At 38.5% G+C, this 144,179-nt stretch overlaps 2 protein-coding genes across 2 annotated transcripts; both read left to right on the top strand.

Moving 5' to 3' along the window:
- The first annotated feature begins 29,980 nt into the window (after positions 1-29,980).
- Positions 29,981-132,630, top strand: LOC149183976 (trans-Golgi network-localized SYP41-interacting protein 1-like). The gene is given in 13 exon segments (XM_089415170.1): positions 29,981-30,490; positions 31,520-32,281; positions 32,457-33,530; positions 33,533-34,261; positions 34,341-37,547; positions 72,275-72,439; positions 72,548-72,643; positions 73,092-73,131; positions 73,239-73,876; positions 131,832-131,976; positions 132,094-132,175; positions 132,271-132,437; positions 132,528-132,630. Coding segments are annotated over 12 exon segments (7,089 nt in total). The 5' UTR covers positions 29,981-30,442; the 3' UTR covers positions 132,374-132,437; positions 132,528-132,630.
- On the top strand, positions 97,660-99,542 carry LOC149183977 (uncharacterized). The gene is made up of 3 exons (XM_089417985.1): positions 97,660-98,467; positions 98,582-98,723; positions 98,848-99,542. Exons 1-3 carry the CDS (start codon positions 97,660-97,662, stop codon positions 99,350-99,352), a joined length of 1,455 nt encoding a protein of 484 aa, XP_089274111.1. The 3' UTR covers positions 99,353-99,542.
- Positions 132,631-144,179: the final 11,549 nt, after the last annotated feature.

The raw sequence follows: 144,179 nt of genomic DNA, 5'->3' as shown, positions 1-144,179 counted from the left end.
TAGTTAGTCTTGGATACATGAAAATACCAAAAAAATTGTAAAACTCAAAAATAAAAAAACAATCAAAATGATCTTGTTTTACCTATGCCACTCCATTGCTTGCCTTCAGGTAGCATGAGCTTTGGATCTCCACGGTAGTCCATCTCAGCATATGGATAGTCTTCAACCATAATGAGTTGCATACACAACCATCGAAAGAATATAGGTGTGAAACTCATGGAAGATAGACCAACATGTCTAGACATGAGGTCTACCAATTATCTCTTTCGTGGAGCTATAGGATCTGGAAGCTCGAGTGAGATATGTTGTGGATGGAGTAATGGAATCCTCTCCAAAGTGAATGAGATCAAAATTGAACCATACCTAAAGTTTTTCAATTTCTCATCTTTTTTCTTTGTGAGTTGTTCCTTCATGTTTGTTAATACCCTCTCTTCAGTTGAACATTGTCGGTTCTATGCACTCTAATGCGTATTGCCTTTGGGACATGTTAGCCAAATGCAAGGTAATGTTGTTGGCCAATATAAAAATGATGAAAAGGATTGTCCTGAGAGGCAAACAAACCACATCCTTTATCTCGATTTTCCCATATTTTGTTGGTTGGGATCGAGGTCTACAACGAGCAACAATATAATCCTTAACAATTTCTCCACCATTCTCGAACCAGATAGTGAGATAGGAGCACCTCTCCTCAATAAACCTGTCAAGAAATAAATGTCTTCCACCTATATTCTGAGCATATGTGCTCCAAGCCTGAAGGATTGTGCTTACACATCCCATGCCATAGCAAGATACTCCAATAGTTACATTTGTTGTCTCATCCTAGGAAGCCAAAAGAACTTGAGAAGCCCATACTTTCTCAATGCCTGGATGGTTGTTGGATCATTGGTGAAATCCATGTATTAGATTTTGTGTTCTCTTTCTCTCCAAATCAAAGCCATTTTGTTTTGATGGATAGTTGAAACATGACAAGAAAAATCTTTAGAATAAATCCCATGCAAAAATTTGAGAGAAATTTGAGTGAAGGGAGCAAAACCAATTTTTCAAATGCACTCAGCGCACTCTACTAAAGGGAGACAGTGCACTGCAACACTCTCCACAGTTAATTTTTTATTGGCCCATGGAACTTTTCAACATTGTTGAGGTGCGTTGGAGCTAGGGCGTAAAATTAAAGCCCCAAATTACTGAAAACTTGAAAAAAAATTGCATGAATTGAAAAACAGGAACCATAAAAACAAAGAGGAAGGTAAGATCTCTTACCTGGAAGTCATGACATTGAAAATAGTCTACCGGATTGGCCGCAATTAGTTGTTGAAGATCGAGGGGAAAATGCACTCAGAGCTCACTCACCAAGAGGTAAAATGTGAAGTGGTAAAAATAAAATTACTTTTCACCTATTTATTGTCATTTTTATGAATATTTTATTATTTTGATCTAAATTTGGCCTAATTTTACCATGTATCAAATATTTTTAATATTTTGATGATTTCTTGAGCAGGTTAACAGTTGTTTAAAGGAACTAATGACATTTTTGAGTTAAAACAAATCATTTTGACTATGGAGCATACTTTTATCACTTTTTTGGGCTCTATAAACTCACAAAAAAGGAAACCCCCGAAGTCCTCATTTAGCTCTTTTCAGACTCCCTAAACATGAAAAGATTGTCAAGCACTTGTCTTTTCAAACTCATTAAAGTAAATGAAAATACATAGCCCAATATAAGTTTAAACATTTTCCAGACTGGGAAAAATGAATACCTTAGTCAAACATGGCTAAAAGGTTCTCATGAGTATCGATTTCTACCTTTTTAGACTCAAGAGACTATTTACGAAAAGAAAACTTTGGATTTGCCTCTTTTTCAAACTCTCTAAACATGAAAAAGGAGTCGAGTTACGCCTTCACTGGACTCGTAAAAGCATCAAACAACGATGGACATGTCAAACATGATGGGACTGAACCACTCCTTCTCAGAGTTCATTAAAAATACTCAGAGGGATTCATCCAAAGGATGAAATTACAAATCAAGCATATGTTATCCTCCTCAATCTTGTCAAAAAATAAAGAGGTACTGACGAAAAATGGTTGGGTAAATTGGGAAAACAGGGTACTTAACCTATTAATGGTAGTGAGTCATTCTTGAACATGATGTGGAGCGATAAAAAGGTGCCTTTTGAACTCCTAATTACCTTCACATTAATTATCAACCCAGCGACGACTTTTTATTTCAAGAGTGTACTCTGTCTGAGGCGGCTTTTTACTTAAGAGTAATGTTTTGCAGTATAGTGCTTAAAACCCAAAAGTAAATGAATGCTTGAAACAAAATCTAATTGGAACAGCAAGAAACTAAATCATTCATTCAAACAACCATCAATCGAGGATATAGTAGCAATAACTCATTCCTCTAGAAATTGATGGAATAGAGTATGGACCATGGATCTGGGAGCATGGTAGCGTCTGCTGAGGCTCACGACAGCCTTGGACCTTCTCTCACACCAAAGCAATAAATGCAAGTAAAAGGAATGGCAAAAAGCAGCATGAAACGAAATGGACAGCAGTAAATGAAACAGCAATTAAAAGAACTAAATCTCGCGAGTTAGAACTGAACTCTCATTCCGCAATCAAATAACAATCGGCAAAAGCAATTCCAATGATCTTTATACAAGAAGATATTTACAAATGAATTATGGAACAACAATTCATTATAAAACAGGAACGTCAATCATATATACATTCAACACACTAAGATAGTAATCTGAGATGATAACTATGTTTCCAAATACAACATTACTTCCGGATTCCAATAATCATAACTTCAAATAAATCTCATGATGGTAATGTTCAATACAAAAGCTCTGTAACAGAAATACCCGATTCAGACTGATACCATGCAATCAATTCTGGAAAAGATTTAATAATATAATGCAGAATCGCCACAAGGATTTCGGAAGGAAACATTAATGAATTAATGATAACATAGCATTCGTGCATCAGATTACTGAACAATAAAGATAAGCAAACCACGCATAAAACAAAAGAATATACTATACAGTAGAGGCAGCAGCGTACTCCACCAGAGGCTGGGCCCTTAGCCGCCAGCGGACGCTGCGGGGTTACTTCAGAATGATAAAAATGAACAGCACTCCCAAATCATTTATTAATCAGCCAATTGTGGAATTATTACAACAACAGAAGCTTAAGAATTACAGCATGAATAATCCACCATCGTTGTCCATCATTTCTCATTCCCCAAATCCATCATCACGTCCCCCCCTCTCTGATCTTTGTTCTCATTTAAATAGAGAAAGATCAGAGAGTATAGATAATTACAATCATGATTTCTTTTACAAATTTAGGTTGATTCTAACCAGATGATCAACAAGAAAATATCTTTCCCTTCATTTCCTCAACAAAAGCAAGACGAATTTGGGTTGGCAGCTGAGATTTGGAGGACGGCCGCAACAATAAATCTCAGAAAATCGTGCTCAAAGAACCCTGCGTTTCTCCCTGTACAAGCCGAATTTGGGCAAACCGTTCTTCACTAAAGTTAATTGGGCCCGTTCTGGACAAAACCCATGTTCCAGATTTTCCAAATTCGTCTTCATTTGCTCAAAATCTCAACCGCAAAACTGTCACTCCTTAAACCAGCGAATTTCTGAGTTGGCAGATTTAAAAATCAAATCTTCAATCTGGAAGTTACCTTGGCGGCTAAAAATGGTAAATAATGTTACAACCAACTTATTAGAACTATCATTGGTAAAATAATGCATAATAATCAATTTATTAGAAATAAAGGAGAATAAATAATGTAAGAGCATAAATCATCATAAAATGGGTTTATATAATAAATTATAATAAATGACATGATGAAGAATGGTAGAAATGGGTGGAATAAACGTTCACAAGTGACAATAACAATGGCATATTAACGACCCAACACATGACACTCTCTTACTTCATCTTCGTGACTGTTGGGCTGGGAAATCTACTTATCTTTTGGTTCATCACACCATATCAAAGCCTCTACATTCGGTTTTGGGTCAATGCTGCCAACTTTATTCAGTTTATGATGAAATGTGGCAATAAGAATATTCCAATTTAATTTTTCCTTGAATTAAATTGTGAATTAAAATTGAATTTAGTCTTAATAGGTACTTGGAAATAATTAATTAACTTATTTTGACTTAATTAGTTGTAGAAATTCAAGTTAGAAGTCTTTCTGAAGTCATGCAAGAGTTATCCCTAAAATTTAGGAGATAAGATTGAGTTATATTTGAGTTGTAATTAGTTAACTAAGTTTACTGAGTTAAATCCAGTTAAATTAGTTCCAAACTGTTTGAGGAACTAATAGAGAGTTAACAATCAGTTGATGCATGTATGCACTCAACCAGTGTACTCTAATTAACTGAAGATTCCCTCATCATAAACTCATGCATGTCTATTCTGAGAAAGACCCAGTTGAGATTAAAGACAAGGACAGTGTACTATCAGTTGCATGTGTTTTCCTATAAAGAAAACTCATGCATGCAAAGGAATAATTCCTTGAGGATTGCGCAGTTCTGATAGTGTGTGAGAGCAGTGTTCCACTTGGTGAGGTGAGAATCATCCCAGAGGAACAACGCAAGGAAATAGGAGCTTGGAGGGTAGAGAGGAAGGCTTGAGAGAAGCTTTAATTGCCTGTGAGCATCTATGAGGATTGTACTGAGAGCTAGCTAGTTGTGAGAGCTAAGGCTTTGTATAATTCCTATGTATTTCCACCTTGTATGATAATACATATAGTGGGGTTTTTAGCTGAGGCTTTCCCCAAAGTATTTTCATGTGTATTGTACATTGATTCTTCTTCTTCTCGTTATATTGTTCAACTTGATCTTTAAGCTTCTGTAAATTGATAGTATAAGTAGGTTATAGTATTTTGCTTTGGTTATATTGCATTATTGGGTTAACCTACAGTCAAATTTTCTACATGGTCTCAGTAGAGCGAGATTTGTAAAGAATTTCTACATGGTATCAGAGCCAAGTTTATTGGAGCTGTGAACAGTATACGGAGAAGAGAATTTTAAGTTTGAAGTTCGAGGTTGCAGGTGCAAATCGAATTCTTATCATACTTCAAGGTTGGCCAATCGTGTTCTATGGCTTGAGACTCGAGTATGCCTTGGAAGGTAGCTCAAATTACATAGCATGGAAAGATAGAATGGAGGCTGTATTAGAAGACAATGGCTTGAAGGAATTAATTGATTAAGAAATCCAAAAGCCAGCTTCAACTAATGCACAAGAGTTGACTGAGTGGAAGAAGTTTGTGGCGAAGGTGAGACGGATCATCCTTGAGGGAAATCGAGACCATATTATCTCGAGTCTACATGGGAAGGATACTCCATTTTCAATGTGGAAGACATTGAAGGATCTCTACCAGAACAGTAGCGACCAGAGGAAATTGGCGCTCAAGGATAAGCTTCAAAGAATCAAGATGGAGAAGGGCGATACTATTTCCACATATCTGAACAAGCTCACCACCTGTAGAGATGAGCTTAGCAGTGTGGGAATAACTACTGTCAATGATAATATGGTGAGCCTCGATCTCCTTGGCCTTCCAAAGAGTTGGAATAGCTACCAGGACTCTGTGAATGGAAGGGAGAAACTGTCGGATTGGGAATGACTGTGGTCGGATCTGATGTAGGAGCAGATCAGGAGGAGCACATGAGATGGTTCTTCATTCAAGGATGATGATGAAGAAAATCTGGCCTTAGCAAGTAAGGCAAGGAAAGGGAAGGGGAAGGCATTCCATTCCAAATCGAATTCTTCTCATGGAGCGAAGAAGGGTGACAAGTCTAAAGTGAGATGCTTTAATTGTCACGAGATGGGACATTATGCGACTAATTGCCTATCGAAGAAGTCCAAGAAGAGATCCTCGGAAGGATCGGAAGGTGAGGCATTAGCCTCTCAATTCGAAATGGACTTTACCCTCATCCCATGCATGGTGTCATCGATGATGGGTTGTGTTTGGTATCTTGACAGTGGAGCCTCATTCCACATGATCGGCGATAAAAGTTTATTCAATGCCTTGGAGGAGAAATACCGCAAGATGTGCGTAGATATGGGTGACGACAGAAATTATAGTGTTTCAGGAGTGGGCACGGTTGCTTTTCAGAGGGAGCATGGAGCTCCTATCACCTTGATAGATGTGAAGTATGTGCTTGGACTGAAGAAGAACTTGGTATCAGTCGCGATGTTGGAGGACAAAGGCTACAATGTTGTCTTCAGTAAAGGAAAGGCATTCCTAAGACACATAGCCACGGGTCAGACCAAGAGGATAGGGATTCGGTTGAAGAATCTCTATAAACTAGAGGTAGATGATTGTGCAGCATTGAGTACGAAATAAGAATTGGTGCAAAGCCAAGACATTGGCGAGTTGTGGCACAGGCAGTTGGGCCATTTGCATCATGGGGCTTTGAAGATAATGCAACAGATATCTATAGGACTTCACAAAGGTAAACTTGAGCAAGTTGACACATGCAAAGGTTGTACCTTGGGAAAGTACACCAAGTCTTCCTTTCATGATCGAGGCAGTCAAGCAAAGGCTGTCTTAGAGCAAGTTCATATTGATGTGTGTGGACCATTCTCAACGGTATCCACTGCGAAGCAATGGTATTATGTGATTTTCATTGATGATTATTCTCGTAAATGTTGGATTTATTTCATGCAAAAGAAGGACCAAACCTTCACAAAGTTTTGTAAGTTCAAAGCTTTGGTCGAGAAAGAGTCAGGGAAGAAGATCAAGGGCTTGAGAAGTGACAACAGTGGATAATATGTCTCTCAAGAGTTTAAGGACTTATGTGCAGTGGAAGGAATTAAACGAGAGTTGATGGCACCTCATAACCCACAGTAGAATGGGGTGGCTGAGAGGAAGAACATAACTATTGTAGGGGCAGCTTGAGCGATGTTGCATGACCAAGGCCTACCACTTCACTTGTGGGTTGAGGCATGCAACATAACAGTCTATTTGTAGAATAGAAGCCCACATCGCATACTTAGGATGAAGACACCAGAGGAAGCTTTCTCGGTAAGAGACCAGATGTGGGTCACTTCAGGATCTTTGGCTCATCGGTATATTTCCATGTGACAAAGGATGCATGAAAGAAGATTGAGCCAATAGCAGAGTTGGGGATACTTGTGGCGTACACTGATACACCTCACAACTATTGGGTGTAATTGGCTACCAGTCGGAGGATAGTGGTTCATAGAGATCTCAAGTTTGATGAGCAGAAGGCCATGCGAGTTTCCCTTGAGAGGGAGCTCCAACTACAGGCTGTGGAGGAACTGTTGGTTCCTAAGGAGGAGGAGCCTCAGACTGATGCGGAGCAGCCACATGCAGAGGTTCCAGGAGTGCAGACATCCACTCAAGTAGAGTCTTCTAGAGTTGGACGGAAGCGCACAACATAAGCTGACAGATTGTTGGAGGATGTGGGAGCACCATCTTCTCAGCGTAGACAGAGGAGGTCACCTAAGAGGTACACTGGATACATGGCCCTTGCTGGGGAATGTGTTGAGACTGAGCCATATTCCTTTGAGAAAGCAGTGCAATAGCCGATTTGGGTTGAGGCTATGGTGGAGGAGTATGACTCCATAGTTTGTAACAGTGTTTGGGACGTGGTTCCAAGACTGGAGAACAAGTCAGTTATGAGTTTCCATTGGCTTTACAAGGTAAAGCAAGTTGCTGATGGTAGTGTGGACAAGCATAAGGCAAGATTTGTTGTCTGTGGCTTTTCACAGGTCGAGGGATCGACTACGATGAGACTTTTGCTCATGTCGCAAGGTACTCATCTATCAGATCTATGTTGGCACTATCAGCACAGATGGGTTGGAAGATCCATCAAATGGATGTGAAGACTGCATTCCTCAATGGCAATATTGAGGAAGAGGTGTACATAGAGTAGCCGAAAGGTTTTGAGACCTTCAATCGTGAGTCACATGTGTGTAGGCTCAAGAGAGTGTTGTACGGGCTGAAGCAAGCACCTCGAGCTTGGTACACCAGGATAGACAACTACTTCACCGCGTTGGGCTTCACAAAGAGTGAAGCAGATGTGAACCTGTACCACATCATGGTGGAAGGTAAGTTGTTGATCATCGTTCTTTATGTTGATGATCTCATATTGACCGGTGATGATCAGTTGATCGTGTCTTGCAAGGAGGACCTTGCAAGAGAATTCGAGATGAAAGACATGGGTCTCATGCATTACTTCCTTGGCATGGAAGTGTGGCAGAAGGATAGGGAGTTGTTTGTGTCTTAGGGCAAGTATTCCAAAAAGATACTCAGGAGATTCCACATGGAGAAGTGTAAGCCCATGCAGACTCCTCTAGCTGGTAACTAGAGGAAGGAGGATGCTACTTCAAGGGAAGTAGTGGAAGCTACTGTGTACAGGCATCTTGTGGGTTCACTGATGTACTTAGTGAACACACGACCAAATTTGTGCTATGTGGTGAACTAGCTGAGTCAAGCGATGGTTCAGCCTACCAAGATGTTTTGGAAGGCGGCAAAGCATGTATTGAGATACCTCAAAGGCACATCTCAGTATGGATTATGGTACAGACAGACAGAGGGAGTGAAGCTACAGGGCTTCACTGATGCAGATTGGGTAGGGAGTCCATTAGATCGGAAGAGCACATCAGGAGGGATTTTCAACCTTGGGTCAGTAGCAGTTTCTTGGTATAGCAGGAAACAGAGGTCGGTGTTTTGGAGAATTTGGTATCTACGGATAAATACTAATTCCCTAGATAAGTAGTTGTATCTAGAACAACATTTTAAAGTGTTTTAGACTTTTCCTATAATCAATAGATAAGATGAGAAGATAAGAAGACCTACTTGTAGTTCCACTTTCCTCTTGTCTCCCTTGTATAGATCTTGTCGCTCCTTCCCATTCTTAGTACGCTTGAGAAGTACCCTATAAATACAACATAAAACAAAGAACCGATCAAAGCACACGATCTATTGAATATAAGTGAAAGGAATCAGATACAATTCACACATATAAGCATTATGAAATAATACAAACATATGGGAAAAAAGGTTCAAACACTTTATTAGATAGAAGAAGGAATTCCAACCATTGGTGTCTGATTCAAAGCCAAATCTCATAGCAACATTATCTCCTTATAATTCAACATAATCCAGCCCCTGATCACTTAGATGAGTGGTCAATTTATAGGAAGATGAAGGAAGTTTTGTCATAAATGGTGGCATTGAATGGCCTTCCATACTTAGAATTAGTTCCATGGAGGAATGGATGAGAAGATAGGATGCACCTTAACTCATTCCTCATCCATTTTCGAGCTCATAGGAGTTAATAAGTGAGGGAACCTTCTAGATGACTCCAAAAGATAAGAATATTCCCCAAACCCTATGTGAATTTCACTCATTCTCGCCCAATGCAGGGGAAAGGAATCCTAAGTGCTCTGCAGAGCACCCTAGAAGTGGACTCAATTGCTTTATAGTGCACCTTTACAAGGGCTTACCTGCGCTAGTCCCTCTAGAGGCTGTTTCTGGATGTCTTCAAGTCATGAAACTGTCTGGGAAGGAGGCATTCAAAGGGTGATTTGTTAGGGCATGAAGCAACTGAAATTAGGGTTTGATGAGCCCTAAAACATTGATATAGATGTTGGGATTTGATGTACCCAAATGGATCTGTAACAGTCGGTTTCACTCAACTCGGTAGAGGCTGAATACATGGCTGCAAGTCAGGCAACATGTGAGGCCATCTGGATGTGGAAAATCCTAGTTGATTTGTTTGATCAGAGGATGGATCCAACTATTATCTATTGTGATAATAAGAGTTGTATCAAACTCTCCGAGAATCCAGTATTTCATGATAGGTCCAAGCACATTGACATCTTGTATCATCATCTCAGAGATTGTGTAGCGAGGAGGATCATGTTGCTGCAGTATATTTCGACAGAGGAGCAAGATGCTAACATTTTGACAAAGACATTATCGAAGTGTAAATTCGAGTTCCATAGAGACAGGATCGGGGTGGAAGATAATCCCTTTCTTGTTGAGAGGGAGTGTTGAAATGTGGCAACAATAATATTCCAATTTAATTTGTCCTTGAATTAAATTGTGAATTAAAATTGAATTTAGTCTTAACAATTACTTGAAAAAGGCATTGTCAAATTGTAAATTCGAGTTCCATAGAGACAAGATCGGGGTGGAAGATAATCCCTTTCTTGTTGAGAGGGAGTGTTGAAATGTGGCAACAAGAATACTCCAATTTAATTTGTCCTAGAATTAAATTGTGAATTAAAATAGAATTTAGTCTTAACAGCTACTTGGAAATAATTAATTAACTTATTTTGACTTAATTAGTTGGAGAAATTCAAGTTAGAAGTCTTTCCGAAGTCATGCAAGAGTTATCCCTAAAATTTGGGAGATAATATTGAGTTATATTTGAGTTGTAATTAGTTAACTCAGTTTTCTGAGTTAAGTCCAGTTAAATTAGTTCCAAACTGTTTGAGGAACTAATAGAGAGTTAACAATTAGTTGATGCATGCATGCACTCAACTAGTGTACTCCAGTTAACTAAAGATTCCCTCATTAGAAACTCATGCATGTCTATTCTGAGAAAGACCCAGTTGAGACTAAAGACAATGACAGTGTACTATCAGTTGCATGTGTTTTCCTATAAAGAAAAATCATGCATGCAGAAGGAATAATTCCTTGAGGATTCTGCAGTTCTGACAGTGTGTGAGAACAATGTTCCACTTGGTGAGGTGAGAATCATCCCAGAGTAACAATGCAAGGAAATAGGAGCTTGGAGGGCAGAGAGGAAGACTTGAGAGAGGCTTCGATTGCCGGTGAGCATCTGTGAGGATTGTACTGAGAGCTGGCTAGCTATGAGAGCTAAGGCTTTGTATAATTCCTATGTATTTCCACCTTGTATGATAATACAGAAAGTGGGGTTTTTAGCTGAGGCTTCGCCCAAAGTATTTTGATGTGTATTGTGCATTGATTCTTCATCTTCTGGTTATATTGTTCAGCTCGATCTTTAAGCTTCCACAAATTGATAGTAGAAGTAGGTTATAGTATCTTGCTTTGGTTATATTGCATTATCGGGTTAACCTACAGTCAGAGTTTCTACATGGTCTCAGTACAGCGATATTTGTAGAGAATTTCTACAAATTCTCTGATATGTTAAAGAGAAGTCCTTCAGTTGATATCTGCTACGATACTCCTAAGACTTCATTCATGATTGTCATTCCTAAACCAGTTCCACATCAATATCATTGTCTTAAATCTTGATACTTGTTTCGTGTCGTTGATGGGGGATACAGCAAGGGCCTCCTACGATAGGTTGCTTCCTGTCGACATCAACTCATTATTTGGGAAGTTGGCTTAGAAACTCCCTTTGGTACCTTGGGGCTTGCATACATTAATGGCAAGATTCCTCGCTCTCGATGATAGATTTTCATCATTGGCCTTCGACCAAAAGATTCAGTGTCGTGTTCGACTTCAATTCATTCATTCACACCATACAAATTGTACTATGGTACCTTGAGAGCCATTAACTTCATCAATGGTTTCTCTCGCGTCTGTTAATGACTTACATCATTGGCTAGTAATTAGATGGTGTTTTCCATGTTCTACTCCAACTCCTTTATTCACATGGTTAGAATCATATGTTGAAAGATTCAGTGAACGAGATAGAAGACCCCAGATCTAGTTCCATCCATCTGGGTTGTGATTTCAGGATTAATGCAAGATTAAAAAGCATGATGGACATGATCATACAAACAATCATCCAAGCATGGGTCCACCCTTTGTCATAAGTGGACAAACTTCTTGATCATTGTACATGTAACATTAGCTTATGTGTTGAGCATGGGTATGCATCCCTCGGCAAAGATATCATGATGAAAATGTAGTGTAACAGATAATGATATCGACCTGTTGTTCTTGATCCAGACTTGTCACAGGGTAAAACACTTCAGTCATCAGATGTTGTTTCAGACTTTGTTCTTTAGGGGGCAATACGTTATAGGCCATTTTGTCACATATGGTTAATATGCCTACAAATTGGACCAATCGACATCCATAAACATGTTGTCATCATCCCTTCATAAAGCCCTCAGCATGACCTTTCTAAAAAGTCTAAGTTTCTGGGATTAATTGCTCAAAATCAATGTTTTTTAGCCCCAACACACCCTATCCCTTTATCCACCTGCGTTCAGCGTTGCTTGCTCCCTTCTGCGCCAACACTGATCAACACTTGTTGCTCCCTTCTGCAAGTGCATTGATTCTATAAATTCGGGAAAATTAAAAAATATTCTGAAGCTTCCTCTTCCAGAAGCTTCCAAGGGTTGTTTTAACTATTTACCATGGATAAGAGCTCGAATCGTATCTGATCCTACCTTGGAGACTTCTCCTCTTGTCCCTTGAGCTCATCCTCCCATCATATGTGGATCTCAAGCCCATAATGGTAAATTTTAAACTACCATCCTTCTCTTATAAATTTACAACCATCCATAACATTAGGGTTGGTTTTTTGAGATTGATTGTGCCCTTATGTTGTTTCCTTGAACCTAAATGAGTCACCATCTTCATGCGTTAGGGTTAATATTGAGGCGTACTTTGCGGCAAGGAAGGACAAGTCAACTTGGGGAGACTTCTACAAGATCAACTAGTATTTATGGTTGTAAACTCTCTCCTATTTCTATTAATACAAAGAGTATCTTGTTTTCCTATATGTGATGTGTTATGTCTGCACTCATGTATTTCGATGCCTTGATGATTCATTGAATAGAGATGTTAGATTATGCTACTTGGTTGTTGTAGATCCTTTGCTTGTTTTAGTTGTGTGCGCGTGTTCTAATTATAGCACTTGGAGCTACAATTGAAGCTTACAAGAGAGGAGGAATGAGAAGCTTGCTACAGATTCGAGGTAGGCTTCTTTCCCATTCTCTAACTTCTCTAAGGGAAATTCTATATTCTTTGCCTTTTGTTGTTCTATACCAATCCACTAGGTCTAGGGGATTCACCTTTGTCTGCAATTGTAAATTTTGCATAACATGTGCAACTAAAAAAGGCTTTGCTTTTTATACTTAAAAGACACTAGATATGAAGCTCAATACTATGTTTACAACGGAATCATTTTATCAATAGTGTGATTTTTTTTCTTCTAAACAATAGTTAGAAAATGACTTTTGATTGTATGGTGAATTTAGTGATCTTATAAATCTAATGATTATTCATAATGTATGAATAATTCACATTTAGTATTCCAAATAGAGTCTTGATGAGCATCATAGGAGAACATTTCAAAAGAATCGTATCCCAAATCACATTGGACATTGGTCTCGACCTTTTGGACTAACCTTGTACTACCCTTACCTATTCTAAACTAACATCCTATCAGTGCCATGATATTATTATTCTCTCCTTCGATCCACATTAAGCTCAATCTTGAATTTCATTTATATCTTCAGGTAATAGTTTTGGGTTCTAGAATCCTTGGTTATCATAATTGACTATACCAATAATAGATTTTGAAAATAATATTTCTTAGACATGCTCTAATCACATTTTCATTAGGTGCAAGGGAAAGAAACCACACCTTGTATAGGTCTATTGTATACCCTTCCTTGTTATACATGCTTATTGTTTCCTATACATATGTTTATTATGGTGAAGTAGACAAATTCTTTTTGAAGACGAGTGTAGGAAGGCAAGTGCATAAATGCCAACCTATTACCATGATCAACATCTTTTCATTCTTTTATTCATTTTCTATAGTTCTTCCTTTTACCGTTGACATTACACATATATGAACTATAATTAGCTATCAATTTAATGGAAAACTAGCTTTTGGGGTTGGGGATGTCCATTGAATGTGAAATATATATGTTTGCATATTTCAAAGCAATGAAGGTTGCAAACTTTCTTAGATATCTTCATTTAATCCAACTTCTATCCTTAATTTTATCATAGATATCAATGATAATTTTAAGTGACACTTGTTGTTGGGTCCCTATAATACTAGTGATTACCCCATTACTATTGTAGTTATACCCCTTATTTATATTGTTGTGCCCCTATTACCCCCATATTGTTATTTTTGTGCCCCATAGAATCCCTCTATTGTTATTTTTGTGGCTTTATATTATTATTGTTAGGTCGGCTGGATTATATTGTGACTCCTTAGACTCCTATATATAGAAATGAGGTTTTGTCATTTGTATCATCCAAGAATTTTTCATTTATGTAATGTAAAGGAGGTTTCCCCCTCGAAGAGGCTGAATTCTCAGGCGTTGATCTTTCTTTTCTATCTTTTCTTGAGCTGGTTTCATAACATTTGGTATCAAAGCTTTGGATTCTAGGGTTTCGCTGCTCCAAACAGGTCATCGTGGCATTTTCGCTATAACTTTTTTTCTGTGACGTTTCAGAAGTCGCAAAAAAAACCCATTTTATAAGAAATCGCACTGAACCTTGGGTCCGAATTTCAGATCTTTTAGCGCGATATTTGCGGAGATATGCTCTGAGGAAGTTGGTCTTTTTGCAGACTCCTGAATTACATTCAAAACAGCTGACCTAGGGAAAATCGTCATAACTTTCTCTCTGGGGATCAGATTGAAATTTCGTAAGAAGGTACAGAAGGAGGACGGACTGTAGTTTCTTGTATATCTTTTTTAGAACCAAAGGTCGAAAATTGTCCACGTGGCACTTCATACAAGTTCACTCTTCTGGAAAGGTCTATAATCAGGTCATCTTGGGAGATTGTGCATAACTCTTTCTTGGAGAATCTAATTTGGATCAGACTGGTGGCATTGGAAAGAGGACACAGAGAGCTACTACAGGTCACAATTTCAGAACTAGATGATTGGAAAGTACAGAGATACATCAGAGGCAATATCAAGCTCCTACAAAGTGAAAAAAGGTGTGTAGATTTTTTTAAATTTTTGCTTAAGCTTGGTTTGAAAATTTATTTTGAAGGAATTCAAAGGGCATAGTGGAGCATTATTATTGGTAACTGATGCCCCGAGGAAAGAAAATGCAAACACCTAGTAAGGAACCTGAAAGCTCTAGCATGACTCATGAAGAAGAGGAAGAAATGCAACATGATATATCAAAATTACAAGACCAAGTGCAACAACTGTCCCTTGCACAAAAAGGAACAGAATCTAAGATGGGTGGTTTAAAGAAAGATGTAGAAGCTAAGATGGATGGTTTAAAGAAAGGTGTAGAAGCTAAGATGGACTGTTTAAAGAAAGGCATAGAAGCTAAGATGGATGGCATGTAAGCTAAGGTGAATGGCATGGACGCTAAAATTGATGGCATGGATGATAAGATGGAAGAATTGAAGATAAATATGAATAAGTTGCTACAAGAAATGGTCACTAAGGGTGAAAGAGTACTAAAGGAAACACATGATGAGAACAAAAGAAATGTTAATCATGATTCCATAGACTCTAATGTTGGATCGAAGACTCACCATGTTCCAAAAATTGATATGAGGAAGTTTGATGGCAAGGATCCCGCCACATGGATATTACAGATGGAGCAATTCTTCGATCTCAATAATGTGCAAAACACGCAAAAGGTACGTATGGCAACTTTATATTTGAACCAAATCAGTTTGTATGGTATCAATGGCTTTGTTCTCGTAAACAATTTATCACTTGGGGCAATTTTTACGGAAGAATTGATAGCACATTATGAGGATACAAAAAGCAACACTTTTTTTAGCCAATTGATAAGTCTCAAACAAAAGGGTTCAATAATGGAGCACATTGAGGAGTTCCAAAAATTGAACATAAGGGTAAAAGATATTCGAGAGGAGCATAGGATTGATGTGTTCATAGGGTCTTTAAAGGATAATATCCAACATGATGTGCGCCTTTGGGAACCTGATTCATTAGAGAAGGCATTCAGGTTAGCAAGAAAAATGGAAAACAAAATTATGGCAACTAGGAAGCATACCATTCACAACTATAAAGACGGAAGTGTTGTTGCCCATAGTCTTCCACAACCTACAAGGTTGACACCACAACAATTGGAAGAAAAAAGAGCAAAAGGGCTTTGTTACAATTGTGATAGCGAATACACAAAAGGTCATAAGTGTGCTGAGAAGAAATTATTCTACATAGATTGTGAAGAGGAAGAAGAAAAGGAGCAAGAAAGGTCAAAAGAAGAGGATATATTCCAAGAACAAAGCCTAGATGAAGAACAAATAAGTCCGACCATATCTTGTAATGCATTGGCGGGAATTACCACTCCTCAAACCATCAAGATAGAAGGACAAATCAAGAAGAAAAAGGTAATAGTGTTGATTGATTCAGGAAGCACCCACAATTTTATTCATTGTAGGGTAGCAAAAGAATTGAATTGCTTCCTATATCCAGCACCAGAGTGTCAAGTGATGATTGCAAATGGAGGAACAATAAATTGTTCTGGAAAGTGCCATAATATCAAGCTATCCATGGGAGAATATGTATTGACTAGCCCAATGCTTTCCATTCCAATGGGAGGTGCTGATGTTGTACTAGGAGTCCAATGGCTACAATCCTTGGGTACAATAGCTTTTAATTTTCAAGAACTTTTCATGAAATTTTCTGTGGAAGGAAAGGAAGTTGAATTAAGGGGTATTGCAGGGAAACCAGGAAAGATAATCAGCTCTAATGGCATGACAAAGCTTCTAAAAAAGGAGCAAAGAGGTGTAATTGCACAATTATGTTCGCTAGATGTTTCCACATTGGAATCATCTATTTCTCCAGATCTCCAAAAAGTCTTGGACAATCATTCCAAGGTATTTGAGACTCCCAAAGGTCTCCCACCTATGCGTGATCATGATCATGCTATTCATCTGATTCCAGGAAGTGTTCCTCCAAACATCAGGCCGTACAGATATCCATATGTCCAAAAAAGTGAAATTGAACGTATGGTTGCAAAAATGCTAGAGGCTGGTATAATTCAACCGAGTCAAAGTTCTTTCTTAGCTCCAGTAGTATTGGTGCACAAGAAGGATGGATCATGGCGCATGTGTCCAGATTATAGGGAGCTCAACAAGCTCACTATTAAAGATAAGTTCCCCATTCCTGTCATTGATGAATTATTGGATGAATTGCATGGATCAATTTACTTCACCAAGTTGGATCTTCGTTCGGGATATCATCAAATCAGAATGAAGATTGAAGACATTCTGAAAATGGCATTTAGAACTCATGAGGGTCATTATGAATTTTTGGTCATGCCTTTTGGCCTTACCAATGCACCTTCAACATTTCAAGGTTTGATGAATTCAATTTTCAAACCATTCCTTAGAAAATTTGTGTTGGTATTTTTTGATGATATACTAATCTACAGCAAGTCTTGGAAGGATCATGTTGAACATGTTGACAAGGTGCTACAACTATTGGAGGAGAAACAATTATATGCAAAAAGATCCAAATGTTTCTTTGGAGTCCAGGAGGTGGAATATTTGGGTCATATTGTATCTCATGAAGGAGTTAAGGTAGACCCTAGCAAAATTAAAGCCATTAAGGAATGGAAAATCCCCACATCCATAAAGCATCTGCGAGGATTTCTTGGGTTGACAGGGTATTATCGCAAGTTTGTTAAGAATTATGGGAGAATAGCAGCACCTCTAACAACATTATTGAAGAAAGATTCATTTTCATGGACTCCGGAAGCAACAAAGGCCTTTAAACATCTTAAAGAGGCAATGTGCCAAGCACAGGTCTTAGCTACACCGGACTTCACAAAAACCTTTATTGTGGAATGTGATGCTTCAGGAAATGGAATTGGTGCTGTTCTAATGCAAGATGAAAGACCCATTGCTTTTGAAAGTCGTCCAATCAAGGGAAAGTTTTTAAGCAAAGCTATTTATGAGAAGGAAATGTTGGCAATACTCCATGCACTTAAGAAATGGCGACCCTACCTAATGGGAAGACACTTCAACGTAAAAACGGATCATGATAGCCTTAAATACTTTTTAGAACAAAGATTATCCTCTGAAGAGCAACAAAAGTGGGTCACAAAGATGTTGGGTTATGACTTTGAAATCATCTACAAAAAAGGGAAGCAAAATGTGGTGGCAGATGCACTCTCAAGAAAGGATGAGGATATGGAAGCATTGTTGTGTGCCATTTCTATTATCCAACCAGATTGGATAAACGAAGCAAAGGAGGAATGGAAGAATGACGAAGAAGTGTGGGCACTTATTCGAAAGCTACAACAAGATTCCAGTACTTCTGATACATTTAGCTGGAAAAATGATTCGTTATGGTACAAAGATCGCTTATACCTCTGTAAGAATTCCCAGCTAAAACAAAAGATTCTTATGGAATTGCACACTTCTCCCTTAGGAGGGCACTCAGGATTTTTAAAAACTTACCACAGGGTTAAGAAGGAATTTTTTTGGGATGGCCTTAAATCAGATATTCAAAAGTTTGTGGCGGAATGTTTGGTTTGCCAACAAAATAAAGTTGAAACAATTAAGACACCGGGTCTATTACAACCTTTATCCATTCCAAGCCAACGTTGGGAGGAGGTTTCAATGGATTTTATCACAGGTTTACTCAAGTCTGAGGGAAAGAGTGTCATCATGGTGGTAGTTGACAGACTTACCAAGTATGCACACTTTTGTGCATTATCACATCCATTTAAAGCCAGTACAGTTTCTACTGCATTTATGGAAACAGTTCAAAAGCTACATGGAAACCCAAAGATTATTGTAAGTGAGAGAGATCCCATTTTCACTGGAAATTTTTGGACATAATTATTTTCTTGTCTTGGTACTCAGTTAGCTCATAGCTCATCTTATCATCCTCAATCTGTGTTATGCTCTTAACCTGCAAAGTAATACCGAACATAGAATATGCGAAGAAAAGATACCCAGAACACAGAATATGCGAAGAAAATATACCCAGAACACAGAATAGCAATGATTTTATTACTCAGAGAGAAATGTTCACAGGCCTCTTCAAGGGGGCAACCTCCAATAGAGTAGAGCTCGATTACAAAACAAGACACGATACTCCTCGCAGGGAGTCTCTATCCTTTATATATGACTCATACATGCAATACCACGGGCCAATACCGTGGGTTTTATTAATACCATCTATCTAATACTACCGCCCATTTACCATCTATCTAATATTACCGCCCATTTGCACTAACTGTGGTCCCGTCATTAATTGCGGGTTAACCACTGACAAATATTAATATGGGCTTTATTGACTCTTGACTATGACGTGATCCCATGACATAAATAAGGGGGTTAGGGTGGGACCCTAACATGCCCTCCCCCTTAAGACTAGCCTTGTCCTCAAGGCTGAAGCTGCGGAAATTGCTGAAGAATAGTGGCTGGTTCCCAAGTTGCATCTTCCGGAGAGGTGTCTTTCCATTTGACGAGGACCTCCTTAATCATGCGGCCGTGCAGGTGCTTGTCTCGTGTGTCTAGAACCTGTTCAGGTTGAAGCCAGATTGACCCTTCTTCGTCCAATTCAGGTAGACTGGTTTGAACTCGGCAATTGTTCCCGATCACTTTCTTGAGGCACGATACATGGAAAACTGGGTGGATTTTTGTTGTAGGTGGCAAAGCCAACTTGTAAGCCACTTCTCCAATGCGCTGAAGTACTTGGTATGGTCCATAGAATTTTGGAGAGAGATTTTGACAACCCTTGTCTTTGAGTGATGTTTGCTTATATGGTTGCAGCCTCAAAAAGACCTGATCCCCTTCTTGAAATTGGCGCTCTGAGCGATGTTGGTCAGCCTGTTGCTTCATATGGTTCTGAGCTTGATGAAGATTCTCGCGCAGATGGGCGAGCATGGTTGCGCGGTGTTGTAGGAGTTGATCCACAGCTTGTACTTTGGAGCACCCCGTGAGATAAGAAGTAGGGGAAGGTGGAAGTTGACCATAGACTGCTTCATAGGGAGTCATTTTGGTGGTGGCATGATAGTTGGTGTTATACCACCATTCCGCCAGAGGTAACCACTGTACCCAAAGGTGTTGCTTTTCTGAAGTGAAACACCTAAGGTAGGTTTCTAGACATTTGTTGACGGCTTCGGTTTGACCATCTGTTTGCGGATGATATGAAGTACTGAGTTTGAGTTGAGTGCCTTGTATTCTGAAGAGCTCCTGCCAAAAATTACTGGTGAAGATTGGGTCGCGGTCGGACACAATAGAAGTGGGCATGCCATGCAATTTGAAGATCTGATCCATGAAAGTTTGAGCAACCAAAGTTGGTGTAAATGGTTGGGGTAGGGCGCAGAAATGAGCATACTTCGACAGTCGGTCCACAACCACCATGATGACTGACTTGTTCCCAGACTTTGGAAGACCTGTAATGAAATCCATGGAGACCTCCGTCCAAATTGACGCCGGAATGGGCAATGGTTGTAATGTGCCTGGTGTGTTGACGGTTTCCCCTTTGTGGCGTTGACAGACGTCACATTCTGCTACGAAAGTAAGGATGTCATGTTTCATGCCGGTCCAAAAAAATGATCTTCTGGTGCGAGCATACGTCTTCTGAAAGCCCGAATGTCCTGCAATGGGAGATGAGTGCAATTCTGCCAAAATGCGACTTTTGAGGGTGGATGTTGGTGATATTACGACTCTGTCCTTGTAGCGAAGAATATCATTCTGCCACGAGTAGCCCTTGCTGGAATTAGGATCTACCTGCAATTGAGAAATGAGTTGAGAGAGCCCGGGATGTGAAAACCATTCCCTGCGAGCCTCTTCAATCCAGTCTGGAATGGGGAGGGAAATTGCGAGCAGAGTACTTTCCTCCTCAAATTGGCGTGACAATGCATCTGCTACACTGTTGTCTTTCCCTTTCTTGTAAATGATCTCATAATCATATCCTAGCATTTTGGCTAACCATTTATTTTGTTGTGGGGAAGATAGGCGTTGCTCCAAAAAATATTTAAGACTGTGATGATCTGTGCGGATTTGGAAACGTCGCCCCAACAAGTAAGGTCGGCAGGTCTCGACTGCATGTAAGATGGCCATCATTTCCTTCTCGTAGGTAGATTGGCCCAGATTCCTCCCACTTAGTTGTTGGCTGGTGAAGGCCAATGGTCGCCCTTCCTGCATTAAGACCGCTCCAATACCTGTTCCCGAAGCATCACATTCAATGACAAATGATTTGGTGAAGTCCGGTAGTGCTAAGACGGGAGTGGAACACATGGCGGTTTTGAGAGCGGTAAATGCCTGTTGTGCTTCCTCGTTCCAGAAGAAGGAATTTTTCTTTAGGAGTTGCGTTAGGGGCTTCGCTATGCGGCCATAGTTGTGGACAAATTTACGATAATAGCCTGTGAGACCCAAAAATCCTCTCAAGCTTTTCAAGGTCTTAGGTTGAGGCCATTCTTGCATTGCCTGGATCTTTTTGGGGTCCACCTTAACACCTTCACGCCCCACAATGTGGCCCAAATACTCAACTTCTTCCATGCCAAACGAACACTTAGACATCTTGACAAATAATTTATGCGTGTGGAGCAGTTGCAAGAGTAGATCTACATGCTGAAGATGTGCCGCCCAAGTGCCACTATAGATGAGGATGTCATCGAAGAAGACAAGGACAAATTTTCTAAGATATGGTTTGAGGAGGTGATTCATAAGGCTCTGAAAAGTAGAGGGGGCATTACAGAGACCAAATGGCATGACCAGGAACTCATAATGGCCTTCATGAGTTCTGAAAGCCGTCTTGGGAATGTTGACTTCCTTCATGCAAATTTGGTGGTAGCCTGAGCGAAGATCCAACTTAGTGAAGAATTGAGCCCCATTGAGTTCGTCCAGCAAATCGTCAACCACCGGGATGGGAAATTTATCTTTGACTGTTAACTTATTGAGGGCCCTAAAGTCGGGACACATCCGCCACTCCCCATCTTTCTTGAGGACCATGACCACTGGGGATGAATAAGGACTAATGCTGGGACGAATGACACGTGCTTCCAACAATTCCTTGATGATTTTTTCTATTTCATTCTTTTGGGTGAACGGATATCTGTATGGCCGCACATTTGGGGGTCTAGCCCCTGGAACCAATGTGATGCTATGATCATGTTCCCCGCTCGAGGGTGGAAGCTCATGAGGCTTGTCAAAGACCGTCCGATGTTTATTTAAAATCTGTTGCATCTCAGGATGAATTGGCAGAGACATGGTGTCGACTACCTGGATGGCATTAAATTGAGCTACCACTCCATGATGGCCCTTTTTTAACAATTTTTCCATCCTATGCGAGCTGATGATAGAGGGGGCTCCCGCCTGTAGTCCACGAAGGGTATGTGTGGAGTTGTTCTGCTTAAAACTCATATATAACTCCTGGAAATCCATTGTGATTGGCCCAAGAGTGCGGAGCCATTCCGCGCCTAGGACAATGTCGCAACCCCCCATGTGTATTGCAAACATGTGGGTTTTCAATTGATAATCCCCCATTTGAAGTTTGACATTTTCACAGCGACCTTCACATTTCATTGTGCCCCCATCTGCAATCTCGACTTGGAAGTTAGAAACTGCCCTGACGAAACAATGTGCTGCTTCAGCGATCTTTTGATGGATGAAATTATGGGTACTTCCACTATCAATCAAGACTACTACTGGGCGATGTTTAAGAAAACCCCTGATTTTGAGAGTTTGAGGGGAAGAAATTCCTGCCAATGCATTTAGCGAAATAATTGGTTCATCAGATACAATCTCCTTTTGGTTATCTTCTTCGATCGCCTCCGGTTCCTCAAGTGGTGGATCTTCCTCGGTGGAGTTGTAGTCAGTGGCATCTATTTGAAAAAACTTGGGCTCTTTGCATTTATGACCCAGGGAATATTTTTCATCACAGTAGTAACATAGTCCTTGCTTCCTTCTTTCGGCCATTTCCGCAGGTGACACCTTTTGAATCTTAAGTGTCTGAGTCGTATTGGGAGCCTGTGAGGGACGACCTTTAGCGGGGAAGTTGGGGCGGTTGGATTGGGCTGTTAATGCACGTTCCACCTTACGAGCTACCTGGCAAGCCTCTGTCCATGTGGGAGGGTGGTGGAGTAGAACCTGAGCTTTGATGGCTTCTTTAAGACCGCTGATAAAGCATTCCATGTAGAACTCATCTGTGAGACCCCTAGTGCGGAAGGCTAAGGCTTCAAAAGCAGTAATATATTCCTCCACTGTACCCGTCTGTCGGAGCTTAGTGAGACGCCCCAAAAAAGAGTCTTCCTGTTCAAAGCGACTTCGAAGAGCTTTGGCAAATTGGGCCCAATTCTGAAAATGTCCATTGCAACGCTGATGCCATTCCTTCCATTGCCATCGTTCATTGTCCAAGTACATGGTGCCTACCATAAGCTTAGTCCCCTCATCTATGATATGATTCAATTGGAAATACTGCTCCATTTGTGCTAGCCATGCGGACGTGTGAGAACCGTCAAATTTATGCATATCCAACTTGGGAGGTCGCTGACTGGGTGGTGGATGGGTGTGCCAGACGTGATGAGAGTGGCTAGACTCACCCTCATGGTATTCATGGCCATTATACGCCTCCTCGTGGGCTGGCTCCTTGCCCTTTGGGAGTGCATCATGTATCTGGAGACTTATTCCTTTAAGCTCAAGTTCGATATTCTTCACCGCAGTTTGGAGGGAGTTCACATGGTCTTCAATTTTGTCTATCCTTTCATTGGCCATCGCTTGAGCGCGAGTTTCTACCATACACCAACCTGATGAAAAATTGGGACCGCCTAAAAAAATTTTACTAAGAAATTGAATGGTACCACCTTGCTCAGCTTGTCGTCCTGATTCTGATGGGCTAGGTCACCAATAAGCGCCCCGGAAGATCTCAGACTTTTTTTTTTGGAAATCTCCTAATGGAGTTTTACTCCTTTCTGATCAATACTGCAGTCGCCAAATCCTCAGAATGTCAATGCCGCCAAAAGTCCTGCGAAAATTATATCCAGGGACAGGAACCCTTCACAACTACTCCGATCTGGTGGATCTGAGAGATCTGAATGGTGGAACAACTGCTGCTGCTGATCTGATGGAGCTGCGGGACTGATGTCGGCTGCTGCTGCACTTGCTGATCTGGAATAGGTGATGCGTGATCCCTCGATAGAAAGGGAACTATGGTCTTGAGGAGTGTCAGGTGCTACAGATCGCAATATACATAAGGGTCTGACAGTAGTACTCGGCTCAATGTTTCAGGGCTCTAACTAAGGAGGATCGACCGTACCCTTAGCCGTACAACCCGACTACCCTATCGTACGGGCGAGTAATCTCTCCGAGTGCTGTTCTCGGTGCAATGTAGCCACAAGACGGCCGAAGGTTTATCTATGGCGAGGCTTCAAGGGAGCTAGGGGGCTTCCTATATACCCAGAGGGTACGTGGAAGACAGTCTGTGCGCGGTTTTGTCTAATGCGCTACTACTCGAAGGGGTACCCACAGGGGTTACAAGGGAGTCCAACAGACGTGACCACCTCTTGTATTTCCTGCGTGCATGCCTCCCCAAATCTGCAGGTTTATGCGCTTAATGACAGATCCCGTGGTTTAAAGATGCCGGAACACGTCTCTAGCCAAAAAAAAAAAAATTGCTAAAATTTGGAGATCCCACCGAGCCCTGGAAAGTGCTCTGATACCACTTGTTATGCTCTTAACCTGCAAAGTAATACCGAACATAGAATATGCGAAGAAAAGATACCCAGAACACAGAATATGCGAAGAAAATATACCCAGAACACAGAATAGCAATGATTTTATTACTCAAAGAGAAATGTTCACAGGCCTCTTCGAGGGGGCAACCTCCAATAGAGCAGAGCTCGATTACAAAACAAGACACGATACTCCTCGCAGGGAGTCTCTATCCTTTATATATGACTCATACATGCAATACCACAGGCCAATACCGTGGGTTTTATTAATACCATCTATCTAATACTACCGCCCATTTACCATCTATCTAATATTACCGCCCATTTGCAGTAACTGTGGTCCCGTCATTAATTGCGGGTTAACCACTTACAAATATTAATATGGGCTTTATTGACTCTTGACTATGACGTGATCCCATGACATAAATAAGGGGGTTAGGGTGGGACCCTAACAATCTGATGGGCAAACTGAGATAGTAAGCAAATGTTTGGAAGGATATCTTCATTGCTTTGTATCTGATAAACAGACACAATGGGTCAAATGGTTGCCTCTGGCTGAATGGTGGTATAACACTTCCTTCCATACAGCAACAAAAATGACCCCATTTATGGCACTTTATGGGTACCAACCACCATCAATCACATCATATTTAAGAGAAAATTCTAAGGTTCAGGCAGTGGAACATCACATCGAACATCAACAGCAAGTCCTCCAACTCTTAAAGGATAACCTCGTGTTGGCACAAAATAGAATGAAACAATAGGCAGATCAACATCGCAGTGAAAGAAGTTTTGATGTAGGTGATTGGGTATTCCTACGGCTACAACCATATAAGCAAATGTCCCTAAAGCAAGCTAAGAAGGATAATAAATTATCACCAAAGTATTATGGTCCGTACAAGGTGTTGGAAAAGATTGGTACTATGGCATACAAATTGGAGCTTCTTGCAGCTTCTCGATTGCACCCAGTTTATTGGAGCTTCTTGCAGCTTCTCGATTGCACCCAGTTTTCCATGTTTCATGTTTAAAGAAGGTTATAGGCGACAAGCTCCCAGTTCAAACAATATTGCCAGAACTTGACGAGGAAGGAAAAATTATATTGGAACCGGAAGCAGTCACAAAAACAAGAACTCAACAGCTACGAAATCGATCAATTTCAGAGTATCTTATCAAGTGGAAGAACTTATCCGCTGAAAATTCCACATGGGAGGATGAGAATTTTATGCAGAAGTATCCAGAACTGCTCAAGCGTTGACGACAACACTTTTTTGAAGGAAAGGGTCATGTTGGGTCCCTATAATACTAGTGATTACCCCATTACTATTGTAGTTATACCCCTTATTTATATTGTTGTGCCCCTATTACCCCCATATTGTTATTTCTGTGCCCCATAGGATCCCTCTGTTGTTATTTTTGTGGCTTTATATTATTATTGTTAGGTCGGCTGGATTATATTGTGACTCCTTAGACTCCAATATATAGAAAGGAGGTTTTGTCATTTGTATCATCCAAGAATTGTTCATTTATGTAATGTAAAGGAGGTTGCCCCCTCGAAGAGGCTGAATTCTAAGGCGTTGATCTTTCTTTTCTATCTTTTCTTAAGCTGGTTTCATAACACTTGTATTGTAGTTTCAATTACATATTTAAATGCCATTCCTACAATTTGTTGATTCAACAGTGCCTTGGATTGCGTTTTGACTCTCGGATAAGGTGGATTTTGATATGCAATATCCAAAGCCATAAAGGAGAGATTTTTTTTTTGTAATGGATTATCAAAAAGTGGTTTAACGACCTGAGTATTAGGTGAAGAAAATCTTTTAGAATAAATTATGGGCAATTTCATTGTTTCTCTACCTTTTGTTGGTCATGAAACTATAACCAAGATAATGTCATTTACTCTATATTTTCTTATAGGTTATCTTAAAGCTTTGAAGCAATTGAGAGTGATTATAAAAGTTTACTTATATTTGAAACATAATGGCAATTCCATTTCCAATATCAAGAAAATCACAAGATAAATCACATGCAAATATTATTTTGACTTTCGTGGTGATGAATTCATATGGGTTGAGTATGATTCATTTAGAAGAAAACAAACAATGAAATACTAACTTGGGATGATCATTGCTGAACTTATCTTGATTTGTTTGCAAGGTGGTTGTCATTCAACCACTACAGGGAAACACTTTCTAGGATAGTTGTTTCTACAGTGAGGCCTGGCCCTAATCCTAAAAAGCATCCCCACAAATGAGATTATCATAAGTTGCACCATGAAAGAGATTATCAACCATTGGTGAGGCAAGGAACACAAAGTATAAGGGAGCTAAGAACATGGGAGGGGATCAGAATGTCGACTTGAATTTCATTTCATGGAGAGTGAGAGGGGGAGGGAATGTGAGGGTGGGTGGTGGCGCGCATTAATTTCACATCCACCTACCCACCTCTTTCCCATTTAGAAAAGGATTTTGGGCACGAAAATGAATGGGTCATAAACATAGACTACAATGGAGAAAAAGGGGGCCCAATTAGTCACATCGACAAGGCGATGAAATTTACAATTGAGATAAGTTTGGAAAGTATTTATTTAGGATCCCCATCCTCTACATAAGAAGATGTCAACTCTTCTTACCAATGTACGACCTATTTAAGCAATCCAAAACTAGTTCTCTATTTTGTAATTATGACCTTTCCATCCATTATAGGGTTAACTATACATGCATTGCCATCACTTAATCTTTAACAATAGGGTTTGTTTGACCTCGAAAAATGGTTTAAAAATAAATAAATTTACTATACGACTATAAATGGTAAAGGATGCAAGACACAACATATGTGATCTCCTTTTGGACCTCTTTCTACAAATAAATATATGTTCTTCTTATGACAAGAGATCACTTACTTTATTTACTATTCCTTTAAATATTTTGATTTTAAATCCATGAAATCACATTTCGTATTCAATCCTCTAACATTTACTATTTTTTATAAATAACATAAATAATTTTTTTAAAATAATACTACTTTTTTTTTTGTAGGTTGAACTGTATTACCTTTGGAAACTAAAATTTACATTGTGAGATGTAGACAATCAAGTCACACTCTCAATGCAGAGACCTGACCATATCCAAAAATAAACTCTCATTAAAGAGGAGAGGGAAATTGAGTGTTGAGAGAAGCAAAATCAAACTAACCAAGACAGATAAATTGGTCTAAGTGGCCTTGTGCATAACCATCTATAAATAAAAACAAAAAGTCCAATATCATACCACATCTAAGTTGAAGGATTGGAATCCGATATTGCAACCTGAATGGATGCTTTTGGGTCCTCTGAAGTACCTCCCACTGTTGGAGGAATGTTGATGTGTTATTCAATCCTCTCCATTCTCCGATCCAAATCCCTTATGTGCATGTGTAGGTGTTCAAGACAGTGCAGGATATCCATGCGGTTCTCATGCCGGTCTAAGATAGTCTGTCCCAAAAAAAAAAAAAAAATACAAAAAAAAACAAAAAAACTTCATCTACCAATAAAGATCCACATTTTGCATGTATTGGTTGAAATGTCCCCTTGTGCGCCTTGTATCTGGGATCTAATTAGCTCATTGAGAACCTCCGTGTTTGAAAGAGTAATCCTATGAGAGGATGCTTCCACCTCAAATCGGGTGAGTTCTTCCTGAATATTAGCTGGTGTAAGCTCCCTATATTGCGTGTCAAATTCTTCTAGCCTATGGTGCATGCAGGTGTGACCTCCATGGGCCCGCTCTTTGTAGTAAGCAACCCTTCTTCTAATACGATCTTGTTGGTGCAACATGGGGAGAAGATCCACAGGAAGAAAGAATTCAAAAGGTGACCAAGCCCGACTCAGGTTACTAGAGGAGTAGAGGTGATGCCTTGAGAGACCATTTCCCTACAAAGAGACTCCAAATAGCCCTAGAATAACCGATAAACACTTCAGGGCTACATAAAATATAGGAGATGTAAAAGCAACAGAAAAACCCATCAATCATGAATCCCTGCTTGACACAAGCCAACAACTTTGTCAATAAGCCACCAAGATTACAATCCCTTTATATATAAAAGCTCGACAGGCAAGAAAGGAAGCAACATTGCACAAATGGGGAGAAAAGCAAGAGCGTAAAACTCAGAGAGAAACCAAGGCGGAGGGCTAAAGCCACCGCTCAAAGATTTGCCAGAAGAATGAAAAGGAAAGCCATGCTAGGAATAACACTAAGATGAGTTCATAAAAAGGAAAATCAAAGACCGTCAACCTCGCTCATACACCACAATGATCACCTTGTAGAGATTCGAAAATAACTGATACACTATAATTCAAAGAAAAAACACATTAATACCAAATAGTAGCCGAAGCCACAACTGCTTGATGGAATTCCAATTAGGGAATTAACAACTCTGCATTAGAAGGCCCCTCATGACTACGACATGCTCCTGACCCATTCACCTTTGTCACTAGCGAGACCGGCTTTTCCTCCACCACTTGCTTCTCTCTGCTTGCAGCTGAGAAACCTGCACTCCATAGTTGCGAGTTTAACAACCTGGGTAGGGTAATAACCACCTCTACCATCACATAGATGAATTGCTCGATCCCTCCACCCACTGTTTGCTGCCATTTCTTAATCCTCACAGTTAATTATCTATAAAAACTTGTCTGATGCTGCATCTAACATCACCAAGGGTGGTTGCCGCGTCGCCCAACTCATTTTCCAATTGAGATAGCGACATCTCATCACCCCATCCAGAAAAAAAACCTCAAACTTCAATTTAAAAAAATTACAAATTTTAAACTTATTAAAATCTTATTAATATAGTCCACAAGATCTTGGATAGATGGTGATCAAATACTCTATTAAAACACTCCTTGATGTGAAATCACTGATTTAATTCCCTGCCCTAATTAATCTCATATATTAAACATGATAAAAATATAATCCCATCAATCTTATAATTTTTTTATTATTACTAATATAGAAATATATAATTTTTTAAACTAATTACTGATTTAACCGATCTAAAAGCTATGCAAAACATCAACATCATTCGAACAACACTAATAAATAATATACCAACTTTCGACGCTACCATTATGATGCTCGTGTATTAAGTTAATCTTGACCGCTAAAAACACCCTATTTTCAATTACAAATTTAATATTCAAAATTAAAAAGGAAAATTCCATACACATTTCTTTACCGTTTTATAAATAATAATAATAAAATATTCTCATCAACCCTCCCATCATTTTATAAATAAATAAATAAATAAAATATTCTCAACGCACCCCAGAAATTCAATTTATCTTACCTAATAAATGAATGACAAAGAGAGTCGCTCTGAATGAATTTTCTTACCCTTATAACATGCTCTTATAATTAAGCACAAGTTTCTTTCATGTGATTTGAATTGTAAAAGGAAATGTACCAAACATTTATCGATATCAGGCTTCGTCTATGTATCATCCATCCCTTTACTGTACCCCATACGAAAATTCTCAATTCGAATTCCTTGCTGAACCATACCACGAACCTCATCCCAAGGTATCATTCTATGTTTACAGATTAATTTTCAGGGCTCAATTACCCAGAATGTGGGCATAACCACATCAAGCTGCTCACGGAACACTGTAAAACCAAACTTGTTGACAGGGCAAGTATCGTTAAATTACGCAAGCCCAAGTCGGTTCATCGCTGGACTAAGCCGGAATCAGTGATGTCCATGACTAGACATGACTGTGTTTTAGATTTCTGCTATTGAAGACCGTTCTGAACTCTACTCTCATTCATTTTTTTTGGGGATCACGGGACGATGACTGCGTTTTAGCTTCTGATCAAAGCAATGGACGGCCCCAACAATCACGCTGGTTGGAAGAAGAAGAAGAAGGCGGTATGTATTCATTTTCCTATCTGAAATTACAAAATTAGAAACCATACCCGTAGACAGTAATTAGTTAATTTGTAGCAGATCAAGTTCTTTGGACTGGTTGCATGAATCGATCTGACGAGGACTTTTCGTATAGATTGTTATGTTCTAGCTGAAATTTCAGTATGTAGGCTATTTGATCAGTTATGTCTTTTACATTTTGGGGGGATGAAATGCTTCCCATGAACAGCTGCAAGCAGCTTCCATTCGATGTGAGATATTACAATGTGGCGAAAGCGTCTTGCAAGCTACAGAGCATCCATTTGGCCAAGCTGTTGGGATGGGGTATATATTCTGTTAAATTTAATTCCCCAGGCATGCAGTTTACCCATCTGCAATCACAAGTGCTAGCACCAACACAGCTAGCGCAAGTGGTTCCATAAGGAGTGAACATTTCACTGGGAAGACTTAAACCCTGGTGAAGGCATTAACAGCACCCCCACTTTCACCGACCTAGCAAGCCCCCCCTTCCCCTTGAGTACCTTGATTTAGCTTCAAAATTGCCTATTAGGTTCCATGAGACTGCGTATTGATGCATTAGTATATGCAGTTCCTTACCTGCCCTTTCAAGAGCGCTGTATGTATTTTAACTACAACAACATTAAAAAAGTTGTTTGGTCTGTGGTCTAGTGGTAGGCTGGTGGTCGTTTATCACATCTATTCCAGGTTCAATTTTAAGTGCATTCCTGTATGGGTTCTACCCAAATCACTTAAGTTACGTGTCCGAGGAGTTTCTATCTAGTTTGGTCCAAATTGGGTGGTTTCTGAGAAAAAAAGAGGTAAAAATTGTGTAAATGCATATAAATTGTCGACCACGGTGTTAGCCAAAAGTAACCTGTCTGTTAAGAAGATCTTGAATCTAAAATGCTTGGGAAGGGTTTAACTACCCAAAATCCCCAAAAAATAATGTTGCTGTAATGGTTTTGCAATTTTTATTTTAGTGTCCTGGATTGCTTTTGATCCTTTGTCATCTAAGCTTATGTCTTTGCGCAGCAACGCCAGGAAAGGCAGAAGAAACATCAGGGAGGAGACGGTGCGGAGGCTTTGGCTGTGTCTGAGAAGTGTGGGGACGATGTGTTATCTGGGCAAAATGCTTCAGATCCAGGGAAGACACCCAATTCTGAGCCAGGTGATATAGTATTACCAATGTTATCAGACACCAGTGATAATTTGAAGTCCTGTAGTGCTGTGGAGACAGAAATTGCCATGGGAGAGCAGTCTGGGGGTGCAGAGAATAATAATTTGGTAGTTGATCAGTCTGGGGGTGCAGAGAATATTAATTTGGTAGTTGATCAGCGTGGGAGTGCAGAGAATATTAATTTGGTGGTTGATCAGTCTGGGGGAGCAGAGAATATTAATTTGGTAGTTGATGGTCTTTCCAGGGATGACAGTTGTCCCTCTAGGCCTGATGGTTCAATTGTGTCTGCTTCATGGGAAGAGGAGGAAGGTTCCAAAGGTAGAGAAGTGTTGGTAGAGCAGGGATTGGAAGCTTATGTAGCCGTACATAGTTCTCCTTCAAGCTTCACCAATGATATGGACTCTCCTTCCTTACAAGGGGAATCAATTAGTGTTTATGCTGTTAGAGATCTTGCACCTGAACACAGTGGTATAGGGAATTCACTTTCTGAATTGGGAAAAGATGAAGATAGCATGCCATACAGAGATCCTAAATTGCAAGAGCAAGTACATGCTCTGGAGAGCACCGATGTTGAGCTTGCAATTCTTGAGTTTGATAATGCAAATGAATTAGAACAGGTAAATCTAAATTTTTCTGAAGGCTCTTAAGAGAGCCAAAAAGCTCATTTGGAGGACAAAGTTGCTGCAGGGGATGAAATAAACTCGTTTGCTATTTTGATTTTCTTATATATTGGGCACTGAGGATGTCTTTATTCATTTATAAGCTCACCTTGTTTTGGTTAGGGTTTTGCAGGAAGTCAGGTCTCCAGTTCTGGACTTGAAAAATGATGAACATGGAGAGCTACGGGGAGCTGGACAGTGTAGTGAGGATATACCTGTTGCATTTTTAAAAAATTGCAGTTCACAGCCTTCTCATGTTGATACCCTACATCACTTCAAAGGTGACAAGAACAGGAATATGAGCATGGACGAGTCCTTTGTGGATGCGCTTGACCATCTGACGGAAAGTAGAAGTGCAAGTCTGGAAGAGTCTAGTTTTCTTCTGAAGGGTGATTTTCTTGAGAAGGAAGGTCAGTTATCAAAACTTTATGCATGCGGTGAAGAAGCTGAAAAACCCGCTTCACTACTTGTAGAACAAGAGCAATTGAGACAGATGGCTCATGACTTGGAACAGGAGAAATTAGAAATGGCAAATACCTCGGATGACTTGAGATCCCAGCTGCAAAGCAAAACCCTGGAAATTACACAGCAGAATCTTCATGATTCCATTGAACAGAAAGGTACACTTGCAGTTGCCAGTGATTCTGAGACAAAAGTGACTTACATTGAAGACTTGGAAAAAGCAACTGGTTTGTTGGAAGAGAAACCCCAGATATCTCAAACAGATGGGGAACATTTGACAAAGAATGGGAATCAATGTCCACTTGATTTTAAGACTCTGCGACACAAATTAGAGGATCTTGAAGCAGAGAAAGCAGCCGCTTTTTCTAAAATCAAGGAAGCTGAACAAAATGTACGAGTGGAATCAGTGGGTGAAATCAAAGAAGGTAAGGCTTGTCTTGAAGTTGAAGTTGAAAGATTTATCAAGAGAGCCAAGGACAGAGAAGAAAATTATATTGAAATGTTAGAAAAACTCAGAACTCAAGAACAAAGTCTCAACGATGAAAATCACAATCTTTTAACGAAGCTTGATGAGCATGCAAAGAATATGGCAAAGGCAGAACAAGAAAATCAGCTTGTAAGAAATGAATTGGCTGAAATGAGACCTGTTCTAGATGAAGCTATTAAAGCTAAAGAACAGATTACAAGAGATTTGAATGTTATAAGCTGGAGACATGTTCTACAATGGTTGAAAAAGAACAACTTGAGACAGAAGCTATGAGAACAAGGCAGCTGACTGATGAACTTAATGGTCAAATATCTCAACTTAGTGATGAAATGCATGAAATAAAGGCTGAAAAGGTTAAAGCGATGAATGATCTTGATGAATTCAAGGTCTTGGTCAAAAAATTAGAAAATGAGAGAGCAGAGCTATCTGAAGATCTTCATGTAGTGAGAGCTGAGCTGGAGCAAATGAAAAAAGAAGCTGATTTCCACCAAAAACATGAAGAAGAAAGGAATCGATTCTCTGAGGAGAATGCCAAACTTTCTGCAGAGCTATATGATTGCAAGGAATATTTATCAAGGAGGCAAGATGAAAAATCAGAACGTGATAAGCAATTGAGAGATATGGTACTTGAGCTTCATAAAGCTACATCAGAAAATATGAATTTTGCAAGCAATGTGTGCAAGCATAGACATATGTTAACAGAGGTAGAGGGTGAATGCTTTCTACCTATCCCTGAGGCAAGATGCGACTCAGCTTTGTTGCAGAGTCAAACAGAACCATTGCATGGAGAGTATACTGACCAAGAAACATCATTGGGTGTTCAGAAAACTGATTGTCAAAATTCAACAGTTCATAAGGCAGAAAACATTGAGGAAACCATTCAACCATCTAAATCTATTAATGAATCAGAAATTTCAAATATTGATTTGCAGCTTGCTACTGCTGTGAGTTTTACAGTAAAACAGCTTGCAAAATGTACAATCTTGCAGGTAATATTTGAATTCCATAGTTTAGAGATTTCAGAAATGCAGAATTCATTTGAAAAACTAAGGAGTTTCTGTGATGCAGGGGGAGAGAGATTCAGCTATACAACAACTTGCTATTATCCATGATCAGCTTAGAAAGTTGGTCCAGCAGCAAGAGAGGATGACTGAGCATAGTGAAGAGCTAGTTGATCGTCTGCGGCATGCAGAGTCCAGTGAAGTTGGAGAAGAAAACATGCAATCTTTTGTGGCATTGGACATCCTGGTCGCTGACTGTAGCAAGTTCATGAAACAATTGCAGAAAGCATTGGATGAAAGATCACAGTTTGAACCCACTATAAGAGAACTTGAGTCTGTTTTGTTTTCAAAGGACCAAGATATTCAAGATATGAATGTTAAGTTAGTTGAGCTATCTCAGAAATGTGCCCAACTTGAAGAGATTAGTGGTAAGTGCACAGTACTGGATGAAAAATGTACTGAAATGGCTTTTCAAGCAGCCCAAAATGCAAATGAAAGAGATTCCTTACATTTGGAGGTAGATGCCCTTAGAAAATCTCTTTCAGAAAAGGAAACATTAATGAAAGCTTCTTCAGAATTTTATTCTGACTTGAAACACCAGTTTGACACTACCATAGAGAAGTTAATAGCTGCCATTGAGGAAGTCATTCAAGATGAGACTTTGGCATCTGTTCCTTGCTCGGAGAGAATGTCTTATCTGGAGACAAGCCTCCTTTTTCTTATTGAGGAGTATAAGGTAGCTTTTTCACAAGTGAACCTGGTTCATAAATGCTTACTTGAGCTTGCTTCTAATTATGGAAACTTGTTGGAAAAAAAACCTACACTTTCGTTGGATGTGTTCCTCAGAGAAGTCTTCAGTTACAAAGAAAAGGAAGTAGACCAGTTAAATGAAGAAGTAAACGTAATGAATTCAATTAAAACTCAGCATGAAGAAGAAATTAAGGAACTGAAGGACCGTTTATGTAAATTTGACGAGAATCTTAAAGAAGTGAGCATGGATAACAGCAAAATGAGAACTGAGCTTGAGCAGACAGAAAGCAAATTGTCATCAGTGAGAGAAAAGCTTAGTCTGGCCATCGCTAAAGGAAAAGGATTGGTTCAGGAACGCAATACACTAAGACAATCATTAGTGGACAAGTCCAATGAGCTAGAAAAATGTTTGCAGGAATTGCAGAAGAAAAATGATACATTGCATGAAACTGAAATGAAAGCTTCTAAGCGTGTTAAAGCACTGGAATTAGAGCTAGAAGATATTCAGAATTCTGCAAGTGCTTTTCGGGAATCAGTTTCTAACAAGGACTCACTTCTTCAGAAAATTGAAAATGTCTTTGGGGAGATGAATTTGCCAGAGGCAATCCACTCCAAAGAAATAATTGATAAAGTTGAGTGGCTTGCAAAATCATCTCTTGGAGTAAATAACACTATGTCTGAAACAAGTGTGGATGATGACAAAACTGGGAAGAGTCATCTTGAAGATCTAAAAGAAGAGTACGAGGAACTACAAAATAAATACCGTAGTGTAGTTGAGCAGTCAGATATACTGGAGAAGACTTTGTTGGAAAGGAACCATCTTATTCAAAGATGGGAACAAATCCTTGAGAATGTTGATATGCCAACATCTATGCGAAATACTGATCCAGAATTTCAGATTGAATGGCTCAGCAGAGCACTAACGCATGCCCAACAAGATGCAGCTTGTTTTAAGCATGAAATTGAGAATGCTCAAAGAATTGCTGACTTATCTGCCTTTGAAGTGGAGGACTCGAAGAGGAGAATAGAAAGCCTAGAGGAAAATCTCTTGAAAGTAAACTATGAAAAACAGGAATATGTGAAAAGCCTCGAGGAACTTAATTCTAAATTTGAACCTCTAAACGAGCAAGCAGTTCAAGATGCATCCCGGAAAGAGAGTTTATGCAATGATCTTGTTGATCAACCTATGAGTGAGTCCCCTGTGGAATCAAGCATTGCTGATAGGAATTTAATTGCAGAAGACTGTATGAAGAGACTATTGGATATGGTTATTGAAACATTGAAAGATCAAGATCTACAGGAGTTATCTTTACTCTGCAATAATGGGGAGCATCTCGAAGGATGTATCAAGAAACTCATAGAAAAGCTAAATGAATTATCTGAAGAAGTTGAAAAGCTCAAGGAAAGTGGTGATGCAAAGATGATGGAGCTTCAGGGTCTTCAGGCTGCAATGACCACAAAAACTACAGAACTTGAGGAAATGACTAAAAAGCAAGAAGAAGTCTATTTAGCAGTGGCATCACATAGAGTAGAGATAGAAAGTCATATACAACAAAATAGAATAATGGCTGAAGAGCTAGAGACAGTGAAAAAACAAAAGGATGCTTTACAGGTACAGCTTGAGGAGGCAGAAGAGAGATCATCAGTAATAAGGGAGAAACTGACTATGGCAGTGAAAAAAGGAAAAGGGTTAGCTCAACAGCGAGAAAATTTGAAACAATCTCTGGATGAAAAAATAGTAGAACATGAGCAGCTAAAAACGGAGTTGCAATTACGTGACTCTGTGATTAATGAACATAAGCAGAGAATCAGCGAGTTGTCAAGTGAGCTGGAGCGCTTTGAAAGTCTAGAAACAGATGTATTTTCCTTAAAAAGTCATTGTGCCGAGCTAGAGAAGAAGTTACTTGATAGCAACAATACAAGACAGAGTATAATGAAGACATTAAACACTATTGACTTTACAGGTGAAGTTTTATACCAGGATCCGGTCAAGAAAATTGATTGGCTTGGTAAATCAGTGAATGAACTACAGCAAAAGATAGGTTTTGCTGAACAAGAAGCTACAAAATTCAAAGGAGAAGCTAACATACTAACCACTAAGTTGGATAAGGTTTTTGAAAGGGTGCACTCCCTTGAGAGTGAGCTAGCAGATGCAGAAAACAAAATCTCAGCACTTTCAAATGCAAAAAAGGCAGTAGAAACAGAAAGTGACCATGAGATACAAAAAATCAAGGATGATCTGGCTGCACGCACTGAAGAGTTAAGAGAAGCTCATTCAAGGGCAGATGACCAGATTTCCAAATTGTTGAAACAACATGCTCAGTTGAAGCACTTAAAGGAAGAATATGGCTGCTTGCTCTCTCTTTTAGCACATGATTCTTCCAGGACGCAAGAGGTCTTGAGAAGTGTGGAGCTCTCTTTTCAAGATATATTAAGTCAACTTGATGCTTCAAAAGGGTTAGAGTTGCCCAGTATCGATCTTATGAGTGGATGGACTTATCCTAAAATTAAACAACCCAAGGAGGTAATGCCAGAGTGCCATTGATTGTTGAAATTGGTGTGATATATCATATAATACCTGTTTTATAAAGTTTATTATTTTGTTTGTTGCGGGTTTTATCATATCACTTTAGAGTAACACTAGATGGGTTATGCTTCATGAACCTGCAGTCTGACCAAAATAAACTCCTTCATCCATAGCATTCACTATTCAGTAGTAGACCATTAAGGAAATGAGAGACATCCATAGATATGCAGAATACAAACGAGATTCAAAATATGCCCATAGTAATATTTAGAGGTCAACTATTACGATTGACAACTCTGCAATCTTTGTAGTTGGCCATACCCTATTGGTTTTCGTCTAATACTTACCCATTAAATGTCCAGGTCAAGAAATTCTTTGATTTGAATATAGTTTTCAAAGGGGTGCCTACACGAGAATTGGTATACTTAACTTCAAATGATGCTTTATTTGGTGGATCTCTTGACCGACCAATATTAATGGACTAATGTTTGGATCTAACTATTAAAATACTTAGCTATGATCTGTCAAACTTGTAGTTAAATTAGAGCTCAAAACTAAAAACTGTTAGAAATTTCAGGGTCAGATATCAAAGGATTCTGACGCCATGTTAGAAATTAGCATATATCTTGCAGCGGAAGAATTTATACTTTTAGAATTTTATCTTCTGTCACCATTTAGAGAAAACTGTTACCATTGATTTACAGGAATTCACATATAGCAGAACAACATGAACTTGCTTTAATTTAATAATGCAGAATACGGAAGAGTACAATAGTGTGATGCTGTGCTATATGGCACTAATGACCCTCAAAATGATTTACAGCTCACAGGCCAACTCAGAACTTACAGCTCTAATATCCCTGTTACAATATGTAAGGCTTATAGAACCCTGTAATCATTTTTGCCTGTAAGGCCACTTATAGACACTTATATGCTACGTCAAATCTCAGAGCATATTATTCTAGGGTTTGGTCGTTTGAGTTTTCAGATCTTGATTTCAGTTTCTGTTCCAAATTCCAGCTTGATTGTGTGCTATGGTGGTTTCCCACGTTCTTCTTTTCTCTTTCCAGGTGGGCAGGTTTCTGGGATATTCAGCACCATTTCCCACCTTCTGGTTTGGCCCCTGACATTATTAGGGCTTCACCATTCATATCCTGCTTGCTGCAGTCTCAACCTTTGGTACTTCTTCTATATGCGCTGATGCCATCTGTTGGCACTTATATTCTTATATTCACCCTTATATTCTTCTTTTGCAGAGGACAATGCAGTTGTCAACTGCCTTTTTTCTATTCGATGATCCCACCTACTGATCCCACCTAAAATGCAAACCAGATGATGATCTTCTGCCATCTGCACATCTGGCCCAGTGAGAATATGTAAATCTGACCAGCTCAATTATCTCATTCCAGGTATACCACAGGCCATATCTCAGTGTTCCTTATACATGACGTAGAATCTTCTTTTCCGCTCTCAAATGGCTTTTTAGAATCAGGCATCAGTGTTCCTTTTATGTGACATAGAATTCTCTCTTCTGCCCTCAAATGGCTTACTTTAGGATCATCCATATATCTTGAAACTACTTTTAACTGCATAATTGATGTTAGGTTGTGTTGTAAACTAAATCAGGCTTTTGACGAGCTGTCAGTGTAGTGTCCTATTGACGGGCTTCCTTTTTTTCATCTGTGTTTAGCTTCCATAAGAATATCCTTAGGCATGCACTTTGTCATCCAAAACTTTTTCAATGGGTTTTATGCATGCCTTGTTTGAGATAAAAAAGGTTCTTTTAGGATTTTGCTAAACCTCCTTGCCCAAGTAATAATGCAGAACTCCCATGTCCATCATGTTAAATATCTTCATCAAATTCTGCTTCATTGCCTTCTCGCAATTGCCTGTTATAATTAGATTATCCATGTACAGAGTTGCTAATAGCAATCAGTGTTCCATGGGGACGTGTTCCTTAGGGTGGGGGCCGCACCTCCCATGTTTTCCACTCTCCAGGGATAGGGGGTTGCTTGGGGAAATGTTTCCCCACATCCCCCTTTGGGGGAAACTCTGGGAAATGCATGGCAAAACATTTCCCTAGTGTGGGGGACACATTTTTTCAAAAGGGATGCCTGCCCCCCCCCCCTCCCCTCCCCTCCAGATTTTTGGTCCATCAACCCATGATGTAATGGTCTAGGGTAATTTTTCCCTAGAATTTCTTAGGGCACTTGGGCTTCAACATATTTCTTCTTCTTGCACAATAGCTGAGTTCAATAGAATTAATACGTATTCAATAAAAGTTCAATAAACCCAACAGTGAATATATCATTCAACAAATCCACCAAACAGTATAATCCAAGTTCCACAATATAGTTTCAATAGATCAGAGTAAATTCAACAATACAGAAGTACCCTAACCAGAAACATCAAATTATCAAAGTACAGTTTCCTAACAGCAAAAACCCTATGTGAGCTCTTGGCTGGACAAAATTCCTAAAATGTCACCAAACCGTACTTATTTCCTGCCTCTATTGTCTTTGGAAAGTTCAGACCTCTTCCACAAATCTCAGACTGTTGCAACCGTAACCCTCTCTGCTGTTTACAGGTACTGATTCCTTTCCAGAACTTCAGATCTACCCAAAACAGGAAATAATTTGTTCTCCAAATGTCTCTGGTCCGCTCAGAATCTTTGCCTCAGGTAAGTTTCGGTGCCTCAGACCTCTGTTTGAAAAGACCTTGGTTGCCTCAGGAACACATCACTTCTATCACAGGAGTCTTGGGTAACACAAACCCCACTGTGGCCCTGATGTTGTTTTAGAATGGAGGTCTTGGTCTACCTGTGCAGGCTTACTCCTGCTTTAGCATCCTCAAAAAATACACAAAATGATTTACTGTTCACCAAACTTGCCACTCAAATTGAATGTTTCAATATAACTTCGACCTGCTACAGACTGCCCTTACAAGATTTTTCAAGCCTCAGGACCTTCTTTCTGTTCAGGCCTCAACTTCCAGGAGTAACGCCTACTGTTTAGGTGCTTTCCACAGAACTTAGATGCTGTTCAAAGGTTAATCACAGAGAGATCCACCCAGATTTAGCTTGCTTTGCCACCATACTATACTGCTTCTCAGATAGAAGATACCCTGTTCTAGAACAAATAGAGAAAATGAAAAAAAGAACTAACTAGGGTGGAATTTTTCAGCACCAAAATTAGTATAGGAGAAGGGGTCTTGACTCTTAAAAGTTAAAATCCTCAGAGCTAAGCTCAAGAACACAAATGAAATGCTCTACAAATTCATGATGATCATTTGATCTCAACTTCTCTCTATTTGTAGATTTCTCCACGGTCTTCAAGATGTGGGGGTTGTGGGTGCAACCCCTAATTTTGGGTTCTTTTGCTCCAGCTAATCCAACTTTTGCCCCAATTTGGGAAAAATTGGGTTTTTTACCCCTTTATCAAGGCTATAGCCTACTGGGTCAGATAGGCTATTTTGTCCCTCATTATCCCTTCAATTTGAAGAGGAAATTATAGTCCCTTCTACCCAAAATTGCTTGCACTCAAGCAATTGCAGATTTGGGTTCTGTAAAATTCATTTTCCTTCCCACGTGGCGTCCTCCTCTAGTAGACACTTCCATCTAATAAGATATTCTAGGATTGTTCACCCTCTTAACTTCTTCTCTCGTACGATCATGATTGTTTCTGGAATCAATTCTAGTCATCCCTCCTTGTCTAATGGTGGCAATTTGGTAGAGGTGGTGACCTTTTTGAGACATGACACATGGAAGACATTATGGATTCTGCTTTTGCTCGGTAATTCTAATCCATGTGCCACTTCTCCAATGCTTCAGAGAACTTTTTAGGGCCCATAAAATCTTGGTTTCAGCTTTTATGCACCGCTTTTCTTGAGTATAGATTGTCTATAGGGCTGCAATCTCAAGAAAACGAGGTCTCCTACCTCAAAACTGCATTCTTTTCAATGCTGATCTGTGTACATCTTTTGCCGGTTTTGAGCAGCCTGCATGTTTTCATTGAGTACCCTGAGAATGTAGAATGTCCTGACTCCCCTGTATTTAGTCTATAACAATGGGTGCTTTGTTGTCTCCAAAAATCTTGTCAATAAAGGATGGTGCATCATACCCATATAGTGCTCTGAAAGGTGTCATCCCAATGGATAAATGGTAAGTGGTATTGTAGCAATGCTCCCCAAGGTACAACCATTTGATCCATGCTTTTTGCTGACCCGTCACATAATTATGTAAGTACCCTTCAATCCACTTATTCACAATTTCTGTCTGACCATCTGTTTGTGGGTGATAACTAGTGCTAGGGGTTAATTATGTTCCCACTAGCCTAAAGAGTTCTTTCCAGAATGCACCCATAAATCTGTTGTCCCAATCACTGACTATATTTTTAGGGAGTCCATGGAGCCTGAAGACTTCTTTGAAGAACAATTCTGCTACTTGTTTGGCTGAATAATTCGTTGAGATCACAAAGAAGTGTGCAAACTTTGTCAACCTGTCCACCACGGTATGGTTACAGTCACAGACTTTGCCTTGCGCTTTGGGTAGTCTTGTGATGAAGTCCATTGAGATGCTCTCCCATTTTTGTTCCGGAATTGGTAGAGGTTGGAGAAGACTTGCAACATGTGTGTGCTTGACCTTATTTCGTTGGCTGTCATGCTTTCCTTGACGTATTTCATCACCTCTTCTTTGAGACCTTTTCATGAAAACCTTTCTCTAATTTGTCGGTAGGTTTTTAAAAACCCTTGATGTCCAGATGATGGGATGTCATGTGTAACCTTCAAAATCTTCTCCTTGAGTGTGGATTCAGGGACCAAGTATATCCTGTCTTTATAGTAAATGATATCATCGATTATTTTGTACCAGGCATCTTGAATGAGTCTATTGATCAATGCACAAGCGAACTAGTTTTTGGCATATTTTATTGAGAGATGAGCCTTCTAGTCTTTTGTAAAATCCATTAGTGAACATGTTGCCGGTTTCATGGAAAGTGCATCGGCCACAATATTCTTCTTTCCCTTCACATACTTATATCAAAGTCATAAGCTTGGACCTTACTTACCCACTTCTACTACTATTCGTTGAGGTCCTTTTGCTCTAGAAATGACGTAGGCTGTTGTAGTCTGTCCTGACTACGAATCTATTTCCTACCAAATATGGTTTGAATTTGGCCAAAGTGTGCATGATAGGTAGTATCTCCTTATTATATATGGAGTAAAGTCTCTCTGATTCCCGGAGCTTCCAACTTTCGAATGCAATGGGGTGGCCCTTTTGCATTAAGACAACCCTTATTCCTTCTCCCGATGCATCACATTCTAATACAAAGGGTTGACTAAAGACAGGGAGGGCCAAGACTAGACATGAGCTCATCAATTCTTTGAGCTTGTTGAACGTCTTGTCTGATTCTTTTGTCCACCTGAATGCTGCTTTCTTTGTCAAGTCTGTTAATGGTGTGCTTAACTGAGAAAATTCTTTGACAAGTCGTCGACAATAGCTACAAATCCCAAAAAATCTTTGTAACTTGGTCAGATTCTTAGGTGTGGCCCAATCCAATATTGCTTGAATCTTCTCTTGATGAACCTACACTTTTTTTGCGCTAATTAAATGTCCCAAATAAAGGATTTCCATCATTCCAAACTTGCATTTTGATGCCTTTGCATAAAGTGACTGTTCCTACAGTATGCTCAAAATTTCATCCAGATGCCCCAAGAGATCATCCCATGTCTTGCTGTATATGAGAAGGTCGTCAAAAAACACTAGTAAGAACTTCCTCAACTACTTGTTGAAAATGCTGTTCATGCAAGATTGGAAAGTGGCGGGAGCATTGGTTGGCCCAAATGGCATGACTAGAAACATGAAGTGCCCATAGTGGCACCGGAATGTTGTTTTTGGCACATCTTGTTCTCGAACTCAGATTTGATGATCCCTGGATCGTAGGTCACTCTTTGAAAGATAAATTGCTGCATGTAATTCATCCAGTAACTCATCGATCTTGGGGATATGATACCTATTCTTGATGGTCTTCTTGTTGAGGGCTTGGTAATCAATACAGGTTCTACACGTGCCATCCTTCTTCTTCACCAATACCACTGATGAGGCGAACAAACTCAAGCTGGGTTTGATGTGGCCCATAGCTAATAATTCCTGAATGATCTTGATTCTTTTCTATCTCGTCCTTGAACTTCTTTGGGTGTAGGTATGGTGTGGTGATCACGGGCCTGGCTCCTTCTTCTAGTTCGATGGTATGTTCAAATCCTCTTTTTGGTGGTAATCTCAAGGGAATATCACCAAATACTTAACCATGCTTGTCTTTGCTGAATATCTGCTCTGTACTATGGTTCACCACTGCTAGGAGTCTTTGGCTTGTAATCCTGCATTTTGTTGCATATGCTACATCTCCATGCCTAAATATGGCCTCCATTCTTCTGGTTGAAACGACCTGTGGGCTACCATTTGTCATGCCTCTCAAAACTACTTTACTGCCATTAGGGGCTTTAAATTCCATCTCCATTTCTTGGTAGTCCATAATGTGCTTTCCCAACAAATACAACCATTGAACCCCTAATACCATATTGATATCTGCAAGATCTATTACATAGAAATCACTAGTGAAAGTATAATTACCGAGTGTAACGCTCAAACTTGGAATTACCTGTGTGCAATCCAAGCTGTACCTGTCTGCAACTATCACATCAAGGCCTTCAAATTCTTCTGTGGGAAGTCCTCGTTTTGCCACTAATGCTGCATCAATGAAGTTGTGTGTAGCTCCCCCATTAATCAATGTTGTGATGCGTTGTCCTTTGATGACTCCCTTGATCCTGAAGGTGTAATATCTAGGGATCCCTGAAAGAGTAGCAATCTTGACCTGTGGTTGGGTCTTCTTCTCCTTGTTGGGCTTTTCCTCTCTTTTAGCTTCCTCCTGTGGTGGTTCGTCCTTTGGACTGCTAAGCTTGTCATGGGGATTGAATTCTTTAGCATTTGAAGTGGGTCACTCTCCTTCCCCGTCGTCGTTAGATACCACTTCAATGTAGTGAATCTTCCCCTTGCCTAAGCAACGATGTCCTGGTTCCCATGGTTCCTTGCAATTGAAGCATAACTTCTTCTGCCTTAGTTTGCTTCAGGTTTCCTCATCCAAGCTTGTCTTTTCATGGCCAATCATGTTGAAAGGGCTTCTTCTCCTTATCTTTTTGGGGAATGAAGGGCTTGGATGGGGCCTTAGATTTGGCTGCTGCATTTCCCATGTCTCGAGTCTTCTTGATGGCATCATGAAGGGTTGCAGGATTGAATGCCTTGACCTAGCCTTATAGGGGTTTGACTAATGCCTCCGTGAAAAGCATGACTAATCGTTCTTTAGATTTGTTTGTCACCATGACTGCGATCCATTCAAATTTTGCAATAAACTCTTCTTGCGATTCAATTTGTTTGAGTTGTGCCAATTCTTTAATTTTATGTCTAGGTTCTTTTGATCAAGTCCTATCTATCAATATTTGCATAAAGTCTTCATAAGAATTGATGTTTTTATGCCCCAACATAACTAGACCACGATACCACAATTCATGTGCATCTTCGTCAAGATGTAATGTGGCGAATTGGATAGCGTTTATCTTTGACATAGGGTTGAGCCTGAAGTAGGTGTCCAACTTTTGCACCCACACTCTTGTTGAATATTTAGATGATCCATCAAATGAGGAGAGGGAAAGTTTACTTACCTTGCATGTGAGCTCAGAATTAGGTTGTCCTCTGGGTCTATTTCTGTATCTGAAGTTAATTCATTCATTGAAAGTCATAGCTGCTCGCATGTTTTCTTCTAGTGTTGCATACCCTTGAAAGTATTCGTCCAACAATCTACCTGGTTCAACAACTTCTTGGCTTACTACAACTTGATTATTTGTGAATTGAGGAAGTAACAGTTGGTTACTCCTTTTGCTGGTTTCCTTGGTGTTAGTGTTTATAGGAGGACCAAGGTTATGATTCTCGCTACCTTCAGTGGTGGTTCTGTTGTTGCCAGCAAAATTTTGGTTTCCTATGACATGAGTCTACAACCAAGTAAGTTGTTGTTGTCCTTGAGCCAATGTTTGCATCAATTGTTGTCCTTGTTGTTGCCCTTGTATTAATGTGCTAGTCATTTGCTCTTGCCTCTGGAGTATTCTTGTTATAGCATGACGCTAGCATCTTGTGGAGCCACTTGTTCTCCTTGACCTATTCTATCCCCCATGGTTGAACGATGGGTATTTCATTTTTTTCATACTGTGACGTTGCTTGTATCTTCAGGGAACATACAAACTCATGTCTTCACAGGCTGGTAGGTGCCTGCTTTGATACCACTGTAATGGTCTATGGTAATTTTGCCCTAGAATTTCTTAGGGCACTCAGGTTTCAACCAATTTCTTTTTCTTGCTTAATAATTGAGTTCAATACAAGTAATACATACTTCAATAAAAGTTCAGTAAACCTAACTAGGAAAATATCATTCAACAAATCCACCAAACAATGTAATCCAAGTTCCATAGTATAGTTTCAATAGATCAAGGTAAATTCAACAATACAAAAGTACCCTAACTAGAAACATCAAACTATCCAAGTACAATTTCTTAATTGTAGAAACCCTATGCGAATCCTATGCGAAATTCCTAAAGTGTCACCAAACTGTACTTATTTCTTGCCTTTGTATTGTCTTTAGAAAGCTCGAACCTATTCCACAAATCTTGGATCGTTGCAACCGTAACTCTCTTTGCTTTGTACACCTATCGACTCCTTTCCAGAGCTTCGGATCTACCCAAAACAGGAAATAATTTGATCTCTAAAAGTCTCTAGTCCACTTAGAATCTTTGCCTCAGGTAAGTGTCAGTGCCTCAAACCTTTGTTAGAAAAGATCTCGGTTGCCTTAGGAACTCGTCACTTCTATCAGAGGAGTCTCGAATAAAACAAACCCTAGTGGGACCCTAATGTTGTTTCAATATGGAGGTCTTAGTCTACCTAAGCGGGCTTACTCTTGCTTTGGCACCCTAAGAAAATACACAAAGTGGTAGGTCGTTCACCAAACTTGCCACCCGAATTGAATGTTTGACTTCAATATAACTTCAACCTACTATAGACCACCCTTACAAGGTTTTTCAAGTCTCAGGACCTTTGTTATTTTTAGGTCCCAACTTCCAGGAGTAACGCCTAGTCTTTAGGTGCTTTCCATAAAACTTCGATGTTGTTCAAAGGTTAATCACAGAGAGATCCACCCAAATTTATCTTGCTTTGCCAACATACTATACTGCTCCTCAAATAGAACATACCTTGTGCCAAAACAAGTAGAGAAAATGAAAAAAGAACCAACTAGGGTGGAATCTTTCACCACCGAAATTAGTATAGGAGAAGGGGTCTTAAAACCCTCAGAGCTAAGCTCAAGAAAACAGACGAATTACTCCACAAATTCATGATGATCATTTGATCTCAACTCCTCTATAGTTATATATTTCTCCACTGGCTTCTAGATGTGAGGGGTTGTGGGTGCAACCCCTAATTTTGGGTTCTTTTGCCCCAGCCAACCCAAATTTTGCCCTAATTTGGGAAAATTTGGGGTTTTTATCCCTTTATCGAGACTTTAGCCTACGAGGTCGGATAGGCAATTTCGTCCCTCATTATCCTTTTAATTTGAAGAAGACATTTTCAAAAATAAAATTATCCTTTTACTTAAACTTCTAAGACTACCATTAATTGTTTCAAGACATTTGAGAGTGGTTTTTGTTGCCTCAAAATTTAGCAGGCCTTGTGAGAGGCCTCACAAGGCAAAAGCCAAACCTTGTTGCAACAATGAGGTGGATTGCCACTGTCACCTCAACAATCCTCCTCTTGCTCTTAGTGGAATTACAACACATGGGAGGCTTCCCAGTTTTCACCTAAAGGATATTCTAAGTTATATGGCTCAAGGTTATATGAATCAATGGCTAAGTAAAAGTACTTCTTTAATGGACAAGGACACTATTCTTTGTGTAGGAGCAACATACCATATACAATTCCCTAAGGACTTGTGGCCTAGGGTTTCAAGATATAGATCAACAAAGGAATGCCTAGGCATGCAAGCACCAAGAAATGGTTTGCAAATGATATGTTATGCAACCAAATCACAAAAGAAAAGAAAAGATAGATCAACAACTTGAGAATTAGCCTCTTCGAGGGGACAACCTCCTTTACCTCACATAATTGAACAATTCTTGGATGATACAAATGACAAGACCTCCTTGGTATATAGACGAGTCTAAGGGGTCACAATATAATCAAAGCCTACATAACAATAGTAATGTAGGGGCACAACAATAACAATAATGGGCTTCGATGGGGCACAACAATAATAATATGGGGGCTACATGGGCACAACAATAACAATAGTGGGCTACACTAACAATAACAATAAGGGGGCTACATTAATAATAACAATTAGGGGGCTACACTAGTATTATAGGGACCTAACATGCCTCTCTCCTTCAAAAAAGTGTTGTCCTCAACACTTGAGTAGTTTTGGATCCTTCTGTATAAAATTCTCATCTTCCCATGTGGAATCGTCAGCGGGTAAGTTCTTCCACTCAATGAGATACTTGGAAATTGATCGATTCCGTAGTTGTCAAGTTCTTATTTCCGTGACTTTTTAAGGCTCCAATATGATTTTTCCTTCTTCGTCAAGTTTTGACAACACTGTTTGAACTGGGAGCTTGTTATTAATAACCTTCTTTAAGCATGAAACATGGAAAATTGGGTGTAATCGAGAACATGCAGACAACTCCAATTTGTATGCCATAGTACCAATCTTTTGCAACACTTTGTAAGGACCATAATATTTGGGTGATAATTTATTATCCTTCATAGCTTGCTTGAGGGACATTTGTTTGTATGGTTGTAGCCTTAAAAATGTTGAAAATTGGCAACAAGAAATTGCTAAAAATAGAATTTCTAAAAATAACACCGCTAAAAATAGCATTTTGGGCATCAATGCTGGATTGGGCAATAGGGAATGAAAAATGGAAGTGCTAAAAATAGAAGTTCTATTTTTAGCAGTTCAAGTTGGATTCCTATTTTTAGACAATCCTTGGTCTAAAATAGGAAGTAAAATTCGAATTTTGTCTTACCAGCAGTTTGAATATTAATTAATTAATTTTCCATGAGTTAATTAGTTAAGGAAAATCAAAATTGAAGTTTTTGTGAGAACATGCAATAATTTTTCCACTGATTGGGGAATGTGTCCTTGATTTGCTCCACTGATTGAGTAATTAAGGATGAGTTCTATATTGAGAGGATCAATTGACTTAATTTAACTTAGTCAAGTTTAGTTAGCTTAATTTAACAAGTTGTTAAATTAATGAGATACAGTTTGTTGATGCTTGCATGCATGTGACAACTGTTATTTTCAGATAACTGTGTATTCACTCATGGATAACTGATGCATGGTAGTTCAGACAGAGACCCAGTGCAGACAACTCCAATTTGTATGCCATAGTACCAATCTTTTGCAACACTTTGTAAGGACCATAATATTTGGGTGATAATTTATTATCCTTCATAGCTTGCTTGAGGGACATTTGTTTGTATGGTTGTAGCCTTAAAAATGTTGAAAATTGGCAACAAGAAATTGCTAAAAATAGAATTTCTAAAAATAACACCGCTAAAAATAGCATTTTGGGCATCAATGCTGGATTGGGCAATAGGGAATGAAAAATGGAAGTGCTAAAAATAGAAGTTCTATTTTTAGCAGTTCAAGTTGGATTCCTATTTTTAGACAGTCCTTGGTCTAAAATAGGAAGTAAAATTCGAATTTTGTCTTACCAGCAGTTTGAATATTAATTAATTAATTTTCCATGAGTTAATTAGTTAAGGAAAATCAAAATTGAAGTTTTTGTGAGAACATGCAATAATTTTTCCACTGATTGGGGAATGTGTCCTTGATTTGCTCCACTGATTGAGTAATTAAGGATGAGTTCTATATTGAGAGGATCAATTGACTTAATTTAACTTAGTCAAGTTCAGTTAGCTTAATTTAACAAGTTGTTAAATTAATGAGATACAGTTTGTTGATGCTTGCATGCATGTGACAACTGTTATTTTCAGATAACTGTGTATTCACTCATGGATAACTGATGCATGGTAGTTCAGACAGAGACCCAGTTGAGATTAGAGAAGGGACAATGTACTATCAGTTGGATGAATATTTTTCCTATAAAGGAAGCTCATCCATGATGAGGATTGATCTCCTTCAGGTTTGTGCAGTTAAATCAGAGGTTAGGGAGTGTGTGAAGAGGCCAATTCACACAGGTGACAACACTGGACCTCAAGGAAACTGCACAAGGAAATAGGAGGCTTGGAGGGTAGAGGAGAAGGTTTGTGAGAAGCCTTTGACTGTCTATGAGCAGCAGAGGGGTTGTACTAAGAGTTGGATAGCTTCCGAGCTAAGGCTTTGTGTAATTCGGACTATATTTCCACTTGTATGATAATATAGAGATGGGGTTTTAGGCAGGTGCTTTCCTCGAGTAAATTCTTCTGTATTATGTGTGATTGATTCCTTTTTATCAGCTATATGTGTTCTTATTGATGATGCTCATGGTTGATTAAGCTTCTGCTAAATTGTTTGTAGAAGTAGATCAAGTGTTTTGCTTTAGTGCATTGCATTACCAGGTGGTCTACAGGTGGGAAATTTCTACATGGTATCAGAGCTAGCTGATTTGTAGAAAAAGTTCTACATGGTATCAAAGCTAGCAGATTTGTAGGAAAAAGTCTACAAAATTTTACAAAAAATACCTAGTCGCCTACATCGAAACTTCTTTCACTGTGATGCTGATCTGGTTCTTGTTTCATTCGATTATGCGTTAGAGTGAGGTTATCCTTTAAGAGTTGGAGAACTTGTTGTTGATACTCGATGTGATCTTCTACTGCTTGAACCTTAGAATTTTCTCTTAAAGATGATGTGACGGATGGTGGGTGATATCCATTAAGTGCCATAAATGGGGTCATTTTTGCTGTAGTATGGAAAGAAGTGTTATACCACCGTTCAGCCAAAGGTAACCACTTGATCCATTGTGTTTGTTACAAAGCAACAAAAATTTCCTTCCAAACATTTGTTCTCTATCTCATTTTGCCCGTCAGATTAAGGATGATAAGATGAGCTATGAGCTAATTGAGTACCAAGACAAAAAATAAATTCTGTCCAAAAAATTCCAGTGAAAATGGGATCTCCGTCACTTACAATAATCTTTGGGTTTCCATGTAGCTTTTGAATTGTTTCCATAAATGTAGTAACAATTGTATTGGCTTTAAAAGGATGAGATAATGCACAAAAGTGTGCATACTTGATAAGTCTATCAACTACCACCATGATGACACTCTTTCATTCAAGTTTGGGTAAACATGTGATAAAATCCATTGAGATCTCCTCCCAACGCTGACGTGGAATGGCTAAAGGTTGTAACAGACCCGGGGTCTTAATTGTTTCAACTTTGTTTTGTTAGCAAACCAAACATTCTACCACAAACTTCTGAACATAAGATTTAAGGCCATCCCAAAAAAATTCCTTGACTTTGTGGTAAGTTCTTAAAACTCCTGAGTGCCCTTCTAAGGAGGAGGTGTGCAATTCCAAAAGAATCTTTTGTTTTGAGTTGGGAATTCTTACAGAGATATAAGTGATCTTTGTACCATATTGAACATTTTTCTAGATAAATGTATCAGATGTACTGGGATCTTGCTGCGACTTTTGAATGAGTGTCCACAACTCTTCGTCATTCTTCTATTCATCCCTTGCTTCAATTATCCAATTAGGTTGGATAATGAAATGGCATAGAGAAATACTTCCACATCTTCATCCTTTCTTGAGAGTGCATTTGCAACAACATTTTGCTTCGCTTTTTTGTAGATGATTTCAAAGTCATAACCCAACATCTTTGTGACCCATTTTTGCTGCTCTTCTGAAGATAATCTTTGTTCCAAAAAGTATTTAAGACTATCATGATCTCTTGTTACCTTGAAGTGTCTTCCCATTAGGTAAGGTCGCCATTGCTTTAGTGCATGCAATATTGCCAACATTTCCTTTTCATAAATAGTTTTGTGTAAATACTTTCCCTTGATTTGACGACTTTCAAAAGCAATGAGTCTTCCTTCTTGCATTAAAACAACACTAATTCCATTTCCCGAGACATCACATTCCACAATAAAGGTTTTTGTGAAGTCTGGTGTAACTAAGATAGGTGCTTGGCACATTGCCTCTATAAGATGTTCTCGTACTATGCCCTTTGAATTACTTTGGATTGATTTTTCAAACAAAACAAGCAAATTTAAAAAAATACACACCTTTTTCTTCTTGGTTTTTGGAGCTTCCTATTGAAATTGTTGTATCTCTGAAATTTCGGCCTCCTAAGGTCTCAAATTCGGTCCTGTGATAACACTCTGAGTCTTCTTTCCAATGCCACAAGTAAGACCAAGACTAGATTCTTCAATATAAAGCTATGCCATTTTTCCGATGATGACCCGATTATGGACTAGTTCAGTAGAGCGAACTTGTACGAGATTCCATGTGTCACTGTTTCAACCTTCGACTCTGAAATTGATACATGAGAAACTACAGTCTGTGCACTTTCAGTCGCTTTTTACAGAATTGAAATCCAGTGCTTGAAAAGAAAGTTATGATGATTTTCCTTAGATCACTTGTTTGAGAATGAATTCTGGAGCATGCAGAAACCCTCACTTCTTTGGACCATATCTTAGAAAATATAGCGAACCGAGATTTGAAATTTCTACAGGAAGTTCACCAAGATTTCGGCTCCACGTCGTCGATATTTCAGCTTCTAAAGCTTCGTAGAAAAAAAAGTTATAGCGAAAATGCCAAGATGGCCTGTTTGAAGCTGCGAAACCTTAGAATCCAAAGCTGTGATGCCAAATGTTATGCAACCAGATCACAAAGCAAAAAAAAAGATAGATCAACGACTTGAGAATGAGGGGGCAACCTCCTTTACATCACATAAATGAACATTCTTGGATGATACAAATGACAAGACCTCCTTGGTATACATGAGAGTATAAGGGGTCACAATATAATCAGAGCCTACATAGCAATAATAACAATAATAAGCTTCTATGGGGCACAACAATAATAATATGGGGGCTACATGGGCACAACAATAACAATAGGGGGCTACACTAACAATAATAATAAGGGGGCTACACTAATAATGACAATTAGGGGGCTACTCTAGTATTATAGGGACCTAACATGATATAATTAACAAAGGGAGAGAGCAAACCTTCAAATTAATCCCTAAGTTGAAGCCCTAATAAAGGCTAGGGTTTTGCTTGGGCACAAATGTAGAAATTTTGCGCTTGTAGATCCCTCTCCAGTTTCAAATTTGGTTTGCACATCAAGTTTAATGCCCTTCCCATCATAAGTAGAATTTAATATAAACTTGAATTTAAATCTCAAAATGAAACACATAAGATTTACTCTCTTTTTGCATTTGATGAGAAATTACACATGCATGCATGAAATTTGGACACAAATTTTGGTCCAATTGACTTTGGAAAAACCATGAAGGGAAAATTAGTGAAGAAGGGAGATTTTATTTAAGATCTTAGAATTTTTGGTACAACAATACAATCAACAATTAATACAACACAGACTTATCTCAAATCTGCCCCATGTTGCCTTGAAAACAATGTTGTAGCTGTCCTTGATTCCTGTGCTACCATTATCTCAAAATATGTGTCTCAACAACCTCGATTTGCGTGCCACTGTACTTAGAAATCAATGGTCTATAACAACATTAAATGCTATACAATATCCTCGAATTTTGTGCCCAAAACTCATCTCGAAAATCTCATCCCGAAAATCTTGCTCAATAGCCTTGAAATTTACGTTGAAGGTACAACACAACTTGTGCAATTAATGCTCGGGTTTCTTCCCTCGAATATCGTGCCAATATTTCCTTTTCTTTAATATGCTGTTTGATTTCCTTGGAAAATCATGCCCCTTTTTCTATTGTTTGTCTCACCTTCGCTGTTCGATCTGCCTGGGAAATCAGCCCTCTTAGCTGTATGATTTATTTGGGAAATGTGCTCTTCAAAGGCTGTAAGATTTGCCCTCTCAACCACTTGATTTGCCTTCAACTCCTTTGAAAGTCGACTTGATCTTCTGTCCTCTCCTTCTCCTTTTCTTCTCCAATCTCACACGTGAAGAATGAATGAGGAATGCATGCAAAGTGTCTTTTCCCCCTTTTTATTCTCTCAATGAATAGAAAGATCTATCCATAAGATCAAGGGTTGAGGTTAGATCTTAGCCTCTTTTGATCAATGGTGAAGATCTAATTTCACATTGACCCCCTCAAGTGCCATTTTTTATGAATTGACCCTCCTAGTTACTTTAATAACTTAAAAGTAACCATGTACTTTATGACACATAAAGTAACTTTAAAACGTAAAGTCACTTTAATCATATATAAATTGCATCGTGTACTTTATAATCTCATAAAATAAGCAACAAAAAGACACATGTCTTTGATAAACTCACAAAGTCACCTTTTAACTTTATAAAATCACTTTATAAAGTAAAGTTCCCAGAGAATGAAATATGCTCGGTTACTTCTACATGCTAAGCACCATTAATGTAGAATTATCTTTGAGCTACCAAAAACTAACAACAAATTGCCCAGGGTAGATGATGTCAACCTTATTAGGGCAAATTCAACCATTAAAAGAGCTAGATTTTGAGTACCAAGGATCAATCAAGGTGAATTCAAGCTACTGAAGTCTCAACGTTTATCCTATAGGAGCCCTAGTTGAATTCAGCCCTATGCCTTAGCCCTTGCAATTTGCCTTAAAGGACTTAGAAAAATAGGATAGGAGAAATTAGAAAATATGAAAATGTTTATGATCTTTGACCACCACAAGGATTCCCAATGCCGTCTCCTACTTGGGTGATGGAATCTCTTGGGCTAAATTTAAGAGAAATCAAATTTATGCTTGGAGCAAGGGGGAAAACCCTAATTTTCACTTGATAACCCTAGCTATCATTTTATGAGGGGAGAAATTATATAAAGGAAAGCTCTCTAGGAAGTCCTTTATGATATTCAAGGAAGATAAATTTATCAGACAATAATCAAGCAAGATTTCCATAAACGATATGCATTTAGACATGGAATAAGAAAAACCCCAACATAATTTTATCACATGAAAAACAATAAGAATATGCAATTACACATGAAATTCTTCCAAGAAATAGCCTTCTTTCAATCCCAAAAAACATCAAGACACAAATGATTCTCCAATAGCATTAGCTCCCAAAAAGATCACATCTCCACAAGTAGCGAGTTACAATTGAGCTCTCTAATGGAGGTCAAAATCCATACGTGACAATGAAAAACAAAATAGAGTGATCCTTTAGGCTTTACTTATATGAGGTCAATCACTTCCACTAATTTGTCTAAAAGCCCTATGAAAATTTAATTTTGAGTGAACAATGAAGTAAATGGGTAACAAGCCAACCCAATATCTCAATACAATAAAATAAGCCACTAATTGCCCACACTTGTGGGTCGGAACTCCTCCTAAGCATGATGTCATGCCCTTTTAGGGCTAATAAAGCTCTAAAAATGCAAGATAAGGGCTAGATGCATCTTCAACCATCATAATCAACCATGAATTGAGGATGACTCCTCAAATCAAACCTTAAAACATCTCCATGTGTCCAAAAGGCATCTATGGGTGTCGTGTCATTTCCATTGGTGGCATCAAGATAACGTGGTGCAATCTCTAGTATTGGGGCTCCATGAGGTGGTACAGCCCTTCCGAATCATCCTGGGGTGATCATCATCATCTGGACTCCGAATCAAGGCATTCCCTTCAAACAATGTTAAGGCCAGCTTGGGGGCATGCTAGGTCTGCTAGGTACATCATCAAGAATCTCCAACACTAGGCAACGTGAGCTCAGTGTTTTAGCATTTGGGGGTGCTCTGAGGTGTCAATCAACTGCCGAAATCATCAAAGTTCCTGACACTTTGCTATGGAGGGGCAACGCTCTACATGCAACGTCATCATTGCTCTCTGGAAGTGTAGTACAACCTAGGCATCAAGCGTAGTAAACATGGAGTAGTTGTGTCCTCAAGACCATTGCTACTCTGTGTAGAACCACCTAGAAACACCATCTTAAACTTCAAGTGAAAGCAACCACTCACTAGAGACAATGATCATAATTGCATCATAATGGACCATACTTAATTGTTAAGGTCATAGTAAGACTTCAAACTGGGATCTCCTTCAAATATCTAACGAGACCAAGTCTCGTAAAAGTGTTCCCTACTTTATTAGAGGTGGTTAGATAATCAACCCTATTAGGTGCTTCCAACCCCTAAGAAAAGGTGACATGTTCAAGGTCAACCCTTCAATTCATAGGTGTTAGTGATAATAATGGCAACAAATGGGAAAGACTTCGTGGCTAGCTGTCATGGTCATGGGAGAAACTAATGGAGATCCACATCCTGAATGTATAGATGTATGGATGGAGCAATTGTAGAGGCATGAGTTACCCCTTTTTTCGACTTGCTTTTTCCACCCCTTTGATGGGCCTTTTACTTCTTTTTGATAATGCTTTGATATGCGGCATAACTCAGGTGCCCAAGCTTGTTTTTTATGATATAGCATTTATTTACCCTTTAAAGATGAGTCAGTTTCTCACTCATCAGGGTTAGGACATACAAGGTTTCCTTATGATGTGATGGAGCATCTAGTGCTAAAGAATTGGGTGATGGCTAATTGGGTGGGGGGAGGGTAGAGTTCATGCTAGGCTTTTCCCCATGTGCTAATTATGCCCTGACGATCTTTTGCATTTCAACTTTCCATTTTCTTTTGGTGTGGCGATCTTAAGCTTTTATCTTTCTTTTAGTTGCATCAATCTCGATTGCAAAGTTTTTCGGCCCTGACTCAAGGATGCAGATGTGAGGGTGCCAAATTCCAATTAACCAATGACAGCAAACCCAAAGGATGGATGTGAGTTCAAGGGAATGCTGAAAGGTGATAAGTATGGAATGGTTATGGACACATTGCTTCAATCTAAGTTCCCCAAGTAGTGCCCCTCCTATAACCCTAAGGCCTTAGAGGAGGTCTCACTGGACTAGGGCTAAAGACTCTCTTGGTAAGGTGAGAGAACGAGTTTACAGTCAAGATCGGTCAATCATCTAGATCATCCCTTTATCCATGTTAGAATGCCCAAACCATTAAGTAAAAACACTTGATTGCAAAATGGTTAAAGTGCTTGCCGAGCAGTAGCCCACCCTTATTCAAGAGGAATGCCGGATGATGAGAGGTGTATGACTCGTGCAAATGGGCAAAGGATTGTTGCATATCATTATAATTGAACAATGTATAGGGTGGCTGGCTGACTTTCCAAGATAGGAGAAAAGTTTTCTCCTATGGGGTTACCCACTTTTGGTGGGTAATAGTACCAACTTCCAACCTCGTCGGAATTCATATGCAGAAAGTAAAATTTGATATCCCATTAAGAATTCAGTAGGCTTAACATTTTTCAGGATTTCAGGATTGGTAGGATTATAGCATTTCCATTGAATTTCAAAATGATGAATTTACATGGGATGAATTGTCGTTGTTGTAATTTTATCATTATTATATTTATATTTTATAATTTTAGAGACGGGGACCCCTACGCTGGGGACTTGACATCCCCCCGCCCCCCTGAATTTTCCTAAATTTTGAGGGTGCTCCCACATATTCCTTACAAGGATGGCATCTCCTCTGGCTCCCCTTGTACTTTTGTTTACAAGTGGCTTTTCTGCAACTAAACATCTGTTATACTGGCATCTTACTTAACCGGTATTTCAGTTTTCAATCAGGATCTCTGGCTCACACACTCCAATCTGATCAACACCTTCCTAGAACTGCAACCTTTGGCATTGCCAAACCTTGCAAGCATTATTTTCCCTTCTAATATATGGGATAATGGGGTCTGCGACCAACAATCATAGAACGTACACTGCATCTTCTTTTCACAACTCATACTTTAGCCATTGGAGGCTGCTTCTGGCTATCCACCAACTTCATAGCTTCTACTTCAACAACAGGTTTCTGATTGTTTGCCTCTAAAATTTAACTATCATATTTCTTGCCATCCAACTTGATTCCCGACGAGGATGGCATCTCCTCTGGCTTTTCTTGTAGTTTCGTTTACAAGCGGCTTTTCTGCAACTAAACATCTGTTATGCTGGCATCTTACTTAAGCGATATTTCATTCTTCAATCAGGATCTCTGGCTCACACACTCCAATCTGATCAACACCTTCCTAGAACTGCAACCTTTGGCTCTGAGCTCATCAACAATCTTCCAAAAATAAAACCATTGGTTCTGAATCCTGATAGCATGCTTGAAATTTTGGGGTCAGATATCAAAGGATTCTGACACCACATTAGAGTATTTCTTGCAGTACAGAAGTTATATTCTTAAACTTAGTGTTCTGTTTCCATTAGAGAACACTGATACCATTCATACATATGAAACCAAATACAGTGGAACAACAAGAACAGCAACTTGCATTAGTCTAACAATGAAGATTACAGCATGGTACAACATCGCGAAGCTTTGATGTATAACACTAAGGTCCCTCAATGGATTTACAGCTTGCGGTCAACTAGGAATCTTCATATCTAAGATCCTTATCACATGTACAGCTTACATGCCCCTCTAAACATTCATGGCTGAAATGCCCCTAATACACACTTGGATACACCGTCAAATCTCAGATCATCTCATTTGACTTAATATATTTTTATTGACTATTTAGTTAGCTTTTCCTTTTCTTTTAGTGGAGTAGCTATAGGAGTTTCTTTCAGATTCCCACTGTGAATTCCCATTTGCTGTAGTTTTGAGTCCCATTGACCAAGTTTGTGGTCAATTGTTGGACATGAATACAATTATTCTATCTTATCTTATCTTGCAGGGCTTACAAATTTGTGGACACATTTCTAGGATTTGATCATTGTCTGCAAAATGTAACTTATGTAGTCGCCTGCCTCTCAGAAGAGAGATGCACTGCTTGGTAGAACTGTTGAAATCAACTTTAACTGTTTCAAATTGTTGTGCTTCTTTGGGAAGTTTCTCTTTGCAAAACCTCTGGGAAAATGACACCAAACATTGCTAGGCCATTCTTAAGCTTTGTTAGCTAAAAAGGCTAAAATTGTTTCAAAGAATGGATTTCTGAAATAACTTGATAGTCTAAATATATATGAGACTGGATAAAGGCCTAGACAATCTAAGAATTGGAAATAATACTTGATCTAATTGAAACTCAAACATATATTTTATGTATTTTCTAAACCTATTTTTGTACATATGTTTTGTACCCATTTTGTAGGAGCTTATGGAAGATACACATCTAAGTTGGGGTAAATTTTGACATTCTAAAGAATCTGTGCAACTATGCTTTACTACAGAATCTAGACTAAATCAATTGGATTGCACATCGATTTCTTTTTTTATGAAATAAATTCTATTAATTCAACTTCAACAGGCTTAAAAAAATATTGAACTAATTTACTTCATTAGCAGAGATCCTGCCATTCTCGGGAATACTGGAATTATTATCATTGCAAATATATGCAAACAGTTTGGGACTGGTTGATAATATAGAAAAGCCTAATTTGCAGGGTAAGCATACAAATAAAGTGCTGATTATAGATCCAGAGTATAGAAATATATTCACATTACTGTTATGGTCAAGCTAGCCAATTCAAAGAACTTGATGATCTGTTCTTAATGCCACACAATTTGAGTTAATAATCTCACTGTTTGGACTCTGTTGATGAATTCAATAAAGACTGAGAGGTCATAGGATGCTGTTGGCTATATCTATTCAGGTGTCCAAAAGTAGAAGCTTAGAGCCTTCATTTGAACTTGGTCTGGCAAAAACTCCAAAGATTTGCCAAACTACTGCGGTATCTTGGGATTGTGCTTTGAAATTTGTGAGCATCTGGTGGAGACCTCCCAGGCCATGGTGAGAATGTGGGTGTGTAATAAGCATGGAATTATGTTTGAGCCCAAACTTCACCAGTTTAAATTAAGTTTTTTTTTTTTTTTGTTTCTATTCTTTCTTTTGGCAGGCTAATAATCTCACTGGAACTTTTCGGATCTTATGGGATGCTTTTGCTGAAGTTAGTTCAAGGACTATTGAACCTTTGATTTGCATTGTTCCTTGCATTCTTAGCAGCAAGAAACTCCATTGCTTTTAGCTGCCAGTTTAGATCAAATTTGTGCTCAATGCTTCTTCAGCTGGTGCAACGAATCCGTTGAACAGTTTTGCAATCATATATGCTTGGTATTTTCATGTCATCTAAATGTACTTATTTGAATATTGGAACACTGTTATGAAATGAAATAAGATTATATTAATGTGCACTGATGACCAAAATAGGTTAATGGCACTGGAGAGTGCAGCATACCAAAGTGGTGGTAGGGGAGATGCAAAAGGCATCTCCCAAGAGTACAATAGAAAAACTTAAAGCCATTAGAACAAGAAGAAAGCCCCACACATTGTAGGGAGTCAGCTATAAAGTACAATATGAAAGTAATGAAATAGGTTGTAATTAAGAAGAATGGTCAGTTCTTATCATCCTTAAAGCCAGGGATGGCAATTTCCACTCAAGACCTTGTCTGATAATGTCTCTTGAAGAATGGAGTAGACTAATGGGTCCCTAGGGAGTGATTTATAGTGGCCTTTCAATGTTCTCAGTAGGGGCAAGAGTGGAAACTAGCGCTAAGGGTTAAGAGTGGTTAAGTTTGGTTTCTTTCCTTCATAGAGTCTGATCTCTTAGAGACTTTGCCGGTGGGAGAGAGAGGTATCCCTATCTTGCACTTTGCTTCTTGGAGGCTCTCGCTTCATATCCTTCTTTAGGATGGACACAAGTTTAGTTCTCAGAGGCAACTTTGCTTCTTCAGTTGATCACTCTCTCGCCAGATCCCCTTCCCGCTTTCATATTCTCCCTTGATGCGTTGCACCATCCCTTATCAACTAGACAAACACTAAACCAGGGTATTAGAGAGGATATCTACAATTATACATTCAAGTCACTTGGATGGGCCTGGGCTCGAGGATGTTCTTCTACCTAGAACACTTTTTGAAGCTATGAGATGGCATCATTGTCTGCCCCTCATATATGTGCAAACATAGGATGCACTCGCTTAGGATCCCTTTGCTATAGCTTCGGGTTGGCTCTCATCAATTCCAAATAGAGATAGATCACCATATATCGCGATCTGATAGGATTTGTCACGTGTGCCATCTTCAAGAGCCAAAGATGGAGATGCAACTTGTTGTCTCCTGAATTGTACAGGTGAATGCGACAACGACTTAGGGCAAGGGCCGTCACTTTGATCCTTGCCCTCTCCGTTCTAGCTGTCTCCCTACAGCAGGCTATGGGGGGTAGTCCCTATGAAACGTGTGGATGAGAGACCTGTCAAGAATTGACCAGTCCGGGAGACACAACTGAATGGCCTAGCAACTTGATTAATGATGATTTGCAAGTTTAATTATTAGCATGATTTAATTAGATTACTGAGAGACCAGTGCCTTATGGAGTCAAATTACTTGCAAAATTAGATTGTTTACCAAGTCACCAAATGAACAGTTGCTGCCTAGGATGCACATTATCCTATATGAGATGGGACACCTAAAAACTGAGTGAAATGCAAACTCTTGGTTGATTTTAAATTAGATGCCTATCTAAATGAATCCTTCCTCAACTATTTAGAAGCTAGTCTCAAGTGTAGGTTGTGGAGAGAAACCCAGGGACACATAGCAAAGTCTATATTAATGATACCTCCCCTGGAGTTCCAACCACCTGATGCCTCCGGCACTGCAGACACTGTGGCTCTGACTACTGCAAGGTCACCGTGTTAATGACAAGAGAGTGTAGAGATTTCACAAGTTGGGTGAGAAAGGTGGTTCTAGAGTCTTTCAACCAAGCTTATGCTTGGAGGTAAAGTTTTTAGTAATGCACCACTAGTCCTAGAATGTAAATGCAAAATATGAGTGACTAACTTTAGGTGAGATTGTTAAGTGTTTTAAGTACTTAGAGACAAATTATAATGATATTCAATTTAGAACAATGAAGGAAAGTACTTAACAATTTGCAAATACAATCTTCACCAAAGCAATGCTCAATGAACAAATCCAATTTTCCAATGTCAAGAAGAGAGCAAAGCAATTCAAGATTAACAATATCACGATGGACAATTGCTCATGAAATGAAAATAAAATGCACAAGTCCAATTCTTGTCAACAAGATATCACAATCAGAATTTTTTTAGATCAATTGGATTTTTTCGAGATTATCCTTATCTCAATGTGGTGATTAGACAAGTGCTTTAAGAGAGTTGATTTTGAAGATTATGAACTTAGATATGACTTAGATATGATGTTCACTTGCAAAACACAATGTTAGTACACTTATTACAAAAGTAAACTCACAAGAAATGCTTATTCCACTTATGACAACAAAATGCAATATAACCACTTATCCAATAGCCAATGATATGTGAAGATGCTTGCAACTACTAGGCACTTGGAGAAAGATGATATGCTTCAAAATATTATTCCTCACTTGATGTTAAGAGAGCAATGAGGGAAGCAAGCTTATCTTATCCAACAATTGCCAATTCAATCAAGAATATCAATTAGCCTTTAGAGCATTTATCTTCTTGAGAGCACTTATATGCTACCAAATTGACGAGTATGCAAACAGTGAGACGCTTATGTATGCAAAGTGCAATAGATGCAAGAGATGGAAGCCAAGCAGATGATCACAACAGTCCTCAAAATCATAAACAATATGCAAATCCAATCATGCAAATGATTCACCAATGGGATGAGATGATTATTGGTTAGCCCTTATGCCACTGTTATGTATTTATACCACTACTGTAGGTGATGTATCAGACCTTGATATTCAACAAACAGACCACAAAATTCACTAATATGACACAAATGCAATCAAAGATGAATGTTTATTGCCTTAGGTGAATGATTAATTAGTGTAGGAGTCCTTTAGGTGTGCTTATGCTATAGATATACCACTGTCAACAATGTGTTATTAGGCTGCAAATGAAACAGTGATGAAGCAAAGAGAGTTAGAGGACAAACCACTAGGCCTTATGGCCTTGAGTGATGATTAGTGAGGCTTCTAAGAGTCCTCCATTGAGCTTGATCACCTGCAACCACAAGAGTTAACTCCAAAATCAATTGAGATGCCTGCCAAACAAATTGTTAGAGACAAATACCAATGCCAACTGAAGATATGACTGAATGAGGGCTAGGGAAGGCTAAATAGGCCAACGATGAGGCTAGAAAGCCAAGATAAGGGCAACAATGGAGGGGATCAAGGCTCAAGAGGCCACGACAAGGGTAGAGAAGGCCTTATGAGGCCACAACAATAGCGAAAATAGGCTTTTAGGTCCGCAGAAAAGGAATTCAAGGCCAAAATGGCTTGCGATAGAGGGGAAGAACTCTTTTGGGCTAACGTCAAAGGAAAAGAGGGTCACGACTCAAGGAAAGGAGCCTTGTAAGGCTCACAACAGGTCTCAAAGGGCTTGTGGCTTCACCAAAGGAAGAAAAGAGGCTGCAACAAGGGTAAAGGAAGCCACAACTAGGGGAAAATGAGCTCGGCTAGGTCTTGGAGGCCTAAAAAAATTTTGAAACCCCTACAAACTCAAAATTATGCCACAAAATCCACGAAAAATCACCTCTTAGGGCTAGTGGCCCTCCTTCTTGCTTGTGCGTTGACCTTGGAGAAGGGCTAGAGGCTAGATCTTGCCTTCATAGGCCTAGATACACCTCAAAACCCCAACGATTATGCTCAAGAAGGCTAGACGTCATGCTTGGAGGAGAGAAACCCTTCAAACCCTAGCCTTAGGGCTAGTTCCTCCACAAAATAATTCGACCTCTTTGAGGGCTTGAAGATTCATTTGCACAAATGAATAGAAAGAATTCCCAAAACCCCCATATATACAAAAAGAATCCCAAAACCCCAAGTGCTACAAAATTAAAACAAGGGTTATAATAATTTACAAATATACAATATTTACAAAATACAAATATTAGCTCTCATTAGCAAATTAAATCTTTGTAGCCCAAGATTAAATATTTTTTTTTGAGAATTTTTGAATAAATGTTATGGATGAATAATTTCGAAAAATTAATTGGCCAAAACTTTCCTGCAAAATAATTTGTCAAAAGGAAATCCGAGAGCTCAAACAGGGTCAATCCTTCCCCGCAGTCTGTGAACTTGGAGCCCAAGGGCTAGAATACTTGTAAATATCTATTCAATCTTAAAAAATCACTGTTAGATCATAGAGTGAGTTACATCAGCTAAGACAACTCCTACCAAAAGAATGTTCTTATCACTGACAAATGAAATAACAACTGCAATCTTTACCACAATATAGAGCATAAACAAATAAACTAACACATACCATGATACCGCAGATCAACAGATAGAAGAATGCCATGTACTGAAACCCCAAAGTCTTTCTATTATGAAGAAAAATAATTCCAACAGAGCAAAAGCTCAGTACATCAGTAGAAAATTACTTCACCCAAAGATTGAAAATAGAAGCTAGATAGCTTCTTTATATAGAGAAAACCTCTCCAAGTGGAAAATAATGGTTAGTTGGCTTGATCCGCATCAAATAAATCTCATCTGTTGATAGTAACTTGATCTTCTTTTAATCTCCACCATTGATTTTTTATTTTTGAGGAAAAATTCGAATTTCTATTGAAAACCATTTTTTATTAACCCAAAAATTGATATTTTGGATTAATATCCCCAAAAATTTGATTTTGACTTAACCACCAAGGTCCAAAGGCAGACATTTTCTTAAAATATCTATTTCCCTTGGTGGAGAGCCTCCAAAAATTGACTTCTTTTTGACCAACGAATTTTTGATTATTTTCCACTTTGAGAGAAATTGATTTCTCTAAAATTATTTTTTGACTCAAAATTAATTTATTTTCTTGATTAGGATTTTTATTTAATTTTGCCAGAAAAATTAATTAATTGACTATAGAGGGGATTAATAATTTTTCCACCTTCAAATATTTTAGTCATGGTGTCTAACTATGAGTAACCATACACTAAAATAATTTTTACATCAAAATAAATTAATTTAATCCCTAGAAGGGGAAATACACATTTAAATGAAACCCTCAAAGCATTACTCAATTCTACGACACAATATGATTTAGTATGAAACCAAGTGTGTTTATAATAAAATAATTTAGCTATGGAGTCTAATTATGAGGGACCATGCACTAAAATTATTCTTAAACACACTTTTACATAGACTCGATAAACACTGGGACTCACCTAAGACCTTATCAATGAATTGCATACTGGCTTTGGGGTTTATGCTAGAAGAAAAACTCTGCCAATTATGTGTGTTACAAACATACATAATTCTGGTAGGTTAAAAAACTTACAAGGATGAAATCCTTTGCCAAAATCATAGGCTTACCTAGGTGTTGTTACATAATTAAATGATCATACTACGTCATTTACAATAAGCTTTGCAGAAATTGGGTTTACAATGATGAATTTCATGATGACAAAATACTTTGATTTTTTGAAAATTTTTCTCCACTTCTTTCTATTCTGCTTTTTCAGACTGTTGACAAAGTGTGGTCAACACGACTCATCTTTTGGTGTCCCCTATACTATGAGATCTGAGGATGCTATCATTGCCTTTATAAGGACTTAGGTGGCTCCCTCTCTACTTTCTTCCAGTACTAGGACTAGAGATGTGTAGGAATTTACAGGGTAAGTTCCTCAAAAAGAATACCAAGAGGACACCGCTCACAACCAGATCTCAAATCAATACACCAGTATTTTTGACGTGGTTAAAACCCTCAGAGTGCAAGGAGGGAAACAGTCCACGACCTGTCCCAACGTGGGTACAGACAATTTATTAATCAAAGAATGAAAATTTACATAAGCTTCTCTCATGCACGGATTACTCGAACAATGACCCTCCATGCGCTTTAAATAGAACTCATGGACCAATCGGGTGTCAAGCCACGGATCAAGTGTCGGTAATACCGAGGTGAGAGTGAACCGTCGGATCACTACATATCGTGACCGTCGGATTGTAAGTTACAAAATGTACAACGGTAAAGAAACACACTTTACCTAACTCTAACCTAACTCTATACTAGACCAAGTTGAACTTAACTATATCCTATGTGTCGGAATATCCTAACATCCCCCCTTAAGAACAACTTGGGATAGGATTGAAGGATTTACAAATATGACACAATAGGAGAAGGAAGGAGGCACTAGAGCCTATCCCCCCTTAGTGACAACTTCCTGAACTCCAAGCATATATCGAAGTTTAGTGAACTTCGCCTCTGTGAGAGCCTTTGTGAAGATGTCTGCAACCTGATCATCTGTTGGACAATATTGCACTTCAAGAACATGGTCATGAATGAGCTTTCTGATGAAGTGCATGTGTAGTTCAATGTGTTTGCTGCGCTGATGCTGGACTGGATCTTTGCATAGCTGAATGGCACTTTGATTATCACACCAAAGTGTGGTTGGATGCTGCTGCTCAAAGCCAAACTCTGATAGGATCTGACGAAGCCACAAGGCTTCCTTACTAGCTTCCACGGCACCACGATACTCTGCTTCTGCTGATGAAAGAGAAATGGCAGCCTGTTTCTTACAAGCCCATGTAATAGGTCCTGAACCAAGAGTGAAGACATAACCGGCAGTAGACTTCCGATCATCAAGGTCACCAGCCCAATCAGAATCAGTGAAACCAACTAACAGAGGAGCTGCTTTGGCACTGTAATGAATCCCAAACTGTACTGTACCTCGAACATAACGAAGTATTCTTTTAGCTGCTTTCCAATGACTTTCACGGGGGTTTTGCATAAAACGAGCAACAAGGCCAACAGCAAAGGAAAGATCAGGACGAGTATGGGTTAAATACAAGAGTTTTCCGACAAGTTGACGGTATAAGGTAGCATCAACTTCAGGAGAAGTACAAGAGACTGAAAGTTTGACTCCAGACTGAAAGGGAGAAGTGGCTGGCTTACAGTCTTCCATGTGAAAATGACGAAGAATATCACAAGCATACTTGGACTTGAAGACCGAGAAAATAGTGTAAGTGTCCTAAGTCTGTCATTTCAAATTTCTTTTTAAGGCTGGACTTCACATGGTTTATAAGGTTGGGATCACTACCAGTAAGAATAAGATCATCAACATAAAGAACAAGGATGATGAGAGAGTTGCCCACTTTCTTGGTGTAGACAGTATTGTCAGAATGACACCTAGAAAAGCCAGATTCTAAAAGAAAGCTATCCATTTTGGCATACCAAGCTCGAGGAGCTTGCTTGAGGCCATAAAGGGATTTCTTAAGTCGACAAACGAGGCTGGAGTCTGTTTGTATGAAGCCAATGGGTTGTTCCATATAGATTTCTTCCTGCAAGTCACCATGCAAGAAGGCAGATTTAACATCCATTTGATGGACTTCCCATTTTAAAGAGGCAGCAAGGGAAAGAACAAGGCGGATAGAGTTCATTTTGGCAACTGGAGAGAAGGTTTCAGTGTAGTCAATGCCTTCAACCTGTGAAAAGCCCTTAGCAACTAGACGAGCTTTATGTTTATCAACTTTCCCATCTGGTCCATACTTGGTTCTGTAAACCCATTTGCATCTAACAAGTTTGCGTCCCTTTGGTAGAGGAACAAGATCCCATGTATCATTTGTCATCAATGAATGATATTCTTCATTCATAGCTGTTTCCCAATGTGGATGGCCTGAAGCTTCTGCAAAAGTGTCAGGATCATGATTTACTGGAGCTTGAGCCAGTAAAGAAGAGGCTCTTTCAAACTGAGAACGTGTACGTCGCTGATCTGTAGGATCACCGGCAAGATCACCTGCTGCATCCCGAGTAGCACGGACCCATCTTGGAAGTTGAGGATCCTGAGAAGGTGGGGAAGGATTATCATCCTCGCTTTCATCATCAGAAGAAGAAATGTTTTCAAAGATAGAAGAGATAGGAAGAGGTGGCACATCCGCCGGACTAGGCTCGCAGGCCGATTTATTTTCATCAAATTTTACATCTCTTCTAATGATAACATTTTTGGACTTAAATGGAATAAGTCTATAGCCTTTTACATCTTCAGAATATCCAACAAAAGTACATTTCTCACTCTTAGGTTCTAAGGCTTTATGCTTTTCATCTGGAATATGGGCCCATGCTTCACTTCCAAACACACGAAAGTGACTTACATCTGGTTTAATGGAACTCCAAGCTTCTTCTGGAGTGATATTCTCTAGAACCTTAGTAGGAGTGCGATTGATTATATAATTTGCACAATTAATTGCTTCGGCCCAAAAACTAAGACTGAGTCCTTTAGATTGCAGCATACAATTAGCCATTTCCTTTAAGGTGCGATTTTTCCTTTCAGCTACACCATTTTGTTGTGGAGTGTATGGAACAGTATGTTGCATTTGAATTCCATTTTCGGTGCAAAAGTTGATGAATGCATTTTTAACATATTCTCCACCATTATCAGTTCTTAGCTTAAGAATTTGATGTCCAGATTGTTTTTCAACGAATGCTTTGAAGGCCAAAAAGGTGGTAAATACTTCGCTCTTGAGTTTTAAGAAGTATACCCAAGTGCGTCTGGAGAAATCATCAATGAAAGTTAAGAAGTACTTGCAGCCAGAGAATGAAGCAACAGGAAGAGGACCACATAAATCACTGTGCACAAGCTGTAAAGGGGCTGAGGCGTGCCAAGAGGCACGTTTGTCAAAACTGTCCCGATGATGTTTTCCGAGTACACATCCGGAACAAACACCATCTTTGCAAGATACCATAGGAAGACCTGTCACCATGTTTTCTTTACATAGATGCTGAAGGGAGCGATAGTTTAAGTGACCATACCGCTCATGCCAAAGTTTGCTCACTTCATCATTATGAGCAACAAATACTGAGGGAAGATGGGATGACCCAAAGTTGTGAAACTTATACAACCTTTTGGAATCATCAGCAAGACCAGTAGCTAGAATCTGTTTAGGATCTTTTAGATCCTTGATTACAACATCATGAGGTGAAAATTCAACAATTTTACCTTCACCTGAATGAGTTATCTGATAGACAGATAGAAGGTTGCAGGATAAGTTTGGAACACATAATACATCATTGAACTGACCATTGTCTAGATGAACAGTTCCAGTCCCTACAACATTAAGAGATCTATCATCACCAACATATATATTTTTGGTGTTACAATCATTTAAAGAAGAAAACATGGCTTGGTTTTTGGCCATGTGACAAGAGGCTCCAGAATCAATGAGCCACTCATGAGAATGAGAAGAAGAAGAAGATACATTTAATGCATAACCAGACTGAGATGATTGACGATGACATGCAGAAAATGCCGTTCCGGAAGTTGAAGTTGAAGTAGGCTCCAGATGGATGTTATGTTTCTTCATTGCGGCTTCCAAGGCTTCCATCTTCTTAAAGCATTTAGATTCTAAGTGGCCATCTCGATTACAAAAGTTACAATGTCTGTCAGTCTTCTTCCATTTGTTTTTATTGGTCTTGTCATATTGCTGAAATGATCTTTCATCTTGAGGCTGAGTTGGTTTAGGACCATTCCTTTGAGGATAAGACTTCTTAGGATTCTTTGAATTTGGTTGCTGCTGGGCGGCTAATGCTTTCGAGGAAGAGTTTCCAAGATTAAGAAGACCAAGGTGTAAGAGTTTTTCTTGTTCTCTTATTAAGGAATCACAAAAGGAGTCAAAGGAAGGGGGCTTGTAGTCTTTGCCTTGACAAATGAAAGCTTCCCTGGTAGAATGGAAAGTGGAAACAAATACAGAGTAGGCTGGTCCCAACTTAGTAAGGATGGAATAAATAAGGTTACCATCTTCTTTCTTAACTTTAACACCTTCCAAGAGATATCTAAGGGTCTTGAATTTGGACAAGAAATCTTCAATGCAAGAAAAATTATTAGGATCCAAAGTAAGCAACTCATTCTCAAGTTGATGGGCTCTAATTTCATTTTTAATCCCAAAAACTTTAGCAAGTTTTTCTAATGCTTCATGAGGAGTTTCAATTTCTGCAATGTGGAATCTAAGATCAGGAGAAACAGACATTCCTATCAAACCACGTGCTTGATCTTGTCGATTTTCCCATTTTTCGGCCTTGTCTTCATCTTTGGGTTTCTTCTCTTGGTCTGTGGCTATTCTGAAGAGACCTTTACTTCTAAGTAAATCTCCCATGTAGGCTACCCATTGGAAGTAGTTAGTGCTGTCAAGAATGACTTGGCATGGACTTTCCATTTTTTGAAAAACCACTGAAGCTGAAGATGCTGAAAGTAAGTGGTCCAATGGATAGATCTCGAAAAAATAGGCGGTTTTAAAAAAAAACGGCTCTGAAAAAGGCTTCCGGATGAAGAAGTTATGGCTTTTTGAAAAAAAATTGTTGACGTTGCCGGCAAAGTGCGCGAATGTGCGGGAATGAAAAAATCCGCCCCCACAAAATGGAGACTTGAACTCAAGACCTCTACTCTCTTAAAAGGTCTTTGAACCAATTGATCTATACAAAATATTTGAGAGAGAGAGAGAGAGAGAGAGAGAGAGAGAGAGAGGGGGGGGGGGGGGGGCCTCGATTTGCGTGCTTGCCTTGGGAAGACTCTTTTCCCCTACAAAACACAAAACACAAAACCCAACACGAATATCCAAAGAAAAACGAACCTTACGGCTCGAAGTTAGCTTTAGCCAAAAAACTAGAAATTTTAAAAAAAATCTCAAAGTTAGCTTTTAGCCGAAAAACTAAATATTTTTCTCAATGTTTCTGATTTTCCGAGATCACACTAAGGTGCAGGGAAAAGAGCATACGCATGAGAAAAATCCTTTCTTTCTGTTTCTGATTTGCCCAGATCGCACAGAGTCGCAGGGCAAAGAGCATACGCAGAAATGAAAGGTATAGATCCGGAAAAAAAAGGCTAAATAAACCGAAACCGAAATAAGCAGAGAGAAAATGACAGTAAACTGCAAAAAAAAACACTGTATACCTCCCGATCTGAAAAATGACGCAGCTAGGGCTACCGGAAACCTTTTCGCGTGAAACGAAAGGGGTTCCTCACTGAAACAGATGCTCCGAACGCAACAGAGCAGTCCTCTCGGCCCGAAAGCAGTCAGAAACAGCAGATCTAGGAAACGACAGCCGCATGCAGTTCTACCGGCTTCAGATTTGGATCACCAACGGACGCGGCCCTCAAATAGCTCTGATACCATGTAGGAATTTACAGGGTAAGTTCCTCAAAAAGAATACCAAGAGGACACCGCTCACAACCAGATCTCAAATCAATACACCAGTATTTTTGACGTGGTTAAAACCCTCAGAGTGCAAGGAGGGAAACAGTCCACGGCCTGTCCCAACGTGGGTACAGACAATTTATTAATCAAAGAATGAAAATTTACATAAGCTTCTCTCATGCACGGATTACTCGAACAATGACCCTCCATGCGCTTTAAATAGAACTCATGGACCAATCGGGTGTCAAGCCACGGATCAAGTGTCGGTAATACCGAGGTGAGAGTGAACCGTCGGATCACTACATATCGTGACCGTCGGATTGTAAGTTACAAAATGTACAACGGTAAAGAAACACACTTTACCTAACTCTAACCTAACTCTATACTAGACCAAGTTGAACTTAACTATATCCTATGTGTCGGAATATCCTAACAAGATGCTTAGCCCTCGCCATTAGGGATATTTTCAGCTGCAGATCTTAGGTCCTATACTTCTTGCCCTGCTTGAGGAGGACCAGACCATTACCTCATACTTCCCTATTAATATGTCATATCAAAGCAACAAGCGACAGATAGAGTCCTAGAATGCACCATCCAGTAGGATGGTGAGGCCCTAGGTTTCTCCTTGGCCTCTCCCTCTAGGAGTCTACTTGATCTCATCGAGACTAGTTTGGAGGTGCTAGGCTGTACATCAGACCACACATTCTCAGAGCATTGGAAAGATCAGCTCCATACAGCTCTAGAGTAGAGAAACTCACACTCGGTAGACTACCTCCAACGCTTGTAGGAGCAACTAGAGATCCATTTGGAGTTTCTTTCTTTCAATATTAGATGCAAGGAGTATTCCTCGCCTGTACATACCCCCCAGGATCATATAGCTGAACCCTCCTAGGTTTCTAGGGGACTCCAACAATGAGGTAGTGCCCAGTTCACCCCCCATGCCCTCAGCCGTCAGATTTAGGAGACTCACTTAGTGTTTTGTATCACTGTCCCATTGTGATGGTTTTATACATATGTTCTAATGATATTCTCATGCGTGTTTCTTTCTTTGTATTGTTTTCAGCATTTTCTAGGAGATGTGCTTGCACTCCCACATTGTATGCACATTAGTTTTACTCTTCAGTCCCACTGATCTACTTTTGTTGTCACTCATCAGACATTAATAAAATTGTCTTATCTTATCTTACTATTTGTTTTCCTTGCAGTAATAGTTCAATGCATATCTTGCTGTAAATTTCTTAGTTTTCAAAGCAACTTCATGGCTTGGTGTGACAATGTAATCTGTGTATTGCCTTCATGAATAACATTGGCATTTTGCTTCCTTTTGTGTGCACACTTGAGTTTGTTTGTTAGCTCGCGTGTTTAAATATTGTGTTCTTTTGTCCAGGGAAAGTATTTGGAAAATGAAGCTGTTGTACAAACATATCCAGATGAGCATTTAGACCATTTGGTAGAGAATGGTAGCCTCCAAAGAGGACAGATGGTTGACAAGCTCCTGAATCATCTAGAACATGTGTTGGGTGAAGGTACCGGGGAACTTAAACTCCTTAAATAAGGATTTGAAGAACATTCTTATGCTTTTGACCAGGAGGCCATTGTCTTGTCACAACTATCAAAGAGTACTAGACGAGGTGTTTTGACTGTGGTGGAATATTTGTAGTCTCCAAAGTTAAATCTTTCCAATCTTGAAGCTCATATTAAAGACAAAGACAATGATATATTTATGTTTCGTGACAACATTATTGTTTTACATAATGTATGCATTAATGCTATGTTAGAAATGCATAATTGGAAATGACATGTTAGCTCATATAACTCTAGTTCTAGTGAGGAAATAACAACAACCTTTAATATAGCTTTTTTAGCACTAAAAAGCACTTTTGCTTTGCAATCCACAAAGAAAGTGAATTTGACAGCTTAATGCATGAAGTCAGCTGAAGACTTACTGTTGATTATCCGAGATGTTTTGAATATAGCAAATGAGATATTCCAGCAAGGAGAATCAAGGGAGGTAGAAAACTTAAGGTTGTGGGGAGCTGGAGAGAAAATTATTGAAGGCTGAAGTTGTTGCAACTGATATTACAAGAAAGAGTGATGTTGACAAGGGAAAAATTTATGAGCTGGAAAGCCACATTGAATCTTTGGAACTGAGTGTAGATCAGCCCAAAACACATGAGGCATCTCCTAATGTGATGTAAGAAGAGATCACATCACTACATGATGCATTATCAACTAAAAACCAAGGTAACTGTATGTATATTTACTCGTTCTCTTTAAGAAGTATTGTTTTATAGGTATTCTAAATTGTTATGCTACACCATTTATTAACTAACACTATCTTGATACTGTAGCAATGGAAAACCTTTTTAGGCAGTTGGAGGAAATGGAAAATGATACCTACCAGAAACAGGCAGCATTGGAGAGTTTGGAATCTTCTCATGAGAAGACTGTGGCTGAATTCGCAGATACAGTCAGGAGATATGAGGAATTGCGCCAGCAATCGGAAGGGCTAATTGCAGAAGTAGAAGGTCTGAATTTGCAGTTGGAAAGTCGTGAGGATGAGATCTCACGCTTAAGGGAAGATGCCACAAAGTCTATGTCTGATGTTCGAGCCCTGCTGGAGAACATTGACAAGAAAAACTGTGAGATATTGGATCTGCAGATGGGATTGGAGAGCATTATTACAAAGATAGGAGGAAATGATATGCTTCTTGAAGTAAATGAAGGCGACAAAACACACGCAATTCTGGGCACATTAGAGAAAAGGATTGCTTTTCTTATGTCTGAATCAAATAGTTTCAGAGTAGATGCACAAAGCAAGGATGTCCTGTTACAGAATACTCAAAACCTTGTGGAAGAGTTATCATCCAAGTTAGAATTGTTTGAGACTTCTCTTCATGATAAGCCAATTCATTTTGAAAATTTTCAAACAGAAGAGAATCTAAAATCAGGAGAAATTGCACCAGAAGTGTCCGAAATTGAAGAACTGGTAAGCTGCTTCTTCATCATCTTTGTTATTTATTTATTTATATTAAAATGGAACAAAATTAAAACATGCAGGTTGATGTGCAGCCATGCAACAACCCCCTTTGTATATCATTCAGAATGAACATGCTAGCTGCTACAGAAACAACAGATTTATCGTACTTCGATGAGAACCACATAGACATTGGAACTATAATAGTCAAAATAAAAAAAATCCTTTAACAAAAGCAGATGCACTAGTCTGCTTAGTGCTATTATCAGAGAATCTAGTCTGAAGGAGTTGAATCAGTATCTGTTTCATTTAAGTCTTTCTGATGTCTGAACAGTGTCTTAGCTTCATGTCCCATCTCTCCTGTCATTGGAATCTGAGGGCCGAGAATCCAACTTCTTGCTGAAATCCTCCTCTATGACCTCATATTCCTCCTCCACTAGATCAAAGTTATGAATGATCAAGTCTTCAATCCCTCCATTTTTTTACTTCAGTTCCAGTGCAAGGCATCTTCTCTCTAACCATTTTTTCTCAAGGCAAGAATCAAAACTGGCTTTTCAATGCTTCGTTGATTCTGAACAATGGGTTCTGGACCTGGTGGTTGTTGAGAAATCTCGACAGAGAGTTGTTTAGTATCTTATTACAGATTTCTCTTTCTTTGACAAGTTCTTGTGACGTTCCTTACATTAATTCTTCATTATTATTATTAAGTAATAAATTCTATCCATCATCAAGATAAATGTCAAACAAGAAGTTCACGAGCACAACAAGAACACAAGATGTAGGCACAAGGCCAGGGCAAAACCCCTATGAAGGGCAAAACCCAGTCAACTTTTTCTCTACTAGATTAGATCAGTGTTGAGAGAAACTTGACCCTTTGACCAAAGACATAGGTTCCCTCCATCCTCTAAGTCAGTCCTCAACTAAAATCTTGTTTCTTCTTTTTATGTAATGTTGTCCTTGCATCCTCAGTCTCTGTAACTGGCTTCAGAATGACATGTGTGACAGAAAACATCATGATTTTACTTCTCTTTAGCATGACAGACTTCTCCTTTTATCTTCACTTGGAAATTTCCTTCTTGTCCAGGCTTTTGCATTCCTTCCTGTCTCAACTCAAATTGCAGATCGAAACTTATTATACTTGCTCCGCAATAGGCAGAAAGCACTTGGGTTTTTATAGTTGTTCAAAACTACAGTATGAGGCCAACTTGAAGATGAGGAACTTGACTTTGGAGGAGGAGAATATACATAAAATGATTTTTCTCTTTGACTCATTGATCCCAAGAAGGGTCTAGAATATAACAAATAATGACAATGACTCAAGATATAATCCTATAAGCCTACAATGGAGGCTTTAACCTATTGACCATTTACCCAAGCATAAAACCCATGCTTTGATAAGTCAATCCTTCTTTAATATAATTTTCTTTTTGTTTTTCTATTACATCATGACTCAAATACAATTATGAAGGCTGACACTAGTTCCATTCTTTAACACTCCCCCTTAACTAGGGACGTATTCATAATTTATACATATAGGTACAAGGATGAACTCAAAATATTATGATTTACAAAGACAAAGAGTCATACAACACCACAATGCTTTTGAATTAGATACTTGACCAAGGTATCTAACCGGGTGGGACTAAGGTGTGTTCCAAGATTCGGCCACTCCAGGTACCATCAGGGTTCCACTCTAACACCCACCCAGGGATCTAGGTGCGTATCCAAGGTCAGAGCTCCAAAACCAATGCCAGGGATCAAGACATAAACACATAAGCCGACCAAATGTCCTCCCAAACATCAGGCACTCAGCCCTACATGCTTACATCTCTCCCTTAAAAACTAAATCATATATCTATATATATATATATATATATATATATATATATATATATATATCCACCAGTCCAAGCATGCTCCCAATATTCGTACTTTTCATGGAGAGATCCTTCACAATCACAATCCCAATTAGTAATAAACTTTTAATATGTATACATGTTAGCACAAACCTTAGGGGTCTTCATTCATCCTGATGTTGCTTATATCAAACATATTATGTCGGAGCCAAGATCAAATCTTCTTTTATGGATTATATACACTCTTCCTTTTATCCAAGCTCCTCCTCAACTCAACAATTTCCCTCAACTATATAGACTCTAACAAAGAACTTCATTATCACCTATCTATCAAAATTCTTACAACTCTTCCTTTCCATGCTCATTGTTATTATCGAGTCATCGTCAAGGTAGCTGAACATCTTCAACACCTTGAAGATTGTGTACTTGCAAACCTTTTAACAAGTACAAATACAAATATACAAGAACATGAGATCAATATAGAGTTAGTATATTATCATGATGGGAGCATTTAGTGTTGAAATGTGTAACTAGGTTCGGTCTTCATAATGTCCAATGTAATCATGATTTTATGTATTTGATATTAAAGAGAAAATAAATTTATTATTGTCATTCTTGATGCATGGGTTTCATGCTCAAGGTTATTTTATTTATAGGTCAAGCACCCATTGAAAGCTTCTAGGGCTTGTTATGAAGTCAAAAAGTCAAAGATGTCATTGTAATATGTAAAAACCCTCTTGGGTATCATGTAACATGCCAAGAAAAATTATTTTGTCATAAAGACCCTCCAAGACAAGTCAACTTGCCTTTATCAAGTTGACCTACAAGTAGTGACAAGTCGGCCTCATGTAGGGCTATTCGATCATGAAGATAAGCCTATATATAAGGGAGACTGAGACATCAATCTCATTTGGATGACATCAATCAAGCATACAAGAAGTTCGATCAAGGAGAAAAGAGAGACCTAGAAGGAGCGAAAAAGGAAGAAGAGGAGAATCCAAGGAGAAGAAAAACGAAGTTTTGAAGGATTGTTTTGGACTATACACTTCAGACGTGCAAGATATCTAGGGCAATTTTCTATTGCAGCTAGACCAAATTGTAGTCACAACAAGAAGAGATGAGAAAGGTGTCAAGAAGAACAAGTTTTGAAGGCCGAAATACTAAGGAGAGAAGTCCAAGCCAAGCAAAGGGGAGGAGTCCCATAATTCTGTCCTATACTACTCACACGTGCGAAACCACAGAGATTGCAGGCAGGCCGAAAGTTGCAGTTCTGTAATAGAGGCTGAGATTTAGAAGAGAAGCTGAAATTTGAAAAAGTGAAGCAAATTTGACTGGCATTGACTTTGAGAAGGAAAAACACATCCGGAGGAGGTTTTACTTGGTCTTGGAGGAGTCTTGGTCTTGGAATTCATCATTTGAAGTTCTATATAAAGAGAAGAGTTCTTGTGGGTTTTCCTCTCAAGAGGAGAGGTTTTGGCCTTGGCTTACAACCTACATTTTGTGCCCTCTTGTCTCATTGATTTTCATAATTTGGTAGTTGTTTGATGATAAGAACACTAATAATAATCAAGTGAAACAAGAAGTTAATCAAGTTAAGTAAAAATACATCACAAGCAGTTATCAAAGTAAGAGAAATCACCTAATCTAGCTGCCCCCTTGATTTCTCAACATGGTATTAGAGGTAAGATGACAACAACAAGACAAAGAGGCAGCTCAAAGACCATCCAATTGAAGTAGTACAAATAACGGCCGAGCACAAGGAAAATCATCAAGGAGAGTTAAGGCATCAAAAAGGATACCTTTGGGCCAAACATAAGAAGCACATCAAAGAGGATTAGGCTCCATTTCATCTTGAAGGAAGAACTCTTGAAGAAGAGTAGAAGACCTCAAAGGACATCACCTCCAAGGAAGAATGAATTGAAGCATCTTAAAAAGACTCCATCCAAAGGAAAAATACATCATCATCAAAGGAATCAAGGCAATCTCCTCAAGCAATCTTTGAAGACACCGCTCATCATCTAGAAGAAAAAGCATTATCATCAAAAAGGCACTTCAATTGTCAACAACAAAGGAGTAATGGAATTCAACATCATCAAGAAGACATCCATTGGAAGATACCATCATTAAGGAAGTATCTTCATTTCATCAAGTAAGTATTTTATATTTATGTCTGAATCTACTATCAAAATGACTTCATTCTGCAAGGAGAACAACAAACTTGCTGGGTCATCAAAGTACCTTGCATGGAAGAAAAGGATAGATTTGATCCTCACAGAAAATGAAGTCATTGAATATGTCAAGGGTTCAATCTCCAAACCTTCTCAAGATCAATCTCAGGCACTATTGAAGTATATGAAAGGAGAAGTAAGGGCTCAAAGAATCCTCATAGAATCAATCAAGGATTCTCTTATCCCATATGTAGCAAAGCTAGATACGTCAAAAGAAATCTATGATAAGTTGGTAGAATTATTCTCTGCAAGCACTGCTCAAGAAATAATATCTATAAGAATTGAAATATACAAGATGAAGGTATCAAGAGGAGTAGCTCCATATTTCATGAAAGTATCCCAAATAAGAGATCAACTACAAGAGCTAGGAGAAGTTATGTCTGATTGAGAAATGACCACTATCGTACTCAATGCACTATTAGATGAACGAGGCAGCTTTGTATCAAGTATCTATGGAAAGAAGGAAGCCACTCCATTCAGTGTACTTTGGTCATTATGTAAGATTGAAGAAACTAGGTTAAAGGTAAAGAGTGACATTGGATCAAGTGAACAAACTCAAGCATATGCAACAATGGCTAGAAAGAAAGGGAAGTTTGGAAAGTTTGATCCTCGGAAAAGGAAGAATTTGACATGTCCAAGATCCAATGCTATGAATGTAATGAATATGGGAATTTCAAAAGAAATTGTCCTAAACTCAAGAAGGACAACAAGAAGAGAAAGGAAAGAAATGAAGCCCATGCCATCGAAGAAGTGGAAGAACCACATGAGAAGAAATCAAAGGAGGAGGAAGTAAAAGACCTCTACTATGATTGAAGATTGCAGTCATGATGGAAAACATTGTAGGATGCATCAAATTAAAAGATGACATCATATTAGAAGCATGAAGTTTATATAAATGAAGCAGTCAAAGTACATGATAGAAAGGGAATAACTCATGATAGCATCATAGAGGCATGGAAGGAATGCCAAAGTAGAAGTTGATATGGTTGAAGCTTTCTGTTGGCATTTCTAAGTCTAACCCGTTAGAAACCCTTCATGTACTTTCTGATTTATTCCTACCTACTTGTTCTGTTAATTAACAAGTTATTTAGCATGTAAATATTGGAAATAAATACAAGTACATGCTCAACACATTATAGATCATCAACTGAAGGAAACAAAGCAAGCACACAAGTGACACCGTTGTTTTTGGACCAATGTCCCCAGAAAAACCCAATGCGGGAAAACGAGTGTAGCTATCTGAGGGTTTTATTATTATGCAGTTTTTGAATACAATTTGGGTGCCAAAACCGGCTCACCCAACAAAGAATAATCTCGGCAGTAGTATCTCTCCTTCGGAGACAGATGCTTTGGCTAAAACCCCAGATAAACACTCTGGCAGCTCCTCAGCTCCAATCTGCCCCACGAAAAACCCCAGCATCAGCCTCTAGGGACTGCGTCAGCCTCTTCTGCCTCTGTGTCAACATTCCCGGCAGTTCCCGACAGTTCTGGCTTCTGCCCTTTGTGTCAGCATTCCTGACTGTTCCGGCAGTTCTCGGTAGTTCCGACTTCTACCCTCTGTGTCAGCTTTCCCGGCAGTTCTGGTTGTTCCTGGCAGTTCCGGCTTTTGCCCTCTGTGTCAGCTTTCCCGGTAGTTCTCGACAGTTCCGACTTCTGCCCTTTGTGTCAGCATTCCTGACTGTTCCGGCAGTTCTCGACAGTTCCGACTTCTACCCTCTGTGTTAGCTTTCCCGACAGTTCTGGTTGTTCCTGGCAGTTCCGACTTCTGCCCTCTGCGTCAGCATTCCTGGCTGTTGTGCTGATCCCCCTGGCACTATCTCTGCTTCTCTGCTTCTGTATTCACTGCCCCACAACTACAACTCTGATCACTCTCTCGACTTCCTCAACAAACCTTGCCTCAGAAAGTCGAAATCTTGATCTCTTGGTGTGTTCTCCAAGTGACTCTCAAGCCTCCTCTTATACTTTTCTCGTTGACAAATCAACGACCGAGATTAAGTCCCTAATCAATGACTAAGATTAGATCTGGCTTTATCCATGACTTTTGGACCATTCTAACACAGTTTTATATTAATTCACATTAATATTTTATTTTCCCTAAGTTTATACTTTGGGACTCCATTAAAAATATTAATTATTTTAATATCTGCCAAACTGTTTAGAACCTGCCCAAACCCTTTATGGGTATTGGAGATCTCATGTGCCTTAGCCTCTCCACCAAATTTCGTGGTTGGAGCACATCCGATGCTACCCCAAATCAACATTTTCTCCATGGTACATGGCATCTCCATTAGAAAGATAGAAGAATAATCGAATCAAACAGTTTGCATGATTGAAAGAAAGTCATCTAGCAAGACAAGAAATCATCACACCTCATCATCATTAGAAGAAAATACTTGCAAAATGAGGATCATCAAGATCCTCCATTGGAATCTTTATTGGAAGGTTCACCTCTACTTGAAAAGGAGACCTAAAAGAGCGAAGAAGGAAAAGAACAAAGTCTTTGAAAGATGTTTTTGAGCTAAATCTCCCACATGTGCGAAAGAATTAGGGCATCACCTTGTTGCGGTAAGATTGAATTGTAGACTTGCCAAGAGAAGGCGCAGTTTCAGTGACAAGAAGTCAAGTTTGCAAGCCGAGTAGTCAAGGGATAGAAGGTTGTCCAAGCAAAGAAGAAAGGCAACCAAAATTCACCATAATTCTCTCACACGTGCCATCTAGGGTTTCTACAGTAGGTACCGAAAGTTGCAATCATAATTGCATGTCCGAATTTCTGAGCATAGGAGAAGTTGCAGATGCTAAGAGGCAAGTTTGACTTGGGTTGACTTTGTGAGAAAGAAGTTCTTCAAGGAGAAGTTTGACTTGGTCTTGGAGGGATCTCTTTCAAAGGCCATAGGTCTTGGAATTTGTTATCCGAACATTCTATAAGAAGAGAAGAATTCTTGTGGGTTTTCCTCTCAAGAGGAGAGGCTTTGGCCTTGGCTTACTGTTGAAGAATGTAACTAGGTCCGGTCTTCATAAAATGTATTTGTCAAAAGAATTTGTTATTATTGTTACAATTACTTATTAAAGCGGGTTTCATGCTTGGGTCATCATTATATTAGTCAAAGTTCCCATTGTGGACTCCTAAGATTAATATTGAGTCAATAGAGTCATTGTACAATTAAAGAGACCCTTCTTGGGCTTTGGAATCAAGTAAAAAAGTTTATTATTGAGTAAAATATGATTTATGTAACCTCCACACCAAGAAGGCCTAATGGAGATTAAGTCGGCCTAAAGGACATTATTTGACCTCACCTGGAGCCTATAAAAGGAAGGAAATCGAATTCATTCGGAGCATCTCATCTCAAGCTAGTTCGATATCTCTCTAGAAGCCAGAAAAAGTGCGAAGTGGATCAAGGAAGCCAAAAGGAGTGCGAGTTGGGTCAAGGTCAAAGAGAAGGAAGAAATCAAAGTTTTGGTTCTATTCTCTTTCTCTTTCGTGCCCTAGCTTTGGAGACCAAAGTCTTCCAAGTGTTGTTGCTGCCAGTTGCTTCCTGATGCCGTAAGTCACTGCCTAGTCAAAGTTGCTAGGGTGGAAGTGCTGCTGCAAAGGGGTCGAAGATTTGGAAGGGCTGACTTGGTGTGGAGGGAAGGTTTGGTCTATGTCTTGGTTGAAGAGTGAAAACTATTGAAGGAAGAGAATTTTTGATTGGGTTTTCCCCTCGAGAGGGGTTTTGCTTTGGCATAGTGCCTACATCTTGTGTCTTGTGTTTTTGTGATCTTCATACACACATAATATGGCAATTGCTTGAGAAAAGATAAGATAATAAAGAAGTAAAAGAATCCAACATAACTCACAAGTAATTATCAAGAAAGAGGGATCAAACCCTAATCTTCTTGCATTGATTTCTCAACATGGTATCAGAGCTAAGGTCAGTTAAGGTTGAAGATCACCTTGTTGGCTCAAAAGGAATGGACATGGATTCTCCCTCTTTGATAAACTATATGAAAATGGGTATCAACACTGCTGAAGATGGATCAAGAAGGTCATCCACCACTTATTCAACAAGGTCAAAAATCAAGGGTTCTTAGCTGCTCTTACAGGTTCTCTTAGTGATGATAATGCATGGATCATTGATAGTGGAGCATCAAGGCACATGACAGGAGAAAGTAAACAACTTCATACACTATCAAAGGAACCATATTCTCATGTAGTGGAATTGGGTGACAACAAAATCTATGCTGTTTGAGGCCTGGGATCAACATCGTTGAAGCTAGAAAATGGAGCGAAGTTGCACATCAACAACATACTATATGTTCTAGGTTTGAAAAAGATTTTTCGTTCTATTTCTTGTTTAGAATATAAAGGGGATAGAGTTGCTTTTGTTGATGGAAAAGTATTGGTTTGGGGAAAGACTCTAGCATTGATAAATCTAGGGTTATTGGAGTTTGTGAAGGAAGCCTTTATAGAGTTATTACACCAAATCCTCAAGCTTTGGTTCACGTGGAGATCAATCCCATTCAGCTATGGCATAGGAGGTATGGTCATCTGCATTATAAGGTTATCCCTACTCTTAATCAATTGGTTCATGGCTTCCCCAATATGAAGTTAGATCATGAAGTTGTGTGCAAGGGATGCTCTTTGGGAAAACATACAAGAAAGCCATTTCCTAATAGTGAAACTAGGTCTAAAGAGATATTAGACCTCATTCATTTTGATGTGTGTGGGCCAATGTCTGACAAATCACTTGGAGGTCATCTCTACTATGTAACGTTCATTGATGACCATTCTAAAAAGACATGGCTCTACCTTCTCAAAACAAAAGACGAAGTATTTGAAAAGTTCAAGGAGTTTAGATCCAAAGTGGAAACCCTAACCGAAATAAGATAAAAACTCTAAGGTCCGACAATGGTGGGGAATACACTTCTAAGGAATTGATTGCACATTGCAAGGAAGCAAGAATTAAGAGGGAGCTCATTGTTCCCTATAATCCCTAACAAAATGGAGTGGCTGAAAGGAAGAATAGTTCAATTGAAGAAGACATTCGAACAATGCTCTTTGATCAAGACCTACTAAAATTCTTCTGGGGAGAAGCAACAATGACAACCGTGTACATTCAAAATAGAAGTCCTCATAGAAGTCTTAATAATATAACACTCGAAGAAGTATTCACAGGAAAGAAACCAAGTGTCAATCACTTCCGAATCTTTGGAAGTCCAACATACATCCATATTCTAAAGGACAAGCAAAAGAAATTGGATTCCACTAGTATAAAGAGAATATTTGTTGGATATAGTCTCTCCTCAAAAGCATATAGAATCTACATTAAGGAAGGAAGACATATTGAAGTAATCAGGGATGTCATATTCGATGAAAATCAAGCCTAAAATAAATCAAAGTATATTCCTATTGATTCCGATGACGAAGAAGTTCCAATATTTGAAGAAGAAGAAGATCATCATGAAAACCCTACTGCAAATCAAGAAGAAGAAGAAGGACCAAGTGAGCCCATTCAATCTGTGATCATCCCAACCACAAGGAAAAGGTCAAATTGGTTAAAAGATACATTAGAAGATGCTGAAGGACATGAAGTTGCGAAAGGAGCCTTCAGGGAAAGTAAAAGACCGAAGAGATATTTTGCTTATGTTGCATATATAACGAAGTTATTTGAAGTTGAACCATCTACATTCAAGGAAGTTGCTCATCAAGAGGTTTGGAAGAAAGCGATGTAGGAAGAATGTCAATCCATTGTGAAGAATGGGGTTTTGAAAATCGTTCCTAGACCTAGTGACAAATCAGTGGTGACCTCCAAATGGGTATATAAAATCAAAGATGTTGTTGATGGAAGTATAGACAAGTACAAAGCTAGATTCGTTGCAAGGGGTTTCTCTCGAAAGGAAGGCATTGATTATGAAGAAACCTTTGCACCCACAACAAGGTACACTACCATTAGATCTTTGGTTTCATTGGCTGCTACAATGGGTTGGAATATCCATCAAATGGATGTGAAGAGCGCATTTCTGAATGGGACCATTGATGAGGAAGTTTATTTTGAACAACTCGAAGGTTTTGAAGTTAATAGTAGGGACTCTCATGTTTGTAGACTCAAGAAGGCCCTAATGTATGCAAGAATGGGTGCATATCTCCTTAGAATTGGGTTCATAAAGAGTTATGCTGATCCAAATCTCTACATCAAGGTCGTGAATAATGAGCTTGTCATTATTCTACTATATGTGGATGATCTATTCATCACAGGTGTGGAGCAAAGAATTCAAGAATGCAAGAAGATGTTGGCAGTTGAATTTGAGATGAAGGATCTAGGACTGATTGTTATATAAAAATTAGTTAAGTAGTTATTAGGTAGAGGGCATGATCAAAGATCATAGCCATTCACCAAGAGGCACCCAAGGCGGTATAAAGCCAGGGACCTCCCTCATGTTGTAACCATATTCTATCTTTTTAATAATAATAAATATGAATTCGTTGAATAATCGGTGTTAATTGTGCCATTTGGTATCAGAGGGTTCTCTCCCAAGATGCTGCTGCTGTTGGGCCATCCGGTCTGATTAGCACACAAACTACTACTGTTCGATCTTTTCAACCATCCCTGCACCTATTTGACGCTACTCCTGTCACGTTCCTCTGTTCTCCACCAATCATCATCCCGACTGCACCGGTTGCCATCGTTGTCCCACCGTCTCAAACACTTGCGGCTATTTCCGCCTTGTCCTGTTGTCCACAATATTACTCCCCCATTACTCCATCCTAGTTCTGTTCGCCCTCCGCACCTGTCCGCAGTCTTCAAACACCCCTCCGCACAGTGCCAAGTGTTCCGGTCAGCTATCGGTCTCCGCCAACACTGGCCGCATTCCTTGACGTCGTGGGTTATTCAACCTGCCGGAGGGACGCACCGTATAAGGTCACGATTGGGGACAAATATATACCCCTGCAAACCCGTTCAATGTCGTCGATGACAATGACCGATTTCAGCAAAAAAATGATTGATCTGGAGAATAAGATTACTAGCCACTCCGATGATTTCAACCAAAAATTAGTCGATCTCGAGAGTAAGGTTATTGGGCATTTCGACGATATCAAGAAGCTTCAGGATACGACAAATCAGATAGAACTATAGCTCAGGCAGAACCATATCAAATCTGAAATGGATCATAATCAGACAATGTCATTGCAGAGCATTTTGTGTGACAGGATGAAGGTTACACCCAAACAGCTACTCCAAGATGATGGAGTTAATAAACAACACAATTCATTAGATTCTCGTGAAAAAGCAGAGTCTCCAAAAAAATCATCCACGCACCATCAAGGAAATAGTAATGTGACTTTTTCAAATAAGCAGCTCTGGAATACATTCACCAATCAATACTCTCTTTTTGCTCCACTGTTAGCGATGTATCAACGAAGAGCAAAAATCAAGCTTCCCAAATTCGATGGTAACCAAAAATGCATCGTTGCGTGGCTGAATAAAGCAGAAGAATACTTCGAGATTTACGACATCGACAATGATGACGAAAAGATTAGACACGCTTCCATAAAAATGGAAGGCGAAGCATATAATTGGTATATGTGGTGGAAGACGACGACAATCGCTATTATTTGGAGAAAATTTAAGGATGCATTCTTTAAAAGATTCCAAGGCGTGAAAGAAGAAGAGTTCTTTTCAACACTCATCAGATTGCGATAAAAAGGAAATGTGGATGAGTACACTCGAGAATGGGAGACCTTAGCAACACGAGTACCTGGGTTATCAGTATCTCGTCTAATTCAATCATACATCTCTAGACTTAAAACTCATCTACCAGTAGAACTTGAGCTTCATGACATTACGTCAATAAAAGTAGCAAGACAAAAAGAAAAAGCTACTGAAAAGAAATTTGAATAGATATTGTGGTCAAAACCGGAAAAAGTATATTCGAGACGAAGAATGCCCTAGTCTGTGAATACGGATAATACAAGATATGTTCGACCACATCTTCAGGAAGGCGAAAAATCTAACATGGAAATGCAAAGGATAAAAGAAGGCAAATGCAAATGCTGTGGCGAGAAGTGGGACCCTAAACATAGGTGTGCAAAAGGAAAAGAATCAAAGAACCTATATAACTGTGAAGCAACTAATGATTCCAACAGTGATGATTCAGACATAGAAGAAACAGAAGTTGCCTTAGAATTCTCTCCAGAATTAGATAACGGAAGTATTTCGCAAGTGTCACTATCAGCTATGATAGGTATATCACAACCCTAGACTCTAAAATTGAAAGGACATATAAAGAAGAACAACGTAGTGGTTCTCATCGACTCCAATAGCACCCACAAGTTTTTAGATGCAATCGTGGCAAAGAGACTCAACATTTTCTCATTTCCCTCACTCAACATGAAGGTGATGGTAGCCGATGGTAAGAAGATCGAAAAGGTAGGGAAATGCCATCAGGTCAAATTGCAGATTCAAGACTTTAATTTAGAATCCCTGTTCTTCACAGTACCATTAGGTGGAGTAGATGTGGTCTTAGGTATCCAATGGCTATGAACTCTAGGCACTAATTCTGCCAACCATCAAGTACAGTTCATAAGCTTTAACTAGGAAGGATAGACGTACAAGTTATACGGATCCCAAGCACCAGAGAATCAAATCGTATTGCCATCTTAGATGATGAAGATGATTCGAAAAGGAGCACCAGCTTATGTAGTACAATGTCACCAATTGGAAATGTTATCTGCAAACATGATCAACAAAGAGTCACCAGAGATACAAGATCTAATTCAGAAGCATGGAAAGATATTCCAAGACCTGCCTATGAAAATGCCTCCTAACAGGGAAATTGAGCATACAATAGAAGTCAAATCAGGGTCAGACCCTGTCAACATCAAGCTGTATCGATATCCACATCACCAAAAGACGAAAATTGAGAGGTTTAATCCAAGACCTTTTAAAGTGTGGGATCATTATGAAAAGTACGAGTATGTATGCTGCTCCAGTGGTATTGGTAAGGAAGGACGGATCATTCAGGCTATGCATTGATTATAGAGGACTAAACAAAATAACGATTAAAAACAAATTCCCAATTCCCTTTATCGACGAAATGTTTGATGAACTATATGGCGCAAAATACTTCTCAAAATTGGACTTAGGTCAGGCTATTACCAAATCAGAATCAAATTGGAAGGCGTACCAAAACCGACGTTCCAAACACACGAAGGTCACTATGAATTTAAAGTAATGCCATTTGGATTAACCAATGCACCAACAACATTCCAAGCCACTATGAACGAGTTATTCCGTCCATATCTTAGGAAGTTTGTATTAGTATTCTTTGATGATAAAACTTGGAAGGAGCACTTACAACACTTGGATAAAGTTCTTACACTACAGAAAGAGCATCAGTTCTACGCAAAAAAATCCAAACGCACCTTTGGAATGGAGGAAGTACAATACCTCGCACATATTATATCCCATGAAGGCGTAAAAGTGGACCCTAATAAAATCAAAGCTATAAAGGAATGGACCAAACCAGTGAATATATCCAAGCTAAGAGGGTTCTTAGGATTGACTGGATATTACCGAAGATTTATTAAAAACTATGCACATATAACTGCATCTCCAACGAACCTTTTAAAGAAGAATTCATTTCAATGGGATGAGGAAGCGGGAAGGTGTTTTGAAGAACTGAAGGAAGTTATGTCTAATGCCCCGATATTGGCAACTCCAGATTTCTCTAAACCATTTATCATCGAGTGTGATGCTTTCGGATTCGGTATAGGCACAGTGTTAATGCAAGAAGGGCATCCAATAGTTTTTGAAAGTAGGAAGCTCAATAAAGAGAACGTCTTAAGTCCACATACAACAAGGAAATGCTCGCTATTATGCATGCACTGGCTAAGTGGAGACAATATCTTTTGGGAAGTAAGTTCTCCATTCAAACAGACCATAACAGTCTCCACCACCTCCTTCAACCAAAAACACTTTCTGAAGAACAACAAAAATGCATCGAAAAAATTGCCACCTTTGACATGGAGATACTACATAAAAGGGGAAAAGACAATGTAGTAGCAGATGCCCTGTCTAGGAAAGACGAAGAACCAACACTACTTGCTGTCTCGGTTGTTGTTCATGATTGGCTTAATGAGATTCGAAGTGAGTATGCTAAGCATCCAAAAATAACTGCAATAATCAATAAACTTCTAGACAACTCAAAATTTGAATGGAAGAACGACATTCTATGGTACAAAGGAAGAATCTATCTGGATTCAAACTGTAAGTTTAAATCCAAGATACTCAAGGAGTCACATGATTCACTGTCAGCCGAACATGTAGGATTCTTTAAAACTTACTACAATGCACGTCAATCATTCTTTTGGAAAGGGATGAGTCGCGATATTCAAAAGTATGTAGCGGAATGTGATACATGTCAAAGAAATAAAAGTGAAAATATTAGGACACTTGGATTACTTCACTCCTTAAATATTCTGAATCAGAAATGGGAAGAAATATCAATGGACTTTATTGAGGGATTACTTGTATCTGAAGGCAAGGATAAGATTTTCATAGTAGTCGACAGACTCACCAAATCATAGTCAGCTAAACAAATCGCTCAGATATTCTGCAAAAATATTTATAAATTACACGGTTTTTCGAAAGTCATTATGAGTGATCGAGATGCCAAATTTAAAGGTAATTTTTGGAAAGAGTTGTTCAACCATATAGGAACCTACCTAAATATGAGTTCCGCTTACCACCCTCAAATAGATGGACAAACGAAGGTTGTCAATAAATGTTGGAAGCCTACCTACGTTGTTATGCTACAGAAAAACAAAATAAGTGGGCTCAGTGGTTGCATCTCGCTGAATGGTGGTATAATTCTACTTTTCATACATCAGCAAAAATGACTCCATTCCAAGCTTTGTATGGGTACGAACCTCCAAAATGGAAGGATCTAGCTACTGTCCAGACAAATCTACCAGCTGTTAAAAACCAACTAGAAGAAACCCAAAAAATCATCCAAACCCTAAAAGAAAATTTAAATAATGTAAGAAACCGTAGCAACAAGCTGACCGAAACAGAACCGAAAGAGATATTTGTCAAGCTCCAGCCATACAAGCAATTGCCCTTGAAACAAAAAGGAAAAAATAAATTGGCACCAAAGTTCTATGGACCATACCAGATCAACAAAAAGATTAGCCAAGTTTCATATAGTTTAAGCCTTCCGGCTAAAAGCCGTGTTCACAACTTCTTCCATGTATCCTGCCTCAAAAGGGCATTGGGCGACCATCAATCAACACAAACAACGCTTCCATCCTTAGAAGATGAAGGAAGGGTCATTTTATAACCAAAAGGTATCATAGCCACCAGAGAAAAGAAGCTTCGATCTCGTTTTATCAAGGAATACTTAGTCAAGTGGAAGGACTTACCAGAAGAAGAAGCTTCCTGGGAGACTGAAGCATTTCGTCAACAACATCCTTCGTTACGTATGCTTTGAGGACAAAGCATTTTTTGGGAGGAAGGCAATGTTATATAAAAATTAGTTAGTTAAGTAGTTATTAGGCAAAGGGCATGATCTTTCACTAAGAGGCACCCAAGGCGGTATAAAGCCAAGTGCCTCCCTCAATTTGTAACCATCTTCTATCTTTTTAATAATAATAAATATGAATTCATTGAATAATGGGTGTTAATTGTGCCACTGATGCGCTACTACCTGGGTCTAGAAGTATGGTAGAAACCTGGGAAGATATATTTGGGGCAAGGAAAGTACATCATCAAGTTGTTGCAGAAATTCGGGATGATGGATTCGGAGCCTATGACTACTACTATGATTACCGATCTCAAGACGTTGAGGGCTTCTGACTCAAGTCTTGTGGATCCTACCTCCCATCATCAGTTGGTGGGCTCCCTAATGTATCTGGTAAATACTAGGCCAGATATATGTGAGAATTCCTAAGCTGGAATCCCTATTGCAACAAACTGATGTTACTTCTCCTACTTGATCAAGTCATGTATGTTATTTATTGTCTTCTACGGTAAATTTTGAAGTAAATATATTTGTAGCCTTCACTTAATTTATATATATGCGGAAACAAAATACTAAGCAAGAAAGAAAAATACACACATAGGACACATTTATTTTTGGACAAATAGTCCCTGAAAAAACCCAATGCGAGAAAACTGGTGCAACAACTCTGAGAGTTTATTATTATGCAGGAGAAAATTTTGAGTACAATTCTAGGATGCTCCACTAGCAATCCTTTATAGAGAGAATACTGAACAAAAGACAGGTGAAATGATCTCACCCTGTCACTGGAGAATCAATGACTGATCCGTTAGCTCTGGAGGCTCTGCGTCACCCTCTACGTGGCTTCTGCGCAGAACTGCATCACCCTGGGCAGCTTCTGTGTCAACCCTCCTGGGTATTACGCTGCCTCTTTGCTCTGGATCCTCTGCTGGCTTAGAAATCGACTTTCCTGCCTCCCAGACTCACCCTAGCTTCCGGCAACTGAACTTCGACTTCCCTTAGCAGAAACTCAACTTCCCCTCACTGACTGTTGCCTCTGCGTCAGCACTGCGTAAGCCTTCTTCTGGATGTCTTTTTGTCCTCTCTTTGCCTTGTACTCTTTAAAAATTCCTTCTCCCGGATTCTCATTGCCCCTCTACTACAAGATCTCCTCAATCGATTTTCTTCCTGAGAACTTCTCACCTCAGAAAATTGATTTTCTCAATCTCTCTGTGTGTTTTCCAAATGACCCTCAAGTCCCTTCTTATATCTTCCTGTTGTACAACCAACGGCCTAAATTAAAACATAATCGAAGGCTCATATCGTTTTGACTTGATCCATGGCTTTTTCTAGAAGTTTCACCCCCGATTAGATTAATACCCATTAATATTTTAATTTTCGTAAGTTTAGACTTAGGAACCCCATTAAAAAATAAAATCATTTATGGGTGGAATTTCCGAAAACACTTTCTGGGTTCTTTGGAATACATGTGCTCAAGCCTTCTTGCAAAATTTGAGGCTTAGAGCAAATCTGATGCTACCCCAAATCAACAATATATGTTTTGTAGTAAATATTCTTATTCAGTTTCAGTAGGAGCCTCGTCATGATCATTGGATAACTGCCAAACACATATTGAGGTATCTTCGTGGCACTATACATCACCGCCTGAAGTATGATAGTAAGGAAGTCAAGTTGATTGGCGTCACAAATTCTGATTGGGGTGGCAGTGAGACCGATGGAAGAAGCACTACCAAAGGATGCTTTAGTTTGGGATCTGCCATGATCTCCTGGATGAGTAGAAAACAAGATCCTGTTGCTTTGAGTAGTGCTGAAGCAGAGTATGGGGCTGCATGCGAAGTAGGAAAGGAGGCTGTATGGTTGAGGAAGCTTCTGACAGATTTGTTTGAGAAGCTTTTGGATCCTACTATGATTAATTGTGATAATCAAAGTTGTATTAAAATGTCTGGAGATCCCGTGTTTCATGCTGGAACGAAGCATATCAACAATAAGTTCCACTTTATTAGGAACTTGGTGCAGGATGGGATCGTGATGTGGGAGTATATCTTGATAGATGAACAGGTAGCAGACGTACTAACAAAGTCTCTTCCCAATAAGAAGTTTGAATATCTAAAAAACATGCTTGGTTTAGTAGATATTGCTGATTGTAAGAGATTGGAAGAGACTTGTTGAGGCTTTGCCAGTGAAGCATTGCATGGGAGGACATCTCGCTGACACTTTGTGTTGAAACGTAGGTCCAAAAATAGGGAGGGTGGCATTGGTCGTAGAGCTTCCACCTCGGATACAAACCTAGGTCCCTGGGTTGGTGGTTAACAAGTAAGCCTACTGGTACCTAGAGAGGCTGAAATCTTGAGTCCACCTTAGTCCCACTTGGATAGATTGCCCTGGTCAAGAATTTAGTTCGTGGCATTGCGATGCCTAAATTGTGGAGAGACCAATGGATAGATTGCCCTGGTCAGGAATCTAGTCCATGGCATTGCGGTGCCTAAACTCTTCATTGTTCATATAGTTTGAGATCTTCCATTATATTTGTATATTATGAATACCTCCCTAGTTAAGAGGGAGTGTAGAAGAATGTAACAAAGGTTTGGTCTTCATAAAATGTATTTCTCAAAACAATTTTTATTATTGTTACAATAGCTTATTAGAGTATGGGTTTCATGCTTGGGTCATCATTATATTAGTCAAAGTCCCCATTGTGGACTCCTAGGATTAATATTGAGTCAATAGAGTCATTGTACAATTAAAGAGACCCTTCTTGGGCTTTGGAATCATGTAAAAAGGTTTATTATTGAGTAAAATATGATTTATGTAACCTCCACACCAAGTCGGCCTAATGGAGATCAAGTCGGCCTAAAGGACACCTATTCGACCTCACCTGGAGCCTATAAAAGGAAGGAGATCGAATTCATTTGGAGCATCTCATCTCAAGCTAGTTCGATATCTCTCTAGAAGCCAGAAAAAGTGCGAAGTGGATCAAGGAAGCCAAAAGGAGTGCGAGTTGGGTCAAGGTCAAAGAGAAGGAAGAAATCAAAGTTTTGGTGCTACTCTCTCTCTTTCGTGCCCTAGTTTGGGAGATCGAAGTCTTCCAAGTGTTGCTGCTGCGAATTGTTTCCTGATACTGTAAGTTACTGCATAGTCGAAGTTGTTGGGGTGGAAGTATCGTTGCAAAGGGGTCGAAGATTTGAAAGGGCTGACTTGGTGTGGAGGGAAGGTTTGGTCTATGTCTAGGTTGAAGAGTCTCAAAGAAAACTATTGAAGGAAGATAATTTTTGACTGGGTTTTCCCCTCGAGAGGGGTTTTGCCCTGGCATAGTGCCTACATCTTGTGTCTTGTGTTTTTGTGATCTTCATACACACATAATATGGTAATTTCTTGATGGAAGATAAGATAATAAAGAAGTAAAAATAGCCAACATAGCTCACAAGTAATTATCAAGAAAGAGGAATCAAACCCTAATCTACTTGCATTGATTTCTCAACAGTTACAACCTACATCTTGTGTCCTCTTGTCTCATTGATCTTCATAGTTTGGTAGTTGTTTGATAAGAACACTAATAATAATCAAGTGAAAGACTAAGCTAATCAAGTTAAATAAAAATACATCACAAGCAGTTATCAAAAAAATTACCTAATCTAACTGCCTTAGATTTCTCAACATGGTATCAGAGCTAAGGTGACAATAACAAGGAAAGGCAACTTGAAGAAGATCATCCAAGTGAAGGAGAATACTTAAGGGCCAAGCACAAAGAGATCATCAAGGGAAACTAAGAAGCTTCAAGGACATCAATCCTTCAAGGAAAACAAAGAGCATCAAGAAGGAATACCCATCACATCACATATATCACATCATCACAACTTGTAGAAGAAGAGACCTCAAAGACCCGATCTCCATTCTAGAAGGACCCTAATTTTGAAGCATTCTTGGGAAGCTCACATATTCTACAATCATCATTCAAAGGAAGCAAGAAGAGCACTTCATCATCAAAGGAATCAAGGCAACAAGGAAATCTCCCTCTCTTGAAAAAGAAGCATTGTCTTCTTTGAAGAAAGAAGACATCAAGTTGAAGATATCATTATCAAAGGAGCGTCTTTACTTGACAAGTAAGTATTTTTATATTTATGTCTAAATCTACAATCAACATGCCTTCATTCTGCAAGGAGAGCAACAAACTTGTTGGGTCATTGCATGGAAGAAGAGGATAGATTTGATCCTCATAGAGAATGAAGTTATTGAATATGCTAAGGGTTCAATCTCCAAGCCTTATCAAAGCAATCTCAAGCATTGTCAAAGTATATGAAAGGGGAAATAAGGGCTCAAAGAATCCTCATAGAATCAATCAGGGATTACCTCATCCTTTATGTGGCAAAAATGGAAACATCAAAAGAAATCTATGAAATGTTGGTAAAATTGTTTTCTGTAAGCACATCAGGAGAAGTTATATCATTTAGAACCGAAATATACAAGATGAAGGTATCAAAGGAAGAAGGGGTAACCTCCTAACTTATGAGGGTGTCACAAATAAGAGATCAACTACAAGAACTAGGAGAAATAATGTCTGATAAAGAAATGACCATTGTTGTGCTCAATGCACTACTTTATGAATGGGGCAACTTTGTATCAAGTATTTATGGAAAGAAGGAAGCCACTCCATTCAGTGAACTTTGGTCATTATGTAAGATTGAAGAAACTAGGTTAATGGCAAAAAGCGATGTTGGATCAAATGAACAAGTTTAAGAAAATGCTGCCATGGCTAGAAAGAAAGGGAATTTTGGAAAGTTTGATCCTCGAAAAAGGAAGAAGATCAACATGTCAAAGATTCAATGTTATGGGCATTTCAAAAGAAATTGTCCTAAACTCAAGAAGGACAACATGAAGAGAAACGAAAGAAATGAAGCCCATGTCATCGAAGAAATGGAACCAGAAAAGAAGAAATCAAAGGAGAAGTGAAATATCTCTACTATGACTAAGATAACTTCCTTCACTTAGTCCTTTTCAGTTATAGAAGATGGCAGTGATGATAGAGAGAATCACAAGTATGATAGGATGAATTATAACTAAGATAGAGATGACTTCATCATAAAAGTATGGAAGGTCAGTCAAGGTAGCAGTCTATATGGTTGGAGAAAGTCATCTAGCAAAATAGAAGATAAAGAGTGATCATCATACATCATCATTATTAGAAAGGAGCATTTGCAGAATAAGGATCATCGAGATTCTCCACTAGAATCTTCATGAGAAGGTTCACCTCTACTTAGAAGAAACAAGTGGCTCACAGATAGTTCACACTTCACCTTGTTTGGGATCCACTCGTAGGGTATGATGACAAAGATGTGCAACATGTCAAGTTGGTCGAAGTACTTTCATCTTCAAGCAAGGAAAGGAAGCTGCTAGAAGGAAGTCTAGATGACCAAAAGGAGGAAGGGGTATGTATATTTTGATAGATAAAGTCATGTCATCATATAGTTAGAATGGTTGAATGCTCTATCTTATGAGCACGATTGAAGAAAAATAAACTCTTCCATTAGAATGATGCATAAAGGCATGTAGACAATGTGCCTTGAACTCTTACACATATTGACAAGATGAAATCAACAAAATATGACCTCATGAAGAATATGAGGTGGTTGACAATCCTGGTTCCTATGACAATAGAACCATGTAAAGAAGATCATGTGAAATCAATATGTGAAGAAGGTGAAGGAAGAGTTCATGAAAAATGTATCTATAGACACATGAGATAAGATAAGCGATCAACATTCGATAACTAGAAGGACTAGCTATGACATCTCCATGGAGAAGGTATGAAGACCCTGATGTGTATGTTGGAAAAGGAGAACCTTGGGAATATATGTCTTGGAGATGGATTCATACAATATGTGAAAGGATGTTGATGCTACTAGACGCTGATGTCATGACAAAAGGTCATCATAAAAAGGCAACTTTGATTTAATGTTAATTTTGATTCTTGAAAGCATTTGGTTGGGTTGTTACATGCTACCGAAGGAGGGTTATAGAAAGTCACCTACAACTAGTACTCATGAGATTGGAAGGAAGATCTTGAAAGAAACATGACTTGGAAAAGGTAATTGTATGAAGGAAAGCGAAATGATGACTAGAAAACCACTCTCCGATGAAGAAAAGGATGACATGACTATTGGTTCAACCCTATGATTTGTAAAAAGGAAGTGATGAAGAAGATGGTTGATGCCTCACGAAGAAGATTTAGAAGATGAAAGCTTCGTGATGAAGAAACTGAAGTTCATGACATGATACTGAAATGAGGAGCCCTACAAGCAGCTGATAGTACGATGATCTTCACCAAAGAAGCTGATAGCTATTGTTGATAACGAGTCCCAGTTAAGATGGAGCTTGGGCAAGTCCCTAGGTAAGAGGGAACTTGGGTATATTCCTTTTATAGGAATGAGTAAATCCTCCCTAGTTGAGAGGGAGAGATAGACACATAATTCTTGTCTTCATTGCATGAAGAAAGGATGGAGGGATTGGGTAAGCATTTGAATTCTGATACTCTTTGAGGATGTGGTAGGGCATCCAATAGGTAAGAGTAGTTGAAGAGGAAATTCCTTGAGGATGTGTTAATCCAAGACAACAATAGTCTTAGAAGGACTAGTGTTGCACACATCGCGATTTAATCGCGATAAAATCGGAAAATCGCGATTTTTTCAAAATGCCGATTCAAATCGCGATTTTTATCCAAAAAATCGGCGGAAATTTTTTTTAACGATTTTTATCGAAAAAATCGCGATTTTTTCGAAAAAATCGCGATTTTTAAGGAAAAAATCGCGGGAGGCGCGGGCAGCGGGGGTTTTATATGTAAAATCGATTTTTTGTTTATTCATTCAGCAGTCCGCCGCGGAGGAGAAGGAGGAGAAGGAGAAGAAGGGAGGGAGAGGGTTGCCGTCGCTTGTGGGAGCCGATTTTAGGAGGAATCCAAGCCAAGATCGCGAATTTGTCCATAAACCAGGTATGTAGATTAATTTTTTTTTGTTTTGGTTCTCTAAAAACTTTGTTTTTCATTGTTTTTAAAGAATTTTTAGAAATTTTTCATTGATTTGGGATGGGTTATTTGTTATGACTATGAGAACCAATTTTTGATTTTTATTTTCTCATTTTCTTTAAACATTGTTTATTTTTTTTGATTTTTCATTGTTTTTTGGGTTTAGAAATTCAAATTGGGATTTTGGAAATAATTAGCTTGTAATTTTGCAAATGCTAAATTGTAATTTGTATTTACTATTTACTATTATCATTTATGTAATCCTAAATTCCTATTTCCTAATCCTTATTTTTCCATAGGTTTGCAAATTCAAAATTCAAAAACAAACATGCCAAGGAAATTGGATCCTTTCTGGGAATATGGTGACCCTAAAACTCCGAATGATAGACAAAACTTGATTTGCAAGTTGTGTGGAAAGGAAATATTCGGGGGGGTGTACAGGTTGAAGTTCCACCTTGCACAAATCCCTGGACGTGATGTGGGGCCCTGTCTAAAGACAAATGCTGAAATTATCCAAAAAGCCATGAGAGCATTGGGAGAATTAGAGCACACTAGAGACGCCAAAGAAGAACTCAAAGGCAACTAAGAAGGTCAGTTGAAGGAAGTGGGCCAAGTGGCACAGGTTCTACTGCAGCGTCAGTCAATCCGTTTGCTGCATCATCATATTTTGTTCCTCGAACCACACCTGGTTCACAACCAACTATCGGTTCAATGATGAAAAGAACTGAAAAAGAAAAAGCTGACAAGTTGATGACAAAATTTCTCCTCTGGAGTGATATTCCTTTCAGCATTATAAGGAATAATCCATTTTTCCAACCTACTCTTGATGCTGTTGCCAGTGTTGGCCCGGGGTACAAACTCCCTTCTCTTCATGATTTCAGAGGCCGGCTTCTTCAAGATGAAAAGCGTGACTGCACCCAAAGATTGGAGGATTTTAGGGCATCATGGGCACAAACAGGATGCACTGTTATGTCAGATGGTTGGACTGACCAAAAGGGGAGAACCCTTATAAACTTCTTGGTTAGTTGTCCCTTGGGGACTATGTTTATCAAATCTGTTGATGCAACTCATCAAATCAAAGATGCAAAAAATTTATGTGATTTGCTGGATGTGTTTATTTTGGAGGTGGGTGCAGAAAATGTTGTCCAAGTCATAACGGACAACGCTGCAAATTATGTTGCTGCTGGTAGATTGCTTATGGACAGGCATCCTACTTTATTTTGGACACCTTGTGCTGCCAATTGTATTGATTTGATGTTAGAGGACATAGGGAAAATTCCCTTTGTCAAAGAGGCTGTTGACTCATCAAAAACCATCACAAAATTTATTTACAATCACACATCTGTGCTTAGCTTGATGAGAAAATGCACCAACAACAAAGAGTTGGTGCGCCCCGCCATTACACGGTTTGCGACGAGTTTCATATCTCTTCAATCCCTCTTGAATTCTATGTGGGATTTGAAGAGAATGTTTGTTTCAGAGGAGTGGCGTTCTTCGCCAATGAGCCGCAAACCAGAAGGAGAGGCCGTCTGCAGACTTGTTTCATACCAAGAAGACTTCTGGGCGGGAGTGCAGGAGGTGTGCGCTGTCACAGAACCTTTGGTAAAGGTTCTTCGGTTGGTAGATGGTGAGAAGCCCGCAATGGGCTATTTGTATGAAGCCATGGATAGGGCCAAAGAAGCCATTCGGTCCTACTATGATGACAAGGGAGATGATGGGTTCCAGAGACAACTCCTTCTATGGAAGGTCATTGATGAGCGATGGAACAACACACTCCATCGTCCCATTCATGCTGCTGGCCTTTTCCTGAACCCTGCATTTTCTTATGCATGTGGGTTTAATTTTGATGTTGAGGTCGTGGAAGGATTATTAACCTGTGTCCAGAAGATGGTGAAAACTCCAGAAGAACGTATGGAGGTCTCTAGACAAATTGAGCAATATAAGTTGTCAGGTGGCACATTTGGCTTTGAGATGGCTATCAATGATAGGACGGTTAAAATCCCAGGTATTTTTTAGTTTGTAGTATGTACTTTGTAACTTTGTTTCAAATTTCATTGTTTCTTCAAATTCCATTTTTTTCTTATGTTTATTTAAAATTTTCTTTGTAATTTTGTTGTAGACGCATGGTGGAAGATGTATGGTGGCAGAGTACCCCTTTTGCAAAATCTTGCCGTGCGCATCCTCAGCCAAACATGCAGCTCCTCGGGATGTGAGCGCAATTGGAGTGTATTTGAAAAAATACACAACAAGAAGCGCAATAGGTTAACACTTAAACATTTAAAATATTGCAAATTTCCAAATAAATTTTTGAATTCATTAAAGTTTTAAACAATATTTTTTTTATAATATTAATTATTAATTTATTATTTCATGAACTTTGTACAGGTTGGAGTCCCATAGACTTAATGACATGGTCTATGTCTACTACAATCTTCGATTGTGGGTGAAACAACTAGAGAAGACACCTGATACGGAAGCCATCTCATTGGATGGGATTGACACCACTGCTGAATGGAGGGTTGAGACCGAGAGGCCTCTCATGGATCCCACTGAGGATTGGTTAGTGCAGGATGAGGGGGAGGAGGAGGGGGAGGAGGAGGAGGAGGAGGAGGAGCAGGAGCAGGAGCAGGAGCAGGAGGAGGAGGAGTTGGAGGAGCAGGAGGAGGAGGTGACACCGCCTACCCGGGCTACCCGGGCTACCACTACCACCAGTAGAGGACGTGGTCTCCGTCCACCTCAGCCTCTTGTAGCTGCTACTACTAGTTCTTCAGCTTCTAGAGCACGTCAGACTCCACTGCCATTTCCACCACCACAGGCACCAGCTTCTACATCTAGAGGGAAAGAGAAAGCTGTGCCATATTCTCGCAAGAGGGGCAGAGGAAATCAATAGGATTAGACTTTCATTTTATTGTATATGACATTATGACATGATGAGATACATTATCATATTTTTTGTTGATATTTTGAGGCTGAGTTGGACTTGGGACTCAGGACTTACTATTCAGGACATGATTCAATGTTATGTGTGATTTTAGCGCTAGAAATGATATTGAACATCTTATATATTAGTTTTTTTATCATATTTATGTGTCAATGTATTTATTTTATGTTGTAGATGGTTTAGATATTAAAAAAATTGAAAAAAAATGAAAAAAAATGAATATTTTTGTGCCAAACGATTTTTTCCGATTTTTTCCCGATTTTAACGATTTTTCCGATTTTTTCCCGGCGCCGATTAAATCCCGATCGCGATGTGTGCAACATTGAGAAGGACATACACTGTGAACATCCGTGGGGTATGTGTGCCTTAAGAGAAAATGGTGATGGTGTCTATCAGTCATTGTCTCGCCAACATTGTGCTCTAATGTTGTGGAGAGATAGCACTGTTAGTCAAGGCCTTGCTATGTGACAATGCTAGTCGGTATGATGAGATGTAATGAGATAAGATGAAAAAACAACTTATGGGATGGCTTACCAATCCGACACTTACGAGAATTCTTTAATATGAGAATGTCCATGTACCATATTATGAATACCTCCCTAGATAAGAGGGAGTGTTGAAATATGTAACTAGGTTCGGTCTTTGTAAATGTGAAATGTACTCTTGATTCTTGTATATTGTAAGAAGAAAGAAAAATTATTATTATGATTTTTGGTAGCATGGGTTCATGCTCAAGGTCAATTTCTTTGTAGGTCAAGCACTCATTGTGTGCTTCTAGGGTTTGTTATTGAGTCAAGAAATTAATTGATTCATTGTCATATGAAGAAGACCCCATTGCGCGTCTTGTATTATGTCAAGAGAATTTATTTTAGTCATAAAAGTGACAAAAGACCTCCTTCAAGACAAGTCGGCCTACAAGCAGTGATAAGTTGGTCTCATGGACAGCTACTCGACCTCCACAAAGAGACTATATATAAGAGCTCGACTTCATTTGGAGAAGCACCAATCAAGTTAGATCAAGGAAGAAAAGGAGACCCAAAAAGAGTGAAGAAGAGGAAGACTAGAAGGAAAAGAACAAAGTCTTTGAAAGGTGTTCTTGGGCTAAATATCCCACACCTGCGAAAGAATTAGGGCATCACCTTGCTGCAGTAATATTAAATTGCAGACTTTCCAAGAGACGCCGAAGTTTCGGTGACAAGAAGTTAAGTTTGCAAGCTGAGTAGTCAAGGGATAGAAAGTTGTCCAAACAAAGAAGAAAGGAAGCAAAAATTCACCATAATTGTGTCACACGTGCCATCTAGGGTTTTTGCAACAGGTGCAAAAAGTTGCAGTCATAATTGCAGGTCTGAATTTCTGATCATGGGAGAAGTTGTAGCTGCTAAGAGGCAAGTTTGACTTGAGTTGACTTTGTGAGAAAGAAGTTCTTTAAGGAGAAGTTTGACATGGTCTTGGAGGGATCTTTGTTAAAGGTCTTGGAATTCGTCATCTGAACATTTTATAAGAAGAACATAATTCTTGTGGGTTTTCCTCTCAAGAGGAGAGGTTTGGGGCCTGGCTTACAGCCTACATCTTGTGTCCTCTTGTCTCATTGATCTTCATAGTTTGGTAGCTGTTTCATAAGAACACTAATAATAATAAAGTGAAAGAAGAAGCTAATCAAATTAAATAAAAATACATCACAGGTAGTTATTAAGGTAAGAGAAATCAACTAATCTAGTTGCCCTAGATTACTCAACAAGAACTATGTATAGAAGAATTTGAGGAGGCAATATGTGAAGAAAATGAAAGAAGACTTCGTGGGAAGATGCATCTATAAGATAAGATAAGTGATCAACATCTGATATCTAGAAGGATTAGCTATGACATTTTCATGAAGACGGTATGAGGACCCTGATATGTATGTCGGAAAAGGAAAACCTTGGTAATATGTGTCTTGGAGATGTATTCATACATGTGCAGGATGTTGATGCTACTAGAAACTGATGTCATGACAAAAAAAAAGGCCATGATAAAAGGGTAACTTTGATTTAATGTTCATTTTGATTCTTGAAAGCATCTGGTTGGGTTGTTACAGGGCTACCAAAAGAGGGATGTAGAAAGTCACCTACAACTAGTACTCATGAGATTGGATGGAAGATCTTGAAAGAAACATGACTTGGAAAAGGTAGTTGTATGAAGGAAAGTCAGATGATATCTAGAAGATCTCTTTCTGATGAAGAGAAGGATGACATGACTATTGGTTCAACCCCATGGTTCATTAAAGGGAAGTGATGAAGAAGATGGCCGATGCCCTACAAGCAGATCTAGAAGATGAAGGCTCCATGATGAAGAAGTTGAAGTTCATGACATGATACCGAAATGAGGAGCCCTACAAGCCACTGATAGTACGATGATCTCCACCAAAGAAGTTGATAGCTACTGTTGATAACAAGTCCCTAGTTAAGAGGGAGCTTGGGCAAGTCACTAGGTAAGAGGGAACTTGGGTATATTCCTTTTATAGGAATTAGTAGATCCTCCCTAGTTGACAGGGAGAGATAGCACATCATTCTTGTCTTCATGTTATGAAGAATGAATGAAGGACTGGGTAAGCATATGAATTCCAATACTCTTTGAGGATGTGGTAGGGTATCTAGTAGATAAGAGTAGTGGAAGAGGAAATTCCTTGAGGATGTGTTAATCCAAGACAGGAATAGTCCTAAAAGGACATACCTTGAGAACATCTGGATGGGGTATGTGCCTTGAGAGACAATGATGAAGGTGTCTATTTGTCATTGTCTCCCCAACATTGTGCTCTTATCTTGTGGAGAGATAAGATGTTAGTCAAGGCCTTGCTATGCGACAATGCTGGTTGATATAATGAGATGCAATGGGATAAGATGAAATAATAGCTTATGAGATGGCTTACCAATCTGACTTTTCTTATGAGAATTCTTCAATATGAGAATGTCCAAGTACCTTGTATGGATTATGAATATCTCCCTAGTTAAGAGGGAGTGTTGAAAGGAGAGAGAGAGGCTCGTCCTTTTTACAATGTCATTATGTTGTGATCCAAGGCCAAAAAATAAGGGGGCTGATTCCACAAAGCCAGAGCCAGGGGGCCGATTTTGAAAGAAATTGAAATAGGATTAAATTTTAATATTATAAAGGGAACATTGAAAATCTCAATAAGGGGAAAATGCATCAATAAGATGACAATGACTGCTGGTATATGAAGAAAGGATGGCCCCTAATGCTTTCATTGGCCAATGTGTGTAATTGTTAGTTAATGTGTAAGAGGCATATCTAGGGCATGTTCTTGTTTGAAGAATTTGCTTTGAGGGTCATGTAGAACTTTCTGCGTTCTTGCTTCCAATGTAAAACATTGTTGGAATATTTACCAACACTGAGCAGGGGAGGGGGGATGCGGGATCAGTATTGGACACACAATCTTAATCATATCATGTAAACATTAAACTGTTAACAACACCATTCAAAAATGTGTAACATCAAGCATAGTACACGACATTTTTAGATGGAAACCCAAATGGGAAAAAACCACAATGCTTTTAATATATGTCCTGAAGATTACATCAACAAGAAGCTCCAACTTCCAAGATTCTCTAACAATGATTGGAAGGAGGCTCTAACCCCCTGGTTTTATCAACTCCAACTAAAAGGATATGCCAACACCTTGGTTTTACCATCTCCAACTGGAAGGATGCTCCAACACCTTGCTAGCATCAATTTGCTGCCCTAGTACCACCCTGAAGTGTTCTCAAGCTCCAACTTGACGGAGACTTCAATCTCCACCCTGCACTTCCTTGCCACCTTGAAGAAAGAAATATATGTTAGATCACACCGGCTACCCTACTTAGTCATTGCACCTGATCACTGCACTTCATAAGCACTGCTTTGATCACTGTCCAACCACGACTGTCAATGACCTTGGTGCCATTGCTGTTAATACCACATTAGTAGCAATATTGATCACTTGTTGTTATCAATTTGATCAACATTGGTCAACACACTTCAACAAGTCTGTAGACTCACTCAACCATAAACTCTGTCTTGGCAAATATGCAGATTACAAGTTCAACAAATAATTTTGACATTTATATGGTTTATTATCAGCTCTCTTTCAACCATAATCAATAGTGCATTTAACCCTAGACATAGTCTTCAACCTCATTGTCATGTCAATAACTTCAAACTGTAATATTCTAAGGAGATTTATTTGCGCTAGGTTATTCTTAAGCAACTAGGGTTTTACCCACATAATTCTTTCTAGAATTAGAAACAATTATTCCAGCATAAACATAACTTTCAGTAAACAATTCTATTCATCAATATGTCAAACCATATAGTGTAAGGCAACAATTCAATAGGATTAATGTAATCCGAAAGCCAACTATCCAAATATAGCCAACGAATTCCAGTACAGTTCTAACAATTTGAATCTAATTTGAATTCCATAAAACTTAAATCTACTTCCTATCAACTGGTTCGTTCAATTATGAACAAAGAGGCTACCTGGCTTCTTGTCTTGCTATAGGGTTATCTACCTTGTGAATTAAGTTTTAGAACAGGGCTGTAAGACTACACGGTGACTGAAAGGCTAAGTTGGATTCTGCTCTGCCCTGTGACCACATAATCTAGCAGGGCCCTAGGAGGGGGAACCTATGGGACAACTACTAGACCTAGTGACGACAATGGGACAGAGGCCCACTGTCACCTCAGTTAGTGTCCCCAGCTCTTTACGGACTTTCACCGATGGGAGGAGTCCTGGCAAGAGGAAATCACTTGTAATGAATATGTCAATGACTAGGTATGAAGTGATTTCACAAGGCCCATTCAAGGAGAGACACAATAAAGGCTCAATGCTTCAAGGAAGCTAAGGGCTCTCCAAGAAAGACCTAGGATGGAGATCAAGACTTAGGGCTTGAGATTTGCAATGATAATAGGTATGCCTAAGATCAAGACTCCAAAGGTGAGATAGGACCTCTCAAGAAGCTTTATAAGATGATTTGACACTTCAAATAGGCTCTTTGCTTTTCTTGAGAGACCTATTAAGGACTTATGCTAGACCTAGGGTTTTTAGGGATAATCGTGGGAAGAAATTCCTCCAAGGTATTCACTAGGTCAAGGTAAGAGAGAGGAAAGGGTCTCTTATGATTTATTCTATCGAATACAAGGCTCATACAACCCTCAAGGAAGCCACCTATCCAAGAAAAACAAGCTAGATTCCCTTCTAGGACACAAGGATTTATGGAGAACTAACCTTGAGAATTCCTTCAAAATTTGAGATTGTCAAGGGGAAACACTAAGGAAGAGTTTTATTCAAATGGATTCCCAAAATTCCTTCTCCAAGAGAATTTGCTATCATAAGTTATGAAAAAGCCATCCATAAGTGAGCCAAAATGACGACATCATGATGAAGAAGCGCCGTTGGAGGGCCTTGTTGAGTCCTCTAAGTGCTATGATGATAGAAAACGCTCCAATAAAGATTAATTAGGGGATGCCCCCTAATTTTCTATGCAAGTCATCATGTGGTGCCCCATAGTGGTTTTGGGGCACAAATACTAGTCACGTGGGTCTCCAAGTGAAAGAAAAGCCTATGCAATGCTCCAAATGAGGGTTCTGATGATGGTACGTGCCCTCCCATGTCTCAAGGATGAGTCAAAACTCCTCTAGGCCTTGGATCAGTTGTGATGATCATGCTAAGCCAACTACGACACACTGGTCCAAGTGCATCATCTCGCGAATAATGTGGGGCAATGAACAAACTTTTGAAGGTGTTGAAGGTGCCCATGGCATGAAATCATACAAGCAACTAAAAAGTCCCATGATCTCCACTAAAGAAGAAAGTTGTTGTTGGAAGCAAGTCCCTAGTTAAGAGGGAGCTTGGAAGCAAGTCCCTAGTTGAGAGGGAGCTTGGACAAGTCCATGGATAAGAGGGAGCTTGGGTACATTCCTTTTACAGGAATGAGTATATCCTCCCTAGTTGAGAGGGAGAGATAGACACATCATTCTTGTCTTCACTTTGGGAAGAAAGAATGGAGGGTTGGGTAAGCATCTCACATCCGATACTCTTTGAGGATGTGGTAGGGAATCCAAGATTAGAGTAGTCATAGAGGACCGATATTCTTTGAGGATTGGGAATCCAAGATAAGAATAGCCCTGGAACGACATACCATGTCAACACCGGAGTGTGGTATGTTCCTTGAGAGACAATGATGAAGGTGTCTATAAATCATTGGTCTTGGCAGCATTGTGCTAGGATCTTGTGGAGAGATAGAGTTGTTAGTCAAGGCCTTGCTATGTGACAATGCTGGATCATATGATGCTACACATATGGGTTACCAATCCGACTCTTCTTATGAGAATTCTTCAGAAATGTCCAAGTACCTTGCATGGATTATGAATACCTCCCTAGTGAAGAGAGAGTGTTGAAATATGTAACTAGGTTTGGTCTTCATAATGACATATGTAATCATGATTTTATGTATTTAATGAAAAGAGAAAAAATATATTTATTATTGTTGTCCTTGAGGCATGGGTTTCATGCTCAAGAGAAATTTATTTTTAGGTCAAGCACCCATTGAGTGCTTCTCGGGCTTGTTATTTAGTCTACAAGTCAATTGAGTCATTGTCATGTATTGAAGACCCATTTGGGCATGTTACATATTGTAAAAAGAATTTATTTGTGTCAAAATCAATGTGGAAAAAGTCGAAGTCGGGATTAATTCGGCAAGGGTCCAAAAGTTGAAAAACTCGGCAAAGTCGGCAAAAAGTCGGCAAAATTAAAAAAATACAAAAATATTCATTTTTAAAAAAATCCGGACTTTTTCAATAAAATCCCGACTTTTTCAATAAAATCCCGATTTTTTCAATAAAATCCCGATTTTTTCAAAGAAAAAAAAATCATTAAAGAAACTACCACGATTTTTTGGAAAAAGTCCCGATTTAATCCCGACTTTTTCGATTTAATCCCGATTTTTTCGTTTCTTAAAAAGTCGGCAAAAAATCGGCCGATTTAATCCTTTTCTTGAAAAAATCGCATTTTGGGGAATAAATCCCGATTTTATCGGGACTTTTTCCACACTGGTCAAAATAGAGTCAAAAGACCCTCCAGGACTTTGTCATGGTGCAAAGATCAAGTTGGCCTACATGAAGGGACAAGTAAGCCTAAGATAGCAACTCGTACCCCTCACAAGCCTATAAATAAAAAGGAACTCGACCTCATTTGGAGACTCACTCAAGCAAGTTCGATCTTCTCAAGATAGAACCTGGAAAAGGACGAAAATGAAGGAGAAGAACTAGATCGAAGTTTTTGGCCTTCTCTCTCTCTCTCTCTCTCTCGTCTTAGGGTTTCTACATTCGCTGGGCAGAAGAATTTGCTGGAAAAAAGAGTTTGTTGGGCAGGTTGAAGTTGCAGAAGAATTTGTTGGGCAGGTCGAAGTTGCAGAAGAGTTTGCTAGGCAGGTTGAAGTTGCAGAAGAATTTGCTGGATAGGTCGAAGTTGCAAAAGAATTTGCTGGGCAGGTCAAAGATCCAGAAGAATTTTCTCAGTGAGTCGAAATTGCAAAAGTTGCTGGATGCAAGGTTTGACTTGGCCTTGGATGGTCTCGGTCAAGGGTCATAGGTCTTGGAATTCATCAATTGAAGTTCTATAAGAAGAGAAGAATTATTGTGGGTTTTCCTCTTAGTTGGAGAGATTTTGGCCCTGGCTGATCTCCTACATCTTGTGTCCTATTGTCTCATTGATTTTATTGTCTGGTAGCTGTTTGATGATAAAGAACACTAATAATAACCAAGTGTAAGAAGAAGCTAATCAAGTTAAGTAAAAATACATCACAAACAGTTATCAAAGTAAGAGAAATCACCTAATCTAGTTGCCCCTAGATTTCTCAACACTTGAGAGACCTGCTAAGGACTTACACTAGACCTAGGGTTTTTAGGGATGATCGTGGGAAGAAATTCCTCCAAGGTATTCACCAGGTCAAGGTAAGAGAGAGGAAAGGGCCTCTTATGATTTATTATATTGAATACAAGGCTCATACAACCCTCAAGGAAGCCACCTATCTAAGAAAAACAAACTAGATTCCCTTACAGGGCACAAGGATTTATGGAGAACTAACCTTGAGAATTCCTTCAAAATTTGAGATCATCAAGGGGAAACACTAAGGAAGAGTTCTATTTGAATGGAGAGCCAAAATGATGACGTCATGATGAAGAAGGGCCATTGGAGGGCCTTGTTGAGTCCTCTAAGTGCCATGATGATAGAAATGCCTCCAATAAAGATGAATTAGGGGATGACCCCTAATTTTCCATGCAAGTCACCATGTGGTGCCCCATAGTGGTTTTGGGGCACAAATGCTAGTCTCATGGGTTTCCAAGTGAAAGAAAAGCCTGTGCAATGCTCCAAATGAGGGCTCTGATGATGGTGATGTGAAGAATCGATTACCCGATTCCTACTGCAGCAACTGATGTTAATTCTTCTAATTGTTAATTCGATTAAACAATTTACTTGCTGTGTGCTAGGACAAATATCGAATTAAATACATTGCATCCTACACAAAGATTTTTTTTTTAAACTAAATACAACACAGGAGAGAAATAATCATCACACACATCTCTACACAATTATTTTTGGACAAATGTCCCCGGAAAAACCTAGTGGGAAAACCGGTGTAGCAACTGAGGGTTTGTATTATTAAGTAGTAGTAAATCTAAGTACAATTCGTTGGATGTCCAACTGGCTATCCAATATAGAGAGAAACTGGACAAAAAGAGTAGTGAGATGATCTCACCCCATCACTGGAAGAAACGACATTGATCTGCACTAGAGATGAGCCTCTGCGTCACTCCCACGCAGTCACTGCATCGCTGCAGATGGGACTGCGTTGCACTTCCTTCTGATCCTCTACTGGCTAGAAACTTCAGCTCTCAGGCCTCCTAATCTCACACCCTGGCTTCTGGATTTGAAACCCGACTTCCTTAGCAGAATTTCGATTTCCCTTTGAAGCTCTGCGCTGCCATAGCGTAGCTCTGCGTGGCCCTGCGTCAGCCTCTCTGGACGTCTCTCTACCATCTCTTCCTTGTACTCTCTGGTCCAAGAAAACTTCCCTCCGGATACTATCCCTGCCCTCACTGCAAGATATCACTTCAAATCTCTCTTTGGCAATTGCTGCGCTGCTCTCTTCAGGAATTCGACCTTTGATCTTTTCCAAATGCCCATCAAGCCTCCTCTTATAATCCTCCAGTTGAGAACCAATAGCCTAGATTAGATGCTAATCAATGGCTCTGATCATTTTGGTTTGATCCTCATCTTCTTCTAGAAGTTTCATCCACAGTTTGATTAATACCCTTTAATTATTTTAATTTCCTAAGTTTAGACTTAGGCTTCTATTAAAAATAATTATTATTTTAATAAAACTGTCTCCAGGTGGAATTTTCCAAAACTTTTTTTGGGTATTGTGGAATACGTGTGTCCAAGCCTCCCTGCAAATTTTGAGGCTTAGAGCACATCCGATGCTACCAGAAATCAACAGGTGAATGCCCTCCCATGTCTCAAGGATGAGACAAACCTCCTCTCGGCCTTGGATCAACTGCCATGATCATGATAAGCCAGCTAGGGCACATTGGTCCAAGTGCATCATCTCACGAATAATGTGGGGCAATGAACGAACTTTTGAAGGTGTTGAAGGTATCCATGGGATGAAATGATGCTCTAACACATAATGGAGTCCCATGGCTCTCAACGCATTCCCTAGGGGTGTTAATGTGATCCTCTGGTGGGCTTGGGCCCTAATTAAGTTGTCCAACCCATGATGAAACCACTTTCCAATTACATGTAAGATCTAATGTGCTTCCTCACCATCAGGTATAATAATTCAATAGTGCATCTAAGTGAACCAGTTACCAAACTTGTTAATCAAGGGCACAATTGAGACTTCATAATGGGTTTCCCTTCCAAATTTGGGGCTTTAAGCTTGTAATAGTGTTACCTCCATAGGTAGGAGTGGCTAATAAACAACTCTATTAGGTGTTCCCAGCCCCTAAGGGGAAAGATAGGTCCAAGGTACATCCTTCAATTGATAGTGGTCATGTGAATACTAATGAGATGGATGGGGACACAACAGTCTTAAGGCCAAATGCCATGGGTTCAAGGGTGGTAATGATGCGGATGTCCACATATTTAGGTGTATAGATGTAAGAGTGAGCAATCATGGATACATGAGTCACCCCATCCTTTGTTTTTCCAACCTTCTTCATTTGCCTTTTGCATTTTCTTGATTTTTATTTATTATATTGCTCGGGGCTCCAAGAGATGGGAGCACGCTCTATATGATATAAACAATTATTACCCCTTTAAGGTGGAGTAGTTCATCGCCCACTAGGGTTTGGGACATGCATGGGTTCCTTAATGATGTGGGGGGGGCACTCATGGGGCCCTAGGAACCAGGGTGATGGCCATAATGAAGAGGTAGAGCTCATGTTTGGCTTTTTCCCATGCGCTATTTTTAATGTCCCGACCATCTTTTGCATTTTTTGATATTCTTTTCTTTTGTTTGTGGCCATGATATGCTTTTAACTCGTTATTTTCGCTGCATCACCCTTCAGGGCAACATTTCCAGGGCCAAACCAAACATGTGGACAAGGGTAGGGGGTGTACCAGAGCCTTGTGGACCTAGTGGTCATGTGGACCTAGAGTGGGAAGACGATGAAATAGGGCTTGTAATGTGTGAAGGGGAGTGAAAAATGTGAAATGAGAAAACAAGATTGTGCTACCAAAATTGGGGTTTCCCACAGGACTAGGATTGAGGATTAACCTCCCATTTAAGGTGAGGGAACAAAACTACAGTCAAAAACCTTCCTTCTTCCAAGTCACCCAATAATCCATGCCCAATTTGCCCAAGGAAAAACAAGTATAAGCACTGGATTGCACAATGAAAATCATACCTTTAGGATTTGGATGGCCCACCTTCAAACAAATGCTCTTAACAAATGGGCGAGGGAACACATGACTGGCTTAGGGAGCGGAGATCAAGTGGCACAATATCGGCTACATTGGTGGCTGTCAAGTGTTGCTTGCTGCTGGCTGAGGACAAATGTAGAAAAAATCCCCTACGGGTTACGTTGAAAATGTGTGGCATGAAAATGCATTGAAGAATGCATCAAAGCTTGGTTTATGAAAAAGGAATATGAATGTAGGAGAAAAAATCCCCTATGGGTCACGTTGAAAATGTGTGGCATGAAAATGCATCGAAGAATGCATCAAAGCTTGGTTTATGAAAAAGGAATTTACGAAGCGCAAAGTGATTCCATGTTTGGTCATATGTGGTATCTGGCTAGCATGAACCTTGACCATATGTCAAGATAAGTCTATTTCAACTTTTCAGGTATATACACAGATTTATGCACTAGAACTAAAATGCATTACTTGGGAATCCAAATAAGTGCCGAGACACATCCATGAGGTACAAATAGTTAAATCTGTCAACTCTGGATTTTTTGATAGGGCCTTTCAGAGATAGAAATATCAGTAGTGCTGTAGGTGTTTAATATTTTTATTATATCAAATTTAAAGCAGGTCTTGGGTTTAGGATCAAAATTTCAGTAGAACTAATGATAATAAATTTACTGGTTCAATGTTCTTTGGAAAGGATTAGTTCAAATCTGCAGTAATTAAACTGATTTCAGATCCGGTTTATGCTTGGAAAAGTGTGCCCTAAGGGGTGGAACTTCTTGTCATATGTTTGATATATTTTCTCTTGGGTTTCCTAGTGTATTGCGTTGAAGTAAGATAAAATATTGTCCACTCTTTGCTACTGTAAAATAATATTTTGGATCAGCCCTAAGGTTGAAGTTAACAGGGATTGGATCTGGGACACTTCCTTGCAAGGTAAAATTTCTGATTGCATTAAACTACATATTCTTGAAATTTCTACGTTGTTTGCCCTCGAAAGGTAAACAGGGGAATCCTGCTACCCAAAATAGGTATTTTCTTAAATCTGAAAATCTGTTGTGTTGGAGCACAAGCAAGACGAGACAAAAGATGGCAGAAAAGGCCTTAAGCCGTCTTCAACACAATGTATTGATCTCTTGGTATGAATTTGTAGTACATCAGTTTGACCATTCTAGATCCATATCTCACTAGGAACTCATCAGTGGATCATGACAACACCTCATCAAAGACAAGGATTACAACTCATGACAATTGTGATCTTGGACTTTGTGATTGCCTAGGGACACAATCTAACAAAATCCATAAATTACAAGAGAAGTGATTGTTAAATGATTGCCACTGATGACTTATAATTGTATAGCAATCCTTTTATGTTATGCCCCAAATGGAAAATAAGTTAATAACAAGTGGTGTAAGAGCAAGGGATTCTTAGAATGACATCTTCAAGGAGTACAATTCTGTCCTGGAGCTATAACTTTTGATTGGGATATCCAAACTCAGGTGCTGCTTGATTTTTTTTGGAAAGAAGCCATCTACAAGTATCTGTGGTTAAAATTCATCAGAATTGGCTCATGAATCTAAGAGATGGAGTCTGTAGAAGTTGGGATTCAAGTTTAGTCCTGAAAGAGCTACTAAAAGTGCTGTGTTGTACTAAACTCTTCATATCTTTTGATTCCAAACTCTAAATTAAGGCCTGCTTGATTTTCTAGAAAGAAGACACCTAGTAGTGTCTCTGATCAAAATCTTAAAAAATTAGTGAGAATCCCTAGGACATAGGGTCTGTGCAAAGTAGGGTTCATATGTGAAATCTTCCAAAAAATAGTCGAGTGCAATTGATTGAAAATATCTCAAGGTTCCCTCATCCAAATTCAACGTGACTTGATTCTCGTGAAAGAAAACATCTGAAGGTGTTACAAATCAAAATTTCAGATTATTTGGTGTGAAAATGAAGGATCTACAATCTGTATAAGTTTTCTCTCTGAAGAAAGGCTAAAAGTAGTAGGGTTTGGGAAATTTGTCATAACTTCACTTTGGCATGTCCGAATCGAGACCAAATGCATTGGGATAAAGTATTAGGATCTGGTAAATTGGGCATAGCTTCACCATGGCAGATTCAAATTTATTGAGACAAAGTGCATTGGGCAGAATATATTTCTGATTGTTACAAGTTAAAATTTCACCAAAAGTGGAACAAAAACCTTCGGGATATAACGAGTAAATGGTTGGTCTGTATACTGGTTTCCATAGAAGGGTCCGAAACACTAGGCAAGCTTAAATTTGTCATAACTTTTGATTGGCATTCGAGGGGCATTTGGAAGTGGAAATAGAGGATAATATTTATTTGAAATTGTGGAATTCGTGGGTTCTTAAAAGGCCCCAATTGTTTGAAGCAAGAACTGATGGCAATCCCAGATTTTAATCCTAAGAGGTCACAGGTTTAAATCCACAAGGGGGTCTACTATGTACATCTTCATGTACTTTAGATGAAATTGCTGTGTGGAGGGGCATCCCTTGTCCCACAAACAAGGGGGTTTCATACACCAATTTGGTGTTTGGCTTGGCCGCAACCTTAAAATTAAATTTTTATTAATGGAGATAAAGATGGATTGATCCTATTGAATGGTTATATATTACAACGGAAAATTAGAAGAATACATTTTGGTAAGTAAATATTTGAAGGATAAAGCTTATCATTGGTGGTCTAGTCTTGATGTATACACATCATTTTTACGTTGGAAGATTTTGAAAAGGCCTTCTCAAATAGTTGGACAATGGAAACAAAAATGGAGGAAAATATGCAAAAAACTAGAGATGATTTGAGAGAAGCTAAGGAAGAACTTACAAAGAAAGGTGATCAATTTTCCAAATTGCAGACCTTTAATCAATTACTTCTAAATGACTTTAATAGCTTAAGAGAGAATGGCAGGCAAATTGAAGGAGGAGAGCGATTAGTCAAAGGAATAACTTGTAAGGAGAGATGACAAAACAAAAGGTTGAATAATCGTAATCAATTCCGTCTTTAGCAATGTTAAGAGTGCAAAAAGGCATCTACATGAAGTAGAATCAGTCATAGATGAAGAGATGGCCAAGACAATGGAAAATGAAATACAAAAGAATGTTGAAGAAGCGTTAAATAGAAATGGAGTGAAATCAGGAATGCAAACAAAACTAAAAGAAGGATGAAACAAATGATGGATAGTATAACATTTCAACATGAAAAAAAGAAGAGAAGACAATGTGATAACCAAGCTTGGCTCACAAATAGAATAACCAAAATACTTGGAATATAAAAGTATCGATTTAGGATAAATAAATATATATTGAATAAATGTATGAATAATTGATATGGTTTGGTTACAAATAAGGGTCTCATGCAAATACTAAGGTGGGATGCCTTCTCATGAATAGTCATGTCCCATTTAACAATCACGTCCTTTCATAATTATTAATTATACTCATTAATCATTATTATTATTATTATTTATTAATATGTTTATGTTCATAACATTGCCTTCTCCTTTAGAAATGTTTTGTTCTCAAGGCATATCGATGAAAAGGCTTGATATCTTTTTTAGTCTCATAATGTCTTTGCTCCTTTCCCAATTCTTGGAACTGTCATCTTTGATGATACAAGACGATATGAACTTCTAAGTGTCGAGCAAAATTGTCGAACTGAAAAATGATCTAACTATTCTAGTTAGATCTTCTATGGAACCTTACACATGCTCGATACCTGGGATAAATTGTTTTCATTAGAATTAATTGTGTTGGCATCAATATTTTTCGGAACGCAAGTCAGTTGTTTTTTCCTGGGTGACATGGATACATTGACTGGTTGAGATGTTTTCTCTTATGATTAGGATGTTGATGAGTTCTTGTGAATTGGTTTTCCCTTATCATGCTTGTGGCGATTTATTGATTTACTTCAGGTATGTGATTTCCTTCACATACTAATGTTGCTTAGTTGATTGCTCTTTACTAGGAATTTTGATCGTCTGTACGACAATCTTTGAGCATGTTTTGATGTCAATTGGATTGACATCTTTGTGAGCTATGAGATTAATGGGGTCTGTATTTGTTCCCTTTTCCACAATTTGGACCCTTTTACTTGAAAACTTTGATGCTTCCTTTTGGTGAAGTTGTTCTATTATGTTTTACAACAACTGTCTATCATTATTTAGCTTCTTAATTTGCTGAAGTAGATTTTGATTATGATTTTTAGACGTGAATGCTCTTCATTTTGTGGATTGTTGACTTTATTCTCATATTTTAAACCTCTGATTTGTTCTAATAAACTTTGATTAAGGTTTTTTAAGTTCAAATTTTATTCTTCTTTCTCCTTTAGATTATCTTTGAATTCTTTCTCGAGATCTTCCTTTTTCTTGTTCTAGTTTTTATTATCCTGCTTCATATCCCTTGGTTTCTTGACTTGCGCAAGTAATTTTTGATTGTGGCTCCTCTGGCGAAAAGTTTCTTTGTTTTTTCTGAGATAAATTCATCAAATTCTTTTTGCATCCTTGATATTGACTTTCATTTTCTTGAAGCATCACATTTAAGATATCTTTAAAGTCCTTTGATGATGGTATTTTTGATTTCGACTTCATCGTAATGTCTTGGAATTAGTGTTGCAAACATCCCAATTATATTGCAAAAAGAATCATGAAATCATGACTTTTTGGCCTAGACAATGTTTGCTGATTTTAACCGATATTTTGGTGGTGTCTTAATTTTGCTAATGTTTACTAATATTTTATAAAATGCTTGGAATGAACCTATTGTTGTTTAAGAAACAACGTTTCAAACTTTAAATGTAAATCCATCATCACGGTGAACATAATCCCGATTTGAGATGTTGATCGCATGAGTTTTGTAAATAGTTATTATTGTAAGATGTGTTTCCATGTCGGCTTGAAATAACTACGTTTGTTCTTTTTTCAAAATAGGTTTCCTAATATTGTTAAGCTTTAGGCCAGTCTCTGTTCAAATTGTTGTTCATTTTCTCTATTTCTATAGCTTCTTTTATTTTTCTTTTGAGATAGTTATCTTCTTTTTGTATCAATTTGGCGGTTTCTATGCAGATATAGTGAGCAGAAGAGCATGCATGTTCCGCTAGAGCATATTTTGTTGAAAATGTAACTATGGTTGGTCTTCATAATTGCTATTGTACTTTGTCATTATGTATTTATTGTAAAATTGAAAAAGAAAAAGAAAATTATTCTCAAGCACGGGTTTCATGCTCATTTTATTTATTTATTAGGCCAAAGCCTCCATTGTAGGCTTCTAGGGTTTCTCTTGAATCTTAAGAGTCTTTGTCACACTTATTAGACCCTTCTTGAGCTTTTGTCATGTAAAGAAAATTATTTTAGAGTCAAAAGCACTATTTGTCACCTCCTCACCATGTCGGCCCTGCCTTGAAGAAGACGACCCAATTTGGGGCATTTCGATCTTGTGGAAGCAGTGTAAATAGAAGAGAAGCTCGACCTATTTGGCATCCATCATCTACAAGTTCGATCTGCGGTACAAGAGTAAGAAAAAGGAGAGGGAAGTCAAGGAGAAGGAAGAACAAATCAAAGGAAGACCAAATCAAACTTTTTATCACATCTCTCTCTCACACGTGTGCTTTTTCTAGGGTTTTTGGGCAAGTTGCAGGGGCGAAATTCCTGCAGTAACTACTGGTCTGAAATTCTGAGTTGCTCGGGGCCGAAATTCTAGATTGGAGCAGTTTTGAAGGAAGAAACCATTGTTGATTAAAGCATGATTTGTCTACTTGGAAGGAGGGCTAACTTGGTGATTGGAGGAAGTCTTTGTCTTGGTGAAAAGGTCCTGGATTGTCTCACTTTGACTTGATTCTATTATTGAAGAAGAGTTGACTGGGTTTTCCCCTTGAAGAGGGTTTTTTCCCTCGTTGAGTGCCTACATCTTGTTGAAATTTGTAACTAGGTTCGGTCTTCATGAATGTATGTGAAATGTACTTATCAAAAGAATGAAGAAAATATTTTTATAATAATTATTATGACTTATTAAAGCATGGGTTTCATGCTTGGGTCATCATGTTTTAGGTCAAATTGCCCATTGAGGACTTCTAGGATTTATTATGTCATTAGAGTCATTGTACATTAAAAGAGACCCTTCTTGGGCTTTCGAATCATGTAAGAAGAATTATTTTTGAGTCAAAAATGAATTTAGTCTCTTCCACACCAAGTCGGCCTCAAGAAGAGTAATTCGACCTCTCTGAAAGGCTATATATACAAGGCAGTTCGAATTCATTTGGAGAACATCTCACTCTCACACATAGTTCGATATTCGAAGCAAGAAGTGGAAAGTTGGTAAAGGGCTAGAAGAAGAGCTGGAAATGAGTGCGAGTTTTTGGAGAAAGATAGAAGACCTCAAGATCGAAATTTTGGGACAAATCTCACTCACTTTTGAGGTGTATCAAGGGAGATCGAAGTTTTTCTAGCCCGGTTGAAGCTGTTGTTGCTATAGCTGCTAGGTCAAAGCTGCTATTGGGTCGAAGCTGCTGTTGATGCTGCTAGGGCGAAATTGCTTTTGAAGGGTTATCATCTGCAAGAAGGATTGAGGGCTGACTTGGTGTGGAGGAAGTCTCTGTCTGGGTCTAGAGTCTTGGATTATCTCGAGAAACTATTGAAGGAAGAATTGTTGACTGGGTTTTCCCCTAGATAGGAGTTTTGCCCAGGCTTTCTTCCTACATCTGTTGTCCTTGTGTTATTGTTTTGGGAATTGCTTGATGAACTAAAAGATAAAAGAACATAAAGATAAAATAATCACAAGTAATTATCTATATAAGAAAATCTTTCTGCCTTTTTGATTTTCTAACATGGTTTCAGAGCTAAGGTGAAGGAGGAAAAAGGCAGTCTTGAGTATCTACTAGAAGAAATCTAAAAGATTGATCAAGGGATCATATAAGGAGCTCTTATAAGGGAAGAAGCTCACTATCTTCAAGGACAACGTCTAACACAATAAAGAGTGAGAACAAGTTGGAAGGAGCATCAAACTTTAGGTCTTGGAAGAATAAGATTGACCTCATTCTTGAAAAGAAAAAGGTCTTGGATGTGGTCAAAGGAAAGGTGAAGAAACCTACTGATGAATCCAGTGATGCAGACAAGGTGAAGTATAGAGAATTTGAAATATTGGCTATGACACTGATGGTAGAGAGCATAAAGGACAATCATGTCCCATACATTTCCAATATATACCATGCTCAGGAAATGGATGAAGCTTTGTCAAAAGTGTTCACTATCAAGAACATCGGTCAAGTAGCAAGTTTTAAGAATGAGTTAAGAACTACAAAGATGACAAAATATGATAATGTGGCTTCCTTCTTTGTAAGGATATCAAGGATTAGAGATGAACTTCAAGCCATAGATGAAATTGTATCGGAGAAGGAGCTAGTAATCATTGCACTATTGGGATTACCATCTACTTGGAGTTCTTTTGCTTCAAGTCTCAATAGTTGGAAATAAAGTCCTACCTTTGAACAATTGTGGAATGCTTGCACCCAAGAAGAAATGATAATTTCTTTAGTATCCAACAACGAAGAAGAAAAGGTCTCAAATGCATACTCTGCTTCTCACAAGAAAGGACACTCCAAGAAGTCAAGAGGGCCAAGGGGGAAGGTTGATATGGCCAAGATAAAATGCTACCAATGACACAAGATGGGTCACTATAGAAGTGACTTTCCTGAAAATCCGAAGAACAAGAAAAAGAAGCAAAGGTCAAGCCAATTTCGCTGAAGAAGGATCTCCAAAGAAGACTAAGCCCGAAGAACTAGACAATGTTCCACCAAGTCTCCGGGACGGGGAGACGCGGGTGCGGGGAGACGCACAAAGGGGACGTGTGGGAGAACCCTGAAATTTTAGGGAAATTTAGGGGAGACGGGGAGACGTCGAGGTATATATAATATAATTTTTAATTATATATATTATATATATGTATATAATTTTGAAATTTTCATGTTCATATTCATTGTTCAATAATGCTAATTCATCAAGATTCAATAATAAAATTCAATATGAAATATTCAAATACAATGTACATTGATCCATATCATTCATCATTCATCAATCATCAATCATCATTCTATAATTTACATCATTCTATAATTTACTGTTACATTGAATCATTGATCTAAAAATTAAATGCTGTCACTCATTTTGCAAATAGTTTATTTTGCAGATTTTGTATTATTTAATGCCCTGCAAGAAGGGTTTGCTTAAAAAAAATTAAAATTTAAACGGTGAATTTAACAAACAATTTAAATTTTACAGTTCTGAGTTAAAAAAAAAAAAATTTAACAGTGAATTTGACAAACAATTGAATTTACAGTTCTGAGTTTTTTAATTTTTAATGCCATGTAAATGAAAAAACTTCAAAACTTTAACACTGAAACAGTGAAACATGAAAAAAAAAATTAAAAAAAATTGCAGTCAAACTCACTGTGTACAGTTTGGAGCAGCTGCGTGGAAGTTTGGACTTTGGAATAGCGTTACACTTTACAGGCTTACAGTTACAGCAAAGATGCCGGCTGGGTGGAGGACGATGGTATAGCAGCAATGCTGCCTGCGTGGAGGGTTTGGTACAAGTTAAAACAGTTTAATAATTAATAATAACATTAAATAATACATGGCCCGATTAGTGAACGCTGAGAAGCCCAACGAAACCACCTCAGAGACAGCAAAAAATCCACAAAATTACTTCACAAAATCACCTCAGAAACGAGTTTTCTTGTTTGAATACGCTGCTGCCTGCCGCCTGGGTGGGAGGATGCCACTGCAAATTTGCTGAATCGTTGAATCAGAATCTTGATACGCTGCCGCCTGATGCCACTGCTGTTGAACTTGAAACTTGATACGCTGCGTGGGAGGATGCTGCCCAGTGCCTGCCACTGCTGTCACGGAAGTTTATATTGGAATTCCTCCGCACCTCCTCAAACAACAATGCTCCCACCATACGTTGCTGCCTGCCGTTGCGTGGGAGGAATGCCTCTGTTAATACGTTGCGTGGGAGGATGCCGCTGCCACTGCTGTTGATAGTGATACCTTGCTGCCTGCTGCCTGCGTGGAGCAAGATACGTTGCTGCCTGCCGCCTGCGTGGAGCAAGAACTGCAAGTTTTCAGCTGTTCCTAAGCGCTGAAGCCTGAACCTAACAGCAAGCCGCTGCGTGGACTGCGTGGAGAAGAGGGAGGATGCGCTGAAGGTTTGAAGAGCAAATGGAAGAAAAAAATGCGTTGAGGGGTAAACCGTAAGAGCATAATGATTCATGAATGGCGGCAAGTGAAAATTAAAAACTTGAATTAAGTTTTAACCCTAACTTTCCAATATTAATGTAATTTTTTATTTGTAATTATTAATTTAGTTTATTTTTATTTTTTATGTTTTTTTAATAAATTAATTTTCATTTTCTTTTAATTTTTTTTTTGGTTTATAAAGGGTAATTAGACAAAAATGAAGGGGGACGCCCAGAAGAACCCCATTTTCGGGGGGACGCCCAGAAGAACCCCATTTTTGGGGGGGACGCCCAGAAGCACCCCTTTTGGGGAGTCGAGTCTCCCACACTGGGGAAACGCACCCCCTTGCGTCTCCCCGAGTCTCCCCAAAAGGGGGACGTGGGGAAACGCACCCCCGAGAGTCTCCCCGTCCCGGGTGCGTGGGGTGCGCGGGGTTCTAAGTCCTACTGTGAAAAGTTGAGAAGCAACATCAAGTTGTTTGAAAGACCTCGAAGGTTTGTATTCATGTACATTTGAAAGTTTGTTATTGATTGGGGTTGTGTTTGTACAGGTAAATTTCTCGGAAGTTTGATAGCATATTTTACATGATTAGAGTTGTCGATCAGTTCGATTGAGAGAGATTTGTTGCTGATCTATTTGATCAGGGAGGATTTATCACTGATTGGAATAATCAGGGAGTTGAGGCTTTGTGTGTAAGACATTGTCTGGGAGGACATCTGGCCGACACTTTGTGTTGATGTCTAGTCCCTGAAGTAGGGAGGGTGGCGTTGGTCATGGAGCTCTGATCTCGGATACGCACTAGATCCCTAGGTTGATGGTTAGTAAGTAAGCCTGATGGTACCTAGAGAGGCTGAAAGCTTTAGTCCATCTTAGTCCCACCTGGATAGATTGCCTTGGTCAAGAATTTAGTCCATGGCATTGCGGTGACTAAATTTCTTCATGGTTCATGTGTTCTAAGATCTTTCTTGTACTTGTATTGATGAATGCCTCCCTAGTTAAGAGGGAGTGAAGAAATTTGTAGCTAGGTTCGGTCTTCAGAAATGTATTTGAATGTAATCAAAAGAATGAAGAAAATATTATTATTATTATTATTATTATTATGACTTCTTAAAGCATGGGTTTCATGCTTGGGTCATCATGTCTTAGGTCAAAGTCCCCATTGAGGACTTCTAGGATTTATTCAGAGTCATTAGAGTCATTGTACATTAAAAGAGACCCTTCTTAGGCTTTTGAATCATGCAAAAAGAATAATTTTTTGAGTCAAAATGAATTTAGTCTCCTCCACACCAAGTTGGCCTCAAGAAGATCAAGTCAGCCTCAAGAAGAGTAATTCGACCTCCCTAAAAGGCTATATATACAAGGCAGTTCGAATTCATTTGGAGAACATCTCACTCTCACACATAATTCGATATTTGAAGCTGAAAGCTAGAAGTGTGAAGTTGGTAAAGGTCTAGAAGAAGAGATGGAAAGGAGTGCGAGTTTCTGGAGAAAGATAGAAGACCTCAAGATCGAAATTTTGGGACAACTCTCACTCACTTCTGAGGTGTATCAGGGAGATCAACGTTTTTCTAGTCTGGTCGAAGCTATTGTTGCTAGGTTGATGCTGCTACTGGGTCGAAGCTGCTGCTGATGCTGCTAGGTTGAAGTTACTTTTGAAGGGTTATCATCTACAAGAAGGATTGATGGATGACTTGGTGTGGAGGAAGTCTCTGTTTGGGTCTAGAGTCTTGGATTATCTCGAGAAACTGTTGAAGGACGAATTGTTGACTGGGTTTTCCCTTAGATATAGGGGTTTTTCCTTGGCTGTCCGCCTACATCTGTTGCCCTTGTGTTATTGTTTTCGTAATTGTTTGATGAACTAAAAAATAAAAGAACATAAAGATAAAAGAATCACAAGCAATTATCTATATAAGAAAATCTTTTTGCCTTTCTAATTTTCTAACACATCTTGTGTCTCTTTTTCTTGTGATCTTCATGCATTTTTGAATTGGTAATTGCTTGATGAAAGATAACATAATAAAGAAGTAAAACAAGTGTTAATTTTACATAACAATGGTATGTTCTATGCTTAGCACAATTACTTCAATGTTCCTTTAGCAGCCTAATGACAATTTCCATTTAGTTTTCCAATAGCAATCACATTAACCATTAATCACATTGATAGTAGAAGTAGATAGAACATGAAACAAAATGCAGAAAACAAGCCAAGACAAGAGGACACCAGATATGGCAGATGTCAGGGTAAGACCCCAATGTGGGGAAACCCTTTGATCAAATCTTCTTATTATTATATCAAATGTTCAAATCTTCAAAGTTAAAACAACCCTCCCAATTCTGTAGCCAAGTACAGTCAAACTTCAGCCTTAACTAGAAAGTCAAAGATGGTCAATGTAGCTGTCAAACTTGCCTCCTTGAGCTCGGTCAACCTCAGTCAAATTCGACCTTCCTTGTTGATCAAAATCAGCCTAAAACAGTCTAGTCAAATTCAGTCAAAGGAGAGAGAATCTGCTATAATTTTCTACAATCAAAGATGCAATCAACCCTGAAGTCAACGCTGGTCAAATTGCCCAAATCTTCTCGATTTTTGTCCCCAGAAATGCGGCCTAGAGAAATAAAAATAACCCTCCAAAAATCGCAGTCAAAACAGGTCAAAAAGTCCTTGGTCAACGCTGGTCAAACTTAGTCAGCGCTTGACATTTTCGGCCTTGCAATTCAATCCAAAAATTCGTCCTTGCCACACATGTGAAAGAGAGAAGCTGTCCAATAGTTGTACGAACCAATGAGAGAAGGAGAGAAGAATGTGTGAGTGATGATGATGCCAATTGAGGTGAAAAGTCACTTGTATTTATACAAGTTGTTGAGGGTGAAGAGTCATGTCCTTTGGGCTTCATGAGCCTACATGATGATGTGGTTGACCTGCACAATTTGCACATGTGGGCATAAATTCAAAATCACACTTTTGCTTGTCCAAATTAGATGATTTTTATATCAATTTTGGCCCTCTTGAAAAGAGGAATTTAATGCAATCACCATCTCCATCAAATGAGTTGTCCCAAGGAGGAATTTGGCCCAAGTTTCCAATTTTAACATTCCCTCTCAACTAGGGAGAATTCCACCTGCCAATTCATCCATTGATCATCATGCCATCTTGTCATCATGAACCATCTTCGTATCTCATCTCATCTTTGCTCTGCTGAACAATGGTATGAATAATGAGGAAGAATTGGTCGAGAGTGGGTCACAAGACCTTACTACTCTCCACTCACAAAAGTCAGTCTTGATCCCAGATCAAGTAGTTGTGGGACACCATGCATCCTAGATATAGGGAGTACGATAGTAAACGATGCATCCATCGGTAGTGCTATGGTCCCTATCCACTTTTCCCAGCTCATTGGCAAGATGAGAGGTACTTCCCATGAGCCCTGGACTACATGGGTAGGATGTATGCTGGGGCATCAACAGGAGAAGGTGAAGCACTCATCTTGCTCATATGCCATAGGAGAAGGTGAACCACTCATCCTATGCATATGTCAATCGTAGGGGAAGGTGAACGACTCACCCTACACACGTGTCATCAATCGTAGGGGAAGGTGAACCACTCACCCTACACTCATGTCATCACAGGGTATCATAGGGGAAGGTGAACCACTCACCCTATGGTCACTCATAGCTCCAAGAAGTAGCCCAAGCCCCCAAGAGCTCTCATAGCTTAATGTCCAACTCAAGCGGGCTGCGATGACTCCAGGTCTCTCTCGGAAGGCTAAGAATTTGACCTTCCCTAAGGGCTTCGTGAGGATGTCTGCGACTTGCTCATCAGTCCCGATGTGATGGAGCCTTATTGCTCTCCATTGTACCATATACTAGATAAAGTGGTACTTAATATCAATGTGCTTGGAGCGGTTGTGGAACACAGGATTCTTTGAAAGGCGAATCCCACTCTGGTTGTCGTAGTATATCACGGTGGTATCCAACACATGCTCAAATAGCCCACTAAAGATCTTCCTCAACCAAATAGCTTCAAAACAGGCCATACTAGCAGTAATGTATTTGACCTCTGCGGTGCTTAGAGCAACTGATTTCTGCTTCCTGCTCATCCAAGAAATTGAAGCAGACCCTAGTGAGAAGCAACTTCCAGACATACTCTTATGATCTACCACACTGCCAGCCTAGTCAGCATCAGTATATCCATGTAGCCTCAAATTCCCGGTAGTGTATCTCAGTCCATAGTTGATTGTGCCACAGAGATATCTCAAGAGATTCTTAGTAGCAACCCAATGTATGTGATGAGGCTCAATCATAAATTGACTCAACATATTCACAACGAAGCATTTATTTGGTCAAGAGTTTACCAAGAACATCAGGGCCCCCACAAGTTGTCAATACTCAGAAGGGTTTGCCAATTTGGGCCCAACAACACTTTCTGTAGGCTCCATGGGATCCATCGAGCATAAGCTCATTTGTTGGAGATTCATCCTGCTTTTCTGTAGCACCATCATTATATTTCCTTGGAACGGGGAGATCTCCGACCTTCCCAAGGGCATTGTCTTCATCGAAGGTGACATCATGGCTTACTTCCACATCTCTTTGTCTAGGCACATAGATTCTATATGCCTTTGAATTTTCACTGTAGCCCACAAATATACCTTTATTTCCAGGTGCTTCTAACTTGTTTCTTTTCTCTTTAGGCACATGAAAATACACGGGCAACCAAATATTCTAAAATGAGAAACGTCAGGCTTCTTACTAGTGAAAACTTCTTCGGGTGTCTTGAAATCCAGTGCTTGATGTGGGTTCCTATTTTGAACATATACGTCAGTGTTTGCAACTTCTCCCCATAAGAACTTTGGTAGACCTTGATCATGTAGCATGGCACGGGTGGCTTCCATAATTGTTTGAATCTTTCTTTCAGTAACTCCATTTTACTCGGGAGTGTATGGAACTGTTGTCTCCCTCTTAATGCCAACCTCTCTACAAAAGTCATTGAATTCATGTGATTCATATTTGGTTCCATTGTTGGTCCTTAATATTTTGATCTTCCTCCCTGTTTGATTTTTCACCAAGGCTTTGAAAGAACGGAACCATTTGAACACTTCATCCTTCTTCTTCAAGAAATATATCCATGTTTTGCGAGAGAAGTCATCCACAAAAATTACATAGTATAAGTATCCTTCCAATGATGTTACAACCAACATACTAGATATGTCAGAATGTACCAATTGAATAATATCAGTATGAAGGGAATGGTCCCCTTGTAAGTTTTCCAATTGCACAACTGTGCTAAACTCCTTCATGATTCTTGTTGAACTAGGGCATACCTGTGACCAACTTCCTTACCCCAGGTAAGGCTTTGTAATGAAGGTGAGAAAATCTTCAGTGCCATAATTCAGATTGAAGAGAAGTATCACAAGTTAAGGCTCCCAAAGGACTTCCTCCAACTTGATAGAGACCTTCAACCCTAAATCCAAGCGTAAATGCATCTTTAGGGTTTTTTACCAAATACGTACCTTTCTGTCAATGAATGCTACCTTGAAGCCTTTATCTTCCATCGCAGAAATAGTCACCAAGTTCTTCTTCAAATCGAGCACATACAATACTTCTTGTAGATGAATGGTTTGACCTTGATTTAAGTGAAGAGTGACAATACCTATCCCTTTCACGGGCTAGGCGACATTATCTCCAAGTATGATCTCCAAATTAGTCTTCTTTTTAGCCAAATTTGAGAGGGTCTCCTTGTACCCAGTGAAGTGCCTTGAGGCTTCACTATCAATCAACCAATGATCCAAAGTATCCGGATGAGAGGCAATAGATAGAGTGGAAATAAGATAAAATTCCTTTTGTTTTTCTACAACATTACTTTCTTCATACCCGAAATTTCTTGTCCTTTTGGTAGGTCGACCATTTTCATATCGAGTAGTGGGAGCATTCCTCTTTCCTTTATTGTTGAACATGTTGTTCCTTTGATTTCCATTGCCTTTGTTGTTGTTGTTGTTGTCGTTGTCAACCCTTGGAGTATCCTTCTTGTGAGGACACTCTCTAGCATAATGACCAAACCTATAGCAATTGTATCACCTTCCTATTCTTCCTTCTTTGAATCCCTACTTGAATCCCTAACCTTGTCTTCTTGGACCAACATTATTCTTCCTCTTAGCATGAGCGGAGAAGGCAGTGAGTTCATTTCCATTTGAGGGTTTGTCTCTCTCCATCATCCTTGTTTCTTCTTGAGTGCATCCAGCCAATAATTCATCAAAACTAGGAATCTTGTCATTGTTTAGAATGGTTTTGTTAAACACATACCATGATCTTGGAAGACCTCCAAGTGCAATGAGAGTGAGCTCCCTGTCAGCAGTAACTTCTCCAATAGATAAAAGGTCATTCTTGATTTGTGTGATCCTCATGAAGTAGGATTGGATAGACTTTGCTTTATCCAACTTGTTCTTGAGAAAGAGGATTTGATTTGCATTGTTTACTTTGAACATCCCAACCAACTTATCATACATCTCCTTAGATGTTTCCAAATCAAAAATATAGGCAACCAAATCCTTTTGAATGGAGTCTTTGATAATTTTCTTAGCGTTGACCTCACCTTTCTTGTATTTAGTCTTTGTAGCAGTAGGTGCATTTGAATTAGGCTCCACCACTCTTCCCTTCACATAGTCCATGGGATCATGCTCTTCCAAAGTCAAGTCCAAAGTCATCTTCCATGCATGATAGTCAAATTCGTCCTTGGGCTTATCCTCAATTTTGAAGTAAGATTCGTTCTTGTCCAACAAATATCTCTTAGTGATTGCTTTTTTTCTCTCTTGCTTGGGCTTTGTCTTCACTTGTGCTCTGATACGATGTTAATTTTAGATAACAATGGTATGTTCTATGCATAGCACAATTAATTCAATGTTCCTTTAGCAACTCAATGACAATTTCAATTTAGTTTTCCAATAGAAATCACATTAACCATTAATCACATTGACAGTGAAAGTAGATAGAACATGAAACAAAATGCAAAAGACAAGCCAAGACAAGAGGACACCAGATTTGGCGGATGCCAGGGAAAAACCCAAATGTGGGGAAAACCCTTTGATCAAATCTTCTTCTTATTATATCAAATGTTCAACAGAGAGAGAGAGTACAAAAATTGACTTGCCAAATCAAAGTCAAAACAACCCTGACAATTATGTAGTTAACTACAGTCAAACTTGAGCCCCAACCAGAAAGTCAAAGATGGTCAACGTAGCTGTCAAACTTGCCTCCTTGAGCTTAGTCAACCTCAATCAAATTCGACCTTCCTTGTTTATCAAAATCAACCCAAAACAGTGTAGTGAAATTCGATCAAAGGAGAGAATCTGCTATAATTTTCTGCGGTCAAAGATGCAGTCAACCCTGAAGTTAGCGTTGGTCAAACTACCCAGATCTTCTCAATTTTTGTGACCAGAAATGTGGCCTAGAGAAACATAAATAACCTTCCAAAAATCACAGTCAAAACATGTCAAAGTGTCCCTGGTCAATGCTGGTCAAACTTGGTCAGCTCTTGAAATTTACGGCCTTGCAATTCAGTCCAAAAACTCATCCTTCTTGCCACACGTGTGAGAGAGCGAAGCTGTCCAATAGCTATACAAACCAATGAGAGGATAGAAGAATGTGTGAGTGATGATGATGCCAAATGAGGTAAGAAGTCACTTGTACTTATACAAGTCATTGAGAGTGAAGAGTCATGTCCATTGGGCTTCATGAGCCTACATGATGATGTGGCCGATCTGAACAATTTGGACATGTGTGAGCATAAATTCAAAATCACACTTCTATTTGTCCAAATTAGACGATCTTTATATCAATTTTGGTCCTCTCGAAAAGAGGAATTTAATGCAATCATCATCTCCATCAAATGAGTTGTACCAAGGTGGAATTTGGCCCTAGTTGCCAATTTTAACAAGAAACCAACATATATCACAAGTAATTATCATGAAAAGAGGAATCAAAACCCTAATAACTACATGCTTTGATTTGTCAATAGATTTTGACGTCCCCTCTCTTGCTATATCTGCCACATGCTCCTTTAGTCTGGTGAGCATGGATCTTCCTGTGTCGCCTATGTATTCTTTGACGCAAGAACAAGGGATCATATATACTCCTTTTTGAAGTTTGGAATCCACAGTGTCTTTAATTGAGTCAATAGTTTTCCTTATGGAGTTTGGAGGAGAGAATGCCACTATAATGTTTTGCTTCTTTAAAATTTTAGCTATCTGGTCTGTAGTTCCTTTGATATAAGGCAATGTGATCTTGGGGACATTTACAAGATTTCTTCTAGAATTTCCTCTTACGGCATGTTGGATAGCTTTGTTTACAGTGCTTCCTTGGTATCCATTTTTTGTAAAGACATTACAAAGATGGATCAATTCATGGTTCGTATGCTGTGAGTTTGATATTCTGTTAGCTCTGGTTGCAAGGGTTTTAATGATACCAACTTTTAGCTTCAGATGGTGATGGGAGTCTGCATGAAGGTATCTGGCTATATGTATTTTCTTTCTATATACCCGGTGCCCTATCTTGCCATTTTTTTTGGTGAGGAGGACATCTAAAAATGCTAATTGGTTGCCTTTCTTGATTTCGACAGTGAACTTGATGTGTTTTGAAAGGTTATTAATGTAATTGAGAAATTCATCCAATTTATCTTTCCCATGCTTCCATTTTGCAAATATGTTGTCAACATATCTTTTCTGTTCATCTGGAGTCATTGGGAAAGAGCTAAGCGCTCTTGCTTCAAAATGATCCATGTAGATGCTGGCTATGATCGGAGATAATGGTGTGCCCATAGCCACTCCATGGGTCTGGGCATAGATCCTCCCTTTATAGCTGAAAGATCCATGTAGATGCTGGCTATGATCAGAGATAATGGTGTGCACATAGCCACTCCATGGGTCTGGGCATAGATCCTCCCTTTATAGCTGAAATATGTGGATTTGAGGCATAATCTTATTAAATCTACCTTCTCCTTATCTGTTAAGGATTTCATTACATCAATGGCTTCATCCACTGGTATTTTGGTATAAAGAGATACAATATCAAAGCTTATGAGAACGTCTTCATTGTTAATTTCTAAATTTTTTATCCATTGAATTTATATTTTCATGATTTTTATGATTTTTTGGTTTTCTGGACCCTTGCTGATTTTATCCCAATAACAATGTTTGCAATGTTGCTTGAAATGTCGTCATCTTCTTCTATAGGGAAATGTCAATTTTTTTTCCTCAATGTTTAACATGAAGGTATCCATTTTTTCAAACCAGGGTGAACTGAGAATTATGTCGATCTTTTCTTCAAATGTAGTTACAATATTGAATTGAGATATACATTCATAATCATCAAATCTTACTTGCAAGTCTTTAATGTTGTATCATGCTTTGAAATAAAAAACATTTTTATTCTCAATTATATTTGATTATGGAATTAATAATTGATTTGCCAAATTGACGTAAATGTAATTTTCCTCACGATTCTCACTAATAAGGATATTAATCTATTTTCTTTGAATATTCACTTTCATATACATAATCCATTAGTGAGATTATGCCACCTTTATAAGAGAATCTTCTTTCCTTCATTTTGAAATGTCTCATTTTTTTTTTTTATAACTATTCCTTGAATATTCACTTTCATGTACATAATCCATACGGTGAGATCATGCCACCTTTATGAGAGAATCTTCTTTCCTTCATTTTGAAATGTCTCATATTTTTTATAACTATATAGATGGCTAATATATCTCCTAAGTATTTTTTCAAATTTTAATGAGCTCAAAAATCACGACTTCACCTCAATAATTCTATTGACAAATACCTTTCCACTTACAATTACCTTCACTTGAATGTATTTGAAGATTTTAATGATATAATATCTCTTTTTCACCTTTTAACTTAAAGGCTTTTCCTCTTTTATAAATAAGTCTCCTTAAGAATTTTAAATACCTTTTTATTTTAAACTTATAAAACTCCTTAAAATATGCTTTATTTTTCCAAGTATAATTCCCCTTGTATAATGGATTTTTCTTTTTTTAAAACCCTTGAATTATACAATAGAAACAAATGTATAATGGGTTTTTCTATTTTTTCTAAACCTTTGAATTATACAATAGAAACGACTATTCTTCGAAATGGTTACATTTTAGGGCAGCTGTATGGGATAAGGGTTTTCATACGGAAACCATATGGATGTAATTCGACGGGTGGAATGTCAGGTGGTCGAGGATGTACAGATGTGATGATGTATGGACACAGTGGATGTTGCACACGTAGAGAAATAGTACTGCAGATGGTGGTAGTAAATTATCTATATGGAGCATAAGCGGATGACGATGGAGTTGTATAATAGCGGTATGGATGACAACATATCAATTGTATGCAGTGCCTTAAATGATTAGTCAATGAATGGATAGGTACAGACGGTATGACCTGGCACATGTTGATCATTTATGGTCAATAGAAAATACGGTAATATGGACAGATGTGCGGACAATCTACACTCAAGATTTGTATGGTAAAAGGAATGTGTGAATGATGGCTACACGGATGATGGCTTGCACGCCAGAATCGATGGTGGAATCAACAACAACTATTGAGCGAGGGTACAACCTATATAGGATCAGATTTTAGAATGATAACTATATAATTTTTTTATTTTATTTTATTTCTCTTAATGTTCAAGGGCCTGAGTGTCAAGAAGACCGTAGAATGGAGAAACTTCAAAAATCTGTGTGGCTAAAAGCCTGCAATTAAGTAGCCAACGACAACAAAATTTTGACCAAGAGTCGATGGCCAAACGTCAGGATCAAAGAACAAAGTTCTGATACAAAATGTGATAGTCAAACCTGGCTTGAATAGAATAACCAAAATACTTGGAATATAAAAGTATCCTTTTAGGATAAATAAATATATATTGAAGAAAGGTATGAATAATTGATATGGTTTGGTTACCAATGAGGGCCCTGTATAAATGCTTGGTGGGATGCCCTTTCATAAATAGTCATGTCCCAACTAACAGACATGTCCTTTCATAATTATCAATTATACTTGTTATTTATTTATATATTTACGTTCTATTCAACATACTATCATACATACTATGATACTACATGTATGACAGACAAGATGACCCCTCCATTCTGCCATATGGGTCCAGAAGGGCTAGTTGAGCCATACAAATCAGCGTAATGGTTCATCAAGGGCATTTTATATGTTCATCCATGTTGTTAGATGCTCATAATACTATTTTATTATGTTTGAAGCAGTGTTGCAAACATCTCGATAACATCCCGATTTTATCTTAAAATCACGATTTTTTGTCCTAGCTGATGTTTGCTGATTTTTACGGATATTTTGATGGTATCTTGATTTTGCCGATGTTTTGCTGATTTTTACCGTTACGATTTTTACAATTTTTGGTTTTCCGGGCCCTTTGCTGATTTTATCCCGATGTTCACAACATTGGTTTGAAGGCATCAGTGATGATATCTTGGGTCTAGAGTCAAGGCAAGTTTTTTGAAATAAAGAAGTTTCTCTAAATTGTTAATAACAAGCTCTTACAGTAATGCCATAAAGCTCAGCTTTCTGTCTTGCCAACTATTAGATAAATTATCTTCTGCCTTCTGGTTATTGGAACTCCAAAGACTCCTTCATTTATTGATGGTTGCTTCTAGCAATGTTGTTATTGAGAGATACAAGGGTGTTCCTCTTGTGGAAGGGTCCTGAATAGAGATGTTAATTTAGCTTATGGGAACATTCTTCTGCAATTGATGGTGTTTCCTTCATAGTATGATGCGCACGTACTAATGTATACATTATAATATAGTTTCTAGCTCTTTTTATGAAGTTTCATAGCTTATGTTCTTCATACTTTGTCAACCATTAAACAACTACTTTACTGTAATGTGTGTGCTACATTGAAACTCCAAAATCTGCCCCATAACTTGTTTGAGAGTTCCAAAATAGTGACATGTTTATTAAAGCATAGGAGTTCTCTCTTGTTAGTGCGTTGTCTTTTCTGTTGGTGTTTTGGGGTTTATTTGGAGGGTGGTTTGCATGTGTTGTGCACTTGGCAATGCAGTTGCACGTTGCTACAAATAATATGCATATTTTGGTCTCCCAACAACTATAAAATGCCTATGATAAGCTCTCTCTCTCTGTTGGTGTTTTTGTTGTCACTGTTTTTCCCTTTAAATTTTGAAATAATGTCTCTCTATCCATGGCAGGGACAATCAAGCAAGAATTCAGTTTCTTCAGTTCCTGTGGCACCCCATGTCCGTAGTACACGCAAGGCTTCTAGTGATCATCTTGCACTTAATATAGACATGGACTCTGATAAGTCAACTTCAGACCGTGAAGATGATGAGAAAGGTTTTTTGTACTTGATTTTATAATGTTAAAACTGTTGTTCCCTGCTTACTGTGCAATACAAGTTAAGATTACTACTAGCAATAACTTACTACATTCATTCTCTGTTGATTGTAACAGGTCATGTTTTCAAGTCACTCACATCAACTGGGATCATTCCGAAGTCTACAAGATCACTAGCGGACCGGATTGATGGGATCTGGTAACTTTTAAAAGATACTTTCTTCCATTTGAACAAATTGTTTTCAATTCCTTTCACGCTTTGACGAAGCTGGAAATAAATGTCTTATGAACCAGGGTTTCAGGTGGGCGTATGCTAATGCGACAACCTACAGCAAGGATGGGCCTTATAGTCTATTGGGTTGTGCTACATTTTTGGATGGTTGCGACATTTTTGTAATTTTTTTTTTCTAGCGAGCTTGGCTGGATATTCTAACGGCAGCATGAGGTGTCACTATGTTGAGGTATATAGTAATGATTCCTGCTATCTCTGCTAAAGCCTAAAAGCTAGAAATACATCTGTTGCTCACAGCTCATTTGTTGTTATTTTTCAGTGTTTCCAGGTATTTCAATTTTCAGGTAGTTGCTATTGGACAGTTCAGTCCATTAATACAAATGGAGTTGTAAATCACAAAAGATGTGCTCCACAAACAAGAACAGGTAATTCTTTGTTTTCTGTTAAGCTATTTTAATATATCCTGGCAGGGATTCAGTTCATATCACAAGAAATCGGTAGAATCTTGTATTTCATATGATCACTAGAAGATATGATTGTTGTGGTCAAGTGTGGGGTGAATCATCTTTGTCTATCGTTCCCATGATCATCCTTGAGTGTAGATTTAAGTTCATATGGAGTAGATTCAAAGGAAATCTGCTTTCATTTGGTTCCAAAGTTGGACGAGCTTCGAAATCATTGTCTAAAACACAAGTTCTTCTTCAAATTGGTGATGGGCTGCAGCCTGTGCATTTTGCAGGGTGTTTAATTTACAGCATGTTTTCTTTGCAAGGATAATGATGCTTTGGTGAGGGAAGCTTCCTGCTGTCGTTGCTGTCTGATACCCATCCCAGGATTGTAGGCAAAATAGGATTTCAACATTTATTTGTATGTTGATGATTCTTTTATGCTAATTTTAGTAGCCATAACAGTAGCAGTGTTCCTGTATTTTGTTCTCTCACTGTGGGTTTCAACTCCCCTTATTTTATTTCAACCAACTTTGGTTGCTTTAACATGTAAAATAAAAACATAGTAGGGTATGAAGGCCATAAATCCTGCTTATGAGAGGCAAGAATCAGTGACTATGGCTAACCAGCTAATTCATTTTGTTCACAATGGTTATGTTAATTGTTTCTTGGTAAGCATGTATTTTGATGATTGTATGCATCAAGGAGTGGATATATTGTACACCAAATTGCAAAATGCGTAACAATTCACAGAAAAAATGGAATTAATTTGATAAATGTCCAAGTTACCTGTTGTGAGGGCCATCTGGTCATGGCAATAAGATATGCAAGGAGGATATACCAATCATTTAAATGTTAAAATACCCAAATTTTTAAATCAGTGGAAGGTAATGATTTCGTACAGAATGGAACTTGATGAAACAAATAAGAGACCTATCTCGAACGACTGCCAAATGCAATACTGCACACTGTTAATCCGGATAATTCGGAATATCTGGCTGTGGCATTGTTTTATAGTGTTGTGGATGCATGAGTGTAGCTCACGATGACTGTCCCACAAACGCCTCTCACTAACTTACAGATATCATTCGCTTGGTTAGTGATATTGTGGTAAACCTTATGGGATGATGTTCATTTTATGAGTAGCATTAAATTTGTTACAATTCACATGGTTTATAAAATTGACAAAAGGAATCCAGTAAAAATGCTGGTCAGATGAAAATGAATAGATGCAAAAGTTGGTTTCACAATCAAATGCTACTGACATATCTTGGTAGAGATGATATTCATCAAGAATATTTTTCAGACGACAAAGTTCTCTATTGCCAAAAAGTGCTTTTCGGTAAAACCGATGGTTTAGGTTCCCCTTTATCATTGTTTGCAGACATATTGTTCTAGCCCTTGCTTATCTTAAAAGTTCTCTATGGTGCAATCCTTGAAGACTCCATTGTTCCAGTTGTTTAAACTCTGGCCTGCCATCACGCAGTCATTTATGTAATTTCCTAATTAAAAATATTAATGGTGGGAAACCACACTGTTTCTGCACTGGACTTTATTTCCAAGGCTTTTCAAAATGTTAGAAATTAGTTTCTCGTAGAGTGGGCCAAAGTCTTTGTCGGTGAAACCAGTGTCCTGCATCTCATCCCTATAAAGCTATATCTAAACACTTTGGAATTAGTGATTTTTTTTTCAGTTACAACTAAGTGTTCCTAGGGAATTATAGAGGAAAGACGGTGTAGTGCGTAGCATAACTTGGGTTTTGACTCCTGGAGGTTTATATCTTCTTTATGAAGAGGCCTTTACATGTTTATGATGCGTCATTTAGTCGATGCAAGAGCTTATGGCATTGATCCATATTCCAGATGGACCACATTTATGTTTATGTAATTGAAAACAGTGATTATGTAAATAGGGCTACCATGCCACTTAATAACGTAGGAATTCTTAGATATCAAACTTTATTTACATGGATATTACAATATCTAAAAAAGTAGATATATAGGGCATACATTCTTATCAAGTTGAAATGATTACATTCTTATCAAGTTGAAATGGTTAATGTAATCATTTTTTAACTTAATTTTTTTAAGTACAATAATAATATTATTCAAACATGTTTTAATATTTTTATGGTTGGGATGTTAAATTGAATATTTTGGATAACTGATAATACATGAGTGTTAGCTTGGGTGCTAGTTTGTTTTAATATTTTTATGGTTGGGATATTAAATTGAATATTTTGGATAACTGATAATGCATGAGTGTTAGCTTGGGTGCTAGTTGGGATACAATGTATCCCACTATCTTTAAAATGGTTAAGGTTGGATAACTGAAAATACATGAGTGTTAACTTGGGTGCTAGTTGGGATACAATGTATTCCACCATCTTTAAAACTGTTAAGGAATCTTTCTGAATCTTTGCTAGACCTCTTTAGTTTTTGGTAGTAAACAATTAAGGGATGTGGAGCAAGTTTCCCATGTGCAACAAGAAATTTTATTTTTTAAATCAAATCTACAAACGAAAAGGTATGGGAATGTATTGGTGTAAAAAATTATTCAATAGTCATATTTAATTTTAATTAATAAACACATAAAATCTTAATTTTTATAATAAATTTGCAGTATAATAAGATTTTTAATCATGTATTTTTACTTTTATTTTAACATAGATATTATTAATTTGCAAATAGTTTTTTTTACAATATAATGGGCCAATATCATGACTTATTAATACCATTATCTTATATCTTCTAAATTAAATCTAAAAGCAAACATGTAGAGGGGAGATGTTGGAATGCTGATAAAGATTGACTCTGTCAAAATAAAGTAAAATAAAAATTAAATCAAGTTAAAAAATAAAATAAAATAATTAATAATTATAATTATCAATATAACATTTTGAGTTAGTGAAATTACACAAAACTAAAAATAAAATAAAAAAGATTAACCTTTGTCTTGAGGATGAACCACATTAGTTGGTTGGAAACGTCATCAAATCTTAGTGATGTGATTAATCTAAAAGACATTCTCATTTACAATATGGATCACAAAAGTCTAAGATCTAATAATGTTTAACATTTTGATCAATTCAAATTCCATAAAGTAAAAATAAAATTAAATCAAAAGATTAATACAATGTAATATAAACATTTGAACTAGGTAAAAAAAACCCTATAAAAATAAAATAATAAGAAAAAATAAAAATGGGCCATGGTATTGAGAACCCATGGTATTCATGTGGAATATAGCTTATTTAAAGGGAGAAAATAGACTAGTCTAGATCCATATTAATTCTAGATCTACCAAGTGCCTAAAGGGATCAAATCTCTTGATATACAAACCTCTTTTAGAGTGATTTGATCCCTCTTGGTAGATCCGAAGTTAAAAATGGATCTAGGTTGGTAGTAAAATAATTTGCAATATCATATAGATAGAGATGATACCAATATAGATGTCAAATTAAATAAGCTTCACAATGCATGGCATTTAAAACTTTATTGATGCTAATATTATAAGATAGATTCTATCACATCAATTTGGGGACTTGCTCACCAAAAGTCAATGTCACCATTGATGAAGACTTTGGAGTGGGTCCTTATAAATCATGCATTTATATCATGCAATTGTTATGCATATGTGGTTCTTCACAATGTGACGCACGTAAACATCTAAAACTTTATTGATCTTAATATTATAAGACAATTTCCATCACATCAACTTGGGGACTTGCACACCAAAATCAATGTCACCATGGATGAAGACTTTGGAGTGGGTCCTTATAAATCACGCATTTATATCCCACAATTGTTATGCATATGTGGTTCTTCACAACGCAACACATACACATCTAGAAGGCGAGTTTTAATGTCAAACAAAATCCCAACTTAGAGTTATCTTACAATAGTAAGATAACTTGTAACTTAAAAAGAGAACATAATAAGAGAGTGAAGATGAGATTGAAATACATTGAACTATGGTCTAGTAATTGAAATGGAATGTCGTCACATTAATGTTCCCAACTCTAACTTGCGAATAACCTTTGGTATTATAAGTGGATCAAGTTCAATGAATTTCACATATAAAATTCATTTAATTAAAAACAAAAAAATTCAAATCTTGAAATTTTTTATCACAAAATTCAATGGATATTTTTGTCAATATTAACATAATTTACCAATGACATTCAAATATGGAGTTTTATTATCATTCTATATTCTTAGACACCCAAATATGGAGTTCTATTATCATTCTATATTCTTAGACATTTAAGAAGAATTAACATACAATATTCACAAATTTTGTCTTTTAGGATGCTTTTTAAGATTTTAACATATTGAGTATCCACTACATATTAGAGATGGGACATTATTCAATACCCAATGATGTGTATATATTGCTCTATTAAATGTTCATGATGACTTTCACTATTGTCTAGCCTTTTTACTTGGTGCACCAACACATTAAGAGCAAACATTTCATTTGGGAAATCAAAGTGTAGTGAGCACTATCACATCACCTTATTTTCACAAATCCTACACGCTCTGTTTAACTAATGGAAAAAAAAACAAAACAAGAAAAACAAAATCACAATCAAAAGTATATGTTAAAAACAATATAATACAAAAAGAGAAGATACATTTTTTTTTAATTATTATTATTATTTATTAGTGGTTAAATTTTTTCATAATTAATAAGTGAAATATCATAGTTTGATCATATTATTTGGATTTAGCTATGGAAGCCTTTTATAATAAATTTATTTATTTATTCTAAGAGTAACCTTTCAAGTACTTCCTCATGATCATGGGTGGTAAATGGGATAAACAACACACCTTAATATCAAGCCTAACCTCAAGGGGACTAATAGAATTTAAATTATGAGCTCTTAAACTTTATGGGAGAGATATCACATTTGAAGGAACCCTTGGGGCTCACAATAAGTTAATTCTTTGAGGTTTTGATAAATTATTTGTATAATAAATATAGAGCTAAAATGTGAGGTTGAGGGAGTTTGGTGAAATTTAAGAGAAAAATATATTTAAAATCACAATTGTAATAAAAGTGTATACATAATTAGTTTAGATATTATTTATGATATGCTTTACTTTACCATGTGTTACATATGTGTTTCTACAACAATGTTTGAAGGTACCTCTAGGACATTGGGAGCATCATCCCACCTTTTAGATAATTCTATAATGAAATGTATATCATTCTTAGATGGTGAGAACTAATGTTCCTCGATAATTTTTAAATTCCGATGATTTTGATCCTAATGTTGAATCAACAATTGGATGAGATCATTACTCACCATAAGAGATGTTGTCCCTGACATGTAGAATCATTAATAGTTTTTGGGGAATTCTCTTGTGTAATCCATTCCTTCACTATGGTATCATCAAAGTAAGGGGTTGTAAGATGTTGCTTGACATAACAAACACATTCAAATTTGAAATAATTTAAATGTTAATAGACTAATAAATTATGTTATAGATATATTCAATGAAACAAAGATAAATAGACATGTTGATGCTCTATTTCTATTAAGGCGCATTGATGTGATTGATTACTTGATGAAGACATGGACACCCTAAGGTACCATCTTAAAACAATGAATAATGGCACAACAGAGCAACCATGTATTGAGTTTCTCATATGATACATCAGAGTGTTCCAACACTTGAAGCACATAAAAAATATGGTCTTGGTGGGAAGCCATGTCTAACTACTTGCATATTCAAGGTGTGTTACATGTAAGGTGATCTGTTTATATGGGGTGATTATATTGACGTGCTATATCAATGGTGTTCCCTACTATAATAAGTACATCATGGATGTGAGTAATGATTGTCAAAGGTTTTCCCATAGAACCATGTGTTGTGACGACTTGATAATTGCTCACTACATAACATGATAAAATCCTCATATAGAGAATCAACACATTGATATGTTATGGTCACAAATATGAATCCATGCCTTTGTGTGTGTAGTAACACATGGCTAATGTGGCACCATTAGATTGACATGCACCATAATTATTGTTGGGTGTGTGTTATATTCTTTCGACGACTACCCCACATTGGGTGTGTGTTATATTTTTTGTTTTTAGAATTCGTATGCAAGTAATTTATGTACGGGGTTAAAACCGACATTTTGTATCAGAGTTGTTTCGGCTTTAAGGGGACGCCTTTGCTGCTGAAGAGTTTTCCTTGCGCCTGTGGTAGACTCTGTTTGGTGGGAGATCTGTGGGATCGATTCTCGTGGTGAAAGAAGATGTTAAGTAGTGGAAATATAGAGATCAAAAAATTTAATGGTCAGAGTTTCTCAAGATGGAGGATTTGCTGGTGGATAAAGATCAATGGATCATGGTAAATCCGAGTACTAAACCAACAATAATGTCAGCTGAAGACTGGGTGAAGTTGGATTTGAAAACAAAGAGAACAATACGATTGTGTGTCTTAGATTTAAAGTTGCTGAATGTATTAGGGGAAGCTTCGACGAAGGCTTTGTGGGACAAGTTAGGGACTTCGTACCAATCTAAGTCTTTGGTGAATAAACTATTCCTACGGGAAAAAGCTGTATAACATGAGGATGAAAGATGGAGACTTGGTGATAGGGCATCTGAACGCATTTAATACTGTGGTAAGCCAGTTATTCGCTGTTGATATTAAAACTTCAGATGAAGATAAGTGCATCAGTTTGTTGTGTTCTCTACTAGATTCATGGGATAGTTTGGTTGTTGCAATAGGTAGCAATGCAACTGCCTTGCAGTTTGAAGAAATAGTCTTATCCTTGCTGTCGGAGGAGATGAGATGGAAAAATATGGAGGGCCAGAATGGTGATTCCTTGTCTGTACTAGGATGGTCACAAAATAGAAACAAAAATAAGTCATTGAGTGGGAGATATAAATCTAGAGGGAGATCTAAATCTCCAGGAAAACCTGTAAAGGTGTGATGGAAATGCAGAAAGGAAGGACACTTCAAAAGGGACTATAAATCTAAAGCTCTTGAGAAAGGAAAGGGATCTGATGATGCTCCTTTTGCAGAGGTGAAAACTGTCTCAGATGAAGGTGGGGATGTGTACTTGGCTTCTTCTTCAAGTACAGATGTAGATCATGAGGCATGGTTGATTGACTTAGGTGCATCCTTTCACTTCACTCCCCATAGAGAGTGGTTCTGCGAGTATGAGAAATATGATGGTGGTGATGTCTTCTTAGGGGATGATAGGAAGGCTATAATCATTGGTCGCGGAAAAGTCAAGTTGAAATTGCAAGGTGGAAGGTTTAGAACACTTCCGGGTGTTCTGCATATTCCTTCATTGGCCATAAATATGATTTCTGTAAGCAAGATGGATGATGCAGGTGTAAAAATAGCGTTCGAGAAAGATACCTACAAGATGGTTCGGGGAGCACTGGTATTGATATGGGGAGTTCGAATTGGAACTTTGTACAAGCTTCAGGGTAGCACTGTTATTGATGGGTGCAATAGTTCTATGGTTCCTAAAATTGGAGCATAAAATCTAGTGGTCTTTGGAGAAAAGACCATGCTATGACATCAAAGGCTTGGACATATTCAAGAGAAGGACTTTCAAACACTTCATGGTAATGGTATGGTAGAAGGTATGTCTAATTTCTCTTTGGATTTTGATTTATGTGAAATTGCGTATATGGGAAGCATAATCGGGTGAGTTTCCCCTTTGGTGCTAAGAGGGTGAAACATATATTAGAGCTTGTGCACAATGATGTGTTTGGACCTGTGTTGGTTCCATCTAGGTAAGTATGTGTACTATGTATCATTTATAGATGAATTCTCAAGGAATGCATGGATATATTTCCCTAAGAAGAAATCTGAAGTATTTGATAGGTTTAAATAATTTAAGGCTTTGGTGGAAAACATGACAGAGAAGAAGATAAAGGTGCTAAGGACAGATAATGGTGGAGAGTTTTGCAAGAAGGAATTTGAAGAGTTCTGTAAGAAGTGTGGTATAGCATGGTAGAAGACTACTCCATAGACACCTCAGCAAAATGGAGCAGAAAGGATGAACAAGACATTGATGGAAAATGCAAGAAGCATGCTCAGTGGTGCTGGGTTAGGACAATAATTTTGGGCAGAGGCGATGGAGACTACATGTTACCTGGTCATCAAATCACCTTCATCAGCGTTGGAGGATAAGACTCCACAAGAGGTATGGAATGGTAAGAAACCTTCTCTTTCACATCTGAGGGTATTTGGATGTGATGCATATGTACATGTTCCAAAGGAAAAGAGAACAAAGTTGGATAGTAAATTTGAACGATGCATCTTTATTGGGTATAGGGATGGTTTAAAAGGTTATAAGCTTTGGAACTTAGAAACAAGGAAGGTTGTGTACAACTGAGATGTGGTGTTTAGAGAGGTGAAAGATGTTATTAGACATGAATTCCTATCGAAGGAACCTGACAAGATAGAGTTTGAGCTAAAGGGGGAAGAATGAGACTCTACAACAAAAGAGGAATCAGAAGATGAAGAGCCACAAAATCTAGCTCTGAGAAGATCAATTCGAGAAAGAAGACAACCATAAAGGTATAGTCCACCTGCTTTCTGTTCAAAATTTTCTTTATCTATTATGGATGATGATCCCAGAACTGTGAGGGAAGTAGTAGATTTAGAGGATGACAAACTCTGGAAAGCGACCATGGTTGATAAAATGACATCTTTGCACAAAAATGAGGCTTGGGATCTAGTGGAGTTGTCGATTAGAAGGAAATCTATTGGCAGAAAATGGGTGTTTAAGAGGAAGATGAATGCAGAAGGCAAGGTGGAGAAATAAAAAGCTTGATTAGTAGCAAAAGGTTAAACCAGAAAGGTATAGTCCATATGCTTTCTATTCAAATTTTTCTTGATCTATTATTGATGATGATCCCAGAACTGTGAGGGAAGCAATAGATTCAGAGGATAAAAAACTCTAGAAAGTGGCCATGGTTGATGAAATAACATCTTTGCAGAAAAATGAGGCTTTGGATCTGGTGGAGTTGCCAACTAGAAGGAAATCCATTGGCAGCAAATGAGTGTTTAAGAAGAAGATGAATGGAGAAGGCAAGGTGGAGAAATACAAAGCTCGATTGGTAGTAAAATGTTATTCACAGGTGTCGAGAATTGATTTTGGTGATATTTTTTCTCCTGTTTCCAAGGTAGCTTCTATTAGATTAGTTTTATCTGTTGTTGCTCGTTTTGATTTTGAGTGTTATGAAACTAGCTCACAAAAGATAGAAAAGATAGATCGACTTGAAAATTAGCCTCTTCGAGGAGACAACCTCCTTTACATTACAAAAATGAATAATTCTTGGATGATATAAATGCCAATACCTCCTTTCTATATTTAGGAGTCTAAGCGGTCCCAATACAATCAGAGCCTACATAACAATAATATTGTAGGGGCACAACAATAACAATAGTGGGATTCTATGGGGCATAATAATAACAACATGGGGACTATATGGGCACAATAATACAATACGGGGGTTGCACTAATAACAATAATGGGTTACACTAGTAGTATAGTGACCTAACATGCCCCTCTCCTTCAAAAAGTGTTTTCCTCAACGTTTGAGTAGTTTTGGATGCTTTTGTATATAATTCTCATCCTCCCATATGTAATCTTCAGCGGGTAAGTTCTTCCACTTGATGAGATACTCTAAAATTGATTGATTTCGTAGCTTTCAATTTGTTGTTTTTGTGACTACTTTCGGTTCCAATATGATTCCTTCCTCGTCAAGTTCTGGCAATTGTTTGAAGTGGGATATTATCACCTATAACATTCTTTAATAAGGAAACATGGAAAAATGGGTGCACTCGAAAAGATGCAGGAAGCTCCAATTTCTATGCCATAGTACCAATCTTTTGTAACACCTTGTACGAACCATAATACTTTGGTGCTAATTTATTATCCTTCGTAGATTGCTTGATGGACATTTGTTTGTATGGTTGTAGTCGTAGAAATACCCAATCACCTACAACAAAACTTCTTTCCATGCGATGTTGATATGCCTGTTGTTTCATTCTATTATGCGCCAAAGTGAGGTTATCCTTTAAGAGTTTTAGAACTTGTTGTTGATGCTCGATGTGATCTTCCACTGTTTGAACCTTAGACTTTTCTTTTAAAGATGATGTGATGGATGGTGGATGATATCCATAAAGTGCCATAAATGGGGTCATTTTTGCTACAGTATGGAAGGAAGTGTTATACCACCATTTAGCCAGAGGCAACCACTTGAGCCATTGTGTCAGAACAAAGCAATGAAGATATCCTTCCAAAAATTTGTTCACTATCTCAGTTTCCCATCAAATTGAGGATGATAAGATGAGCTATGAGCTAACTGAGTATCCACATATTCCACCTCTTGTACTCCAAAGAAACATTTGGAGCTTTTTGCATATAATTGGTCTTACCAATGCATGACCAAAAATTCATAATGACCCTCATGAGTTCTAAATGTTGTTTTTGGAATGTCTTTAGTCTTCATTATGATTTGATGATATCCTGAACAAAGATCCAATTCGGTCAAGTAAATTGCTCCCTGCAATTCATCCAATAATTCATCAATGAGAGGAATGGGAAATTTATCTTTAATATAAGCTTGTTGAACTCCCTATAATATGGACACATGCACCATGATCCATCCTTCTTGTGTACCAATACCACTGGAGCATAGAAAGGACTTTGACTAGGTTGAATTATACCAACCTCTAGCATTTCTGCAACCATACATTCAATTTCACTCTTTTGGGAATATGCATATATGTAAGGCCTGATGTTTGGGGGAACACTTCTTGGAATCAAATGAATAGCATGATCATGATCAAGAATAGGTGGTAGGCCTTTGGGAGTCTCAAATACCTTGGAATGATTGTCCAAAATGTTTTTGGGATTTGGAGAAATAGATGATTTTGATGTGGGAACCTCTAGTGAACATAATTGTGCAATTACTCCACATTGTTCTTTATTTAGAAGCTTTGTCATGCTGTTAGAGCTAATTATATTTCTCGGTTTCCCTTCGATACCCATTAATTCAACTTCTTTTCCTTCCCAAAAAATTTCAAGAAAAGTTCTTGAAAATTAAAAACTATCATACCCAAAGATTGTAGCCATTGGACTCCTAGTACAACATATGCACCACCCATTGGAATGGAAAGCATTCGACTATTCAAGAAATATTATCCCATGGATAGCTTGATATTATGGCACTTTCTAGAGAAATTTATGATTCCTCCATTTTCAACCATTACTTAACACTCTAGTGCTAGATATAGGAAGAAATTCAATTCCTTGGCTATCTTACAATGAATAAATTTATGGGTACTACCCGAATCAATCAACACTATTACCTTTTTTCTTCTTGATATGCACTTATATCTTGAGAGTTTCAAGAGTGGTAATTCCTACCAATGCATTACAAGATATGGCTAGATTCATTTCTTCTTTCTTTAGGATTGGTTCCTGGTGTATATTGTCTTCTTTTGACGTTTCTTGTTCCTTTTCTTGCTTCT

This window comes from Pinus tabuliformis, chromosome 3_2 (assembly GCF_031772625.1).
Source record: "Pinus tabuliformis cultivar Carrire ecotype Pingquan chromosome 3_2, CPIR1, whole genome shotgun sequence".
NCBI classification, from domain to species: domain Eukaryota; kingdom Viridiplantae; phylum Streptophyta; class Pinopsida; order Pinales; family Pinaceae; genus Pinus; species Pinus tabuliformis.
This window is presented reverse-complemented; position numbering and strand designations above follow the sequence as displayed.

Excerpts from the sequence above, each read along its gene's own strand:
- LOC149183977 (XM_089417985.1), top strand. The coding sequence starts at position 97,660 with ATGGACAGGCATCCTACTTTATTTTGGACACCTTGTGCTGCCAATTGT. Across the intron at positions 98,468-98,581 it reads TAGGACGGTTAAAATCCCAG|ACGCATGGTGGAAGATGTAT; the intron begins GTATTTTTTAGT and ends ATTTTGTTGTAG. Across the intron at positions 98,724-98,847 it reads CACAACAAGAAGCGCAATAG|GTTGGAGTCCCATAGACTTA; the intron begins GTTAACACTTAA and ends AACTTTGTACAG.